The sequence below is a fragment of the Mustela nivalis genome, assembly GCF_964662115.1.
Source record: "Mustela nivalis genome assembly, chromosome: 6".
In the NCBI taxonomy this organism is placed as follows: Eukaryota; Metazoa; Chordata; class Mammalia; order Carnivora; family Mustelidae; genus Mustela; species Mustela nivalis.
The window spans coordinates 72,429,666-72,570,547 of record NC_139025.1 but is presented as its reverse complement, the minus strand read 5'-3'; the positions used below and the strand labels follow the sequence as shown (position 1 = coordinate 72,570,547).

The 140,882-nt window shown below is 43.5% G+C and overlaps 5 protein-coding genes and 2 long non-coding RNA genes across 25 annotated transcripts in view; 2 read left to right on the top strand and 5 right to left on the bottom strand.

Annotated features, from left to right (window-relative positions):
- Positions 1-48,292, bottom strand: part of SLC7A8 (solute carrier family 7 member 8) — a 49,751-nt gene extending 1,459 nt beyond the window's left edge. The window contains exons 1-12 of one of the 2 annotated variants that reach the window (XM_082734651.1): positions 47,823-48,292; positions 47,387-47,577; positions 31,218-31,422; positions 30,155-30,306; positions 12,605-12,730; positions 10,736-10,889; positions 10,058-10,181; positions 8,486-8,589; positions 5,127-5,223; positions 2,957-3,106; positions 1,199-1,376; positions 1-698 (exon numbers count right to left, since the gene is read on the bottom strand). The exon at positions 1-698 is cut by the window's left edge and continues 1,459 nt beyond it. In XM_082734651.1, coding sequence (XP_082590777.1) covers positions 535-698; positions 1,199-1,376; positions 2,957-3,106; positions 5,127-5,223; positions 8,486-8,589; positions 10,058-10,181; positions 10,736-10,889; positions 12,605-12,730; positions 30,155-30,306; positions 31,218-31,422; positions 47,387-47,537 — 1,605 coding nt within the window. In that variant the 5' untranslated portion in view covers positions 47,538-47,577; positions 47,823-48,292 and the 3' untranslated portion in view covers positions 1-534. The remainder of the gene's footprint in view (positions 699-1,198; positions 1,377-2,956; positions 3,107-5,126; positions 5,224-8,485; positions 8,590-10,057; positions 10,182-10,735; positions 10,890-12,604; positions 12,731-30,154; positions 30,307-31,217; positions 31,423-47,386; positions 47,578-47,822) is intronic. The other variant, XM_082734652.1, reaches the window with a different exon arrangement.
- Positions 48,293-71,187: 22,895 nt separating this feature from the next.
- Positions 71,188-98,449, top strand: RNF212B (ring finger protein 212B). 2 transcript variants are annotated; one of them, XM_082734661.1, is made up of 15 exons: positions 71,188-71,323; positions 73,188-73,288; positions 75,401-75,453; positions 75,849-75,923; positions 86,778-86,893; positions 87,522-87,582; positions 88,345-88,373; positions 89,570-89,616; positions 89,839-89,881; positions 90,037-90,097; positions 90,692-90,740; positions 95,636-95,675; positions 95,958-96,070; positions 96,318-96,379; positions 97,885-98,449. In XM_082734661.1, the coding sequence occupies exons 2-15, from the start codon at positions 73,189-73,191 to the stop codon at positions 97,948-97,950; spliced, it is 915 nt and encodes a 304-aa protein (XP_082590787.1). In that variant the 5' UTR covers positions 71,188-71,323; position 73,188; the 3' UTR covers positions 97,951-98,449. The 2 variants fall into 2 exon arrangements, with proteins under 2 accessions (XP_082590787.1, XP_082590786.1); XM_082734660.1 differs by lacking the exon at positions 89,839-89,881 and having other exon boundaries at positions 88,345-88,473.
- On the bottom strand, positions 93,170-112,443 carry HOMEZ (homeobox and leucine zipper encoding). Of its 4 annotated transcripts, none has more exons than XR_014312777.1 (4): positions 107,295-107,528; positions 100,338-101,962; positions 99,920-100,042; positions 93,170-94,853 (listed from the first exon to the last, which is right to left on the bottom strand). XR_014312777.1 is itself a non-coding variant. In XM_082734614.1 (3 exons), exons 1-3 carry the CDS (start codon positions 112,391-112,393, stop codon positions 99,971-99,973), a joined length of 1,701 nt encoding a protein of 566 aa, XP_082590740.1. In that variant the 5' UTR covers positions 112,394-112,443; the 3' UTR covers positions 99,173-99,970. The 4 variants fall into 4 exon arrangements, 2 of the variants coding, with proteins under 2 accessions (XP_082590740.1, XP_082590739.1); XR_014312778.1 differs by having other exon boundaries at positions 100,380-101,962; XM_082734614.1 differs by lacking the exons at positions 93,170-94,853; positions 107,295-107,528 and adding an exon at positions 112,348-112,443 and having other exon boundaries at positions 99,173-100,042; positions 100,380-101,962.
- An 815-nt stretch (positions 112,444-113,258) lies between these two features.
- On the bottom strand, positions 113,259-118,920 carry PPP1R3E (protein phosphatase 1 regulatory subunit 3E). Of its 11 annotated transcripts, none has more exons than XR_014312782.1 (5): positions 118,143-118,761; positions 117,428-117,881; positions 115,616-115,755; positions 115,216-115,380; positions 113,259-114,838 (listed from the first exon to the last, which is right to left on the bottom strand). XR_014312782.1 is itself a non-coding variant. In XM_082734692.1 (3 exons), exons 1-2 carry the CDS (start codon positions 118,557-118,559, stop codon positions 117,459-117,461), a joined length of 840 nt encoding a protein of 279 aa, XP_082590818.1. In that variant the 5' UTR covers positions 118,560-118,761; the 3' UTR covers positions 113,259-115,755; positions 117,428-117,458. The 11 variants fall into 11 exon arrangements, 3 of the variants coding, with proteins under 3 accessions (XP_082590818.1, XP_082590819.1, XP_082590820.1); XR_014312783.1 differs by having other exon boundaries at positions 115,216-115,323; XR_014312785.1 differs by having other exon boundaries at positions 113,259-114,883; positions 115,216-115,323; positions 115,616-115,693.
- Positions 118,921-121,906: 2,986 nt separating this feature from the next.
- Positions 121,907-122,920, bottom strand: LOC309866765. The gene is made up of 2 exons (XR_014312787.1): positions 122,684-122,920; positions 121,907-122,386 (listed from the first exon to the last, which is right to left on the bottom strand). It is a non-coding gene; the product is annotated as an uncharacterized lncRNA (long non-coding RNA).
- Positions 122,921-123,150: 230 nt separating this feature from the next.
- LOC309866755 (bcl-2-like protein 2) lies at positions 123,151-139,641 on the top strand. 4 transcript variants are annotated; one of them, XM_082734662.1, is made up of 7 exons: positions 134,982-135,347; positions 135,711-135,825; positions 136,545-136,612; positions 136,900-137,006; positions 137,454-137,541; positions 137,632-137,783; positions 138,723-139,641. In XM_082734662.1, the coding sequence occupies exons 1-7, from the start codon at positions 134,997-134,999 to the stop codon at positions 138,760-138,762; spliced, it is 921 nt and encodes a 306-aa protein (XP_082590788.1). In that variant the 5' UTR covers positions 134,982-134,996; the 3' UTR covers positions 138,763-139,641. The 4 variants fall into 4 exon arrangements, with proteins under 4 accessions (XP_082590789.1, XP_082590790.1, XP_082590788.1 ...); XM_082734665.1 differs by lacking the exon at positions 134,982-135,347 and adding an exon at positions 135,453-135,548; XM_082734663.1 differs by lacking the exons at positions 134,982-135,347; positions 135,711-135,825; positions 136,545-136,612; ... (2 more) ...; positions 137,632-137,783; positions 138,723-139,641 and adding exons at positions 123,151-123,284; positions 123,582-123,669; positions 124,145-124,584; positions 125,174-128,131.
- Positions 127,852-134,883, bottom strand: LOC309866767. Its single transcript, XR_014312792.1, has 2 exons — positions 133,734-134,883; positions 127,852-128,227 (listed from the first exon to the last, which is right to left on the bottom strand). It is a non-coding gene; the product is annotated as an uncharacterized lncRNA (long non-coding RNA).
- Positions 139,642-140,882: the final 1,241 nt, after the last annotated feature.

The following is a 140,882-nucleotide window of genomic DNA, read 5'->3' as shown; positions in this document are numbered from 1 at the left end:
GGAGAGGGCAGAGGGAAGCATCTCTCATTTCTTGGGTCCCTAGTAAAGGGAGGGGGATATCAGTCTCTCCAGCTGACCTTTAAAGATGACAGATTTGCCTAAGTCTGTCCCTCCCCAACTGACTCACTGTTGCTTCTGGTTCTCTGAGCAGAGGCCTCCCTTGGGCTCAGGAATGGGGAGGGAAGGCAGTACTGACTGGGCTCCTGAGGAGGCAAGTACAGGGTAGAGGGCCCTGTGGGGTACCACCAGAAGCTCCACTCTCCTCCCACTTCTTGGAGCAGCCCTGGTGAGGGTTTTGGACACAGGCCCTGGTGGTGAGAGGCTGGTTCTTTGGGTACAAATGTCAGTGTATTTGTCTATAGTTTCTTACCACCCACACCCAGGTTCTGCTCCTGCTGGACACACCGTGTGTGTGTGTGTGTGTAGTGTGTGTGTGTGTGTGTGTGTGTGTGTGTATTGGGGGGACCTAGGCAGGGAAGGAGAGCAAAAAGGGGGTATAGGAGGAAGGAGCCAGCTGAGAGGCGATGGTGGTTCTCAGGGTTGGGGCTGCTCCGAATCCTTGTCCTTGGAGGCCGTGGGTTGGTAGATGGGCTGCCGCTGCTCCTCTGGGTCCTCATTTATCTCCTCTTTACCCGAGCCTGCTTCCATCTCGGGGTACACAACCACACACATCTTCTGGCTCACGAGGGTTAGTGACTCTATGGGAAGTTACACAGAATGGGTCAGTGCTGAGCATCCCACCCACCCCGCCAAGCCGGCCATGACCCTGCTCCACTCCCCTGCCCCATGTGTTGCCTCAGCAGAGCCCTGGTGCCCTCAGGAGACTTCCATTCCAGAAGACAGCCACCTTGCCTCTTCCTGTGGCTCTGAGCAGCCCGTCTGCTGGTTGCCCCTTCTCATCAAAGCCCGAGTCCCCCACCTTCTCTAAGCCTCGTGACTACCAGTTCCAGGATCTCCCTTGGCCTCTCCCCAGGGCAGCTCCTACAGAATGGCTGTCAGGGTGCCTATTCTTCCAGCTCTAGGGTCTGTGTGCAAACCTCAGCTGTTCTCCTCTCCTCAGAGGTCTCTGGGAAGGCACCCACACTTCCCTGCCCCATCTTCTTCTCCAGAGCTCTGTGGACCAGCCTAGGTCTCCTGACCAGGAGACCTAACTCAGACAAGGAGATCCTCTAGCCACCTGGCATTTTTAACAACTCACCAATGAAGTTATTGAAACACTTGGGCTTGTGTTGCCAGTAAACGCCCAGGAAATAGACGGGCACTCCTGTCAGCATGATGGCCAGGCCAATGCCACACACCACGGGCTCTGACCACAGGCTAAAGATCAGCAGAAAGGCCCAGAACAGCAGGTAGATGACGGGGAACAGCAGGTTGATCTGTGGAACAGATGTGCTGTTAGATGTGTGGATCCCGTGGTCCTCAGGATCAGGGTGTCCTCTCTCTTCTCAATCCACAGAGAGGCACCTTTGAGGGCAAAGGCTAGGCTTCACTTGGCTCTCTGGCTCCCACACCCCAAGCCCTGATAGATCAAGTGTCATGTCAACAAACGTTGGTGAACTTGGGTAGTAGGATGGGAAGAGGAAGGGCAACTAGGAAGGGAATGATCCTCATTCCTTTCTCTTTTCTCCTGGGCAGAGGCTAAACAAGTCCTTGTCATCCATGCTTCAGCCAGGGAAGCCCATGGGGACTGATAGGCTCGCTGGTTTATTGGTATATGTTTGCTGACATCCTAGAGTAGAAGAGAGGTAGAGAAATGAGTGAGGGGCAAGAAGGAAGTGGCCCAGGTCTGTCATACTCCTTGTTCCTTTCCCAGTTCGAGGTAGGGCCCTCATCTGGGCACCATGTGGCAAATGTCCATCCTTCTTTTCAGGATCAGTCTCAATGTGTTTCTCTCAAGCAATCTGAGAAGGTAAGTCTGCTAAGATCCAAGAAGTCAGGAAACCTACCATACTGTCAGGCACTCTGGGACCTTGATTTTATTCAGAAAGAAGCATCAGCTCTATGGGCTTATTGGCCATCTTGTTGGCCACAGGTGGGAGTGCCCAGTAGAGTCTTCTTCAAGACTCCACATCTAGCTGCTTTTCTCTTCCTTGTCATCTCAGAGGGTATGCAAGTGTTGGGAGGAGGGAGGGTTACTCTACCTTGTCATCCCTCTAGCAAGCTTTCTAAGAGTGACCGGAAAGTGGTGGTGGAAAACAGATTTGGAAAGCTGAAATCCCCAGCTGGGAGAATCTTCTTGAAGGATCTAGTCTCCTGTTTCCAGAAAAGGATTGTTCAAATAGCTCAGGTCTATGCTCTATTCTAATTTGCACGAGAACCTATAATGCTCTTGCCTCTTTTATTCTGAGCAATGCCATTCATTCACCACAGTTATCTCTTGCAGCAATCAGTAGGTTCACCAGGCACACTACTACATATAAGGCTATAGTAGTTTAAAAAGGGAGGCTCATGGAGGGCTGTAGTGGACTGAAAAGCTTCAAGGGAGAGGAGCAACTTGAGGCCTATGTGGAGAATAGTTATAATTTGGATAGGCAGATGGGAGAAGGAAACTCATTCTGGGATGGAGACATAGTTCAAGTGAACTCAGCGATGGGATGGAGGGAGGAGGAGGAGATGGGCCATACTAGTGGATTCATGGAAATGCTAGAGAGGTAAGAGAGCCCTGAAAAATCAACCGGAGTTTATAAGAGTTGTAGGAAACAACTACAAGGATGAGAGTGTCATTTAATCTAACTTACTCTTCCAGCTATGATTTGTTCTGGTCCTGTCTCCAGTGGAAAATGGAAATGACTGCCCCACTTATACATAGCACTTGCTTTCCAAAGGGTCTGCTACCATCATAGAGAAGGTAGATCATATATGTGGTCAGCAGCTGAGAACAAGGGGATTTAAAAATCTGAGCAGCAGCTACATTTGTAGAGGAGGGGAAAGGGATCTCAAGGGGAGGTTCTCGCACCTTGATAGGGCGGGGGATGTCAGGCTTCTGCCAGCGAAGAACGATTTGTCCGGCGACTGTGACTCCATAGAAGAGGTAGTTGATGAAGCCCACGTAGTTGATGAGGGTGTACATGTCACTGGTGACCAGCATCAGCAGGGTTGAGATGCACTGTGGGAAATGGGAGAAGCTCATCAGTGATCAGTAAGGTATCTGGACACTGAAGGAGCTGTTTACAGGTGGGAGACTGTTCCCCTGCCTCTAGACAGACGATGTCATTTTACGATGAATGTCCTAAAATAGAGACTTTACAGCCTCCCCTCCCTAGGCATCCTGGCCATTGTTAACAGCTTCATTGCCAGGAAATTCTTTCTTATTGCAGGAATGATAATCAAAATATTTAACTACTGGTATGGCATGGGCACTAACCAGTCAGAATAGATACTGGCCATAAACAACTGGCTTGGCCACACAGGCAGTGCCAGTCTCATTTGTATTTCTTCCCTGGTTGTACCTCAAGCTAATTTTGGTGTTTCCTTTTTTTTTTTTAATCCCTTAGGGAAGATTGTTAACTGCAGATTAAAGCTTTGATTCCTGCCCTCATCCTCTCCTGGCTGAGTCATGTAATTTATTTTTCTCCCCCCTCTACCTTTTTTAATATTCTAAACAGTTATAAAGCATTTGCTAGGTGGCAAGCCCTGTTCTCAGTGTTCTACAGATATTAACTCATTTAACTCTCATAACATCCTCATGAGGTTTTCTTGATAGAATCCACTTTACAATTTCAAACTCAGCTCAGTGGCTCTCTCGGAATCATGTTCTGCCCCTCTGCTAATTTGTTAAGGCCAACAGAAGATTCTGTTCTTAGAGCATCTGGGTGGCTCAGTTGGTTGAGCGTCTGCCTTCGGCTTGGGTCCTGATCCTGGGATCCAGTCCTGCATCGGGCTTCACATCAGGCTCTCTGCTCAGCAAGGAGCCTGCTTCTCCCGCTGCCCCTCCCCCTGCTTGTGCTCTCTGTCTGTCACAAGTAGGCAGAGAGGCAGGCAGCGAGAGGAGGAAGCAGGCTCCCTGTTGAGCAGAGAGCCTAATGCGGGGCTCAATCCCAGGACCCTGGGATCATGACCTGAGGTGAAGGCAGAGGCTTTAACCCACTGAGCCACCCAGGTAACCCTAAATAAATAAAATCTTAAACTAAAAAAAAAGGAGGTTCAGTTCTCATGTAAGATCTGACAGTGAAAATAACCTAGAAGATTTTAATGGATGAATAAGCCAGATTCTGACTGTATTTGCCTTGCAGCACAGTACTGTACCAATAGCTCAAACTGGAAATAAGTCTGTGTCTCACTGGGAGTACCAGGGGTCTCCGGGCACCTTTCACAGCTAACCAATCATGATGGCCTTCATCCTGTATCTGAACATTCTGAAACTCCCCCTCATGGTGTACAATGAAGGCACTTGACTCCTGAGAGCTCTCAATTATCCTGATCTAACTGCTTCTCTGATGGACCAAAGTCATTTTCAATATTTTATTCAGGATCCAGAAAGAAAAAATAGTAACTTAAAAGACTCAGTGGGGACAAGTCTTTGCTCTTTCTTTTTACCCCTCTAAATGATTCTACACTAGGCCATTCTACCCTCATTTCTTCCCTACCCCAAGTTTTCTTTTCTCCATTTTCAGTTGCTAGTCTTCCTTTCCTTATAGTTTGTCTTATTTGGTGTACCTGTAACACTGAATTTGTTTCAGTGATATTTCCTGAGAGACAGGCAGAGCCTCCTTGGGGCAAGAAGATTGATGGGGAGTGGTGGACGTGTATGTGATTGGCCAGGAATGGGGGCCCAAAGCTGCAATCCTGGGGGCAACAAGTGCAGGGGAGAGCCAAGAAAGGAGGTTTCTTTATGAGACTGTAGAGTTGTGACATAGTCACTTCAATCTGACCCAAAAGGATGGGAGAACAGCAATGAGCCAGGGTGAGAGCCTGAAGGTGTTTCAGGACACAGGGTCTTTCCTTGTTATTTCTCTTGATATTCACAAAACCCATGTATATCAATTACCAGATTATCTAAGACCCGATGAAACCTGGGAGCAAACCAGGAAGGTGACAGGGCTGTGTGTGGGAAGTGCGAACTTCAGCTCAGAGCAAGTACAAAGAGGGAGGGTGTGTGTAGGGCTGGCAGAAGGAGGCGCCCTTACTGTGAATAGCAAGGCCGGGATTGGGGTACAGCGCTTCACGTGGATCATGGCCAGTACGCTGGGAAGGTGGCCCTCCCTGGCTCCAGCAAAGAACAGCCTGGTAAAGAGAAAAACAGGTCAGCCTGGGGTGACCTATAGACTACCCAAGGAAGTTCCCTCCCCAGCCCAGTCTTCCTCATTCATGCCCACCTTCTGCTCACACAGGAGCATCTCCCCCACCCAACCACGTACCTGCCCTCCCATGCACACTCCAGCCCACTTATCACAGGACCCACATTCACAAGTGCAGGTGCAGGCAGACCAGAGGCAGCCAGTGGATAACAGATGGATTCTGGGTGCATGGAGACCCGAAGTATGGTCTGAGTGGCTTGGGGTTACTGATGATTATGACTTCACTTTGTGGGTCTCACAACGTCCTAATCCCTTTAAAAATGGGCCTCCCCCATCCTCAAGGAATACAGGTTCTCTGAAACATGGGGACTGAACTGTATGTCCATGGGAAGCCTTAAAAACACTGATATTCTAGTCAGGAGGTAGTTGCTACTGTGGGGATGGAGAATGGATGGTGGACCAGAAAGGGACACGGAATAACTTGGTGGATATGTGAGAATGTTCTATATCTTGTTTTGAGTGGTGCTTACATCACTGTATACAACTCTCAAAATTCATTAATCTGGACAATCTGTGTATTTTATTGTATTGTATGTATTATATTATATCATATCTAAAAATTTATAACCTTAAGCTACTTTTTCTATTCCCAAAGAAGCCATCCTAAGGAAATGAATAGTGAGTTAGTGAAAGATATATATAAAAGATATTCTGATGATAAGAAAGATAGGAAATATCCTAAATGCCCCCAAAGTAAAAGACTGATAACATAAATTATAGCATATCTATAAGATGGGATATTTTACAGTCTTAATGTTTTGAAAAAAATTCATTACATGAGAACATACTCAAATACAATGTTAAATGGAAAGAGCAAGACAGAACACTATATGATTCCATACAGTATGATTCTAATTAATTTAGAAATTATGGTCATGTAAAAACATACCAACTGATTATCTCAGGGGGATGGAATTATGAGTAATTTTAATTTTCTTCCATAGACTTTATTTAAAAAGTTAATTTCTAAAATAGATGAGAAATTTTAAATTGGAATAAAAATGATTTTTTAATCCTTTTTAAAAATTAGATCCTTTTTTTTGAGATAATTGTAGGCTCACATTGCAACTGGAAGAAATAATACAGAGAGATCCTAGGTATCCAATCTATTTCTACTGGTAACATACTGCCAAACTATAGTATAATATCATGGCTAAAAATATGTATTTTTAAAAAGAGAAATTTTAACATAAAAGGGACTTCTTCTTCCCCTTTCCTTTTCTCAGAGAAAAGAATATTATAAGCCGTTGGAAGTTGTTTACATATTAGTATGAATTAAGCACCTAAGGGGTAGGAGGAAGGAGTTGGTGTAAAGGGCATAGGAAGGCACAGAATCAGCACGCTGGGTGTTCTGAAAAAAAAAAAAACAAAAACCTGTCACTTACTTTGGAATTTGTGTGTGAGGGGGAGAGGAACTAATAGCAGCAGTTTGGCAGAAGGGTGGGAGTCCATTATGGCCCCAAGTACCCATGTGCATCACCATCAGTTGCCATCACCAACTACCGAGGCTACTGTCACTGGTTTCATGCAGCCACGCAGCATTGCCCCTCTATGGTGCAGCCTCATGCACCTAAATGAGCTCCGGGTGCTCAGGGAGCCTCATCATGCACGTAGCCAGGGCCCCACATTCATGTCCCTCCTCCACATGCAGCCAGGACCAGTGTAACTGTCCAGGTCCAACAGCATTTGCCAGTGTCAAGTTCACAAGAGACAATCCTTGCCCAGCTAGCTGACAACAGAGGAGACAATGACATTAAGCATGACACACGCCCACACACACTCCTATTTCTCAGGAAGGGTCAACCTCTCCATATACCAAACACAAAAGAGTAAGGGAAAGAAGGAGAGAGGGAGGGAAGGAGGAGGAAGGAAGGAAGGAACTGGAAAGATGAGCAGAGGAGGCCTGGTGGGTGAGCTGTGCCTCTGAATCAGAGGCCTCGCACGCCAGGGCCGCCGTGTCCTACATGCACACACAGCTGTATCACATGCATGCAGACCATCACTTGGCCTGCCCGAGGGACAAACCCCACTCTAAAGCGACTGTAGCCAGTCACTCTCTTCCAATAGATCCCAGAGAGCCTCATGGGTCACTGCTCTTCCACTGCTCGCCCTCAGTTGGGGACTCCAGGTGGCCACAGCTCCTGTGTAACACGCACACGAGGTTGCTATGGGTGAGTCTCAGTCTCATAGGGTCCCAGGCCACAGAGGACACCCACACTCCCTCTTTCCTGCCCTGGGTCCTGAAAACATGGCACTCCCTTGACATTTCATGAGAACTCCTCCCTGAGGTAATGGGTGGCTTTGGAAGCAGCTGAACTCAGGGACTGCCTGTTCTTGCTGTATCTTTCAAGTAGGACTATGGCCTGGGGGCAGGGTAACTTTCTAAGAAATGGGGAAAGTCCCCTTGAACAACACTGATAGGAAACAGTCCAGTGTCTGCTAGCCACAACGGTCCATTCTGGAGATAGGGAGAAGAGACCCTGAGGAGGGGCAGATTCCTGGGGATGTAGAGGCAAATGTTAGGGATTTCTGGACTGACTTGAGCTTCTGGCTTCCCTGAGAGTTTGGGAGTTGGGGGCCTAGCTTTGGACAAATGCTTTCCTTCAGCTTTTCCCCACTTCTCTCACTTTACACGCTCTGCCTAAGTCTTCCGAGCAGCCATGACAAGGCCGCCCACAGCCACTTGTCTGTTGAGCAGGGAGAAGGATCCATCCCACCTGTAGGCTGGTCCAGAGCCCCCAGCCCACAAGCCTGTGTCCCTCCTGGTCCCTGATAGAGTGGGGTTCCTTTCAAGGCAGCATAGCCTGTTTCCAGGCAAGTAGCAAAGGGGCTCTGCGGTTGCTGCTGAGATACTGTCCTGCTGCTAGTCACGGTGCCCAGACCTAGGACTGCGTCAGGCAGCCTGGGACCTCCTCAGCCCTCTGCTCCTGCTGAAATGAGGTGGGACAGGGCTTCTCGCCACTACATGTGAAGCCACACACATCGCAGGTAACCACATGAGCAGCACACACCCCTTTGCGTCCAAGCTGACATACAAATGCCCCTTCGTGAGCAATCACCCCCTACGAGGTCACCACCCAGGTGCCCACACAGACCCCTGCTGACAGAGACAAGCCCCCCACATATACACAGAGCAGTATGCGCAGCAGAATGGGCCCTGGCCCAGGAAGGATTGGGACGACACCTACCGGGAAGAGGTGAAGAGAGACCCATTGACTCCTCCAAATGTGGACAGGGCAACAGAAATGGGCATAATCCAGGCCATGACCCCTAGGAGCTTCTCTCCGAATGTCTGGGAGAGAAAACAAGGGAATGAGCAGAAGAGGCGAGGTTACAACTCACCACTTGTACATCACTGCTGGGAATGCTCCCTCCCATCTTTACGCTTGCTGAGTCTCTCCTACCAGGGTCCTTGTAGGGAGAGTTGTTTCCCCAGCCCTTCCTGCACCGCACCGCCACTTCCTTTCCCATGGTAATCACACACAGTGGAGATTTAACAAGTGTTTTGGGCTATTAACTGAAGGAGACAGTGCATGGTGGTAATAATAATAATAATAACAACAACGATGATGATGATGCGCTAACATCTGTTCTCCTTGTTTTATGGATGAGAAAACTAAGGCACAAAACAATTAGGTAGTCTGCCTAAGATCACAAACCCAGAAAGTGGAGGGCCAGGACCAGAAACCAGCTCTGGGAGTCCAAGCCTCAGTTACATTACACACTCATGAGTCAGGCAGGTTGGGGTTCAAATCTTAGCCCAACAGTTTGGAGCTGTGAGACCTTGAGCAAGATCCTTAATTTTTGAGCCTCAGTTTTCCCATCTGTAAAATAGAAATGGTTCCTAATTCACAGGGTGAGAATTTCTAAATTTATAGAATTAGAGTAGGAGGGGGAAAATGGTAAGAACAAGCCACTATGTAGGCTGAGAAAGAAAAGGTGGTAAAGCTACAGACTAGTCTCCCTATACTGAAGGAATGTAAAATGTCAAGGGACTAGGCTTTTCTATATTTTCTGAGCCAAGTGCACACTCAATTTCTCACACATTATGGGGGAGGTGTTGTTTAGAATAGATGTGCTGCTGGGTTAGGCCCGTGGTCATGCCCCAGGACACTGAAGAGCCTCTTTCTTTAGTCTTCTGAGAGGAAAAATGTGATGACAGTTTGGTAGGGTGGCGTCAGGGCTCAGGTGAAGCCAGGTCAGGGGGCTGCATGGCTCCCAGGTTTCTCCTGAGTATCAAAGACCCCAGTGCTTTGGATCCGCATGATCTCTTTCCCCAAAGAGCACAGACCATTCCTACTACCTGTTTATTGGCACACACTTTTCCCTGATGAGGAAAGGAGTCAGGCTGCATGAATTCCAGAGGAAGAAACAAAGGCAGAGAGGAATGGCATTGTCTTGTGCAAGATTATATCTTTCTAGGAGGAGACTGCCTCCATTACACAATCATCACATTTAGAGTTTAAAGTGCCCCAGATCAGGAACTGGCAAATTTTTTTGTAAAGGGTCATATAGTAAGTAAGGTAGCTTTGTGGGCCATAGAGTGTGTGGCAACAAGCTGGTTCTGCTGTTGTCACTGTTCTAGGTACAACATGGCCATCAGTTTCCACCTGGGCACTTGAAGATATGGTTTCTGCCCTGAGAACTTGGGATGACTTCCAATTCCACAAATTCATGGATCAGGGAAAAGTGAGTAGGGCCAATCAGGCAAGTCTATGTCAACATTCCTGGTTTGAGGAACGGTGAGTTTGATTTCTTACCACAGCGACTGCGTTTGATGCCAGCAGCTCCTGGGGGGACATTGCAGTGACATAAGCGACATTGGCAAAGACATACACAAATGTGACCAGTGGGATGGAGATGAAGATGGCTCTGGGAAGGTTCCTGTAGAAGGAGAGGAGGTGAGAGGGTAAAGGCCTGGCACCTGCCTCATCACGGGGTTTGGGAGGTGCCTGGTCTTTCTGCTCCAAATTGACCTGGCAACCTTGTGTGACACTCCCTCTCCCTGGGGGGATGTATTCTTTCTCAAAATGGGCAGGGCAATTTAGAGAAAATGAAACAGGGTAGGCTGGGAATATGCTTCATACCGGTTGATCTCTTTCTGACTGGGATCTCCATGACACACCCTTCTCCCCTGCCTCAAGACACAAAGATCCTCCTGACATTTCATCCTCTAAGGCAATGGTGCTATCTCAGCACTGTTTCAGCTTTTAATCTGCTCTGGGACAGTCACGGGATCATTTTTCTCCTCCTGGCAGGGCAGATGACAAATGGTTTAAGTTCCTGAGAAATAATTGTTTCTTCAGGATAGAGCAGGTCACAGTCAGAACAGGGGCAGAGGTGGAGAAGTGGCCAATGGACACCTGACTCTCTCTTCCTAGTAGCAGGTGCTGTGGCCTTTCAAGGGATTTGGGAAGAACTGGGCTATTTTAACTCACTTGTAGGGATCAACAAGTTCCTCAGTCACGTAATTAAGAAAGTTCCAGCCTCCGTAAGCAAAGGAGCCCTGAAGGAAAGCCAGTGCGATGAGGCCGATGTCGGGTTCTTGGAAATTCTCAAATGCGTTCTTTGGTTCCAGCCAGAAATACTCTCCTGTGGATGCAAGGGGCAGGGAGGGGGCTGCTCAGAGAAAGGAGCTAGAGGCCTGGAGGTCTCTAGCCTGCCTAGTCCTGTCTCAGCTCCTCCTGCAGTGAAAATCCAGCTCTTGTCTTGTTTCCAGTGAACTCCACACATTGGAGAAGCAGGACCAAAAGGAGAATGGAAATAAGATTAGGACTTTCACAGAACCTAGGAACCAGGAGTCCAAATGCAGGCTCAGGTTCAAAGCACAGATCTCAATGTTCTTTTCAAAGGCAAATTTGCTTGGAAGGAAAGGCGGGTTAGGGCAGAGTAGAGTAAATCAGGGGTGGTGGGCAGGGGGTGGGGGTGGGAGGGACCTGGGATTTGGAGATGCAGGATTAGGGCCATTGGCAGTCTCTTGACCACCTTCCTATAGATCTAAATTTATACATTTTCACAAAGAAAGCATAGAGAACAACAAACCCTCAAACAGAAGCTCCTCTAACACCATAGAAGTTCATGCGCATTCTGCTTTCTTTATCAATAACCTCTTGTCTTTCTAAGGCATCTCTCTCTCTCTTCATGGTATAGATTCCCTGAGGACAGGGTCCTTCAGCAAAGAGCTTTTCCACTGCCTTCCCAACCTTCAGCACAGTGTCCTACATGCACATGGGCCCTCAAGAAAGTTTGCTGATGATGTTGTAACGAAACACAGAGTAAATGCCCTTATTTTACTTATTCATCTGCAATCCATCGTTTGGACAGAAAATAAGGAAATTAGAATGATCAGGAGAAAGCATCAGGGCCAGAATAGAAGAGACTTTTATCTCTGAAAAGATAGCACAGTGGGTTCTTTCTTTCTTTTGTTTTTTAGGCGGAAAGCATGAACCCAGTCCTCACGACCACATATTATGTAGTCCCATTTCTCATGTTTGGGGAAACTGCAGGGGTCAGCATATCCATAGTGCCATGGATAAACCTTGCCCTTGTAATACCCCCTTCATGATCATGGTATCTCCCCTACCAGACAGGGGATTTCTTAAAGGGATTTCTTTAAGCCTACACAATATTACCTGCTAAAGAACTTAACACAACTGGTTAAAATAACAGCAGAACCTTAATTATGTTCCCTAGAGTAAATATCCAGGCAGCCCACATGGCCTTCAAAGCTTGTAGGTGGGTGGGAGGTCTCTCTGTTTGTCATCTGACTTTCTCCAGGAGGCAGTGACACTGGGCAGAGCCTAGTGGTGCCATGGTTCCTGTGGAAACCAAATACAGACTTGGACTTGGAAGGGACCAAATCCAGTGGGGAATGTTGGCAGGGGCCCCAGGAATGTCGAGCTCTCTCTTGTAGAGATTATGAGTAATTTTGAAATGTGTAAAAATCTCCTCTGTTCTCCATTTTAAGATACGGGCAACATACAATGTAAGATGCAGGGAGCTTCTCTGGAGATGGGACAAGAGGGGAACAAGGGTCCAGAGGTCTGGGGGCTTCACCTAGCTGGGCCAGAGCCAGGAGGTCAGCATGGGAGACCTGAACTCTGCAAACCAGGTGGGGAAGGCTCAACTTCCAACCATCCCCGGAAAATGGTTTCTCTTCCCCTTTGTGAAGCAAGTGAAGAAGAGAAGTCATTCAAGGTCAGAATTGGAAAATCTCAGGGTGCACGTGTCTAAAGACAATGTGAGGGGGTGTGCACATGAAAAAGGCGGCAAGTTGGTTGGGGTCCTGTTTTTTGGGTGCTACTCACCTTTGCAGATCTGGACAACTCCCATGATGATGATCAGGGCCAGGGCCAGGAGTTTCCCAGCTGTGAAAATGTCTTGAACCCGGGTGGCCCACCGCACGCTGGCACAGTTGACCCATGTGAGGAGCACTGAAATGACAGACCCCCAAACATACCCTCAGGGCTATAATGAGGCTGTAGGAGGCCCTCTGGACAGAAGTAGAAATGGTTCCCTGCTTCTGACGATGGGACTATAACAGGCGAGCTAAATTTCCCTCAGACCCAGCCCCAGTCTCCAGAAACTTTGGCTAGGTTAATGGGTTACAAATGGAGATTACATGCCACAAATTAGAGCTTGGTCAGAGCGTGCCCTGCCTAGGGCTCGAAGCCAGAAGTAGGCATGGAAGTGAAGGCACAGGCTTTGAGGGAAATCAGCATCTCACCAGACTGCAAGTATGGGCTTTGTTTCCAGGCCATTGTGTGTTCAAGGGGAGCCCTGAGCAGCTGGTGGGTCCTGAATGTCATCTTCCTCAGCCTGATTTTGGGGCAACAGAGGGTTAGGGGGAATCTTTTTTTTTTTTTTTTTTTTTAACCTGTGGTATAACTTACATAGAATAAAATTCATTTTTCTAAGTGTACAGTTTGATGAGATCTGACAAATGTATTCAGTTAGTTAATCACTTCCATACTCTTTATATGGAACATTTCCAACACTCCCAAAAGTTCTCTTTCTGGCATGTTAAGCTCCTTTGAAGTCAGTTCCCTTCCCCTACCTCTGGCAATCACTAATTTGGTTTCTATCCCTATAGTTTTGCCTTTTCCAAAATGTCACATGAACAGAATTGTACAATATGTAGCCTTTTGTTTGGCTTCTTTCACTTTACATGATACTCTTGAGATCCACTCATGTTGCTGTGTATATCAATAGTCTGGTCCTTTTATTGTCATGTAGTACTCCATTTTTTTTTTTTTTAAGATTTTATTTATTTGATAGAAACATAGCAAGAGAGGAAACACTAGCAGAGGGAATGGGAGAAGGAGAAGCTGGCTTCCTGCCGAGCAGGGAGCCCGATGCGGGGATCGAATCCAGGACCCTGGGATCATGACCTGAGCTGAAGGCAGCCGCTTAACGACTAAGCCACCCAGGTGCCCCAACGTAGTACTCCATTTTATGTATTGGTTTCTACTTACTGGCTAATGGACATCAGGGCTGCTCCCAGTTTGGGGCTATTATGAATAAAGCTGCTATAAACAGCTGCATAGAAGTATTTAAATGGATTGTAGATATCTTTGAGAAGAGTTTTCCTTTCTCTTGAGTAAATATCCAGGAGTGAGATTCTGAGTCATAAGGTAAATGAAAAACTTTTTTTTTTTTTTAATTGTTATTTTTAAAAGTAATCTCTAGGGACGCCTGGGTGGCTCAGTGAGTTGAGCATTTGCCTTTTGTTCAAGTCATGATCCCAGGCTCCTGCAATCAAGTCCCACACTGAGCTCCTTGCTTGGCGGGGAGCCTACTTCTCCCTCTGCCTGCTGCTCCCCCTGCTTGTTCTCTCTTTCTCTCTGACAAATAAATAAGTAAAATCTTAAAAAAAAAAAAAAAAAAAAAAAAAGTAATCTCTACAGGCTTGAACTCATAGGCCCAAAATGAAAAGTCACATGCTCTACTGACTGAGCCAGCCAGGCGTCCCTAAATGTATGTTTAACTTTATAAGAAACAGCCAAACTACTTTCCAAAGGGGTTATATCAGGGCGCCTGGGTGGCTCAGTCAGTTAAGTGTCTACTTTCGGCTCAGGTCATGATCCTGGGGTCCTGGGATCAAGCTCCACATTGCTCAGTGGGAAGCCTGCTTCTTCCTCTCCCTCTGCTGCTCTCCCCAGCTTGTGCTCTCTCACTCTCTCAAATAAATAAATAAATAAATAATCTTAAAAACAACAACAACAAAACCCCACAAAGTGGTTGTATTGTTAGCATCTCCACCAGCAATGTAGGCGAGGTCCTGTTGCTCTGAATCCTTTCAGCATTTGGTATCCTCAGCTCCAAAAGCTTGGCTCTTCTGAGAGGTGGGTAGGGGCATCTCAGTTATTTCAATTTGCATTTCCCTCATGACTGGTGAGGTTGAGCATGTTTTCATGTGCTTATATGCTACTAGTACTTTGTCTTCTTTGGTAGCATAGGGACTTTTAACTCTGCCTCCTATCCTAGGAGTCACAGGGCTCCCACAGAGATCCCAACAACATGGAAACTCCAAGGGATGGAGGAGAGTTCAGAGGCTGAATCCTAGGAGGAAGGGACTCTATTTTACAGCCACACTCTCCCAGCAACCCAGGGAGCCTGTGCCACAGGAATGGGACTCTCATCTTCCTGGTGCTTAGGAAGTCCTTGAGAACAAAGAGAAGAAATAAAATCCTCTTGTTTCCCCTTCCCCTGAGACAATGACGAGGACTCCCCCCCCACCCACCCAGTCCTCCAAAGGTACAAGTCACACATGTAGAAGCACCAGCCTTTCTTCTCAAGCGCTGCCCCAGCTTCTGACTTCACCTGAACAGTTGCTCAGATTATATCAATACCTGATCTTTAAACTGTGTTTTTACTTTTCAAGTATATTCTGACCTTACTTGATTCTGAGACCAAGTCAACAGGGTGAAGACCTGGCATTATTATCTATCTGTAACCTTTCTCCCCACACCGGCTCTACCTGGCAAACTCCTTCTCATCTTTCAAGATCCAGCTCAAATGTCACCTGTTCTGTGTCTTTATTATTTTATGTATTCCTGACAATGTGGCTGCAAGGGAAGATACACCAGCTGCATTTTACAAACAAAACAAACAAACAAAGTTTGTCCCTCCTCTTTTTTCTCAGACCACGTTGTTTATATTTAATTTTGGCATCTACTTCTTTGTATTATAAAGATCCGTTTCTTTTTCTCTGTCTCCATGTAGACCAGGAGAGCAGGAACTATGACTTTTCATGTTTTCAATCCCTGGGCATCATTAATGTCTGCAAATAGCATGTGCTCAACAAATATTTAATACTTAGATACAGAAAATGCCTCAGTTCATTAGCCCTGCAATCTCATCTCAGTCTACACATTTTACAATGCACACAATCTCCCCTGCTCCCCAGGAATCTCATCAAAAGGAGACACGAGTCCCAGTTGGTTGCACAGAGTCAAAAGAGCGACAGGAAACTTGAATTCAAGAGTAGAAACTCTTGACTCCTCACAGAGAAGTTGTTATCCAAGATGGTGTCATATAAGGAGAACAAAAACATGTTGTCAGAGGAAGGATTTTAAACGCCTGAACAGGGAGAACATCTTGTAAATACTCGAATGTTCCAGATGGACCGAGACATCCTGATAAACACACATTTGGTTTATCTTACTCAATTCAAAAAGGATTTCAGGATCACATGCCTGGTGACAATCCAACCCAAATCATTCTAAGCAACAGGGCCTGAGATCTGTTTCTCCTCAGGGCCTTGAGGACTGCTAGGTACAAGGCTGGGCCCTCAGCTCCCAGGAGTTCAGGAAGACACAAGCAATGACTTAAGGATAAAGGAGATTGATTTATGAAAAGAAGATTAGGACATAAAACCCATGAGGCTCAGGGATAGGTAAGGATTACAGAATAAGGAACCAGACTATGATTCCAGAGAAGAAAATTATCCTCTATCAAGGGGAGGACAGGGCACGGTGGGGAAGAGAGGGCAAAGTACTTGGAGGAAAACAAGGGATGAGCAGGACAAGTCACAGACATTCTTTCCCCAGTGGGGGGTGGGGGGGGATGTGGCCACCTCCTGGTGGGCTGGGATAGAAAACACAAAATCATGTATCTCCTTAGGAGAGGGACTTTGTCAAGGCAGTCAGAAAGATTCCTTCAGTCAACTCCAGAATATTCCTGGGGGATGGGAGATGTTTGAAGGAAGGGATAATTTGTTAAATAAACTCACTGTGGGTATCTTCTGTCCCACCTGACCTTATCTTCACAATTTCACAAGAACCCAGTCTTTGACTAATATTTAACCTTTTACCTTTACAGAGATCTTTCAAACATAAAAAGAGAAATCCCGAGAATTGGGTGGGGAGACATTTTGCCTGTGACACTAATCTCCTTAGAACAATGACTGCAGGCCCTCACATCTGACCCTTATCCCTGCTGTTGGGTGATCACAGCATGTGACTGAGGGGAAAGAGGGCACTTTCAGTCTCCTGCTATCACAGGACAGCTTCCCTCACAGCAGGCTGAAACCTGAGCCTCCAAAGAGAGAGGAAAGGTCAGTGAGTGAAGGCAATACTGTTAGGTGCTTGCCAAGCCCCTGCCCTGTTCAGGCATCCTACCTCTGCCTGTCTGCTACCCAGAGCCCCTTTGTATTGTTAATGGCTATGGCTCCTCTCTCTTCTCAGCCAGAAGGTACATTTTGAATGCTTGAGAAACAGTGACCTCAGGGAAGCCACATGTAGGTGGGGACCAGTGGCCTCTGCAGCTTGAAATGTAAGGGTTTTCCTTCATCAATCCATCCGTCTGTCCATCCATCTAACCACCCATCTACAAATGGCCTACTGTGCTGGGCGCCCTGGTAGGTGGGGGAGTTATAAGACACAAGTCCTTGTCCTCAGGAAGTTGAGAGCATAAGGTGGGGAAGATGGGTGAACTAAAAGATGATAATACAACAGTGTGCCGACAGCAAGGCTCTTCACGGAAGCAAGTGGGCATCCATGAGGAGTCCCAAACGCAGCCCAGGGGACTCAGACTTGTGTCCTATAGGAGGGGGAGACCCTAACCAAAAGGTGAATTTTATAATTTTTTTTTTTTTTAAGATTTTTATTTATTTATTTGACAGAGAGATCACAAGTAGACAGAGAGGCAGGCAGAGAGAGAGGGAGGGAAGCAGGCTCCCTGCCGAGCAGAGAGCCCGATGCGGGCCTCGATCCCAGGACCCTGAGATCATGACCTGAGCCGAAGGCAGCGGCTTAACCCACTGAGCCACCCAGGCGCCCTGAATTTTATAATTTTGACCCAGCTGGATAACAGAAATAAGGCATAAGACTCTGGTTCTTGTCCATCGTAATACGGCTGTGTGGAGGTTCCTGCTTCTCTAGAAGCCCCCATGGAATCTCGGGCTTATCTGTATTTCTTGGGCATTTTCTCCTTTCTCTTTGGTATCCTTTCTGTTTGCTAGGTTTAAAAAAAAAAAAAAAAAAAAAAAAGGTGGAAAGACTATCAAGACGATACTTCAAAAAAATGCTGAAGTCAGGGGTTGGTTACTTAATCTGCCAAGCTGGAAAAGGTGACAAGGTGACACCTTAATGTCAAGGTGACAGGAGAGATACAAAAAACAGGCAGGCAGGAGTAGGGCACTCAGAACCCAGAAATCTTGTGAGCTCCTCAGAGCTCAGGGCCCAGGGCCTCTCAGCTGCTGAATAGGAGAGGTGGGCTCAGGACTCCCTGTCTGTGGGAAAGCTGAAAGCCTGACAGAAAGGTGCGGAGTCCTTGTCAGATTTTTTATGACAATGCAATCCTGTCACTGACCTGGACAGAGGGCCAGAGTTAGAAAAAAGAGACATGATGTTGGAAGCAGAGGTCAGAGAGGGAGAAAGATTTGAAGAAGCCATGCTATGGGCTTTGAAGATGGAAGGGTCCACGAGCCAAGGAATGTAGGAGGTCTCTAGAAGCTGGAAAAGGCAAGGCAACAACTGTCCCCAGAGCCTCCAGAAAGAACACAGCTTTGCTGGCACCTTGAGTTTAGGACTTCTGACCTCCAGAACTATAAGACAGTAAATCTGTGTATTTTGTAGTCACTAAATTCATGGTAATTTGTTATAGTAGCAAGAGATGAACTCAAGAGTCCTGAGACTGAGTGTCTTTCTTAAGACAAAAGGTAGGGTGGCCACACTGTGTGCTATCTTGCAGGCGACAACACCAAAAGCACCCTGACAGAGCTAGTTCTGGGACTTTTCCAGGTGGAGTCAACCCAACCCAAACCCCCAGGAGGTAAGGCAAGGTTAAAGCACTACAAATTTTAGAAAGGAAGAATAAGAACTACATGTTTTGGGAATCTTTACCTTAGATGAATATGTTATAGAGTATAGGTAACAGAAACAATTTAAAATTAATCTCTCCAGTCCATTTTTAAACAGAACATCAGTGACTTGCAAGCACAAAGTAAACAAGTTTTCATTTAGAACATTTTAAGCATGGATTCGGGAAGGAATTGTGGGGCTGGTTTTAAGTGTCCGCAATCAGCACAGCCAGGGCTCTGTTTTCAGGTGCTCCCTTGCTTCTGGACATAGGACTCTGGCCTCTTGCTGAGCTGGGCTGGCAAATGGTCATTCTGTGCCTTTATCAGAGGGCCAGTGGACACCTTCCTGCATACATCCCTAAACTAATCTCATTCCTTTTGTCAAGCCAGCTTCTGCTTCATGGAGCACACTGTTCTGGTGTGATGGGGTGAAAGCCCGGATGTGGCCATTTAGATAGGAGGCTGGACTGGTTGTTATAAGAACAGTACTCAGTCACTGTCTCTCTCTCAAGTAAATAAATAAAATCTAAAAAAAAAAAAACAGTACTCAGAAGAATGACCAGGTTGGGGCTTTTCTTGTAGACAGCTCTCAGCACTGGAGAGAGATGTTTGAGGCCTGTGCCCTACTACTCAGAGGCACATTTCTAGCCTCATGAGCAGAGCCAGGAATGACCTGAGAGCCTGAGAACCTCATATGTACATGGAGTAAGACCCCAGTTAATGTCCTCCTGCCCCCACCCGTTCCCAGTTGCTTATTCTTCCACTATGTCAGCCTTTCTTTCATCATATACATATACATATACATATTATCCCACTGTCCCACATTCTCTCTCACCCTGCTCCTGTCAGTGGTACCCATGTTCATTGCTCAAGGGCCACCCTGAGTCAGTAACCTGAAGATAACTAGTCAGTTTGCTTTCAGAACAGTGGGAAGTAAGATGCCAATGTAGCAAAAAGGGGAAGACTACAATGGCCACTCCTGAGAGACCAAGAGAGTTGTGTCCATTGTTCCCAGAGCTTTAGAAAATAATTTCTCACTGGAAGACTTGACTCCCTGCTTTGTATTCCCTTCTCTGGCCCCTTGTCAATGTCACCATCACATGTTCTCTTGAACTATGGGAACTTCTTTAGGATTTCTTGGTCTTGCTGCTTGTATCTTTCTCAGGAGTGGGCTAGAGGCAGCTTGGAAAGGTTTGTTTTCCTTTAGCATATTCAGAACTAGGCCTCTCCGTCTTTTCAGAGAGGAGAAAACAGACAGTAGAAAGGGGCAAAAAAATGCCCAGACTTGCCAAAGTCCATAAAGACAGGTAGTGAAGAAGGGAGGGAAAGAGTGAGCCTGAGAAATGCCAGTGGGGAGGAAGGAAGAGGAGAAACAATACACGACGTTACGAGTGAGGAGAAAGAGCTCAGAGAATAGCACAGAGAGAGAAGGCCAAGACAGGAAAAAAGAAAGATGTAATGCACTAAGCAGACAGCTGTTGAAAAGGGAAGCTGTGACGCCACTTTGTAGAAATCAGAACACCCTGTTCCTCTCCAGAACATCAAAATAAGCACCTTTCTGGGATGGAGCTCCCAGCCCTCTGAAACAGCCGTAAATTTCACCTGGGTTATGGGCTTGCCTGCCAGAAACACTGGGATCTTAGTCTCACCTTTTGCTGGGGCACGCACTTCTCCTCCTTCCACCTTCCGCCATGATCTGCCAGCTCCCCCTGACTCCCTCCCTCCAGACCTGGAACTAAAGGGGCAAAGTGACGCCCCTCAGACCAGCCCTCTAGTGTTCATGGTGCCCATGCTGGAGCACCCCGTGAGCACCCGGCCTGTAAGAGGGGGTGTGGCGAAAACTGGGCTCTGTGATAGGCTGGATAGGACTCCCTGGCCGCCTCTCCCCCCATCCTGCTCTTGTAAGGATCTGGGCACGTGTTTCTAATTGTGGAAAGGCTGCCTTGGCTTGGCCTGCCAAACCTCAGCTGTTTCCAGATCTAGGAGGTTACCAGTGCTGGCTGCCAAAAGGCACTGATAGGCAAAGAAAACACGGAACCCTGTTTGAGTTCTAACGCACACAACCTGAGGCTTTGATAAGATTCCAGGTCTCCACAGGGCTAGCCTGAGCTATCTTTCCTTCTCTGAGTCCTCAGAGAGACCTGGAGGGAAACTGGGTATGAGTGAGGAGACAGAGCCAGCTTCTTAAAATCCTTCGCAGTGCCCAGGAGGAGACATTTTCACTTGGGGTGAGGAGTTGCATTATAAAGTCTCAAGTTGTTGACTAACTGAAACAAAGGTTGTATTATGATACATGTAAATAACTTGACTGATGAAAGACAAAAACATCAAAACAAAGCAACAGCAATAACACCAGAATAAATGAAATGAGCCCTTCCCTAAAAACTAAGCTTTGATCCCAGCTGTAAGGCCACAGCGAGGCTGTGAAACAGATCTTGCTACCATGCCACAGTAACATTTGTACTTCTCCAGCCCCTTTCATCTGGAAGCATTCTTCCAGCTAAGCTCCCACCCACGCTGCCCCACCCCCTTCCCGGCTCTCTCTTCCCCTTCCTTCTTCCCCTGACCCCTCGGTGCCAGTTGCTAGACCTGGAGTTTCTGCTGAATCACCATCTGGTACTGAGTTTAGCCAAGAAAACCCAAACTCCCAGCTCAGCATTTTCCAAGAGCTGAGTACTTCTCTCTTCAGCAGAAACTAAACATGGCCTCTGAGCTAGGGATGGTGGGGGGAATGGAAGGCAGCTGGAAAGCAGGGGAGACAGACCTAAGGCACCATGCCACCTCGGGGAAGCCCCTTTTGAATCCTATTAATTACCGTTCCAGTCCCGGCCTGAAAAATTCCTGTTATCTCATGCCCCAGTTCTCAGGGTGGTTGCCTCTCCAACACACAGCAAGGGGAATGCGGTGTATTCTGTAGGGTCTGCACAGAGCTCAGGAGGGCGAGTCTGACTTTCCATCATCCTCAGCCTTTGAAGAGAAGGTGTGGGAGGTCTGGTTGGTTCTTGGACTGGAAGACTTGTGGGCTCTGTTAGTGTCACTGAAGCTTATGAACAGGGACCCAGGCTGCAAAATTCCCAAGACTGGTTTGGTTATAACCCTATTCCAATGGTAGGTAGTGTCCAAACTCGCTAAACTCTCATCTTTCCTCCAAAGCTCCCTGTGACACTAAGCCTCACTCCCATCAGTCTTGACTTTTATATTCTTGGGTATGTGATATAAATTTGGAGTGTCACATTAACCCTTACAAGTTCACCAGACACAATTAATGCCTGAACTTCATAAACTACAGGCTCTGGCTTCTCTGGGAAAAACAAAGTAATCCTGAGAGTCAACAACAAAAGGCGAGAGGAGAATTTTATCTTCTATTGGTTCAAGAAAGTTAGCAAGTTATTTCCATCCTGGTGGAAGCTGAACTACTGGAAAACTCTATTTTAGGAGGCCTCAATCCCATTCATTATTCTCCCAACTAGGTCTGGACACATTCCCAGGAACAAGCTCCTCATTCCCCGGTTTCCAGAACTTGGGCTATGTACACCCTCTGAACAGCAAACGCCACTCTGAGATTAAAAGCTGGAGACCAGAAGAGACAGTATGAAAAGCCAGGAAAGAGGAGGTGATTTGGACCAGCAATTAAAGCATACTGAAACTGAAAAGAATGCTTTTCAGTCAGCTACCTTGACTTCTCAGATAGCTGGCGGGAACAAAGAGCCTGGTCTGAGAACAGAACTTGACTTAGACTAATTGATAGCAGTGTCCATCACCAGTGGATCCCTAGGGAAGAAGACCTCCGTAAAACTCTAGAATTCACCATGATACTTATAATTGCTTATTATGATATATAAACTATAAAGTAGTTACTGATAGTTTCTTCTTCTTAGAGCTCAAGACTGGGTCATTCTTATGGAAATGTAAGATGAGAATAACAAAGATACCTTCACTCCTAGGGCTTTGGGCATGAGGAATACTCCAAAGGCCATATAGGGCAAAGATGGGTTGAAATGGCACTGAAGAGCAGGTGTTCACTCTGCCATTATGGGCATGGAGGCCAAAAGCACATGGACTGCCTTCCTCAAGTTCCAGCATCAGAATTTGAGTATTGAAAAGTGAATGGGAATGGTTGCAAAGTCAGGAGGCCAACTCAACTGAATAAGAACTACACCCATGACAAGGCATTAAAATATGATCCAGAGTTGGCAGCGCCTGCGTGGCTCAGTGAGTTAAGCCTCTGCCTTCAGCTCAGGTCATGATCTCAGGGTCCTGGGATCGAGCCCCGCCTCAGGCTCTCTGCTCAAAGGGGAGTCTGCTTCCCCACCGTCTCTCTGCCTGCCTCTATGCCTACTTGTGATCTCTCTGTGTGTCAAATAAATAAACAAAATCTTAAAAAAAAAAAAAATCCAGTGTTATCTTTGATTTATTTCATCTGCATTCCAACAAGAATGTGCCATCCTTGACTCCCTAGTCACCCTAATCATCAGGTCCTGCCATTTTTACCTTGTAAAGGCCAAATACACCTATTTCTGTATATTCCCACAGCTCCATCCCTGATTCACATCATTGTCATCCCTAACTTGGATTTCTGTAAACACATTGTACCTGGTCTCCTTGCTTCTGGTCTTATTCCCCTCTCCAATTCATCCTTTATCCTTGTAGCCATGAGTCTTCTAAAATGTAAATATGATCATGTCAATCCTTCCCATTGCTCTTAGGGTAAAGTCCAATCTCTCCAGCATTGCTCATAAATGGATTCCTGGCTGGATCTTCACTTCTATCTGTATCTCCTATCTCCTAGTCTATGCTGTGGCTATTCTGAACTACCTGGAGTTCTCCCAAGGGGCCAGGTTCTTTCTTGTCCCCAGACCTTGGCACATGTTAATCCTTCCAGCTATAACATTCTCCCTGCCCCATCCCATTCCACTTTCCTCTCCATGCTGGATACTGCCTGGCTATCTCCAACTGGTCTTTCCTTAACTTATATGTAGTTTTCTTCAAGATTTTCCTTAACCACACTCCCCACCCCCCATTTCTGTTATATCTAGCTCGGCCTGGATGTTGTCCTCTTGGAGGATTTACTACGTAGAACTGAAATTTCCTGTGAACTTGTCAGAATCATCCAATGGATGGTTCCCTAGTACAGGAATCTTTTAATCTCTCATGGCTAACAAAGTTCCTGAAGCAGACACTCACAGATTTGAAAATGACTGAATGATTCTGTATCCTGTGTGGTACCTAGAAGACACACAAGTAGACTCAGTAAATGTTGATTAAGTCTTAATTTCCCATTGCTGCAGCTGCAAATGAAACAAATGAGGGGCTTTTTTTGGTTCATGGTTGTATCTCGTGCCCAAAACAGTATCTAGCGCATCATGGGCACTTAGTAAATGTTTGTTGAATGAACAGGGTGTGGAGATTCTCATTTGCATAATGCTTCCCAAGAGTCTCAACCCCTTTCTGAGTTGTATCACTCTACAGCAGGCTTTGGACCAGTAACCTGAGGTGGCTACCCTGAGGAAGACTTCCAACCAAATACTTGCTAAGGGCTCCCCAGGGCTTTGCGGGGGCAGTAGAAGGCAGAAATGCAGAACACATTATGACTGCTCATCATAAATGCTGGAGAGTTGAGATATTTCATTTTGATTTGTACTAGATAAACTAGATTGCTCTCTTTTAGCAGTCAATTAATCACCACGTCCAGTTGATTCTACTCTGAAATCTTTCTTGTTTTTGTCACCTTGTAACTTCATTTTTATTTCAAGCCAGGACTTCTTCGGCCTGCACAAATGCTTGGCTGGGTAACTCATCTCACTGCTTCAAATGTTACAGTCTTTCTCCACTCAAATGTAAACCTAATCATGTTACTCCTCTGCTCAAAATCCTTCCGTGGTTCTCGTGTCTTGGATAAAGACTCCTCTCTCCTGCATGATGTATAGGATCCTTCCAGAACTGGCTCCTGCTTGCCTGTTGAACCTCATCTCCTGTCACTCTCTTGGGCTTTCCACACAAAAGTACTTGCTTTTCTCCAACAGGTCATTTTTCTCTTGATGCCAGGTCTTGCTTGTGCCCATCCCTTTACCCTGCTGTTCTGTCTCATGCCTATCGGGAGCTACCTATTTACCTTGGAAGATTTAGCTCAATCTGGGAGCCTTCCCTAGTATTCCTCTCCCAACTTTGAAGCACCTTTCTCTGTGATGTACTTTTGTCATCACATTGTATTGTAATTATTTGTTTGCACACCAATCTCTTCATTAGCCTTTAAACTCTTCCCAGACTCTGTATAAATAATGCCTTATCTCCACTCAAAGCAGGAGCTCAATCTGGGGATTAACTGATAGATTTGCAGTTTCTTTCTTTTTTCTTTGGGAAGCCACTTAAAGGTACAAAATACCTTTAGTCTTTATGAATCATAAAAATGAAAAATGGGGTTTTAGTCAAATTGACCACTCAGTAAAAAATTAAGAGATTTTTCAATATGCAGTTGACCCCTGAACAACAGTTTGAACTGACCAGCTCTATTTACATGTGAATTTTCTTTAGTACAGTACTATAAATATATTTTTTCCTTATGATTTTCTTAATAATATTTTTAGCATACTTCATTGTAAGAATACGGTATATATAATGCATACAACATATAAAATATGTGTTAATTAGCTGTCTATGTTATTGGTAAGGCTTACAGTCAATAGTAGGCTAAGAGTAAAGTTTGGGAGGAGTCAAAAGTTATATGTGGATTTTCAATTATGCAGGGAGCCAGTGTCCCTAACTGCTGTGTTGTTCAAAGGTCAACTGTATTTAGATTTTAAATGTTGGCTAGCTAGAAGATGTACAGAGAAGGAAGATGACTTGGATATATGGGAATCAAGTGTAGGTGGTCTGTTTGTCTGACGAGGATTATGAGGCACCCAAAGAACTCTGGTGGCTAAGGACGGCAAGAAGGCACTGCTGCTCAGGCATCTGAGGCAAAGAGTTTAGTGCATGACAATAAATTTGGGCCTTGAGGATGTGAAACCTCAAAGGCAAATGAACCGAGATTAAGGGACTTAGAAGTTAGGAACAACTAGAACCCTCTGATGTCAAGGGATTAATTTGTAAGAGACTTGCAAAACAACATACAGGTTTATCGATCATAGCATCCTGCATCAAGGACCTGGGGACTTTCCACAGAGGAATGCAGAGCAACTCAGGGTTAAAAGTTATATGTAACAGTAAAGTCCTTTCCCTTCTAAACTGCTCAAGGGAAAAGAAAAAGAAGGAGAAGGAGGACAAAAAGAAGAAAAAGGAGGAGGAGATATCTGAAACCCTAAAAAAACCAACCCCTTAGGTATCTAAGTAGAAAGCTGGAAAACAAGATAAGAAGCATTTTTTTTTTTTTACTTGTGAAATACATGCAGGGCACTCTTGTCCCCTCAGGGAGAGAAAGGAGAAGGAGTTTCTTTAGTACAGGCATTCAGGGGAAAGAGGAGACTTGAATGAAAAGAAAAAAATTCTACTTCAGATCCTGGACATGACCCTAGACCCCAAAGAGAGGAGGGAGGCCAGGAGCTGCCTGAGTGAAAGTGGACCAGTCTCAAGGACAGGGAGACAGATCCTGAGAGAAAACCCAGACTAAGGGAGCAAGAAGCACAAATGGGGGACCCCAGAACACCTGATACTCCTTCAGTGCCATTGGGACCACTTTGTTTACAACTAGAAACTCAGGACAAACAGTAAGCTGCAGAAATCACCTATCCATATGTATATGCTGAGACACACACATGTCTATATGCCCAGACATGGAGGCATGCATTTTATTTAGAACTGGATGGATACCTATCCACAGTTAGCACGGTTACTGGGCATGGGAGAAGGGTGATAATAAGGGGAAGCTCTCACAGTCGGCTCCCTTTATATATTCCTTGAATCTTTTCCCGAGAGAATATAGTCATTTATTTACAAAGTAGTAAAAAGGGAAAGAAGGAAAAGAGAAACACTCAAAGCACATCCTAGAAGAAGGCACCAAAACCAAGTTTCAACACTTCCTATTCCCCTCCTTCCTAATTCCTTCCTCCCACTAATATGCTTGCTCTGGAGAAAGGAGAAGGCTTTCCATTTAATTAAAATGTAAAATACATTCTTTTTTTACTGCCTGGTGGCCAGGGATATTCTGCTGACTCAGCAGTGAATAATCAGCTTTGACCTACATAATAGAATAACTCAAAGTGGCAGCTGCAGTTGCATAAGCAGATCCAAATCTGCAGTTCCTTCTCCCTCCCCTCAAGGCTCCTTGCAGGCAAGCCAGTTCCGCAGGTTCTCTCCACCTCTCCAACCCCCATCTGGCTGTCCCACCACCATTTTTCATCCAATGTATTCTGGCCCCACCATAGAACCACACTTGACCTGATCTCCCTCCCACAGCCAGTGCCAGGCAGGGGCTTTGCCACATGGATCTCCCTGCTGGGCTCCCCACCTTGTCTTCTAGCTCTCTCCAGAACACACCAGTGACCTCTCCACAGAGGGTGGCCTTTCCCTCAAAAACTCTCATCCTATAGTGGGTCAGCTTGCCCTTGGCATGCCAAGATGATCCAGCAGAAAACAGAGCCTCTGGTTAAAATACACTCAGAAGAGCCCAAGATCTCCACTGGTTCTCTCAAAAATATAGCTGGACTGGGCCACACTTGGCTCTCCTGCCAAAGAGCACCAGGCCTATTTTCACACAGCCGGCTGGCCTGGCACCAGCTAAGAGGACAGGGAGCCTGGGGGAAAAAAAAAGGTAAGAGCATTTAAGGAAAGCCTTCCTGACCGTTTGGTTCTTATTTCACCGGATAACTTTTTTTTTAAAGATTTTTATTTATTTATCTGAGAGTGAGAGAGACAGGGCATGAGCAGGGGTAGGGGGCTGGCAATCATGACCTGATGTCTCTTAACCAACTGAGCCACCCAGGCACCCCTTCACTGGATACTTAAGAGATGATTTGAGGGGCCTGTGAAAGTGGGTTCCAGAAAAAAAAGTATTCAACAAACCAGAAAATAGAACATTTCTTTGCACAGACTTGAAGCAGCTGGGAGTATTTGGTGAGAAAATTTGAGTGTGTGGCTACATCTGCTCACATACCCCTGCAGGGAGAGGGGTCCTGGGCTCCATATGGCCTTCCCATCTGGGAGGAAGGGGGTGGCACAGGATTAAGGTGAGGACCTGTTTTCCATTTCCCCCAAAAGAAATAAGGAGAAATAAGTTCAGGTTTAAGAAGATTTTCCTCCTTACGAAGGTGAAAAAGTACTTGTATACCTATCTCAAGGACACTGAAAAACTCCTGTCTCTGGAGGACAGGACTGACCAATGTTAAGTTCAAGATAATCTCCTTGCAGTTCTCTTTAGGAGGCAGAGGACAAACCAGATAAGCTTTACTGAACCTCGGATGGCAGAAATTGGGAGGGGACTTTGTCATGTGGTCTTCGGAATTTTTAATTCTAATTCCTCCTTCCCTCTGTGCTAGCAGTGTCAAGGTGAGAGGTGGGCTGTGGAGGGGACGGTGTGCAACCTGTCTTTCTGGAGAGGCAGACAGTCCTAATTTCCTGTCCTGAGGGGACATCTGTGGGGCTGTATTACTGCAGAGGGTATTTGCAAAGGGGTCACCTACACTTGGCAGGTTGGGGGTAGGCAAAGGAAGTTGTAGGGTCAGCAGTCCAGGGAACTCTATCCTATGGCCTGCTTTCTCTCCTTGGTGACCAGTCTGAGGGTTCTCAATTTCTCATGGGAGAGTAAGGGCGGCCTCTTGTCTGAGACACTTCAGCAGTATCAGCAGGAAAAAGGAAGCAAGTCTGCGTGCACGAGACACTGAAATAACAGTGGCCAGCACTTATGGGGTCCCTCTTCCCACGCCCATTAACCTGGCTAATGGCAGAAACAGCAACTCTTCCTGCATTCCCATGCCCCTCCCCACACCTCTCCCTCCCTGCTCTGGATCCTGCTAGCAAGCAAGGACTGAGTAACTACCCTCAGGGACCACCCTCAGTGACTACATGACCCTGTGCTAAGAACATGTGTTGTTTCATGCAATCCTTGCAACCATGACCTCCTGTGCAGGCAGGATTACAACCCCCTCTCACAGTGGGGTGGAGTGTGGAACTTTGCCAAGCCTTTGCCACAATTAGAAAATGGTGCAGAGAGATACAGCCTCAAGCAACCTGGTTCTGGAGCCCACATTCCTTTGCCTCCAGGGCCATAAGCAGACCTGACCAAGCATAAGGAATACAGTCCAAACAAGTATCTTGGCCCCAAAGTACCACCTGTCTGGATGGTAGGGGTTTAGCCCAGGGCTGAATATCATTGCCAAAGAGGGCACACTTGCCAAGGAGACCACTCCTTGGATCCCAGCTGGCTGCACTGTGAGAGGCTTTGGGGTGGGCAAGTGATGCCTCCCTCCCTTTCCCACCAGCACGACAGAAGGAAAGTGTCAAGACCTGGGAAAGGGTGTGGCCGGGATGGTCACTACTCTCAGCTAAGTGTATGTGTGTTGAAAAGTATGGTAGGGTAGGGGTCATGTTAACACCAAAAGTGGAGCCTTTGAAAAAAGTCCAAATATTTACTTTGGAAATTAGTTTTGTGGGAGGCACCTGGAGGGCTCAGGTGATGGTCTTGATTTCACCCTGATTTCAGCTCAGGTCATGATCTCAGGACCCTGGGATCCAGCCCCTCATCAGGCTCCCTGCTCAGGAGGGAGCCTGCTTGTCTCCTGTTCCCTCTGCCCCTCCCCCCAAAAATAAAGAAATAAATCTAAAAAAAAAAAAAAATTAGTTTTTGGTTTAAAGATATAAAACACCGCAACCCATTGAGATCCCTGAGAATTCCTTAAAGTACGAGTTGCAGAACTTCTCTACAATAAATCTCTAACTATTCCAGCTCACACAAATCTTTCCCCCTTCTCTGAATTTTTACTGCAATTGACTCTTCACCACAGAACCTGTGTATATAGCTTTTCTCCCCAGTTAGGCAGGAAACATATCAAAGGTGTGGGGAACCACAGAAAATGCATTTATGTTCTCCCAACTCACATGTTTACACTCTCCTCCCAAAGAGTTTTAAGATGTGAGCTGGCAGGTTGAGGATGAGGTGGATGAAGCCAGAAAAATCTTCCTGCAAACAGCAGGAAGCTCCAGCATCGTGTACGGCATACGTACGTGCTGGAAAGAGAAGGAGTCAGGAGACCCGGCTCCACTCAGGGCCTCCCACCTTGGGTATGTCACTTGCCTGGCTCCTTTCCTTATCTGCTTTAGGAAAGTGATAATCCAGGCCCTGCTTACCTCATGGATTTGTCATGAGGCTCAGATCAGATAGTATAGATGAAAGTGCTATGAAAATTACTGTGCCTCTGAGTAGCTACCAACATTCCTTTTTTTTGAAAACCAGCTCATTATTCAGAATCAATTCATCCAAAGCACCCATGTAGGAAAAGCAATGGGGGGAAATAATAAAGGAGGGAGGGAAAGAAAGAGGGAGAGGCAGGAGAACCGGAGGCATGCGGGCCGCCAGGAAGGCCAAAAGAGGCCATCCTGAGAGCAAGGCCCAGATGGCACTTACATAAGCAGATGGCAGCCAGGAGTCGAAGGCCAGACTCTGGGGGGAAGCAGGTGGGGAAGAGTGGCTGCAGCACATAGTTGGAGAAGGTGAGTGCGATAACAGCCTGGTTGGTGGGGTAGATCACCAGCACTGCAATCCATAGTCTCAGGAACCTGAAGAGGGAACAGGACAGAACTTGACCCAAGACAGCTGCAGGGACCCTCACCCCCACCAACATGCATGGCAGGGATTCACGAGTCGTGGGCGGAAGCCTGGGCATGTCGCTGGGCAGCGTTAAGAGAGGTGGGTGGGCTAAAGGGGTACATCTCCCTTTTGTTTTCCGGGATGCTGAGAAGCCCAGTCCCTGCTCAATCAGACAGCCAGCCCTCCGCAATTACAATAAAGTGGTTTGATGACAAGGGGTGAAGAGTCTGTTAGCATAAACACGTCTTGGCTTCGCTTCTCTCTCCCCTGTCCTCTTACTGTCTCTTCTCTATGGTCTGGGCCCCAGCATCCAGTGGTGGAAAATAAAATTGGCAACCCCAGAATTCTGACAGCCAGGACACGCTTAGGGTGTGGCCGCTTAAGCAACTGCCAAGGGTGGCACTGAGCGGGGTCATGAGAGGGAAGTGTGCTCCACACCCTTGGCCCCTTGGTGAGCGCTCAGCTCCTTAGTAGCAGGGCCACAGATGCTGAGGAAACTCAAGCTCAGGGCCTGGCCCTGCAGGAAGCCATCATCCTTGGTTGTGTGAGAAGAGGGTACCCTGTATCTAAGGTGGTCACTCTAATTTGTCAAGATAAGACGGCTTTGTTTTGGGATGTGCTTTCCCTAAGAGTCTATAGTCAGAGTTGTCATAAAGTTCTATTTGCTGTCACCCATAGAATCTTGCCCACTGAGGTCAAGAGAGAGGTCAAAACTAGGACCTGGTTCTTCTGCCACCCTCAGGAGAATCAAGGGGACACATAGCTACACTAACGACCATGACAGGGAGGCAAAATAGGAATCCAAAAGAGGAATCCTTGGCACATTGGCAACCACTGGCCTTGGCTTCTAGACCACCCAGGCCTTCACAGATCCTCTTACCCAGCCAGTCCTCCAAAGATGTCCTTGACGTAGGAGTAATCACCTCCAGATTTGGGGATGGTGACCCCAAGCTCAGCATAGCACAGGGCTCCCACAGCGGTGATGAGACCAGTCACAATCCAGACAATGAGAGCGAGACCCACAGAGCCGGCATTCTCCAGCACACCTTTCGGCGAGACGAAGATTCCAGAGCCAATGATGTTCCCTGTATGAGGCACCAAAGTTGCCAGGAGAGACAGTGGAGTCAGCATTCGCAGGAGTGGTCTTATCTCTGGTTTGATTCTAAAATGCTTTTGGAATGCATAACTCTCCTTCAGGCAGGTGTGTCTAGTAGTAATTTACAACTCACCTTCAGGCAGGTGTGTCTAGTAGTAATTTACATGTCTCCTTTAGTCCTCAGTATAGAGTCATATATCATTTCTCCCATTTTACAGAGGAGGAAACTGAGTCTTAGTGATATCCAGTGCACTGCCTGAGTCCACATGGTAGTAAGTGGTGGGTTGGGTATTGAACCTCAAGATCCTCTTACTGGACTTACCATGGTCCACCCGAGGTAACAAAGGTCTTAAGACTAACAAAATGGCAAGACTGGAAAAGGAGGCTGTTCTCAGAGATACTCTGCAGGGTAGAAAGCTTCAAAAGTGAGCCTAAGGGCAATACATTTCAGACAGACTGTGGTCATACCCCGTGACTGGGGGTTTTCAAGACTTATGAGCCTCGACAGCACTCCTGGAGACTGGCTTTCACCCCAGACAGGACAGCCGCACTCTTGGTGAGGAACATGAAATAACCCTATAAAAGCAATCCTAAAAATAGTCCTAGTCCTACAAAGTGGTTCATAGAAATGCAATATGTGCAAGGGTTTAGCACTACATTCTTGAAAGGTTGTCCCCCTCCATTCTTTCATGTGACCCTCACAACAACCTTCTGAAGTACAGAAAGAGGAGGAAGAACAGGTATTCTTCTCTCTATTTTGCAAAGAGGCTAAGACACAGAGGGGTTAATTGCCTTTTCCAAATTCCACGGCTACTGATGGGTAAAATTGGATCTAGAAGTTGGTCTCCTGATGCTTAATCCAGTGTGCTTTCCACTAATCTATTTCTGCTTCTGTGTGCAAGGGGGTGACTTTCTCCTGAGAGATGAAGCTGGCAGCAAGGACTGAATGGTTGGCTTTTGGGATGCGTGTGCTGGGTAGGGGAGGAGTAAGAGGGTGGGAGCAGCTCCTGACAATTCCTTCCCAAGCTTCCCTCTACTTCTTGTGATTCAAGGTGGTGATCAGGGTGCACTGCACAGGTGCTTTGAAAACTCTCTCTGAGCCCCACCCAGCTGTACTACTAAAAGTCTGAAGGAAGAAGCAGAGACTAAGTGGATCCAGGTAGAAATGGAGAACAGGAGTATTATGAGGCCAGCTTGGTTTGACAGTGTTCTGAGGACATCTCATATTCCTACCACTTCTCTTAAGGGGTTCAGATCTGGGCTGAACAAGATGCAGAGTATAGGATTTTACACTCAACTTGCAAAAATGACTTTCAGATCTCAAACATAACTCCACCTCAATCCAGTCCTGAAACTTTTCACTTCTAAATCAAAATTCAGTTTTTAATCCCAGGCCATGCATCAGTTATTTCAGTCAAAGGGGACAAGAAGAGAATATTCACTTTCTAAAAGCAATACATTTTATTCCTCTGGGATAGCTTTTCACACTAAAAAACTGTAGTGTGAGATGAATGGGAAAGGAAAGGGGTCTAGGCAGATGGAAGAGCAGTAACTGTGAGATGGACATACAGGATCTGCAGCTGGATGCAGCTGGAAGGGAAGCACATTTGTCTCAAACTTGCCTTTCTTCTTTTTCTAAGATGTTATTTATTTATTTGTTTGTTTGTTTGTCAGAGAGAGAGAAAGCGCACACAAGCAGGCAAAGTGGCAGGCAGAGGAAGAAAGAGAAGCGGGCTCCCTGCCAAGCAAAGAGCCTGATACGGAACTCGATCCCAGGACTCTGGGATTATGACCTGAGCTGAAGGCAGTGGCTTAACCGACTGAGCCACCCAGGCATCCCTCAAACTTGCCTTCCTTCTCTGCAGATAGTCCTACCCAACAGAACTGGGCCACATATAGAGATGATGCTAAAAGAAGAAACAATACCTCATGTTCAACTTTGTGATCTAAGCATGAGGCAAAGAGAGATAGAAAAATGAAATTCTGGGCCCCACCAGTTCTTAAAGGCTTTTCCTTTTCTCATACATTTATTTTAAGTCCTATGACAGGAACAAGAGACACCTTTCAGCACCCCCTCTCCTCCACCAGTCTCCACATGTGCTTTGCATGAAAACTGGGCTAGTGGAAACTTGGAGGCCTTCTAATGGTGTGTCAGGACTCAGGACACAGTTACCCTGGCAGGTGACCCTTAACCTGCTAAGTGAAATGTGCTGCTGCCCCCTGGAAGATACCAAGTGCCAGAAGCTGAGAATTGGAGATGGAGTTGCTAACAGGGCAAAAGGTGATAGCAAACTCCTTGTCTAGCAGGAATTTATCAGAAGAGTAATTTGTAGGGCATTTCAAAGGCAGCCATGAAGAGAGTAACACACCTAGATTATAAAACTAGTTCAAGGGGTTAGAAAAACGATCAATACAGGAGAAAAACAAGGTTTGACTTTGGTCTGCAAGGTACTGAAAAGGGAGGTGATGGGGGAAGAGGTAGGTGTTTCTCAGAGCCAGGAATGTCTGTCACAGGGAGGAAGTAGGGGTGAATGTTATTAAAGAGATCCTGTCTTCTCAGGAATGAAGTGTCAATGTTCCACTAAGGATTCTCAGAAAACAAATACCACAGTGGGGCTCAGGAAGCACTTCTGTTCTCCAGCTTTTGTTCTGCCATTTTCAGAGTGTGTGCTCCTTTCCTCATTCCAGGTGGAGGCAGCCACTGGAAGATGGGATGTACAACACCAACAGCCATTTACACAGTCTGGTCACTTCCTGCCTCCCCTTATTCTAGATATGTACTTCCATGGGGCTGCTGGAGTGATGGTAAGGTTTGTAATAAGCTGACATTGGGACAAGAATCTTCATTTTACAAAAATTGAATCCTACCCCTTGCCCTACAATCTTAATTTTGGCCAAATTAAAATTACAAAGATAAAAACTTCAAAAAAAAGGTGGGGGGGATTATGCTATAGCCAAAATGGAGTGCTAGAGAACAGAAGGGGAGGAATATCTCTCTTTGATTCTAGGAAGCTGCTACCTAGAAAACCAGAATCAGATAACATTTCCTCCACCTGAGCAGCCTCTGGAGCTTCTGGAGGGTGAAGAATGTCAGACATAGCTGAAAGAACATTCAAAAGTAATGCCTACTATATACAATCTTAGTGTGATTGATTAATATTTCTGTCTCCCACTGGACTATAAGACTTACGACAGCAGGGACTCTATGGTTTCCCTTCACCTGTAAAGTGTCACACAGTAGATACTCCATATATATTTACTGAATGGTGTCAGACTTCCATCTAGAACTTAGCTCCACAGAGCACTATATGTGTTTCTTTGAAATCTCCAAATCCTATGAAGTATGTCAAGTATGTATTGCAGGCCAGTGAATAAAGTAACCTACTTATTTCACTGCTGAAAGGTGATCCAGCTATTATTACCATCTCCATTTTTTTAAAAGATTTAATCTATTTGAGAGAGAGAGTATGAGCAGGGGGTAGGTGGGGAGGAGCAGCGGGACAAACAGATTCCCTGGGGAGCAGGGAGCCCAAAGCAAGGCTTGATCTCAGGACCCTGAAATCATGGCTTGAGCCAAAGTCAGAGGCTTAACTGACTGAGCCTCCCAGGTGCCCCTACCATCTCCAATTTATAGGGGAGGAAAATAGGGCAACTATTTTTTTAAATTTTTATTTATTTATTTGTCAGAGAGAGAGCGAGCGAGAGCAAGCACAGGCAGACAGAGTGGCAGGCAGAGTCAGAGGGAGAAGCAGGCTCCCTGCGGAGCAAGGAGCCCGATGTGGAACTCGATCCCAGGACGCTGGGATCATGACCCGAGCCGAAGGCAGCTGCTTAACCAACTGAGCCACCCAGGCGTCCCCCAAAATAGGGCAACTATTATTTCAATTTTCCAAATGGGAAAAAATGAGGGAGGTATTACCATCCCTATTTTATGGATGAAGAAACTGAGACACAAAGAAGTTGTTATTTTCCTAAACCACAGAGTAAGTTAAGAGTGACTGGATTAGAACCTGAATCTTCTATTGTAGCCTCAAGCTTTTCCCAGGGAATAGTCAGTTTTACCAAGATGATGCTTATTATGAGAAGATGCTTATTAAGATACTGGAACACGGGGCGCCTGGGTGGCTCAGTGGTTAAGCCGCTGCCTTCGGCTCAGGTCATGATCTCAGGGTCCTGGGATCGAGTCCCGCATCGGGCTCTCTGCTTGGCAGGGAGCCTGCTTCCTCCTCTCTCTCTCTGCCTGCCTCTCTACCTACTTGTGATTTCTCTCTGTCAAATAAATAAATAAAATCTTTAAAAAAAAAAAAAAAAAAGATACTGGAACACATATCCGACTCCTTCCTTCTACCGCACCACGTTCGATGGTGATTTACAAAATGTTCTCATTTGTTACTTTATTTGATTCTCGGAACTACTTTCCTAGATGCACAGGGTGCATATCATCATTCCGATTTACTTTTGCTAAGACTGAGTTTTAGAGAGGAGAGGAGACTTGACCAAAATCTCACAAAGCATAGGCAGCAAGGCCTGGACTAGAGGCCAAGTCCTTGAACTTCCAGCCTGGGTTTCCTCCACTACTCTACATGGCCTCTCCTCTAGAAATTGCATAATAGGACTTTTACACTTGGACCCTGTCCAAATGAGGTTTTTCTGGAGTGGCTCCGAAAAAGAAGAAGGGGGAAATGTCTTTTCTATTTTGACTATGAAGCTTTCTTAAGAGGCTGGAAGAAAGTTGATTACTGTGGAGATGTATTTCTCCATTGTTTTACTTTTAGACTCCTTGTCTATAAAACCATTCAAGAATGAAATGCCCATCCATCTAGTATAGCTGAGGTTTCAATCCTCCCTTTCATCCACCCCAATTAGTAAAATAATCATGTTATCACATAGATCTTCTTTGGTCAAAAGGGGTCCTAGGATGCCTGGACAATGAGGCCCAGCTTGGCTTCTTCTGTCAAAAAAAAGCTAAGCAAACCACTCCATTAAAAAAGAGGCCAAGTTGTATCTGTGGGCAAGTCATCACTAGAGAAATGTTGGAATTAAGAAAATCCATGTTTGCCATGAATAACCACTGACTTCCCCACTTGTGGGCCAATACCCATGTGACTCCTATTAAGGCTTTACTCACATCCAGGCCTGTCCACACTAGAATGCTGCAGACATCAAAGAATTTCCTAGGGCATAGATTTACAGACTTCTAATGCCCAAGAGACCCTCAGATACAAAAGGTTTGGCCTTCCTTAATAACTCATGCTAGTCTTAGAGTCTAGTCAGAGCTCCTCCTACGGCTTGGAGGTTCTGTCCATTTCCGTAATGTTCAGAGAAAGCCAAGGTGAACTTTCTTTCTTTTCTTTTTCCTTTTTAAGATTTTATCTATTTTATTTGAGAGAGAGAGAGAGAGCATGAGCAGGGAAGGGTAGGGGCAGAAGGAGAAAGATAAACAGACTCCCCACTGACCAGGGAGCCTGATGTGGGACTCGATCCCAGGACTCCGGGATCATGACCTGTGCTGAAGGCAGACGGTTAACCAGCTGAGCCACCCAGGTGTCCCTAAGGTGAACTTTCTTTATGTTTCTTCCTTAAAGTGGCTGAGAAGATCTCAGGACTTTCAGGATGGGGGGAAGATGGAAGCAGAGTCTGGTATGTTGGGGGCTTTGATCCTCATGGCAGGAAGCTCACCCTGAGGACACTTTCCCGTCAGGACCATACAAATAGCTACATCAGAGTGACCCTTTGGAGCTGCCATTCTGAGCAGAATAGAGATGTGGAAGGTGCTGCAGGAATCCCACTGTTTTGGATCCCTTACTGAAAAGTGAGGAGGGCACTAAGGCTCAGAGATGGGGGAGCCACTGATTCCTTGCTTTGCCACCCACAAGCCATGTGACCTGAATTTCTCTGACAGTCCCTTCCTTCACCTCCTGAATGGAATGATTGTTCCTGTCCTGACAATCTAATGGGTTTGTTGTGGGGATCAAGGGAGGAATATGTGTAGGAGCACTTTGTAATCTGTGAAATACCAGCAAATATAAGGAATTGGTAGAATTTATAGCAGTAAGAATAGAATCGATCTCTAGAAGAATCCAACGGACTTGCTTTGGAGGCTTGGCTCCAAAACAGCACTGCAGAGCCAGGACCATGAAGCATTCTCTGAGTCATTTGTCTGCTTGTCTAGGTATAATTTTTAGATGCCTCAGGTGGGCGGCCAGCAGGTAATTGCATCTTAAAAAGTATTTACTGAGCACCCACTCTGTACATGCTTGCTTTAAAAGGTAATTGGGAAGCACTTGTTCACACACGGACTTTTAATGACATAGATGGAGCCAACCTCCACCCACCAGCCTCTGAAAGGCAGGCATCCTGGCCTGAGGGGCTACGAGTGCTGAGCCCTCACATATGCACATTAAAGATTCAATTCTGGCCTCCAGCGTTCCCCTGTCTTGTTGGGGGACCAGGCACCAGCAGAGACAGGTTTTATCTACCTCAGTGGTTCTCATCCAGGGGCAATTTTGTGCCATTTCCTCCAGCCCCAGGGGACAGTTGGCAATGACTGGAGACGGACTTGATTGTTACAACTGGGGGAGGGGAGTTCCACTGGCATCTAGTGGAGGCCAGGGCTGCTGCTAAACATCGTTGGATACACGTCACAGCTCCCCACAACAACAAAATATCTGGCCCATATGTTAACAGCACTGACGTTCAGAAACACTGTTCTAACCTCAAGCCTCACTGTCATCATCTGGTTCATCCCTAAAGTTCCTTTTAGTATATGTGCTGCCGAAGTGAGCACTAAAGTTCCTTTTAGATTAGAACTTGGATGATTTTTGGGGCGCCTGGGTGGCTCAGTGGGTTAAAGCCTCTGCTTTCGGCTCAGGTCATGATCCCAGGGTCCTGGGATCAAGCCCCACATTGGGCTCTCTGCTCAGCAGGGAGCCTGCTTCCTCCTCTCTCTCTGCCTGCCTCTCTGCCTACTTGTGATCTCTGTCTGTCAAATAAATAAATAAAATCTTAAAAAAAAAAAAAGAACTTGGATGATTTTTTAAAAAAGATTTTATTTATTTATTTGTGTGAGAGAGTGCCCAACCAGGGGGAGAAGCAGACAGAGGGAGAAGCAGGCTCCCTGACAGGCAAGGAGCCCAATGTGGGACTTGATTCTAAGACCCTGGGATCATGACCAGAACGGAAGGCAGACACTTAAGCAACTGAACCACCCAGGCGCCCCAAGACTAACTCATTTTTTAAAAGATTTGTTTAGGGTGGCTCAGTTGTTTAAGCATTTGTCTTTGGCCCAGGTCATGATCCCAGGGTCCTGGAATTGAGTCCTGCTTTGGGCTCCCAGCTCAACGGGGAGCCTGCTTCTCCCTCTGCCTGCTGCTCCCCCTGCTTGTGTGCTCTCTCTCTCTCTCTGACAATTAAATAAATAAAAGATTTAAAAGATTTGTTCATTTTATTTTTTTATTAATGTATAATGTATTATTTGCTTCAGGGGTACAGGCCTGTGAATCATAAGTCTTACACAATTCATAGCACTCACCATAGCACATACCCTCCCCAATGTCCATAACCCAGCCAGTATTTGTTTATTTTAGAGAGAGAGAGAGAGAAAGCATGAGTGGAGGGAGGGGCACAGAAAGAAGAGGAGGGAGAGAATCTCAAGCAGACTCCCTGCTGAGTATTGAGCCTGATGTGATGCAGGGCTCCATCCCACAACCCTGAGATCATGACCTGAGCTGAAATCAAGAGTTGGACACTCAAGCAACTGAACCACCTAGACACCTGGAGAATAACTGATTTTTAGGCCAAGAAAATTTTTTATTGTGGTAAAAATCATATAACATTAAATTCACCATCTTAACCATTTTTAAATATACAGTGCAGTAGCATTAAATATATTCACACTGTCAAACATCTCCAATGGATGATTTGTTTTTAACTGACTGCTATCATTCAACAAACACTTCCTAAGCATTTGCCACGTGCCAGGCTGAATACTCAGGGATGTGAAAATGAGTAAGACTCAGTCCCTGCCCTCAAGGAATTGTGTAAGTGAGGACACATAAGTGGACATGGAGCTGACAACGACTGTGCTATATGACAAGATATCAAAAAGGAAAGGTCACTGGCGTGGGCCACTCACAACAAGCTTCCTGGAAGAGGGGAAATACAAGACAGATGCTGATGTGTAAGAAGACTCAAATCAGCAGCGAGGAAGGGGAAAGCCTTGGCTGGTTGATAAACAGGTCAGGCTTGGTCTGAACTGGCCAGTTCTTCTCATCTGCCTGATTGGTCCAATCTAAATTTCTGAACCAGAAATTGGAGGTGGGAGGAAAGTAAGGGTGATGGAGGAGGAGGAGCTCAAGGAGAGAAAGAAACTAAAATTTATTAAATATATACCAGGGGAGACCAGCTGTATTTTAATACTCCACAAGAAACTTCCACTTACAGGTAAGTAAACTGATAACTAACTTGTTGCAGATTACAAAGCGTATAAATGGGCAAGCAGTTTGCAAATTTAAGACTATCTCCTAAGCCCCTCGTCTTCTGCTACATTACCAATGCTTCCTCCCTTTCAAGGACACGCTGATACAAATCGTACAAAAATTCATTATATGCCCTCTACTCCAGCATCAGAGCCTGCTTAACAAAAGCCGCCTTATCCCTAAGGCAACGGACCCGCCTGTATCAGCTGCTTACTAAATATGCCCTAAAGAACCGTACCCTAAAGAACCAGCTAAAGCATTTATGCATTTCATAGATCTTTAAAATTTATCTACAGATGAGAAAAGTACATTGAGCATTCTGCAGCAAGAGTACTCTCTCTGGGTAATCCACTGTCACAACGTGAAGCAGTGTGAAGTTGCCTGGACCACCTTCTGGCATATTGTGAAACCCTCGCCCCAGAAGTGACGTCACTGCTCATGCTGAGGTTATTTAAAGTAGGGAGCAAACCAATGGGAATACTCGTGACTGTGACAAAGGATGAGGGATGAGATAGAATCGATAAAGCTTTCAGCTCAAACTTCATTCATTCTATAAATAAAATAGCTTGAAATAGGTCTGAGGGATACTTTTTGCTTCTTAGAAACAAAATTCACCAGTGCTCAGCACAGGACCTAGCATATAATGTGCTGAGTAAGTGTTTGTTGAATGTTAAAATATAGACTGGTCTCAAATCCTGTTATCAGCAGCTCCTACCTCCATCCCAAGGAGAAGCCTGCAGTTTGCCATTTCCAGATTTCCTGAGAGAAGGGACTTGGGGAGCCTGATTTGTGGGCATGTTCTGGAAGGGACGCAAGGCATAGTCTTTCTTGTTTGGTGTGCTCAGCCAGGAGTTAAAAATTGGAAGGGAACAGTTCCTAGTTCCCAAGCTCTTGAATGGTTGTTGTTTTTGGTGGTTCAGAATATATTATTGGATATGTTGCTCATGCCTGCTTTTTTGACACCCCTACATAATCACCCCAAACATTAACAATAACAAAATAGGAGCAATGGCAAAAATTCCTGACGTATTTCTTTATAGGTAGCTGTGATGCTGGATTAACCCTCAGAGGAAAGCAGAAAACCTTGGTAGCCAGGCAACTTGAGAAACTCCAATCTGTATGCCCCATACCTCCATGCCACTTTAATATGCTGGTTTAATTCAGAAAAGCTATATATATGGTGCCAACCTCTCCAAGAAGTCATTTGATCTGTGTACAGGGTATTTTTGTTGTTGTTTTTCCTAAATAAAATGAGCTAGTTGGTTCTGTTTCTTAGACACAATTTTTTCCTTGCTCGGTTCCTACTGTTTTCCCCCAACCCCAAGAATCTCCTAGACACTCAATCGCAGAACTCTGCTCTGTGGGAGAATGTATTATACCCCTGCCAGTAGCAGGCTCAACCAGACTGCTCCTTGAGCTCTGTGGTTCCTGGAGGCAGGAAGCATGCAACAGGATCCCTGTCCCCAGCTGCCTGGAGTTACATGCTGTGGAGCATTTTGGTTAAGCCCAGCGGCTTCAGAGTTTAATGACCTGAAGGGAATCCTGGCTCTGTCATTGCCCACTTAGTCATTCAAACCCTTCCTGTCTATGACTGTACTAATTACATGAAATTCGGAGAGAATATTTAGAAAGCACTGATCAGGTACTATTGTCAGTGCATCATAGTGCTCAATAAATGGCAGCTACTTATTTTTAAGATTACACTGCTGGGTATAGCCTTTCTCTATTCACCAAGATGTGTTTGTTTTGACAAGCCTCCTACTTGGCTTCTGTCTCGAGTTTTCTCTGAGAACAAGGAGTTTTAAACATGTTTTTATCGTGAATGAACCAAATCCTAATCCCTCTGTGTTTTTTTTTTTTTTTTTTTTTTTAAGTTGAAGTACAAACTCAAGAAGCAATTGTCACACTCCATCCCTCTGGTTAACATCCAATAGGCATTTTAGGGATTAGAAAGCTAATAAACATCATATTAGAGATTAAAATGTAAAATCTTCTGAAGTGGTGGAAAATGCATGGGTCTGAAAATCTTTTGGACTTGAAAAATTTCCAAATCACTCCAGTGCTATTGTAGTATGGTCATACAGATAGCTATGCTTCTTTGTTGACAAACCCCCTTAGGGAAAAAAAAAAGTCAGGGGTGCCTGGGCAGCTCAGCAGTTAAGCTTCTGCCTTTGGCTCAGGTCATGATCCCAGGGTCCTGGGATGGAGGCCCTCTGCACTGGGCTCCCTACTCCCCGGGGAGTCTGCTTCTTCCTGTCCCTCCACCTGCCGCTCCCACTGCTTGTGCTCTCTCTCTCTGTCAAATAAATGAACTCTTTTTTTTTTTTTTAAAGATTTTATTTTTATTTATTTGACAGAGATAGATCACAAGTAGGCAGAGAGGCAGGCAGAGAGAGAGAGAGGAGGAAGCAGGCTCCCCGCTGAGCAGAGAGCCCGATGCGGGACTCGATCCCAGGACCCTGCGATCATGACCTGAGCCGAAGGCAGCGGTTTAACCCACTGAGCCACCCAGGCGCCCCAATAAATGAACTCTTAAAAAAAAAAAAAAGGATTTCCCCCAACCTTTTCAGTATCAGACATCTAGGGTCTTTCCTGACTCCGATGTCAGGGTTATGGTCCTCCATGGCCCACTGCCCCACCACACAATACACACTGGCTTTATTCCTTTCCCTCATGGTGGCTAAGAGCTTTGGCTCTGGAGTTAGGCCATCTCAGTAATCCGTTGTGACCATGGGCAAATTACCTACCAGATCTGTGGCTCAATTTCCCATGTTTAAAAATAGAGATAATTATGATACCTGCTTTCAGGGGATCGTGGTCAGGATTAAATAGGGTAATACACATTAAAAGTTCATAGCACAGGAACTGGCATTTAGTAAGAGCTCAAATACTGTTTTTTTGTTTTAATTTTTATTTTTTAAGGTTTTATTTTTAAGGAATCTTTATACCTAGTGGGACTTGAACCCACAACCTTGAGATCAAGAATCATATACTCCACCCACTGAGCCAGCCAGGCACTCCGCTAAACACTATTTAAAAAATAGTGTTCAGTATTGTTTTGCAGCAAGTATACCAAGTCCATTCATAAATATACATGTGCTAAAAACAAAATGGTCTGACATACTATGAGTATTTTTTCTTTAGGCTCTTTAACTGGCCTGGTGCCTCCAGACCTAGATTCTGGGTATGTACCTACATATGTAAATGGCATAAAGTGACCTAAACAGCCAGGAACTCTGTGGGCACCTCTACCACGGCTGGGGAAAACTCTAGTCCATAGAGGAAAGGTGTGCATGTGGGAGAGTTAATAGGAGCAGGGTCTGTGCTGACCAGATCCTGTAGTAGCTGAGCCAACCTCAGGCTGCCCCTCAAGTCTTACTGCAATTGTACCAGGAATGTTACCTTTTGCTCCCAATCAGCTGAGCTGATTGCTCAGCTCCCCTGTATCCTGGGGCACTTTTTTTCTGGGAACGCACCACTAACTGCTTCATCTGTAAAAACAAATAAGGACCTCTGCCCAGGGTCTAAAGGAAAGCATCCCTTTAGGACATAAAAATAGAAATAGTAGAGAAGAATGCTTAAAAGCTGAGTTCAGGATTTAGATAAGCTCTAGGTTTGAATCTTGCCTTCAATAGTTTTTAGCTGTGTGAACTTCAACAGGTTGCTTATCCTTCTGAGCCTCTATTTCCTTACCTGGAAAAAGGGTAATAAGTGCCCCCCAAGAAGAATATTGTGAGACATAAATGGGATACTGATGTTGGGTAATTGCACAAGTTTCTGGCATATAAATAAGTGCTTAATAATGACAGCTTTGGGGCACCTGTCTGGTTTAGTCCATGGAGCATGTAACTCTTGATCTCAAGGTTGTAGGTTCGAGGTCCACGCTGGGTGGAGAGATTATTTAAAAAAAAAATAATGATAGCTGCTCCATGGGGCACAGGGGTGGCACAGTCCATTAAGCATCTGCCTTTGGCTCAGGTCATGATCCCACAGTCCTGGGATTGAGTCACCCTCTCCCCCCACCCGCATCAGGCTCCCTGCTCAGCTGGGAGCCTGCTTCCTCCTCTCCCTCTGCCCCTCTTCCCTGTTCGTGCTTTCTCTCTAAAATAAATAAATAAAATATTTAAAAAATTTTTTTGCTTCTCCATCACACTCTCTTTAGATTTTGCAGGGACCACACATTCATGGTAAAATCAAAGTTCATTTATTGCCAACAGATTTCCTTAGCCAAGTATATGAAGAGCAATAGTCTTGTTAGATTAGGGCAAAGGTGATGTTAAAAAATTAAAATGGCCTGGAGTGTCTGGCCAACTCAGTCAGTGGAGCATGCTACTCTTGATTTCAGGATTGTGAGTTCAAGCCCCACACTGAGTGTGGAGCTTACTTAAAAAAAAAAAAAAAAAAAAAAATTAAAATGGCCCAAACTAATTGATTTGGGGGCTTGATGAAATTATTTCTTTCTCAAAGATTTTTCAAGCCAGGTTCCCAACAGTCCTTCAGATAAACACTTCTTATAACATATTCAGGTTTTTTTCAAGAGCCAACTAAATACAACAGTCATTTGAGTTATTGTTCCATGTCAGACTAAGTACCAAAGATTCAAAGATGTAGAAGATACATTTTTTTTCCTCAAGGAAATAACTGTTTAGTTGTTAATCTTTTTACCTGTGAAATCTCCCAGAATCACCTTCTCTATTCTATCTTTTCCCATATCCTTTAAGATGTTTCTTAATCTAGGGCTGGGTGAGAACTTCTCACTCTTTGTGTTTCCCACCACTCATCTAACTTTGTCCTCATTCAACTCCTACATAACTCAACAATATCATTAGCTTTTAAAGTTTGTTTTTTATTTTTGTTTAATGTATATGAATCTCATCTCCCCAATCAGATTATAAGTAACTTTAGGGCATGGGTTTCTATTAGTTCATTCTATATTTCTATAACACCTGCCATTCTGTTATTCCTTATTTATTTATTTTATTTTATTATCCCCTCCCACCCACTCCCCCTGTTATTCCTTATTTAGATCATCAAGGATGACTGTCAATGAAATTTTATGAGCTTGTACAAAATACATAGTTTAACTTATCCCTCTAAGTCAATTGGGTATGAGATAGATGGATTTGGGGCAAGTGAGCTACTTTCCCATACAGCATCACCTGATCCACTTAGGAAATTTCCTTTCTCTTTTTGCCTTCTAATTTTCTCTCTTCCACAGTGTTGGAAGATCACTGAATTCTGCATGGAAAATGCCATTTCTATTTTTGCCTTTGGTCTTAAAAAGGCTTGAATCACTATCATTCTTGAAAAGGCTTAAATCACTATCATAGAAATCCCTCTAGAAGAGGACAGGGCAGCTGCTTAGCACATCTGAAATTCAACAGCCAAGCAAGAGGAGAAGCAGAAAGGATTTTGCCCCCATATCATCCTAAAGGGGAAAACTGTATCTTACCCTGGCTTAAATGGAGTTGGAATAGTGCCTATTAACTCAAAGATTCTCACACTTTGGAAAAACATCCTGATTTCTCTGAAATCACCTATATGGGATCTTTCTTCACCACAGAGTTATTATTCTTATCACTGTAATGTCAATGGGAATATTGGGACCATTCTCACAGTGAAGCGCAGTCCACAAGGTTGTGGACAAATCAGTAGTAACATTCACCCATCTGAGATTTTTTTCAACATTTATTACATTGTTGAAGGGAGAGACAAGAACAACCTCAGTATATAGGAAAATATCCTCTACCCTTGAATACCTGCATATACACAGGGTGGGTGAGCAAGGCCAAGGCAGGAAGGAGGTTTGATTGTGCTTGTGTGCATGTGAGTGTGCACATTTGTGTATGAATCAGAACCTTCCCAAAGGGAGGAAAATGCTTAATCCTATCAGTCAAACTGGTGAAAGAGGTAACAGGCTCTGGGCTATTTATAGACCTTAAATTGGCATGTGCTGTACATATTGAATACTTTGCTGATCTCATTTTTTTAGAGCAGTTGAGATAAAGGAAAAGCAAAGAAAAGGTAATAAGATTCAGATCATGACTGTAATTTTAAAAATAACATTACCTTTCTTATAATTGTAGATGCCTGGAAAATTTCCCAGAGTCAGAGAATTAGATAAAACGGGATTCAATTTTGAAAACAGAGTGGAGATAACCTGATCACTGAAGTCTGGGTGTAGAGGTGAAGAGGATTATCTGAATACTGTACTGATTTTATTTGATTTCAAGGGTGCTCTCCAGTGTCACTATTGCTTCCGTGCCAAAATGCCTCTGTGCTGCTGCATATAACATGGGGTCATCCAGAGACACTGACTTGAGGGCAGCAGTAAGCAATAAGCCCTCAAAAGGAACTTTGGAGAGATGACACAAACATAGCTGTCCTGATCATCCCACGTCCCTTTCTCTAGGAAGAGGGTAAAGCTCTCTACCAAAAACAGCAGAAGAAATGCTCACCCTCTGAAGTAAGGACAGTAATGAGCCATTGCCCATCCATCTCCAGGGCCTCTCTGGAAAGAGGAAGGTGTGTTGTTTAGAGATGGAACCATATTTGGGACTCTTTGCCCAGCAGACTGCTGTTAAGGGGTTGGAGTGGCCTGCACTGGCTCTCTCAGGTACACTTGGGCCCCCCAGCTTCGAAGTCTTCTGGCTGGGACACATTTTACCCATCAATTTCTCCTTGACTCCATGTTCTAGTCATTCTAGTTACTCCTATTTCCCTTTGAGAACCTCAAAAGGTCTTCCATAAATGTTAAGAGATGGGCGGACTAGCTAGGCAACCAGAGAAACTGCAAATTCTATGTTAGGGAGAGGCATGATCCATCTCATCTCTCCTTTTCTTCCATGATTTATTTCCTCATCTGTGAAATGGGAATAACAGCACTGTTGCATTTACTTTACAAAGCGTGACTGCTGCATAAGATGAAAATCTACAGAAGCGCAAGGCATTAGCATTGCTGTGATAGTTATTTTTGTTATTACACATCCCCAAGGCTCACAGCTTCTCAGGACTTAAAACAACACAATATCTACTAAACTAAGTAGGTCTCAAAAGCCTGTCCCCAGCCTGTTAAAGAGATGGCTGCATGAAAGCTTGTTAGAAATTCAGGTTCTCTAGCCCCACCATAAGCCAACAGAATCAGAGCCTTCAAGTGTGAAGCCAAGAGACCTACATTTTCAACAAGCTTCCAGGCAATGCTGACCATCAGCCAGGTGTGTGAGCCCTATTTGCTCCATTCCATGAACACTAGACAGAACTGCTCAAACACTGGTTTGAAGGAAGAGATGGATGACATACACAGCTTCCTAGACCCCTCAGACTTGACCAGTGGGGGATGGGTTACAGCACAGGTAAATGACAATTCTTTTCTTGGGGAGTAGGAAGCAAAAACAGCACTTTCGAGGAGCTAAGCTTCCACAAGAGGACCACCAGAGAAGGGAAGGAGTGGTGGGTGGGAAAAGTAATTGGACTCACCTACAATGATACCACAAGCACTGACCAATCCAATCTCTTTCTTCAGGGCTACTCCACCTCCTCCGGAACCAGACTCGGGGCTGGCCTCCGACTCGCTTCCACCGGGGTGGTTCTTTTCAGTGTTGTTTCGGTGCCTGGCTCCTTTTTCCATCTTTCTCGTAGGATTCCACCTCCGAAAGGTATCTCTCTTTCTGAATAAGTGTGGGTGTAAATATATTTTAAGAGACTGTCTTTCAAACTGAAACGTCTTTTTCTGAAACAAGGACCACTCCTACCCCTCTTTAAAAAGACTCAGGCAGATAAAAAGAGAAAACTGAAAATATTCCTATTCCATATCGACACTTTCTTGTCACTCGTGCTTAGAACAAGGAAAGGACTGTTAAAAAGGAGTGGGGGGAATAAACATAGATATTTAAATATAAAAATAGAACTGTACCAGCTACTCCGGCTGGAATTTTCCTGAAGGGGATGTAGATCTTCAGAGACCAGGATGGTTCTGCAATGTGTACCAGGCAGTGGCTTATTTTAGACTCTTCAAAGATAGTCTGGGTTTCACTCAGCTCTGCCCCTAAGAAAACAAAGATTGTCTTTACCTCCCCTTAGCCTTTTCTTTTTGATGAAGATAAGAGTTTTCAGTAACTGAAGGGAAAACAGGCAATCCTCCGGTACTTTCTTCTCTTCCAGAAAAACAACTGTGGACCAGACCGGTTTGCTCTAGATCTTGTTTCCACCTGCTGTGGGTTTGTTTTCCCCTCCCTGTCTTCTGCCTTCCGCTTTTTTCCAGATGTCCTCTTCTGTTCGTTTGTTTTCCTGTCCTTGTTTTCTTTCTTCTGAGCTCCGTCCTCACAGCACAGACTGCCCCATCTCTCTAGGTTATGGGAGAGTGACTCTGGCACACAAGATTGTGCTTCCCTTTTAGCATGGGGTTTTATGTGCTGAGATAGCTCCGCCCCCCACCTCCTCGGTCTCTCCATCCTCAGTCTGTCTCCTCCCTCTTCTTCAATTTAAATATTAGCACACAGCCCCCAAAGATCACCGAGAAAATGGATTAAAATATTCTGCCTTGTAATCGTCTCTCATTCTCCATCTTTCTCCTTGTGAGAAGTGGAAGTAAAATCCTTCCATGTCAACTGTTCTGGGAGAGTTCGTTAGCTGGTATAGCATTACAGGTCATACAGCATTTGCGAGCTTTATAAATAAGGGACCGGTTGTGCAGACACTTTAATGCCATCAGAAATACACTGGCAACTGTGCTAAAATATTTATGTCCGGATCATTTGAGGATACAGGAGAGAAGGTTGTAAGGACCTTGTTTTCAAGTTTCTGAAAGTAGGAAATGCACGGCTGGGGGAGGGGAATGCAAATAATTAAGAATAATGGAAAAGAGGTTCATTTAAGTAATTGTGAGCTGTGAAGGGCATAAGTGAAACAGAACCACCAAAAGAGGTGGTAGACTTACTGTTCACATCTCTTATTTAGTGTAAGCTAAGACAGGACAAAAATGACTCCCATCTTAGATCCAGGAAAGAATGACACAAAATCTGATCTAATGGAACCTTTCATAGCTTCTAATACTTTTTGCATAGATAAATTATTTGAGAGATAGCCCAGGCAAGGAGTGGGGAGCTTTCAGCACCTTTCTGACCATAAAGCAGATTGCTGATGTTAAGAGATGGCCAACTAAGGACACCTGGGTGGCTCAGTCCTTAAGCGTCTACCTGCGGCTCAGGTCATGATCCCAGGGTACTAGGATCAAGTGGCATGGGGCTCCCTGCTCAGCGGGAAGCCTGCTTCTCCCTCTCCTGCTCCCCCTGCTTGTGTTTCCTCTCTCTCTGTCAAATAAATAAATAAAATCTTATTAAAAAAAAAAAGAGATGGCCAACTTATTACCATATTGATATTGTGTCTTGGATTCCCTGAAGAATTTCACCCAGGAACTGCTGCCTTATGGCAAGAGCAACAATATCTATTGTATTTGTAAAGTACATTGAAAAGCAGCAAGAAGCGAAATAGCAGGCCATACTATAAATCTAAAATAAAATTGTTTTGGATCTGTATTAAATAAATTGTGCAAAAGCACTTGATTTTAAAGTGGGTCTAAAAAATAAAGCTGACAAGTAAGTACAGAAATTTGGCCTCACTTTTTGGAAAATGTTCCAAAGACTTCAGATTTTAAGGAAAATACTTAATTGCTTAAAAGAGGGATAGTTGAGCTATTGTAGCAAAGACTTTTCAAATAAGATAAAGTCCAATCCACAGTATTTCCACTTTGCCCCTTAACCACTCAGCAAGTATTAAGAAGTTTCAAAGGTTGGGAGTTTAACTTTTTCTTCAAGATACAGCAAATTGAAAGCCTCAGCAAAATAAATAAACAAATAAATAAATTAATAGGATTTTTAATAAAGACAGCAGAAAAGGAAATATATAGCACAAAACTCCACAGGAGGGGATGAGTCATGGCAATTTTGAGTTGCCTCTGGCCTTTCCTGAAGGACAAAGCATTGAGGAAAAATTTGATAGATTCATCTTTAAACAATGCGATTTGAAGATTTCTGCCCAAATTTCAACATTAATGTATAAAAAATAATCTTTCTCCTTCTCAAAGATGAGTTGTTTCAGTATAATATATATTTCTAATTTAACTGATATAGATTTAATATGAGATAAAACATGAATGTGCATTCTGACCACAGAATGGCAGGCTTTAGTCAGCTGAATTTATGATTAAAGAAGTTAAGGAGGGTTATGGGATCAAACACATTCTACACAGCCACTAAAATACTTAGTACTAGAGACTCTTCCCCTCTTTCAACAGGACCATTTATTTATTCATATTACATGGCTCACTTCAGGTTGGAATCTTTTTGTGAAATAAACCCTAGGGAGGGGCGCCTGGGTGGCTCAGTGGGTTAAAGCCTCTGCCTTCAGCTCAGGTCATGATCCCAGGGTCCTGGGATTGAGCCCCACATCCCATTGGGCTCTCTGCTCAGCAGGGAGCCTGCTTCCCTTCCTCTCTCTGCCAGCCTCTCTGCCTACTTGTGATCTCTAAGTAATTAATTAATTAATTTAAAAAAAAGACCTAGGGATGTCAAAATTCTATATGACTAACACTGAACACAAGAGAGTACAAAAGTCTTGATGTAATATGCTGGGAAAAAAATCTACAGTAATGATTAACTGAAGTTTCTTATTTTTTTTTTAAAGATTTATTTATTTATTTGACAGAGAGAGATCACAAGCAGGCAGAGAGGCAGGCAGAGAGAGAGAGGAGGAAGCAGGCTCCCTGCTGAGCAGAGAGCCCAATGGGATGTGGGGCTCAATCCCAGGACCCTGGGATCATGACCTGAGCCGAAGGCAGAGGCTTTAACCCACTGAGCCACCCAGGCGCCCAACTGAAGATTCTTATTGAAATTTTGAACACTGAATTATTTTTTACTCATTATTCTACATTTACCTTTATATCTTTTATTCTACTTTCTACACTTAAATAGTGCTGCTTTACAATCTACAAACTATTTTATGCCCAACAGCTCAGGGTTTGTTTTTTTTTTTCTTCTTTATTAAATACTTCAGGTAGACAAGGCAGTTTTTTTTTTTTTTTTTTTTTTGCTTATTATGAAGATTAAGAAGCTGAGCCTTGGAGAAGTGTCTTACCTGAGGTCAAAGACAAGACAATCTGCTTCTGGGCAAGTGGATGCCAATAGTTTACACATGGAGAATTTTCCTGGGACATATAGCTACTTGCTGATGCTAAACTTTTTTTCACATAAGGGAAACAGAAAGTCTTTGGTCAGGGCCATGTCCACATCTTCTTGAGTTGGTGTCATAACTGTGCCTTTTAGGGGAACCTGGGTGGCTCAGTGGGTTAAAGCCTCTGCCTTCAGCTCAGGTCATGATCCCAGGGTCCTGGGATCGAGCCCCACATCCCATCGGGCTCTCTGCTCAGCAGGGAGCCTGCTTCTCCCTTTCTCTGTCCACCTCTCTGCCTACTTGTGATCTCTGTCTGTCCAGTAAATAAACAAAATCTTTAAAAAAAAAAAAAAACTGTGCCTTTTAAAGATTTTATTTATTTGTTTGTCAGAGAGAGCATAAGCAGGCAGAGGCAGACACAGAAGCAGGCTCCCCGCTGAGCAAGGATCCTAATGCAGGACTTGATCCCAGGACCCTGGGATCATGACCTGAGCTGTAGGCAGCAGCTTAACCGACTGAGCCACTCAGGTGTCCCATAACATTGCTTTTTAGAGAGCCATCTTGATGCCAACACTTAATATCTGTTCAGTGAGACCCACAGGACTCAGTCCGCCCTCCCCTCCAAAATTTGTCACTCCCTTTACATAGTCCTCAGTTTGGCCATTTTCCAACTGCATTAGTACAGCTCTATTTCCAGTATCTGGGTGACTGTTTATTGTTGATTTGCACACTTACGATGGGAAGAAAGTGGTCATTTCAACAAAGGAAAGGGTGGGTAAAAGGGTCGTTTTCTTATGAATATGGACTTACCAAGAGAAAGGCTGTATGAGGCTGACACCTACTGCACAAAGAAAGATATGGCACAGGAACACGTTACTTGTATATATTGAAAAAAAAAAAAAAAACAGTCATGCTGTCATATATAGTCCCTTTTTGAAACAACAGCTAAGAAGTATCTGTTAATAAAGAGGAATGGAGCACAAAGTTCATTTACTCATTCTTTTTTTCCCCCCTTTGGGACCCAATTGTTTTAACAGAGCTGTGAAGTCTGAGATCACAAAGAGAGGACCCAAATCTCTTCCTGGAGGAAACTCACAGGCCATGCTCCCACTCCATTCTTCTGCTTGCACCAACATGACCAGAGTCAGAGGAAACCCTGGTTTCAATGAAAGCCAGTTTTCTTCCTAAAGTCATAATGACCACTGGCCTATGGTCAAACAGTCAAACAGTGGTTTCCTAAGCTAGTGGTTCTGGGACCTTTTATTTCATTCAAAATGGAAAGTAGATCAAAATTAGTGAGCAAAGAGGAAAGAAATAAAAAAGTAAAAGCCAAAACAAGTCAGAAAGAAAAGAAGATGAAATGAGGAGATGTAGTTAGATAATAAGCCCTTTTTGGTGTATGCTCTGTTTGGATTTTGGACATATTCACAAGTTCAAAGAAAGTTGTATCTTCTAGGGTTTATGCAATTCTGATAATTTGGATGGAGAAGATCCTGTTTTGTTATGATGGTCAATTAATTCATGCTCTTCTGGAGATAATGATGAATCCTTGCTCTGACACTAGCGACAAAAATTCCAGCAGATTACTCTTCTGTCTGCTGCACTTGACTAGATTCCAGGGAGCTAGCCCAGCGCTAGTGGGAAAGAAATAAAGGCTCCTGAGACAGCTGCATGTTCTTAATTCCTTTGCCGGGGCAAATCTGTCTCAAGACCTTGGTATTCTTTTTAAGCATTTAGGTGATTCAAATGCTGAGTACTTAAGTGTGGAAACTTCCAGTTCCTAATTGGTTTTCACTGAGGATTTATGTTTACCAAAGATAAAGACTCTTATCTTTTAGGATTATGGAAAATAAGTTCCCTGAAATTAAAGATTTATTTTGTTCATTGCTGTAGCCCCAGTACCAAAAATGGTGCCAGAACTAAGTAAATATGACTGATTGACTGAATGAATGAATGAATGGTAATGCACATTAATGCACAATAATTAAACAATATCTGATGGACTGATGTGTTTTATTTATTTATTTATTATATTTAGATATATATATTTATACATTATATTATATTTATAATATATACATGTTATTATATTTATAGATTTATAAATACAATATAATATAATATATTTGTATATATTATATTTAGATATATATTAGATTTATTATAGTAAGATGTAGTCCTCTGTGCTTAGAAGCTGGACTGGAGATGGAGGAGAAAAACACAATCAAATGTTTGACTTTGAAGATCATTTCATATGGAACACAGATCTCAACCAGGCCCCCCAACAATGCCTGGCATTCTCACCACTGTCCTGCAGTCAACGGAGTCTTTTACTCACTTTCATTCTCTTCTCTGCAAGTACCATCCCCCAAATCTTCACTCCAGTTGATGTCCTTGCCTATTGCTTCATGGAGAAAACAGAAAGGCAAAGAGAACTTCCATATCCTCCAACCACTAACGCGGTCATTTGGTCTGCCTGAGACGCACCCACATATTCTGTCTTCTTTCCTATAGAAATGGATGTGCTGTGCCTGTTCCTATGTATCTTCCTGACTTGTGCATCAGCTTCCCAGACTAACATCTACTCAGGGACTTTGCTCCTACAATTATTCCCCTCTCTCCTGCATCATCAGTTTTTTCACTCTTAAGGGGATTATTCCTATCAGCAAACAAACATGCTGTAATACTTCCCAGAAAGAAAGAAAGAAAGAAAGAAAGAAAGAAAGAAAGAAAGAAAGAAAGAAAGAAAGAAAGAAAGACCAAACCTTAGCAACTTCCCTTTGCTCTACATTCCTTTTCAGCTTCGATCCAACTTCTTTGATCCCTTGTTTTTACTTCTTCACTTCATTCATGCTTGAACTCACTACACTTAAGCTCTCATTTCCATCACTCCACTGAATCCATTCTTGTCAAGTGACCAATAGCCACCACATATTTCAATCTTGTGGCCATTTTTCAGTCTTTGTCTTACTGGTCTCACAGCAGCATGGCTCCTGGACATCCAATTTCCTGGCTTTCTGCTTCCTCTTCACAGGCTCCTCAGCTGGATCTTTTTTCTTCTCAAACTCTCCTCTTCTCTAATGTCCCTGACTGGGTGATCTCATCCAGTCCTATGACCTTCAGAAACATCTATACACTGATATTTCCCAAATATTTAGATCTAGACCTCATTTCACTCATAAACTCTAGAGTTAGTTATCTTTTTTAAAAAGATTTTTATTTATTTATTCATGAGAGACAGAGAGAGAACGAGACAGAGAGAGCGTGCGAGCAGCAGAGACAGAAGGAGAAGCAGGCTCCCCAAGGAGCAGGGAGCCTGACGTGGGACTTGATCCCAGGACTCCGGGATCATGACCTGAGCTGAAGGCAGATGCTTAACCAACTGAACCACCCAGGGGCCCTACAGTTAGCTATCTACTTGATGTCTCTGCTTGGATGCTTAATAGGAACCTCAAACTTAATAGGAACCTCAAACCTTAATAGGAACCTCAAATGTCTAGTGCCTTCATGCATCTCCAAACTCTCTCTTCTTCCAGTATTCCCCACTTTAGGAAATGGCAAATAGTTAGTTGGTCGAGCCAGATACCCTGAAGTCAACCTTGACTTTGGTCTCTCTCAAGTGCCCTACAATTGTCTTGTCAGCCAATCCTGTTAACTGTATAGATTTACTCTTATCTAGAAATGAATCCCTTCTTAACATCTCCACTGTTACCACCCTAGTTCATTACCATCTCACCCTCAGCAATATTCCCTGGACTATGCAGTAGCTTTCTAGTTGGTCTTCTCATTTCCATACTTATTCTGTGACAAATGTCCTTTCAACACAGCGGCCAGAATGATCCTTTATAATTATAAATCAGGTCATGTCACCCCCTGTTCAAAACCCTTCAATGGCTGCTCGGCATACAGAAGATTCAGATTTGAAGTCTTCTTTATCGTGATCCCATTGGCCACTCGACATTTATATTCTTCTGCTCTTCCTTCCACTTAGTACTACCAGACTCACAGGACTTCTCACTATTCTATGAAGGCTGAGCTCTGCCTCAGGACTTTGGACTAGCTAGGGCCTTTCAGGAACACTTCCTCTAGACAGTCACCCTCTTTGTTCTGTCATGTTATACATGTTCCCTCAGTAAACGTTGCTCCTTACAGAGGGTTGCTCTGACCACCCAATGTACCTTATTTTTATCAGCACTGGTTAACATCGTATGTTTGTTTGCTTGTTTGTTGTTTGTCTCTCCTGTTAGAATGTAAGCTCCAGATTGTTGAATTTTTGTTTTTTTGAGGTGGGTTATGGTCATGGTTAAAGAATATTTCTCTGTTAGGGGCAGCTGGATGGCTCAGTTGGATAAGCGTCAGCCTTTCCGTTCAGATCATGATCCCAAGGTCCTGGGATCCAGCCCCACAGCAAGCCCCACATCAAGCCCCTCACTGGGCTTCCTGATCAGTAAGGATCCTGCCTCTCCTTCTTCCCCCTGCTTGTGCTCTCTCTTGCTCTCTCTCTCCAAAATAAATAAATCTTTAAAAAAAGAATACTTCTCGGGACGCCTGGGTGGCTCAGTTGGTTAAGCAGCTGCCTTCGGCTCAGGTCATGATCCCGGCGTCCTGGGATCGAGTCCCACATCGGGCTCCTTGCTCTGCAGGGAGCCTGCTTCTCCCTCTGCCTCTGCCTGCCATTCTGTCTGCCTGTGCTCTCTCTCTCTCTGATAAATAAATAAAATCTTTAAAAAAAAAAAATAAAAAAAGAATACTTCTCTTTTAGAGATATATGCCAATATATCTATGAATGAAATAATATGACATCTTGGACTTACTTTAAAATAATATAGGGGGAAGGATAGAAATAAAAGAAGGTCAACTATGAATTGATATTATTTAAGATGGATAGTAGGTAGATAGGAGTAACTTGGGTTGTATACGTTTAAATTTTTTCATTCAAACAAACAAATAAAACTTTGCTTGTTTCTTTACCATTATATCCCTAGTGCCTAAAGCAGTGCTTGGCATATAGGAAGAATTTGTTAAAGAAAAAAAAAAAGAAAGAAAACAGGCTCAAAATGGAGTCACTTGTGCTAAGCCCTATGTCAGCAAACCAAGGCTTTATATCTAACTGCATTTTCAGCCTCTCCCAGCAATGTGAACTTTAATCAATCTGGTATTACTTGATCAGCACTAGTGAGGAAATCTTCCTGATAGACCCCCTGCCCTTCTCCCAAAGGAAGGTAGCCTGGCCTGAAATAATCCACTCTTTGGTAGAAAATTCCTTTTTCTGTCTTCATCTGCCTATGAAAGACTTCCATTTTGTACAGCTCCATGGAGCCCCTTTCCACTCTCTAAATGGGATGTTGCCTGATTCATGAATTGCTAAATAAAGTTAACTATATCTTCAAATTTACTCAATTGAATTTTGCCTTTTAACAAACTCATAAATACATATTCATTCAACAGTCATTGCATACTGAATCCGAAGAATAAAGGTATATTTTCAAAATAAGTTTTAATCATTTACTGCCAATTGTTGAAAATCTAAATTCTAAGTTCCAAACGAGGATTTTATAAAGAGTACCCCCTTCTGGGCCCTGAGTCCAAGAATGTCCTAATTGTGAAGATGCCAAAAGCTATGGCATGTGGCTAATTTGGTGATAGCTATGCCTTTAATTATTTTCCTTAAGACTAATTTTTAAAAACATAGCTTTGTTCTTTCCTCTTTTTCGCCAAATCATGGTAATTAACTGTGATATCCCATACTAGAATAGCATAGCAAAGTTGGGAAGGAAATACAAAAGTCTAGGTAGGTGAAAATTTATGGATCCAATCACTTAGAACTTTTGCCAGGCTACAGTGTGGAGATCACTGATATTGAATATAAAAATCCCTAAAAGAAAATGTGTCTTTTAAGAAATTTCCAGAACAACACAATTTATTAGACTAATAGCGAAAGCAATTCTAGTAGAAATTGATTGTATGTAACTGGGTGTAATTAATTTCATTAAACTACTTAGCCAATCTAATCAACTATTTACTGTGCTAAGAATATAATGGTGAGCAAAGACCTGCTTCAAGGACCTCAGGCATGTGATGATTAATTTTATATATTAACTTGACTGGCCACATGGTGTCCAGATTAAATATTATTTCTGGGTGTGTTCATGAGGGTGTTTCTGGGTGAGATTAGCATTCGAATCAGTAAACTCAGTAAAGTAAGTTGCTCTCCCCAATCAGAGTGAGCATTATCCAATCTGTTGGGGGCCTGAATAGGACAAAAGACAGTGAACAGAGGAATTTGTCCTTGTTTGCCTATTTTAAACCTGCCTGCTGGAGTAGGGACATCTCATCTTCTCATCTTCTCCAGCCTTTGGATTGGATTTTAACCATTGCCTCCCATGATTCTCAGGCCTTTGGACTCAATGAATTACAATACCAGCTTGCCTGAGTCTCCAGTTTGCAGATAGCAGATTGTGGGATTTCTCAGCCCTCAATAATTGCATGAGCCAATTTATCATAATACCTCTAACTTTGTTTCTGTCTCTGTATCTATTTTGACCTCCACCTGTATCTATACAGGCAAAGCTCAGAGATACTGCACATTCAGTTCCAGTAAAGCAAGTATTGCAATAAAGCAAGTCAAATGAATTTTTTGGTTTCTCAGTGTATATAAAATTTACATTTAGGGGTGCCTGGGTGGCTCAGTCTGTTGGGTGTCTGCCTTCCTTCAGCTCAAGTCAAGATCCAGGGTTCCTGGGATTGAGTTTCTCACTGGGCTCCTTGCTGATGGAGAGCCTCCTTTTCCCTATTCTCGCCTCTCCCCTGCTTGTACTCTCGCTCTTTGTTGAACAAATAAATAAAATCTTTAAAAAAAAAAAAAAAGGACTAACACAGATTTAATTTTTAAAAATTACATTTACACTATATTGCAGTCCATTATGTGTAATAGCATAATGTCTAAAAAAAAGTACATATCTTAGTTGTAAAATACTTTATTGTTAAAAAAATTGCTAACCATCATCTGAGCTTTCAGCAAGTCATAATCTTTTTTGTTGGTGGAGGGTCTTGACTTGATGTTGATGGTTGTTGACTAATCAGGGTCGTAATTGCTGAAGGCTGGGGTGGCTGTGGCCATTTCTTAAAATAAGGCAACAGTGAAGTTTGCCAATTGATTGACTCATCTTCTCACAAAGGATTTCCCAGCACATGAGAGTCCTAGATGGCATCTTCTTCCCATATAACGCCGTTTCACCTAGAAAATCTGTTCTTTAGTGTAGCTACTTTTAATTATCTTAGCTGGATCTTCCTGGTAACTTGCTGTGGCTTCTACATCAGCACTTGCTGCCTCACCTTGCACTTTTATGTTATCGAGGTGGTTTTTTTTCCTTAAACCTCATTAACCAACTTGTTGTAGCTATAAACTTTTCTTCTGTAGCTTCCTCACCTCTCAGCCCTCAAAGAATTGAGAAGAGTTATGGCCTTAGGCTTTAGTTTATCAGAATGTTGTGACTGGTTTGATCTATCCAGACCACTAACACTAACAGCAATAAGGCTATTATTATTTCTTATCATTTCCATGTTCACTAGACTAGCACTTTTCATTTCAAGAACTCTTCTTTGGGAGCACCTGGGTAGTTCAGTCGGCTGGGCATCTGCCTTCATTTCAGGTCATGATCCCAGATTCCTGGGATTGAGCCACATGATCCCAGATTCCTGGGATTGAGCCACATCAGGCTCCCTGCTCTGTGGGGAGGCTGCTTCTCCCTCTCCCTCTACCCGCCGCCCCCTCTGCTTGTACTTTCTGTCAAATAAATATATGAGATCTTAAAAAAAGAATTAAGAAAAAAAAAACCAACTTTCCTTTGAATTCACAATTTGGCTAAATGTTTGGTATAGAGGCCTACCTTTCACCCTATCTTGGCTATTGACATGTGTTCCTAACTTAAGTTTAATAATTTCTAGCTTTTGATTTAAAGTGAGAGATACATTTGGAGCACCTGGGTGGCTCAGTCAGATAAGCATCTGACTCTTAATTTCAGCTCAGGTCATGATCTCAGGCTCATGAGATCAAGCCCTGTGTCAGGCTCCACACTGGGCATGGAAACTGCTCAAGATTCTCCCTCTCCCTCTGCCCCTGACTCCAGTTTGCGTGTGCTCTCTCTCTCTTTCTCAAAATAAATAAAATAAAATAAAATAAAGCAAGAGATGTGCAACTCTAGCTTTCCCTTGAACACTTAGACACCATTTAAGGTTACTAGCGGGCTTTATTTCAATACTATTATGTCTCAAGGAATAGAGAGGCCCAAGGAGAGGTAGAGAGAAGAGGGGATGGGTGGTCAGTAGAGCGGCCAGAACACACACAGCATTTAAGTTTGCCATTTTATATGGGAGCTGTTCGTAACGTCCACAATTACAATGGTAATATTGAAGAACACTGATCACAGCTCACATTAATAATAATAATAATAATGAAAAAATTAGAGCATTAAGAGAATTACCAAAATGTGACATGAAGACACCAAGCGAGCAAATGTTGTTGGAAAAAAAATGGCATTAGGGTTCCCACAAATCTTCAATTTGTAAAAAATGCAGTATCTGTGAAGTGCAATAAAACTCTGTCTCCTCTATCTAACCTCTACCTCCACCCAACCATCCATCCGTACATCGTCCCCTATTGGTTCTGTTTCCATGCAGAACTCTGCATAATAATACAAGGACCTTAGATACAGACACTTTAGGTGTTTCTCTTTCCTCCTGAAGTCCTCAGCTTAGTTACTTGGATTCCCTGACAAAGGATCATTGGACATTGAGGAAAGCTCTAGCACAAAATCCATAGACAATAAAAAACATGGATGATGCAAGGAGCAGAAAAAAACTTCCAAAAAATTACAATTCATATATTCAAAAGGGTGTTTAAAGTGAGAATAGAGGACCCAGCTCTGAGCCCTGGTTTTAGCCCCATTAGGTCATACCAGTCATTGATTTCAAAACCAAACTCCTCTCAGCTACAGACAAAACTGTTTTTCTCTCCTGTGTTCCCATTTGCTATGCCCATAGCATCTTGCTATCATAGCATCATGGTCTTAATCAACAAGGCCTGAGACCTTCATCTTTTTTCCCCCTCCCTTTCCCTTAGCCCCATATCCAACTGGTCATGAAGCTCTGTTGGTTCCACCTCTGAAAACTGTCTCACAACTGTCTTCTTATCCCATAGCTGTTGCCCTATTCCAGAAATCCTTCTCTCTTTTCTGTCCCCATGCAATAGGCTACCAACTAATCTCCCTGCCTGTGACTGTACATCCCTTCATTCTGTCCCTAGAATTATAAAATATGGGGTTGATCACCTTTCTTTCTCACCCAGACGCCTCTGATGGTTCTCCATTATATAAAGCAGGAGTCCCTATGGCTGGCTGACGGAGCACCACAATTACCCCAGGAAATATATATTTGGCACAGGGGAAGTTCTCAATTTCTCAGGTAGACCTTCTCCTATGGTACCCTCTGGTGGCAACTTCATGCAATGGCCTATCTTCATTTCACTACCAAATTATGAGATTCTAATTCAGTGGATCTGCTTGTTGCTTGAGGAAACTACTAGCTTATAAAATAAAATTCTGAACTCTTGTATAGAAGCTTCAATCCATCTTTCCAGCTTTTTCTCATAACCTCCTCTTTTCCTCACCTTCCCTTTTTATGTTCCACTCACTCTTCCCCTTCAATCACACTGGACCACCCTGTATTTTCCCACATTGATGTCTTTACTGATGCTTTCCCTCCACTTGGAAAACTTTCACTAGATTCATTTAAATATCTGTTCATTTGGAAATCTGTCCGAATTAACCTGACCTCTCTTTTCTCTGTGTTCCTACTCCTACGTCTTCAAGGAAGCCTTCCCAAATCACATGCTTTCATTGTTATAGGTGTTTTGTCTTTTATGACAGTAACATACTTAATGGATATATATTTATCTGTGAGATTTTTTTTAAGTGTCTTTTTCTACTACTATACTGTAAGTACCTTGGGCAAGAGCCATATCTGTTACCATATACAGCTGGTACTCAATTGTTTGTTGACTGGGTGAATTAATGTTTCTGAAATGATCACATATTCTGCTTTGTAGTGTGTAGAGTTGTAAGTACTTAACGATTCCCTTGTTAGGTCACAGGCTTTTTAAAGAGATAGATAATATCTCTTATGTCTTTGTACCTCCCCCCATTCCCATGTAGCTCTGCACCTGGGATACAGTAGGAGCTAACTGCCCTAATAGAACCCCAGGGAACACTAACTCCATGAGAGCCAGGACTTTATCTTTTTTCTTTGTTATATCTCCAGTGACTAGAATTAGGATTACTGATCCCAAAGTGATATGTTTGTTTATTTATTTATTTATTTATTTCCCAGTCTGGTTGGAGAGAGAAAGAACTGAACAATTATAAAATAGTGAGACAGGGCCATGATAGAGATATACAAAGGATGCTCTGGGAGCTCCACTCTGTGGACAGGCCAGAGTAGGCATCTGAAGAAAGTGACTTATTCATTGATTGACTGATTGATTTTACTTATTTATTTGACAGAGAGAACACAAACAGGGGGAGTTGCAGGCAGAGGGAGAGGGAGAAGCAGGCTCCCCGCTGAGCAGAGAGCCCAATACAGGACTTGATTCCGGGACTCTGGAACCATGACCTGAGCTGAAGGCAGATATCCAACCAATTGAGCCACCCGGGTGCCCCTGGAGAAAGTGATTTCTGAGTTAAGTCTGGAAGGATGAATAAAAGTTAAGGAGGATGATATGTCAAGCAAAGCAAAGTTTGCACAAAGGCACACAAGTGAGAGAGTGTGACTTAAATTCAATGAGACTGAAGTGCATGGTGACCAAACACTGAAAGATAAAAGGGAAATGCAGATCATGAAGAGCTTGAGTGCCATGCTCTCAAGTACTGGGCAGTTTCAAGCAGAAGAGTGATTGGATCTGGCAACAATGGTAGGATGGAATGGAGTTGGGCAGATCTAGAAGCAGGGAGTAGTTTGGAGGCTATTAATAAAAGCAGCAGAGAATAAAGAGGGACTAAAAGAAAGCAATAGTGGTTAGGGGTGCCTGAGTGGCTCAGTTGTTAAGTGATTAACACTCTTGATTTCAGCTCAAGTCATGATCTCAGGGTCATGAGATCAAGCCCCATGTCAGGCTCTCTGCTGAGTGTGGAGTCTATTTGTTCCTCCACCCCCTCGCCCGTTTGTTCATGTTCTCTCTCTAATAAATAAATAACAAAATCTTAAAAAAAAAAAAAAGGATTCTCTCTCCCCTCCTACCTCTCTAAAAAACTGCAAGAGTGGTAAAATGGAAAGATGGTGGATTCAAGATATGTTTATAAAATATACAAAATTAATGAACAATTGCGTGTCTAGAAAACTACTTTTAGAAATAATTGCATGGATGCTCAAAGATAAATAACACGAAGACGTTTATTACAGCTTGTTTTTGCAATAATTAAAATTTGATGAATACTGTGTCCATCAATATGGGATTTATTAATTAAATAAGGTACAATGAACCAAAACATGCAAATTTGGAAAAGAATGATGTATAAAAATGAAATTTTGGGGTGCCTGGGTGGCTCAGTGGGTTAAGCCTCTGCCTTCAGCTCGGATCATGATCCCGGGGTCCTGGATCGAGCCCCGCATCGGGCTCTCTGCTCCACGGGTAGCCTGCTTCCTTCTCTCTCTCTCTACCTGCCTGTCTGCCTACTTGTGATCTCTGTCTGTCAAATAAATAAATAAAATCTTTAAAAAAAAATGAAATTTTAACTAGAAACAAATTGTAGATGTGTATATCAGATTTTTGTTTAGAGGTGTATAACATATATGTATGTTGGTATATGCACTGAAAAATTATAGAAGGATTTATATAAAGGCTATCAACCATGTTTGTCTTCGGGAAATAGGATAAGAACAATAGGTTCTCACTTCCCAATTTATAAATTTCTGTTTTAATTTTTTTTAATGGACAACTAATTTTTTTTAAAGATTTTATTTATTTGATAGAGAGAAAGCAGGAGAGCACAGTCAGGGGGAATAGCAGAGGGAGAGGGAGAAGCAGGAGCCCCGCTGAGCAGGGAGCAGGCTCAATCCCGGGACCCTGGGATCATGACCAGAGCAGAAGGCAGTCATTTAACCAACTGAGCCACCCAGGTGCCCCTGGACAACTAATTTTCTTAAAGCAACATATTATTCTGGATAGAAAAAAACAATATTTTTCTCTTTCTATAAAGGACACTTGTGAGACAATTAGTGAAATTTGAATAAGGTTTCTAGATTAGATAATAGTACCATATCAATGTTACTTTCTTGATTTTGTTAATGGTACTGTATTTATGGGAGAAAATGTCCTTATTTATGGGAAATATACACTGAAATATTTAGGAGTAATGAGGCATTATGCTTGCAAATTACCCTCAAATGGAACAGAAAAAAATAATAATAGAGAGAGAATAACAAAGTAAATGTGGTCAATGCTAACATTTGGAGAATCTGGACTAAAGTAAACAGAAATTCTATGTAATTTTCTGTAAGTCTGAAATTACAAAAATGCTTTTAAAAAGGTATAGAACAGGGGTGCCTGGGTGGCTCAGTGGGTTAAAGCCTCTGCCTTCGGCTCAGGTCATGATCCCAGGGTCCTGGGATCAAGCCCCACATCGGGCTCTGCTGAGCAGAGAGCCTGCTTCTTCCTTTCTCTCTGCCTGCCTCTCTGCCTACTTGTGATCTCTGCCTGTCAAATAAAAAAAAAAAAAATCTTAAAAAGGTATAGAACAGAATATAAAGTATGTTACTATTTGTGTGTGTGTGAAAATGCAATATATACATACATTTGTAAATATATAAATGATCTACAGAAGATATGCAAGAAGCAACATTATTAATGCCTTTGGAAATGAGGATTTAGTGGCTAGGAACAAGGGGTAAAAGTCTAGTTTTTCACTGTATATCCTTTGATAACTTATGAATTTTCACTAAATAATTTGCCTACCAAAAATAAATATAATTTACAATAATAAAACATTTTGCAAAATGAAGTATTTCTACTCAAAAGTAGAGAGGAATACAATGACTCCCACATGCCAGAATCCTTACCCCAATTCCACCATTATCAAGATTTTGTCATATTGGGGACGCCTGGGTGGCTCAGTTGGTTGGACGACTGCCTTCAGCTCAGGTCATGATCCTGGAGTCCCGGGATCGAGTCCCACATCGGACTCCCAGCTCCATGGGGAGTCTGCTTTTCTCTCTGACCTTCTCCTCGTTCATGCTCTCTCTCACTGTCTCTCTCTCAAGTAAATAAATAAAATCTTTAAAAAAAAAAAGATTTTGTCATATTGCTTTATTTATTCTTTCCCCCTCTATTTCTTTTGTCTTCTTTGCTGATATTTTACTTATTTATTTATTTGGCTCCATGCCTACTGCGGAGCCCAATATGGGGCTTGAACTCACATCCCTAAGATCAAGACCTGAGCCTAAGATGGAGTCAGACACTTACCCAAATGAGCCACCCAGGTGCCCCTTTGCTGAAATACTTTAAAGAAAATTTCAGACATCATTCTACTGCAACGTATCTCAGGAAGCACCTCTTAAAAAAACAGATATTTTGCTACATAATCACAGTCATTATCATATCTAAAAAATTAATAATCCTTTAGTATCAGCTAATATCCAGTCCATAATCAAATTTCACATGTTGAAAAAGGTCCACATACTGTATATAAACACTGCACTCTAGCTGGTAAATTTACTTTCCATGGGGTATATATGGGTTAACAATTCTGAAACCGGTTTACATATATACTGGGGTTCATTTAATAAATAAATGTATAATGGATGTTGGGAGCTAGGGTTCTCACTGTCAGGAAGAAAACAAGAAGGAAGGCCTAGAATGAACCCTGTGGTAATGGTTAGAATTGGAGACATCAGTATGAACTCATGTTTAACTTAGTACATATGTAGATAAAAAGAAACAATGACAGAAATACGTGCATACACAAATTAGTATACACACATATATTACCTAGGGCTGTCCACTGAGAGGGCCTAGAAGCAATGACATCCCTATAGGAGTGGTCACACCTTGTACTCAGATTTTGGTTTCAAAATACTGTTCTCCAATATAAGCAACCAAGGATCCCTGCCGAAATGTCTGATTTTTAGAACTGGGTCAAGGAAAATACAAAATAAGTCTGGAGCATCTTGTGATACCAGAAAGGAAAGAAATTTCAAAAGGTTAGAGAAGTCAACCTGAGGAGTTCCCTAATAGCCAAATGGAATAATTTGAGCAATAAAACAGTGCAGTATTAGGTTAAAATCCAAAGTGTAAAATAAATATAAAAGTGTCTATATTGATATAGTTAAATGACTAAAAACATAACTGAATGGTGGAGTAGAAACAAATCTTCTTTACAGAATTCCATATAATGTATGTAGATATTCTCCCTTATAGGAGGTAGTGCTTAAACACTGCTTCCCCACTTTGACGGTGTGCTAGACTTGTAATCTTGCTTCCAAGGAATATAGAAAGGGAATGATATTTGAACTTTAAACGCAGCATCTCACAAACATTACCTTAATTATGTCATCAGATTAACATCACCATTTTGTCATGTTGATATCATGAACACCCCGATGTGATGTGATGAAAAGGGCACTTGCATCTATGTGGTATTCTTTTATTTTTTTAAGAGATTTTATTTATTTTATATAGAGAGAGCACGTGAACGCAAGGGGGTGTAGAAGCAGAGGAAGATGGACAAACAGACTCTGAACTGAGCACAGAGCCTGACAAAGGCCTAGATCTCACAGCTCTGAGATCATGACCTGGCCCGAAATCAAAAGTTGGATGCTTAACCAACTGAGTCACACAGGAACCCCTATGTGTATTGTTGTTTAAAAACTGTGTCATCACAATGTTGTGCAACCATCACCTCTAGTTCCAGAATTTTTCACCACCTCAAACAAATTCTGTACTTATTAAATAGTAACTCCCCAATTCTCTCCTCCCAGTCCATGCTAACTTCTAATTTACTTTCTCTATGAATTTGACTATTCTAGATATTTCATATAAGTAGATCATACAATATATTTGACCTTTTTTAAAAAAAGATTTTATTTTGGGGTGCCTGGGTAACACAGTTTGTTAAGCGTCTGTCTCCCTGCTCAGCATGGAGTCTGCTTCTCCCTCTCCCCTGCCCCTCACCCCACTCAGCACTCACTCTCTCTCACTCTCTCTCCCGAATAAATTTACTTGAGAGCGCTAGAGAGAGTGGAGAGTGCAACAGAGAGAGAAGGAGCAGGGGGAAGGGCAGAAGGAGAAAAAGCAGACTCCATGCTGAACAGGGAGCCCAACCTGGGGCTCGATCTCAGGACCCTGGGATCATGACCGGAGCTGAAGGCAGATGCCTATCCGATTGGGTCACCCAGGTGCCCCAATATTTGTCCTTTTATGTCTGGTTCATTTCACTTAGCATGTTTCCAAGTTTTCTTCATGTTGCAGCATATATCAGAACTTCATTCCTTTTTGTGGCAGAATAATAGTCCACCGTATGGGTATAGCACATTGTTTATCCTTTCATCTGTTAATGCACTCTTGTGTTGTTTCCACCTTTTGCATTAATATTGTGAACACTGATGTATAAGTGTCTGTTTGAGTCCCTGTTTTTCTTGTTTTTTTTTTTTTTCTTAAAGATTTTATTTATTTATTTGAAAGAGATCACAAGTAGGCAGAGAGGCAGGTGGCGGGGGGGGGGGGCGGGGAGCGCGGAGCAGACTCACTGCCGAGCCGACAGCTTGATGCGGGGCTTGAGCCAAGGACCCTGAGATCATGACCTGAGCCGAAGGCAGAGGCTTTAATCCACTGAGCCACCCAGGCGCCCCTGAGTCCGTTTTTGATACTTCATGACATAAACCTACACGTGAAATTGCTGGGTCATATGGTAAGGCAGTTCTATGTTTAACTTTTTGAGGAATCACCAGACTATATTCCAGCAAAGACATCACTGTATATTCTCACCAGTAACATACCTGAGTTTCAATCTCTCCACATCCTCCCAACTCTTGTTTTCCTTTCAAAAAATTATAATCATCCTAATAGAAGTGAAATGATAGCTCATTTGTGGTTTTGGTTTTTATTTCCTCAATGAGTAATGACAGCATTTTTTTCACGTGTCTATTGGCCATCTGTATCTTTTCTTTGTAGAAATATCTATTTAAATAATTTGCTCTGGTTTTTAAAAAGACGTTATTTATTTAGAGAAAGTGAGATGGGGAGGGGTCATGAGGTGGTACAGAGGAAGAGGGAGAAAGAATCCCAGGCAGATTATACACTGAGCATAGAGCCATATGTGGGGCTTGATCTCACAACCCTGAGGTCATGACCTGAGCTGAAATCAAGAGTTGGATGCTTGGGGTGCCTAGGTTGCTCAGTGGGTTAAGCCTCTGCCTTTGGCTCAGGTCATGATCTCAGGGTCCTTGGATCAAGCCCCGTGTGAGGCCCTCTGCTCAGTGGGGAGCCTGCTTTCCCCTTTCTCTATGCCTGCCTCTCGGCCTGCTTGTGATCTCTCTTTCTCTGTCAAATAAATAAATAAATAAAATCTTAAAAAAAAAAAAAAAAGAGGTGTGCCTGGGTGGCTCAGTGGGTTAAAGCCTTTGCCTTCAGCTCAGGTCATGACCCTGGGGTCCTGGGAGCGATGTGGGCATCGGGCTCTGTGCTCAGCAGGGAGCCTGCTTCCCCCTCTCCCTCTGCCTGCCTCTCTGCCTACTTGTGATCTCTGTCCGTCAAATAAATAAATAAAATCTTAAAAAAAAAAAAAAAAGAGTTGGATGCTTAACCAATTGAGCCACCCAAGGGTCCTGCTCTGTTTTTATCAGAGTTGTTTGTCTTTAGTTGTTGAGATGTACAAGTTCTTTATATATTCTAGATATTAAACTTTTATCAAATATATCATTTGCAAATATTTTCTCCCATTCTGTGGATTGCCTTTTTGTTCCTTTGATAGTGTTCTTTGATACACAGTTTTTAATTTTAATAAAGTACAATTTATCCATTTTTTTCTTTTGTTGCTTGTGTTTTTGTCATATTTAGAAAGCATCACCAAATCCAAGGCCACAAAGATTTGCCCTTATTTTTTTTCTAAGAGTTTCCTAGTTTTTGCTATAACATTTAGATCTTTGATCCATTTTTAGTTAATTTTTGTATATAGGATAAGGTAAGGGTCCAACTTTATTCTTTTTCATATGGATATCCAGTTTTCCCAGCACTATTTACTGAAAATAATTTACTGAAAACTATTTACTGAAAATTCTTTCCCCACTGAATGGGGGGGAACTTTCATCCTTGCTGAAAGTTAATTGACCATTGATGTGAGGGTTTATTTCTGGATTCTGAATTCTATTCCATGGTCCATATGTTTACTCTTAGGCCAGCGCTACTTAATTTTGTAGTAAGTTTTGAAACTGGGAAATGTGAGTTCTCCAACTTTCTTCTTTTTCTTTTTTTTTTTTTTTAAGATTTTATTTATTTATTTGACAAACAGAGATCACAAGTAGGCAGAGAGGCAGGCAGAGAGAGCAGGAAGCAGGCTCCCTGCTGAGCACAGAACCCAATGTGGGGCTTGAACCCAGAACCCTGGGATCATCACCTGAGCTGAAGGCAGAGGCTTTAACCCACTGAGCCACCCAGGAGCCCCACTCTCTTCTTTTTCAAGATTGCTTTGGTTATTCTGGACCCTTTGAAATTCCATATGAATTTTAGGATGGGCTTTACAATTTCTGCAAAAAATACCATTGACATTTTGATAGGGATTGTATTGAATCTGTGAATTGCTTTGGGTAGAATTATCAACAATGTTAAGTAGTTTTCCATGTACAAGTCCTATACCTCCTTGGTTAAATTTATTCCCAAGTATTATATTATTTTTGACCTTATTATAAATGGAGTTATTCTCTTATGGACAACTAATTTTTTGACAAAGACAATCTAGTTGAGGAAAGATAATCTTTTCAATGGATGGTGCTGGAACAATTGGATGTCGACATGCAGAAAACAAAAACGAAACAGCACACACATAAACATGAAATAACTTTATCCATACCTCATACCATACAGAAAAATTAACTCAAAATGAAACATATTCCTAAGTATAAATTCAAAACTATATAGCTTAGATTTCTAGAATTTATAGAAGAAAACTTGGGAAACTCTTTGTGACCTTGGGTTAGGCAAAGATATCTTAGATAATGACACCAAAAAGTACTCCATAAAAGAACAAACTGATAAACTGGACCTTATCAAAAATAAAACCTTCTACTTTCCAAAAACCATTATTAAGAGAGGCTGAAAATACAAGCCACAAACTGGGCATATATTTAATGAAGGAGTTTCTTCAGAATATATGAAGCAGTCTCAAAATCAATAATAAACGAATAAATAATCCAATTAAAAACTAGCAAAAGATTTGGATACTTCAACAAAAATATGTATACAGATGGCAAATAAGCACATGAAAAGACGTTCCCCATCATTAGCCATGATGAAAACACAAATAAAACCACAATAAGGTACTACAACATACTTAACTAGAATCATTAAAATTTAAAAAGACTGGGGCGCCTGGGTGGCTCAGTGGGTTAAGCCGCTGCCTTCGGCTCAGGTCATGATCTCGGGGTCCCGGGATCGAGTCCCGCATCGGGCTCTCTGCTCAGCAGGGAGCCTGCTTCCCTCTCTCTCTCTCTCTGCCTGCCTCTCCATCTACTTGTGATTTCTCTCTGTCAATAAATAAATAAAAAAATCTTTAAAAAAAAAAAAATAAAAAAAAAAAAAAAAGACTGAACATACTAAGGACTAGCAATAACATAGAGAGCCAGAAATTCTCATACATTGTTGATGGAAAGGTAAAATGATACAACCTCTTTGGAGAAGTTTGGCAATTTCTTTAAAAGTTAAATATATACTTACCACACCTGCTATATGATCTAGCCATTCAGCTTCTAGGAAGTTACCTAAGAGAAAAGAGAGCATAGGTGCAAAGATTTGTGCATGAACATTTATAGCAGCTTTATTTATAATAGCTCCTAACTGGAAACAACTCAAATATCCATCAACAGATAAATGGACAAATTGTAGGACATATATACTACTCAGTATAAAGTGAAGTGTGAAATGAAGTATAGTGAAATATTAGTCAGCAACAAAAATGAAAGAGCTATTGAAGGATACTGAGTGGCTCAGTGATTTAAGCAACTGCCTTGGACTCAGGTCATGATCCCAAGATCCTGATATTGAGTCCGGCATCGGGCTCCTCGCTCCTTGGAGAGACTGCTTCTCCCTCTCCCTTCTGCTCTGCCTAGTTGTGCTCGCTCTCTGTATCTCTGTCAAATAAGTACATAAAATCTTAAAAACAAACAAACAAACACCCCAACTATTCTTTAAGCCATTAATTGTGCTTTTTTCCCTCATTCTTTTATTTCTGAAAAAAGTTATAAGATCTTTTAATTGAGATTTGTTAGTTCTTACTTAATATGTTCTCTATCCATGTCACTTTTTAGTTTTTCTATTTCTGATTTATGCTTTTCTTTCAAAACATCCATTATTTACTTCATTAAAAAATGTTTGAAGGGCATCTGGGTGGCTCAGTCCATTAGGCATCTGCCCTCAGCTCAGATCATGATCCCACGGTCCTAGGATCACATGGGGCTTCCTTGCTCAGCCGGGAGTCTGCCTCTCTCTCTCGCTCTTTCTCTCTCCCCCCCCCTCAGCTCCTCCCACTGCTCATTCTCTCTCTCTCTCAAATAAATAAATAAAATCTTCAAAAAAATTTGGTTGAAATTTTCATCTGTTCTGTGACTACATTTTTCTAGTGTATTACTACCTATAGGAATGTTACTCGCTTTACTCTTACCTTGTTCCCACAGTAACTTGTTTGGGGTTAGGTCATAGTCGTCATTTGTACCCATTCTTAAAATAAATAAATTTTCCTCAACTACCAAGAAGAGGAACCCTTGCCTCTTGCCAGGTATGGCGAGTCCAACTTTCCCGCCCACTACGTGCCCGGGGGCTCCGCCTACGCCTCGAGCACGCTCCAGGCCCTGCCCCCTCAGCCCGCCGCCTCGAGGCCCGCCCACGCCTCTTAGGAGACGTCGCCAGCCTCTTGCTTCTGCTTGGTGCCAGCCTTGGTGTATATTTTCCCGCCATTTCCAGCTGTTCGTGAGGAGAACTGGATGATTTCGGTGAGATCCCAGGGCTTCTGAGATCATGGCGGCCAAGCGGGCAGGGAACGTAGCTAGAAAAGAACTACTGGTCGTGAGACTGCTAAATCGCCATTACCTCCAGAAGTCCGGCAAGTCTTGCCCTCGGAAGCCCTTAACTGCCCTTCTTATAAGGGGTTCCTGTGGACAACTCATTTGAGTAACACTGTTGTTGCTGCCCTTATTCAAAGCAGGGTGTATATATATATAGTGGGACTTTTTCAGTAGTTTTTCAGACTCACCTGCTGTAGAAGTTAGTGTATTGTGAGCAATAAATCGAAATCTAAAACTCATGACTGTGTGTAATGTCTTTGCACTGATTATTCAGCAAGTCTTGATCGTGAATCTTGTCTTTTGTGACAAAAATGTTAAAGTGTGGTGCAAACTAGTCATCATTCTTTTAGCGAACCTCTCCATAAGCTACTTAAAGACTCTTTTTAAAGAAAACACTCGGGTGGAGAAAAAAAATGTTACGTTCTGTTTGGGTTATTTTCCTAATGTAATTTTAAAGGAAATCAAATTAATAGATGATATATTCTTAAATAACATAGTCATGGACTGAAACATGTGGATTCATTATAGGTATGAACTAATTACAGCTTAATATGTTTCAGCTTATTTCTTTTTTTAAATATGTTAAAACGTGTTTTTTAATACGTCAATTTTTTCATTTAAAAATCCTTTTTATGTTTTTAAATGCTTTCTGAGATGTCAATTTCTTCATTTAAAAATCTTACAAAGTCACATTTACATAATTATATATTTTACCAAGTGTATGGATGGAATTAGTATTGGCAGAAAATACAGGATGTATGGTTGCCATGTCTAACACAAAGGTTTATTTGATGTGGTAACCAGAGCTTGACACAGGAAGTAAGAAGAGTCCAGTTCTAATCCTAGAGCTGACATTAACTAAAGATGGAACTTTGGACAAGTCATTGAATTTCAGTGAAGGTGAGGTGTATCTTTGAAAAATGATGGGATTGGACAAGATGTTAAATGACTTTTGAAGCCCTTTCCAGATTTATGATTCTGAGTGTCTGTAGAGTAGAAGGGAAAGTGTACAAGCTGAGGCAACATTATCATTCACAAAACATCTTTCCCTTAGATAAAATATGTACTGAGTGGCTAATATGAAATCCATTATTTGTCTACTATTTCCTCCTTGCTCCATCTCATTATCACAGGGAGCTATTAGGAAAGAAATGGATGGTTCTTTTTTTTTTAAGATTTTTTTTTTCTGATTACAAATTAGTACATGAATTAATCCAGAAAACTTGGAAAACAAAACAAAACAAAAATGTAAAGGTCACGCACACACACACACACACAAACACTCATCTTACCATTCCAAAAAAAAAAAAAAAAAAATCTCAGTGTTCCATTACTTTTCTAAATATATACGTATTTTTCCTTTTTTATTTTTATTTATTTATTTATTTATTAAAGATTTTATTTATTTGACAGACAGAGATCACAATTAGGCAGAGAGGCAGGCAGAGAGAGGAGGAAGCAGGCTCCCCGCAGAGCAGAGAGCCCGATGTGGGGCTCAATCCCAGGACGCTGGGATCATGACCTGAGCCGAAGGCAGAGGCTTTAACCCACTGAGCCACCCAGGCGCCCCATTTTTCCTTTTTTAAAAAATGGTTTAACATGGCTTGCATTCTGATTTTTTCCATTTCGAAGGTATATGTACTTCCTTATGACCTACTGGAATCCCCACAATAATAGTGCCTACATCCCCAAAAGATAACAGAAGCTAAGTAAACATTGTTACATAGATTTTGGAACATCTGTAATTATATTATGCTCCCAGTTATTTTTCCTTTCTCTTTTTCTGTTCCAGAATGGATTGGTTTCACTGCAACCAATGTTTCCGAAAAGATGGGGACAATTTCTTTGTCACCAGCTGTGGCCATATTTTCTGTAAAAAGTGTGTGACCCTGGGTGAGTGACTTAACTGTTTTCAGATTCAGGCAAAAATGTTTTTAATCTAAAAATAATGATTAGCCATTTCTCTATGTGACTGGGGATAAAAATCACATATTGGGCCAAAGTTAGTGTGGATACAGTAGGAACGTTGATTATGGAAATTTGAGGCACCCATTAATAAAGAATGATTTAGCAAATGGAATATCTAATACTTGAACACCAGAAGGTACTTGTCAGTGTTTTGAGGCCTGTGACAGGGAAAGCCACAAGATATATATAAGAAATAGCTCAGAAGAGGGACTTAGGATAGGGTGCTTTGATCAGGGAAAGGTTTCATAGAAGAACTATTGCTTCAGTAGAGTTCTGAATAATAAACTGGAGTTGCCAAGTGGATAAGGCAGGGAGGATCATTCTAGTTTAAGAGAACAATATGTATAAAGGCATACCACATTAAACTCACAGTGCAGGGGGCTACACATCATTGGGATTGGTAGAGCATAGAGACTAAAGTGAGAAATGGTTGAGATGAGGCTAGAGAGGTGGGCAATGGCCAGATGTTGGAAAGGTCTATGTACAAAATTGAAGAGCCTCAACTTTATCCTGCAGGTGATAGAGAGCTGGGGAAGTTTCTTTGTTTTGTGTTTTGTATTTACTAGCTCACTCTGGCAATGATATGGAGGGAAGACTGGGAAAAACCTTTAGTCCTCAAGGAAAGAAGAGTGAGGTTACTAGCCTCTGGAGAAGGTGTTTTTCTTTATATGGATCTCGTGACCCTTTTAACTTATCTGCTAAAGTAACAAAACTGTTTACCATGGTAACTAACAGCAGCTCACCTTGGAGAAGTTTGTCTTGGTGAAGCATATATCATGTGATGTTTTCTCTTGATGTGGCATTTATCTTAATCAATAACCAGCACCACTACTAGAATTTTAACTTAAGAGAAAGATTAGGAATTTTAATTTTTACATGTTTCAGATTGGGTTAATTAGAGAATGAGAGCAGAAGAGCTCTAAAGCAAGTTCTAGGAATATTAGCAAAGTGAGAATAAGGTAGGAATAATTGGGAAGTTTCTTGTAGTGTCTACAGTGTGCCTGCTATCGGGTAGATGGGGGGAAAAAAGAGCAACATACAGTTGAAACCATTGGTACTGTTGTGTTCTTCCTAGTACTCTCATAACTGTACTCTAATACTCTTGCTGGGTGGTTAGAACTGCCCCCTCATCTGCAGGAGAAAACTGAAAATTCTTTTTTTTTCTTTGAAGATTTTATTTATTTATTTGTCAGAGAGAGAGGGAGAGAGAGCGAGCACAGGCGGACAGAATGGCAGGCAGAGGCAGAGGGAGAAGCAGGCTCCCTGCCGAGCAAGGAGCCCGATGTGGGACTGGGATCATGACCTGAGCTGAAGGCAGCTGCTTAACCAACTGAACCACCCAGGTGTCCCCAAAACTGGAAATTCTTAAAGAGGAGTTGAATCGGGATGCCTGGGTGGCTCAGTTAAGTGTCAGACTTTGGCTAAGGTTATAATCTCGGGGTCTTGGGATCAAGCCCCATGTTGGGCTCCCAGGTCAGTGGGAAGTCTGCTGGAAATTCTGTCTCCCTCTCTCTCTTCCTCTGCCCCTCCCCTTACTCATGCATACTTTCTCTCTCAAAAATAGATAATAAACCTTTTTTTATTATTATTATTTTTTTAAGATTTTATTTATTTATTTGACAGAGAGAAATCACAAGTAGACAGAGAGGCAGGCAGAGAGAGAGAGGGAAGCAGGCTCCCTGCCGAGCAGAGAGCCCGATGCGGGACTCGATCCCAGGACCCTGAGATCATGACCTGAGCCGAAGGCAGCAGCTTAACCCACTGAGCCACCCAGGCGCCCAATAATAAACCTTTTTTAAAAAAAGAGGAGATGGGTAGAGCTACAGTGTGAAAGCCATACTTGTCATCAACATACAAGTTTGGAAATACTGATGTTAAGAACAGAGAGCTCAAGATGATGTCCTCTTATAACACAAAAATATTCTAAATTCAGTAAGAAACTGTTTCTTGCTTGCCTACTTGACTGTTACCATGTATTTTAGGAAGATCCTACCTCTTGCCCATAGGAACCAAACATTTTTTTCCCTTTCCCCCTAGAAAAATGTGCTGTTTGTGGAAGTGCTTGCAAGCATCTGGCTCTTTCTGATAATGTAAGTTTTTCTCCCCCTGCAACAAACCATCTTATTATCCCATTCCTGGTCTGTAAGAAGTAAGAAGTATGTAAGAAGTACAGTAAATGAGTGACTAAGCAGTGAAATTTTAAAAAAAGAAAAAAAGCAACAAAACTCACAGATAGCAATTGTGAAAAAAGGAGGGTGTAAACAACAGAAGAATTATCTGTGGCTGCTAATATAAAAGTATGAGTTATGGAGGATTAGAACATAAAATCAACATCTCCTAGGACAGTGATAAGCTTCTTCCTACTTAGCATAGTGAAATAACACAATGCTTTAGAAAGGGTGGTACATCCTTTGTTATATTTGTCAGTATCTTATTTCATTCCATTGTGGATATGCTCAGTGTTTGTCTTTCTCTCTCTTCATAGCTGAAACCTCAGGAGAAGATATATTTCAAAAGCCCTGTGGAGACAGCTTTGCAGTATTTTAGTCACATCTCTCAGGTATGAGAAACAAAAGTGAAGAAAATCAAATTCGCTAGGGAAATTCTAATTGCATCTTATTTTTTTAAAATCAGAGTCTCTTTGATTTATTTGTACACAATATTTTTGTATTTGTACACAATGGAGAGGATTGACTGTTCATTTACTTTCTTCCCTAAGGATACAAATCTCAACAGTTAACTTTTTTAATGACCCCAAACCTGTGATAGACTGTAAAAACCACTATGTAGCTGATATCTTGCCTTATACTTCCTCATTCTATTAAGTAATTTCTTAGAATAAAGAAGGCTCTCGGGATACCTGGGTGGCGCAGTCGATTAAGTGTCTGACCTTTTCTTGATAATGAATGGCTCAGGTCATGATCTCAGAATTGTAAGATCAAGCCTCACATCTGTTTCCACACTGGACGTGGAGCCTGTTTAAGATGCTCTCTCTTCCTTTCCTTACCCCCTCCCGTTCCCCCCCTTGAAAAAGAATAAAAAAGGTTCTAGGAGCTTTATCATCTTTCTGTGCAGACTAAAAATTGCTTTGGATGTACAAGACTGACGCTGTAGTCAGTGGATTTAATGGGCTAGCTCTCAAATTTTTGCTTAAAGACCTATGTTCGGATGAGATTTCTTAATTTCTATTCTCAATTTTAGTGATCTTTTTTAGTAATACATATATATTTAATTTTTTTCGTGTTTATAATTGGTTGCTTGAATTTCAGAAAATATTTTTCTTTCCTGATACATCATTATATTCGTATACCATTGGCTTGGTCAAGAGCAATAGGAATATGGTAGGAAGTGGAGAGAAGACAGAATAACCATTTGAGAGTTCCCAAATTGTAAAAACTTTGGTTTTCCCCTTCCACTCTCCAGTTCTCTACTGAGAATATTTTATAGCCTAATAGGATTTCTATCTTGGTGTATTTCTTGGAAAATTTAATCACTGTTTTTTTCTTTTGTACTCTTACTTCTCATTCATATGAGCAATCCTTTCCTTAACATGAAGATTATCCTTTGTCATGCTCTGGCTGCAGATAGTAGATTTAATTTTCGCTGGTGTCTCACCCCTCAATCCTAATTCTGGAAATAGAAGAAGAGTAATTAAAGCTTTCACTGCATTCAGCTTTTAGTTGCTTGGGTGAGCCATCATATTTGAGATACTATTTAACATTGTGGGGAGATAAAATCTAGCTGAGACTCAAGGAGAAATGTAAACAAGGTCACATGAGAAAGAGCAGACTTTTGGTTAATAACTAAACTCAGGACTAGCTAATGATCAGTAGAGAAATTATATGTAGTCTGAATTCTAACCTACCTAATCAAGGGACCAATTACACACGGTCAAGTAATCAAGATAAAATAAATGGAAAGGGTCAGTTAATCATCACTTTAGTGAAGGACCAGTTTGGTGAAGTCAGCAATGCCTGAAAATGTGTTTTCCTAGTCTGTGAAGTTGAAAAACTGATCCAAATAATATCTAGATTGCCTCATTCAGGCCTCGGCTCAAATTTTTCTTTCTCAGTCAGACCTTTACTGACTCTCATATATCAAATGGTAGCCCCAGCACTGTCTGCTGCTTACCGTGCTTTATTTTTCATCATAGCTCTTATCTCTAACGTTGCATACTTATTAATTGTCTGAATCCAACACTGGAATGTAGGCTCCATAAATTCAGAGATTTGGTAGGTTTTTGTTGTTGTTGTATACCAAGCCCTTTGGATAGCTCTTAATATGTAGTAGACACTAAAAAATTGATAAATGAATGAATGGTATATTGATCTATATATCCACTTGTGTTTTAATCATCCTAGATCTCTTGAAACAACCTGCCAAAGGTATTTTTTTGCTGTACTACTCTATGGCCAATAGTTAAAACTTTCTGTTTAGAAATCTTTACTCATCTCTAGATAAAACTAAATATATTTGGGGATTGGAGATCCTCCTATAAACCTGTGAGCTTTCTTCTAATCCTAGGTCATAGATTATCCATTACTAGCCATTATCCATTACTAGTTATCCTTCAAGTGCATTCCAGTAATTGCTCCTTCTTTGGTAAAGCTTTCCCTGATTCCTATAGGCAGATTTTTGCACTGCCCTTTGTAATATAACACCTTACTCTTACCTCTGCAAAGGTGTTTTAATTTATTTGTTCTTATGTCTCTCTCACTTAACCAAAAGTTTTGAAAGACAGATAAAAACTTTGTATTGCCCAATGGCAAATGAGGTACCTAACACAAATGAAGTGAATAAGAAATGTTTGTTAGGGGCACCTGGGTGGCTCAGTGGGTTAAAGCCTCTGCCTTCGGCTTAGGTCATGATCCCAGGGTTCTGGGATCGAGCCCAGCATCGGGCTCTCTGCTCAGGGGGGAGCCTGCTTCCTCCTTTCTCTCTCTGCCTGTCTCTCTGCCTACTTGTAATCTCTATCAAATAAAATAAATAAAATCTTAAAAAAAATGTTTGTAAAATGAATGAGTGCACATTAAGCCTGGGAGGGAGGTAGAAATGATTCAAAGTAAGGTCAGAGAGGCTTGAGCCAATATATAGGGACTTGTAGGCCATGGTAAGGAATTTAGATTTTCTTCTAAGTGGCAGTGAACAGCATTGAAGGGCTTTAAGCACAGAAATGGCATTACCTGATACATACTTTTTAAAAAAGATTTTATTTATTTATTTGACAGAGAGAGACACAGCGAGAGAGGGAATACAAGCAGGAGGAGTGGGAGAGGGAGAAGTAGGCCTCCCGGCGAGCAGGGAACCCGATATAGGGCTCGATCCCAGGACTCCGGATCACGACCCGAGCCAAAGGCAGAGGCCCAACCACTGAGCCACCCAGGTGCCCATCTGATATATACTTTTAAAAGAGAATCTGGCTGCTGAGTGGAGACTAGACCATAGAGAAGTTAAGAGTAGAAGCAGGAAGGGGCGCCTGGGTGGCTCAGTGGGTTAAAGCCTCTGCCTTCAGCCTGGGTCATGATCCCGGGGTCCTGGGATCGGGCCCTGCTTCAGGCTCTCTGTTCAGCGGGGAGCCTGCTTCCTCCGCTCTCTCTGCCTGCCTCTCTGCCTACTTGAAAAAAAAAAAAAAGAGTAGAAGCAGGGAGACCACGTAAGAGGCCGTGGGAGAGATCTAAGTAAGACTTCTTGAGCTAAAATGGGAGCAATAGAAATGGGGAGGGGTAATCAAATCTTAGATGTTTTCTAGGAAGAACTGATAGAACCATTGTAGATTTGGATGTGGGAAATAAGAAAAAGAGAGGAATCAAAGAAGACATCTGGGTTTTTGTCTTGAGCAAAATAAGACAAATATGTGGGATGATTATACTCTTCACCAAGGCTGAGAAGACCATTTGAAGAAAAATACCATTTTGGACATATTAGGGCATAGATGATTGTTAGAACTCCAGGAGGAGAAATCACAAAGGCAGATAGATTTACTATTCTGAAGCTCAGGATATAGGTCAAGGATAAGATATAAATATGGAACTCATTATGATATAGATAGTTTTTTTTTTTTTTTTTAAAGATTTTTATTTATTTGTTAGAGAGAGAGAGAGAGATACAGAGCGCAAGCACAGGCAGACAGAGTGGCAGGCTAGAGGCAGAGGGAGAAGCAGGCTCCCTGCCGAGCAAGGAGCCCGATGTGGGACTCGATCCCAGGACGCTGGGATCATGACCTGAGCCGAAGGCAGCCGCTTAACCAACTGAGCCACCCAGGCGTCCCTAGATAGTTTTTTTATAAGACTTTATTTTTTAGAATTTTTTTTAAGATTTTATTAATTTATTTGTCAGACGGATATCACAAGTAGGCGGAGAGGCAGGCAGAGAGAGAGGAGGAAGCAGGCTCCCCACTGAGCAGAGAGACCATGTGTGTGGGGCTTGATCCCAGGACCCTGAGATCATGACCTAAGCCGAAGGCAGAGGCTTTAACCCACTGAGCCACCTAGGCGCCCCAAGACTTTATTTATTTATTTGACAGAGATCACAAGTAGGCAGAGAGGCAGGCAGAGAGAGAAAGGGAAGCAGGCTCCCTGCTGAACAGAGAGCCCAATGCCGGGCTTGATCCCAGGATCCTGGGATCATGACCTAAGCCAAAGGCAGAGGCTTTAACCCACTGAGCTACCCAGGCGCCCCACAAGCATAATATTTCTTTTTTTTTTTTTTTTTAAAGATTTTATTTATTAATTTGCCAGAGAGAAATCACAAGTAGACGGAGAGGCAGCCAGAGAGAGAGAGGGAAGCAGGTTCCCTGCTGTGCAGAGAGCCCGATGCGGGACTCGATCCCAGGACCCTGAGATCATGACCTGAGCCGAAGGCAGCGGCTTAACCCACTGAGCCACCCAGGCGCCCCAAGCATAATATTTCTAAGGTTCATCCATGTTGTAGCATGTATTAAGACCTCATTAGTACTTCACTCCTTTTTATGACCAAATAATATTGCCTTGTATAGGTGGGTATACTTTTCACATATTCATTCACCAATTGAGAGATATTTGGGTTATTTCTGCTTTTTGGCTATTCTGAACAGTTCTGCTGTTAACATTTGTGTACATGTTTTTGTGTGGCATATATTTTCATTTCTTTTGGATCCTTATGTAGGAATTGAACTACTGGGTTAAGTGGTATCTCTATGTTTAAATTTTTGAGAAAATGCCAGACTGTTTTCTCAAATGCCTGCAATATTTTACATTTTTACCGCAATGTATGAGGGTTTTGATTTCTCCATTTCCTCACCAACTCTTGTTTTTATCTTTTTTATTGTAACCATCCTAATGGTGCGAAGTAGTGTCTCATTGTGGTTTTGATTTTAATTTCTCTGATGACAAATGATGTTGAGCATCTTTTCATATTCTTACCGGCCATTTATATATCTTCTTCAAAGTAATGTCTGTCAGATCCTTTGCCCATTTTTAAATTGGATTATCTTTATATTATTAGTTATAAGAGTTCTTTATGTATTCTAGGTACAAGTCTCTTGCCAGATATATGATTTGCATACATTTTCTTTTATTTTTTTAAGATTTTATTTATTTATTTGAGAGAGAGAGAGAGAGTGAGAGCATGCATGTATGAGTTGGGGGAGGGGCAGGAGAGAAGCAGATTCCCCCACTGAGCAGGAAGCCCAATAAGGGTCTCCATCCCAGGACCCTGAGTTCATGACCTGAGCCAAACATAGCCACTTAACCAACTGAGTCCCCAGGCACCCTGATTTGCACACATTTTGTCCCATTCTTTGGGCCCATCTGTTTTAATAACCCAAATGTCCATTAAATAAATATAAATAGGAAGAAAAGACAAAGTAGGACATCAAATAGTGTAGGAAATAGGAAAGATTGATAGAAAAAGAAGGAAAGATATAAATTCACAAAAAAAGAAAAATTCAAAGAAAAAGACAGAAATGGATATATAAAGACTTTCCTAAATTTAGTGTTGGGATTGATAAACTTTCTCCTTTTTTAAAAAGATTAATTTATTTATTTTAGAGAGTGCATGCGAGCCTGCACTAGTGGGGGGAGGGGCAGAGGGAGAGAATCCTCAGACTCCCCACTGAGTACGGAGCCCTGGGGCTTAGTCTCACAACCCATGAGATCTTGACCTGAGCTAAAACCAGGAGTCGAACACTCAACCAACTGGCACCCCGATAAACTTTTTCTTAAAAGACCAGTAAATATTTCAGGCTTTGAAGGCCATACAATCGTTGTTGCAACTACTCAACTCTGTTGTAGTACAGAGCAGCATGGTGTTCCAGTAAACTTGGATTTACAAAAACAGGCATCTGACCCGGTCAGTAGTTTGCTGACTTTGAGGTCATATGTTCTGCTAACATATATGTAAGTAATTACCACATATGCCAGTTGAGTAAAATCAGGTCAAGGCCTGATCTCATCAGTAGACCAGACCATTATTCATCCCTTACTTGAATTTAAAAATTGAACAACTGAGATAATCAATGATGCCTCTGAAAAGTACTACTGCCTGCTGAAAAATAGAAGGTAATTTGTCAATATTTAGGACTTCTGAATCAGTACACTTGAGGTTTTTTCTTTTTTTTTTTTTTAAGATTTTGTTTATCTAGTTGGCAGAGAGAGAGATCACAAGTAGGCAGAGAGGCAGGCAGAGAGAGAGGGGGAAGCAAGCTCCCTGCTGAGCAGAGAGCCTAATGCAGGGCTCGATCCCAAGACCCTGAGATCGTGACCTGAGTCTAAGGCAGAGGCTTAACACACCAGCCACCCAGGCACCCCTACTTTAGTTTTTTTTTAATCACTTCACTGAGCAGGAGGTTGCAGTGTGAGAGATAGTATTGCTTTGATCACAAATTATGCAACTCAAAACTTCACTTCCCACTTGGTGGGCTGCTATGGATTTCCTATTCAGAGTGGGTACCTCTGATATCTTATAACAGTCCTTTAATTGTTTTTGATAAGGAAGCATTTTTAGGGATCTTTTTTGCTCAAATCTGTTCTCTCTGGGTCCCACAATAATCTATTTCAATTATAAGTCTGAACATTGCAACTGCCTTTTCAAGACCCTTTCATGGCTTTTCATCACTTGTGTTTCAGATTTTTCAGAGTGACACCTAGTTCTCTTAATGGGCTGGTTTCTCCTAACCTCTGCAATCACATCCACAGTGACCACCTCACATCTTTTATACCACTGTAGTTTCTTATGTAGGCTATTTATTACCCAATCTGTAAGGTAGATTTAGTTCTTTGCAGTTCTTTTATGTGTGCCCAGAATGCCTGATTTCCACATTCTGAAGACCAATTAGTTAACCCTTTTTTTAAAAAAAAAAATTAAAGATTTATTTATTTATTTAGTTGGGGGTAGTAAGTGGGATGAGGGATAGAGGGAGAGAATTCTCAAGCAGACACCCTGCTGAGTGTGGAGCCTGATGCAGAAAATCCTAGGGAGCCTGATGCTCAAAATCCTGAGATCATGACCTGAGCTGAAATCGAGGGCTGGACGATTAACCAACTTTGCCACCCAGGCAACCCCCAAATAGTTAACTCTTATTCATTCTATACTTTACACATATTTATTCTGTTCTGCATATCACTTTGTGTTTTTTTTTATTGGTTCACATGTCTGAATGCCTTGTACTATGGAGACGAACTACTAAAGGACAAGAACTCATACTATCCTTCTTGATATTTCCAGTTTAATGTATCTGCCACCCCACTTCACCAATTATCAGCTCATGGCCAATCTTCCTTTATCTGTACTTCCATACACCCCATCCAGACCATTTTGAAGCCATAACCAGATACGTTATGATTTTATTTTTTTTAAGATTTTATTTATTTAGGGGCGCCTGTGTGGCTCAGTGGGTTAAGCCGCTGCCTTCGGCTCAGGTCATGATCTCAGAGTCCTGGGATCGAGTCCCGCATCGGGCTCTCTGCTCAGCAGAGAGCCTGCTTTCCTCTCTCTCTCTGCCTGCCTCTCCATCTACTTGTGATTTCTCTCTGTCAAATAATAATAAATAAATAAATAATCTTTAAAAAAAAAAAAAAAGATTTTATTTATTTATTTGACAGAGATCACAAGTAGGCAGAGAGGGAGGTGGGGGGTGGGGTTCTCACTGAGCAGAGAACCAGATGTGGGGCTCGATCCCAGAACCCTGGGATCCTGACCTGAGCTGAAGGCAGAGGCTTTAACCCACTGAGCCACCCAGGCGCCCCTATGTTAAGATTTTAATCTGGTAGTATTTCAGAATGTGTCTCTAAAAGATGGGGACTCTTTTCTTAAATATAACCATGTTGTACTAAAATAACAATCCCCTAATCTTATCCAGTAATCAGTCAGTGTTCACAATTCTGTAGCTGTTTCATAATTATTTAAAAATTTTGTTTGAATTGGGTTTTGTAAGGTCCATATAGTTCAGTTGGTTGTTAATGTCTCTTTAGTTTCTATTGAAGTATAAGTTTCCACTCATTTCTTTTTTTATTATTTAAACAAATATTTAATTTTGTATTTTATAGAGAGAAAAAGAGTGTATGTGCACTGGGGGAAGGGCAGAGGGAGTGGGAGAATTTCAAGTAGACAGCAGACTCCCCGCTAAGCATGGAGCCAGACTTAGGGCTCCATCTGAGGACCTTGAGATCATGATCTGAGTTGAAATCAGGAGTCAGATGCTTAACCCACTAAGCCACTTTTTTTTGTCCCTTTTTTTTTATTGTTATTGAAGAAAATGGTCTTTTGTCCTATAGAGTTGTTCCCTGAGTGGGTTTTGTTTATTGTACCCTTGTGGAGTCATTTAATAATGCTTGTCTGTGCTCTGTATTTCCTTAATCAGATTATTTGGTTGGGGGTGGGTGGGAGGCAAGCCTACTTTATAGCAGTGTTGTGCTCTGCCAAGAGGTACATAATAGTCTTCCATCTCTTATTTTGTGTGAGGGTAGCAAATGATGAATTTTACATAGATCTGTTGATTCATTAGGAGCTGCAAAATGCTCATATTTAATTCTATCATTCCTATCTCATTTTTAAAAAAGATTTTGTTTATTAATTTGACAGAGACAGCAAGAGAGGGAACACAAGCAAGGGGAATGGGAGAGGGCGAAGCAGAGAGCCCACCAAGCAGAGAGCCCAATGTGGGGCTTGATCCCATGACCCTGGGACCATGACCTGAGCCAAAGGCAGACGCTTAATGACTGAGCCACCCAGGCGCCCTCTATCTCATTTTTTTAGGTGGAATACTTCTATAAAGAGAAACTTCCTTTTCTCAACTATATGATTACCTTGAGATATAATTTAAAATACTAAAACCTTTAGATACTGTGAAATGAGGGAGTCAGTTTCATAAAAGATAGATAAGACCAAAAAAAAAAGACAAACCAGTAAGTTTTGAGAGTCAAAGTAGATAATGAGTTTACCAATACTACCAATTTACTTTGAAGTAAATTAAGTTAGGATCAGGCGTATTTCACTGATGTTTGGGATACTGTCCCTTGGCTAAACATCACATCAATCTGTAACATGTACTGCTCCCCAAGCCCTTGCCACTTTAAGTAACTCCTGGGATTCTGAGTGGGGTTTTCTGCAGCTGCACTGTTCAGATTTTTTTTTTAAATGATCATGTTTTATTTTTATGAAAATAACCACTTTTTAAAAATACTAAAGAAGATTATAACGAAATCTTATGTAAACAGAATTAGTTGAGTTTGCTTTTGATTGGAGAGACAAAAGGCTAGAGGCTATGTAAACTTTCTCTTTTTTTTAAGCAAGGTCTTTTTTTTTTTTTTTAAAGATTTTATTTATTTATTTGACAGAGACACAATGAGAGAGGGAACACAAGCAAGGGGAGTGGGAGGGGGAGAAGCAGACTCCCTGCTGAGCAGGGAGCCTCTTGCAGGGCTCAATTCCAGACCCAGGGATCGTGACCTGAGTTGAAGGCAGAGGCTTAATGACTTTGCCACCCAGGTGCCTTGAGGCTATATAAACTTTCAAGACCAATTCTGTAGTAAGGTGGCAAAAGCAACTTGCAAATTAGGTGTGAACAGAAAGTTTTTGACAGAAGTACCAAGATCTAAGGAAGGACCTTAGACAAAAGGTTTATAGTCTGAGTAGGGAGGAAGCAGATGAGACATAAATACTGCTGTGTATTCAAAAGTAGAACCTGACAAAGCTAAAACACTTTCTAAATATTAACTTTTGCTCTGATTCAGTAATCCCCTGAAAGGCACATCAGTATATCAAATGGTAAAACAAAGCAAAAGATAAAATTATTTGCCCATGCCCAGAAATAAAATTCAGGAATAGGTAATCTCCTTCTGTGCTTTTTTGCCCTTTGCTGTAGCAGCATAAACAGCCTGTAAGTGCCCCTGTATGAATATCTCAGGGAAAGTAAATTGGTTACCAGTGCTCTGTAATAGCTAGGAATATGAAAGTTGAGTCCAGACGGATAGTAGACAGGTTAGAACAAGTTCTAAGCTTGAAAAAGTTTTTTGATATCACTCTTCTTGCTCAAGATGAAAGATTATGTTTTTAAAGGGCCATTCTACCATGCCAGAATATTCTCAATAAGATATTAAGAAGTTGGGGCTCTCAGGGGGCTCAGTTGTTAAGTGTCTGCCTTCAGCTGAGGTCATCATCCCAGGGTCCTGGGACTGAGCCCTGAATCTGGCTTCCTGCTCAGCGGGAAGCCTGCTTCTCCCTCTCCCACTCCCCCACTTGTGTTCCCTCTCTCGCTGTCCTTCTCTTTGTCAAATAAATAAATAAAATCCTTTTAAAAAAATATATTAAAGGGGCACCTGGATGGCTCAGTGGGTTAAAGCCTCTGCCTTCCACCTAGGTCATGATCCTAGGGTCCTGGGATCGAGCCCCACATCAGGCTCTCTGCTTGGCAGGGAGCCTGCTTCCCTTCCCCTCTCTCTCTGCCTGCCTCTCTGCCTACTTGTGATCTCTGTCTGTCAAATAAATAAATAAAATCTTTTTAAAAAAAATTCTCCCTCTAAAAAAAATATTAAAAAGTCATTGTCCTGGAAATGAGAAACTGGCTTTCCCTAATGCCAAATCCTCTAGTTTTGGGGAGTCGTGAATTAGGCCAGATCCTCCAGAAAAAAGTGATCAGTGTTAAAGGATGAATTGATTGATGGATTTCCTTTTGTTACCAGAAGTAAGAGGAAAAGAATTATGGAAGTGTATGTCAAAGATCTATTTTTTGGGGTACCTGGGTGACTCAGTGGTTAAAGCCTCTGCCTTCGGCTCAGGTCATGGTCTCAGGGTCCTGCATTGGGCTCTCTGTTCGGCAGGGAGCCTGCTTCCCCATCTTTCTCTGCCTGCCTCTCTGCCTACTTGTGATCTCTCTCTCTCTGTCAAATAAATAAATAAAATCTTAAAAAAAAAAAAAAGATCTGTTTTTCCCTGTTAGGTGTGGAGTTTCCAGAAGAAACAAACAGATCTCCTCATCGCCTTCTACAAGCATAGAATTACAAAGTTAGAAGCAGCCATGCAGGAGGCACAGCAGATGGTGACCAGGCAGGAAAAGTAAGTGACAAATTAAATCACCAGAGAGCTTTTTTTCTTTCAGAGGAGCTGTAGTGCTTATTTCCTTATGGTTGCAAAGCCTGAACATTGCTACATGTGTTTATGTTTGTCTTGGGCAAATCAGGTACAGAATTTTTGGTCCCCTTAATCCCCATTTTGTTTTTCTCTTTCTTCCCTATAGGGACCCTCCTCACTTTATAGCTTTCCTCTTGTACTTCCCTGACAAAAACTGCTTCTTTGGAGAAATAAAGCTTAGCTTTTCAGTGATAAAGATGAGAGATAGCATTTAAAATGTTGCCTCAGGAAGGCATATTTTGGAAATCTTAAGCCAAAAGATGGAATCCTTGAAGGACGTTTTCAGACAGCAGGAGACCATGGGTATGTGTGGAACTATATGGAAACTCCTCTGAAATCATACCCAGTGACTACTGATTTTGTCCTCCTGATTCTCCCGGTCATCAGACTCTGCCTCTGCCTCTGTCTCCTGAATCCCTAGATCTCTGACAGAAATGCCTTGTATAGTGGCAAGCATCTCTCTGTAAGCATTAACTAGATGTCAATAATAATAAACATCAGGGTTTGTATCCCACTAACCTACTGGAGATGATTATTTCTATCTTTTGCCCAGAGAGCTGTCAGTCTTAAAGAAGGAAAATGGAGAGCTGAAGAAATGTCTTGCCATTCTAAAGGTGAATGGATTCCTTAATTCCTTACTATTATTTCCTTACTAATGAATTCCTTACTGTTATTTTCTCTCCTACTTTTCTCATCTAGCCGACTAGATGCTGTCTAGAACAATGCTGCCTAACCTTTTCCACATCATGGCATAAATAACTGATCATATTTATACAACAAGTGCATGGTAGTAAATGGTCGAGGCCACAGAAGACCTAGGAGGACTGGAAGGATCAATATGTAGCACACTGGTAACCCATTCTCAAACATCATTAAGTCATGACATACCATTTGGGAAACTCTTTTATTGAAGAGACACCTGTTGTAACTTAAAAGTTTCTCTTCAAGAATCCCAAGGCACCTCAGGACTCTTCCTCTTCCTCCAATCCGACTCTATTTCCCAGAGGTTTCTTTATTTACCTAAGAATGTTCTTTGTATTTGTATGATTTTCCTCTTGATCTTACTGCTGTAACTATTCTAGCATATTTTATCCTGTCATTTTCCTTTCTCTCCCCCATAGACTCTCCATCTTTTCCCACACAAATCAGTCTTTGGGATTCCCAGTGTGTTTTTATGAAAAAGACCTAAAATTTTATTCTGTCAAAGCTAATAATTTCCTAGGGAAACATGGCTGCTATTTTTTTTCTCCTACTGTAAGTCTTAGTAACCACAGCTAGAGGACATTGCAGCTTAGTTATCTAGCAAGTAACATTCATTGATTAGAACCCTAATCCTAACTGCAGCTTCCTTCACTCCCATTTTTTTTCACCTACAGGAATCTCCAAATTGGTACCAAGGAAGCAGGTCAGTTTTATCAGGCCCCATACTAGCCCTCATTGAAAATTGCTGTTCTTTCTTGACTCTTGGCTGCAACACCTGTGTGGGATCGAAGGTGGAGGAGATGGTTGGTAAATTTATCTTCACTTCCCCAGTTAATTCACTGAGAAGTGCTGACGTGAAATATTGAATGTAATTCTCCCTCATGAAATCCTACCCATCCTTCAAAATTCAACTCACGTCATTTCCTCTGTCAAGACTTCATTAGGAGGGGTTTGATATTCTGTTATTCGTTAATTAAATTAATTAATTAAAGGGACGCCTGGGTGGCTCAGTTGGTTAAGCAGCTGCCTTCGGCTCAGGTCATGATCCCAGCGTCCTGGGATCCAGTCCCACATCGGGCTCCTTGCTCAGCAGGGAGCCTGCTTCTCCCTCTGCCTCTGCCTGCCATTCTGTCTGCCTGTGCTCCCTCTCTCTCCCTCTCTCTCTGATAAATAAATTTTAAAAAATCTTTTAAAAAAAAATTAAATATTAAGTCCCTATTGTTTATCAGGTACATGCCAGGTGCTGGGTGTACATCACCCGTTAGTCTGTACCCTACCAACTATTAAATGTTTTTTACCTCAGCCCTGTATTGATGGGTTGAGAGACATGGCTCCTGCACTCACAGAAGTTACAGTCCAGTGTTCTTTCAGGCTTCTGTATTTCTGATATACCCACCATAACGCTTAGCATTGCTTTTATTTGTTTTTGTCTCTCCCACTAGTCTGTGAACCTTTCAAAGATAGGGACTGTATTCTAGTTGTCTTTGTAATCTCAGGATCTGGGATGTATAAACACTAAGTAAATGCTTGTTGGAGAGATGGATGAGAGAATGGGAGTGAGGGAATGATGGATTTATGAGTGGATAAACAGATGGATAGATACATATAAAACTGAGAGTACTTGGTAAGGCACCAAGGGAAGGAAGAAAGGAAGACTTCAAAATTTCTCCTATTGTGGGCAGTAGAGGAGGTTTCACTTAGGGAGTTAGAGAGTCAAGGAATCTCAGATGGAAACTTTGCCTCCATATTTTGGGGTGATACCTGTAATACATGATAGGAAGCAGTTCACACTCACTCAGAGAGTAAGCTATTGTTTAAAACAGTGATCTGATTGACTGATTGATCCTCTCAGGTGGTACTTAACTTCTGCTTAGAGCTTTCTCTCTTTTTCTTTTGCAGGTTGGCCACACCTCGACCAGTGGGCATTACTTCTCCATCACAGTCAGGTAGAGAACATTTGTTTGCCCAAATATCTGTGTGAGATTAATAAATCTCCTTTTCCCATATAGAAGATAGTTTTCTCTCAGAGACTGTAATGCAGTTTTCCTAATTTTGTGTATGATGTGAGAACAACATACAACAAGATACCCATTTGTGCTGGGTTGGTTAGGCAAGGCAGGGCATGACATGGATGGCAGCTCTTCATTCCTCACTTGATTTTCTTCCAGTCACTCCACGACCCATTTCTCAGCATAGCAGCCAGGTGGTCAGGTGAGTAGGAAGCCTACCCAGCCACATGAAAACTGCTGGCAAAAGTTGGAAGATAAAAGAAATAACTACATATGGCAGAGGTAGGGACTGAGGAGACTTTAGGTCTATGTCAAGTTTCAACCCAGTTTGTTTTCTTTTTGTCTCACCTTATACAGTCGGTCCCCCTCTGTGGAATCTATTCCTTACAGAATATCTGACTTTGGTAGCTTGGGACAAGTAAGTAATATTTACCTTCTCTTCCCAGATTGAGATTTCCAGTGCTAAATGAAAGCAAAGATGTCAGGCAAGAGTATTAAGCTTATATTGGTTTTGGTATAAATTATCCAATGCTATGCCTGGGCTGTTTTTGTTTGGCAGTGCTAAAAAGAAAAAATGTTAGAAGCTAACACAGAGAAGGGTGCCAGAGTGGCTCAGTTGTTGGGCCTGGTTTTGGCTCCAGTCATGAAATCTTGAGCTCATGATCTCATGGGTCCTGGGATGAAGCCCCATGTGGGATTCCACACTCAGTAGGCAGTCTGCTTAAAAGATTCCTTCCCTCTGCACCTCCCCCAACTTACTCACTCACTCTAAAATAAATGTCTTTTTAAAAAAGGAAGCTGACACAGAGAATGAATGGGATGAAAGTAGTGTAAATGTTCAATGGCTGAATTAACAGTAATAATTCATTTTGAAAGTAATAGTGTATCCTTCTTGGGCTAGCATACCTATTCTGCCAGAACAACATATGCTTCAATGTGTAGATATAGAGAAATAGCAAAGAATACAGAAGCCAGAGAATTAGGATATATTTATTTATTTTTTGTCCATCAGGGAGCCAGAGGCCTGCAGGGAAGAAGCACTCCCAGGGACTCTCATACCGGTGAGAAGGGGAAAAAAGGTTCAGAAACCAACATATTTTGTGCAGATACCAGCAGATTTCTGGTTTTCTATATAATTATGCCATTATGCATTTTCTGTGCATAAGGTAATGCCATTTGTTTTTTTCCAAACACTGATTCAAGGTATCTAGAGATATATTATTACTTTTCAAATAATTATATTCCTGTTCTCAAACTAATAAGGAGAAACTCTTTTGAGCAATAGAAAGTCATTGAAAACCTCTGGTTGGGGCACCTGGGTGGCTCAGTGGGTTAAGCCTCTGCCTTCAGCTCAGGTTGTGATCTCAGGGTCCTGGGATGGAGCCCCGCATTGGGCTCTCTGCTCGGCAGGGAGCCTGCTTCCCCCTCCCCCTCTGCCTGGTTCTCTGCCTACTTGTGATCTCTCTTTCCCTCTCTGTCAAATAAATAAAATCTTTAAAAAAAAAAAAAAAAAGAAAGAAAGAAAGAAAAGAAAAGAAAACCTCTGGTCAAAGACGGAGGGTTAACTTGAGTAAATAGATTTGGATTTTTTTTAATTGCCACAAGATGGCAGTAGAATTTAGGTCTAAAAGGAAGGCTAACTAGCCATGGATTATGTTAACCTGGAGGGTATCAGGCTTCTTTACTGTGTATTAAACTTAAAAATATTCCAGTGAAGAATACCCACTTAATTTCTTGTCTCTTTCCTCTTAGAACTACTTTTATTATTACTACTTTCAAGGGTATTAGCCAGTCCATAGAGAATATTTAATGAGAGAGGATTTCCCTTTCTTTCACAAGAGGCAATTGTGAAATTGTCTATTTCTTTCTGGATAACCATTTTTGAAAAACACCAAATAGTTTCCCTCCAATTCTTTCATATTCACGCTTTGAAAAATGTAGAAGTTCTAGAGAATTTTTCAGGTTAGTAGTAATAGTCTCTCTTTCGTTCCTGATTTTAGTTATTTGAAGCTTTCTACTACTTTTTTACTTTTATTTGGAGAGCCTGGCTAGCCAATCTAGTTGAACATTTCAAAGAAATCACTTTTGGTTTTGTTGATTTTGTTTTTCTGTTCTCTGTTCCATTTGTTTCTGCTCTAAGTTTTATTTCTTTCCTTCTGCTTGTTTTGGGTTTAGTTCTCTTTTAGTTTTTTTTTTTTTTTTAAGATTTTATTTATTTATTTGACAGAGCAAGAAATCAGAAGTAGGCAGAGCAGCAATCAGAGAGAGGGGGGGAAGCAGGCTCCCCGCTGAGCAGAGAGCCCGATGTGGGGCTCAATCCCAGGACCCTGAGATCATGACCTGAGTCAAAGGCAGAGGCTTAAACCACTGAGCCACTCAGGTGCCCCCCTCTTTTAGTTTCTTAAGGCAAAAGGTTGGGTTATTGATTGGAGGTCATTTTTAATGAAGACATTTTCAGTTATAAATTTCACTCTAAGCACTGCTCTCATTGTGCCCTATAAGGTTTAGTATTTTCTGGCTTTGTTTTCATTCATCTCAAAATCTTTTCTAATTTCTTTTTTTCCCCTCCTTTGGACCATTGGTTATTTGTTTAATATCAACATATTTTTAATTTTCACAGATTTCCTCCTGGTACTGATTTTTAATTTCATTCCATTGTGGTAGGACAAAATACTTTTTATAATTTAGATACTTTAAAATGTATGGCCTCGGGCTCCTGGATGGCTCAGTCAGTTAAGCATCTGCCCTTGGCTCAGGTCAAGATCCCGGGATCCTGAGATGGAGTCCTTTATTGGGCTCCCTGCTGAGCAGGGAGTCTGCTTCTCTCTCTGCCCCTTCCCCAATTTGTTCTCATTCCCTCTCTCTCTCTAAAATAAATAAAATCCTTTAAAATGTGTGTGTGGGGGGGTGCCTGGGTGGCTCAGTGGGTTAAAGCCTCTGCCTTCGGCTCAGGTCATGGTCCTGGGATCGAGCCCCACATCGGGCTCTCTCCTCAGTGTGGAGCCTGCTTCCCCCTCCTCTCTCTGCCTGCCTCTCTGCCTACTTGTAATCTCTGCCTGTCAAATAAATAAAATCTTTAAAAAATAAAAAAAAATAATAAAGTATATGTGTGTGTGTATCTATAAAACAACAAAGTCTTAGGTAGCAAAGGTGCAAGACTAACAGAATCAAAGAGAACTAGAGGAAAACTACTAGACTTTAGTACCCCACTTTCAGTAACAAATAGAGCAACTAGACAGAAGATAAGCAATGGAATAAAAGATTTGAACATTATATACCAGCTAAATCTAACAGACTTCTTTAGCAGTTGAGCTTCTTGGAAGTGTAGAAGTATAGATTTTTTTTTTTTTTTCATCTAATTTGGGAAGTTGTCAGCCATTATTTCTTGAAATATTCTTTCTGCTCTTGTTCCTCTTTTTTTTTTTTTTCTATAAATCCCATAATGCATGTGTTGATAAACTTGATGGTGTTCCACCAAGGTCTCTGAAACTCTCTTCATTTTCCTTCATTATTTTTTCTTTCTCTTCCTCACATTGGATACTCAGTGGACTTCAAAATGCTCATTTTTTTTTTCTTCTGTTTGTGCTGATGAGTTGCTCTAGTGAAGTTCTCATTTTTATTATTTTCAATCCCAAAATTTATATTTGGTTCTTTTAAATATATTTTTTCTTCATTAATATTCTCTATTTGCTGAGATACCACACTCATACTTAAGTGCTTTAGACATGGTTTCCAAAGATATTTGAGCATATTTAAAATACCTGATTTAAGGGTACCTGGCTGGCTCAGTTGGAAAAGTATGCAACTCTTAATCTTGGGGTTGTGAGTTCAAGCCCTACCTTGGGTATAAGATTACTTGAAAATAAAAAATCTTTAAAGAAAAGAAAAGAGGGGCACCTGGGTGGCTCAGTGGCTTAAAGCCTCTGCCTTCAGCTCAGGTCATGATCCCAGGATCCTGGGATGGAGCCCCACATCGGGCTCTCTGCTCAGCAGGGAGCCTGCTTCCCTTCCCCTCTCTCTGCCTGCATCTCTGTCTACTTGTAATCTCTGTCAAATAAAATCCTTTTTAAAAAAATATCTAATTTAGGGCTCAGCTGGTTAAGTGTCATCCTTGAGCTCAGGTCATGATCTCAGAGTCCTGGGATTGAGCATATCATGTGGGACTCCCTATGAGGGAGCCTGCTTCTCCCTCTCTTCCCTGCTCATGTCCTCTCTTGCTCTCTCTCTCTCAAATAAATAAAATCTTTAAAATAAAATACCTGACTTAAAGTCTTTGTCTAGACAAAGTCTAGGCTGGGCTTAGTACAATGTCTGGGCTTCCTCAAGGACAGTTTCCATCGATTGCTTTATTTCTTTATATGGGTCATACTTCTTTATATACCTCATTTTTTGTTGGAAATTGGACATTAAAATAGTATAACATGGCAGTTCTTGGAATCAGATTCTTCCCCCTCCCCATGGGTTTTTTTTTGTTATTGTTCTTGCTGTTTATTGTTTAGTGACTTTTTAAAAATTCTATAAAATCTGTATTGTCATGTGGAGCCACCAAAGTCTCTATTCAGTTAGTTTAGTGGTCAGCTAAGGACTGGACAGAGATTCCCTTAAACACTTGGAACCAGTAAGTCTCTCAGTCTTTGCTGAGGGTTTCTGTATATGTGTTGGGGTTCTCTTTCAGCACTTAGCCAGGCAACTGACCTTAGCCTTCAACCTGCTTGTATGACCTCAAGGTAAGAGATTGGGGCTTTTTCAGGTATTTTCTGAGCATGCATATAGTCCTGCATATGCATATGTTCTAGACTCCAAGAATGTATTGTTTTCAGAGTCCCCACCAACAATTCATTCCCCATCTCTTCCAGCTATGCTTTCAGGTTAGCCTATTATTTGCCCCAATTGATATTCACATTCTCAAGCAGCCCAAACAAGTGCTTCTAATTGTTTACAACACACACTCCTGGGGAAAAGGCTTTTCACAGGTGATGAACTCTAAGCTCCAAGTCCCGATGAGTTTGCGCTCCAGGTCGGATCAAATAAAGTCAGCCTTGCAAGTGGAGTCTTCCAGTTGCCACTGGACAGGTCAAATGATTATTTTCTGGGAATGAGGCTTTGAAAGAGTTCCAAACCCATTCCATCCCCACGATGATGCCAGAATGTTGGTTTTCAAGGCTACCACGGAGCTGGAGGAGAAATGGGAATAGGGGAAGTTAAAATGCCAAAAAGTTCATTGTTCTTAAACTCATTTGGCTATTACTGTGGAATAAACATTCCCCAGACTGCTTCAAGCACTTTGTTAATTTACACAGTTCTGAGAAAGTTGACTCTGACAATTTTTGCCAGTTTTCTCATTCCTTTTATGGAGAGAACTTTAGAGGTCTTTATGCATTTTTACCATCACTCCTAATGAGTTTAATGACCCTTTGTCTTTAGCCATTCTTTCTGGTAATTACCATCTTAGAGGGGAAACCAAGCACAGATCTATTAGAGCACATCAAGGCAGTAATGAATCCTGGTCCACAGATTAATGAAAGAGATGGGGGGTGGGTGGCTGGGTGGCTCAGTCGGCTAAGCTGTCTGCCTTCAGCTCAGATCATGATCTCAGGATCCTGGCATTGGGCCCACATGGAGCTCCCTGCTCAGCAGGCCCTCTGGGTCTGCTCCTCTAAAAAAAAAATTTAAAAAAAATTTATATATGTATATATATATATACACAAATATATATATATATACACACACACACACATACAACATATATAAAATCTTTTTTTAGAGAGAGGAAAGCACCTTTAGGAGACACTGCTAGGTGATGAGATTTTTCACTTAATATTAGTCACTAAGCCTAACATATATACTGAAAATCTTTCGTGTCCAGTTTCTTTGCCCTGATCCCAAGCATACCTGAACAAATCTCTTCTCTAGTTCATCATGGGTTATCTCATAGCTTCACTTTTATGTTTTCCAGAAACCCCTTCACCAGCTTCTACTCACAGCTTTTCTTATAGGTAAGAGATTATGCTTCCTTTCACTGGGAATCTCTTCACACTGACATTCTGCCAGCAGTCCTGGGGTTACTCTTCTACTGGCTTATACCACTGAAGTTTAAAAATCTACCTTGTAAACAAGAGAGCATTTAATAGTACTGTCTTATATATGTCCAAATTAGTTTCAGTCACAAGCAGGGTATTTATTTCCTGTCTTGTCTAAATATATAGGCTCTCCCTTTACATGTACTTTTTACCTTTACCTTCCTTTTCTCTGCTGATGCTTCTTTTTCCCCTCCTTAGGCCTTCACCTGCTTCTTCGGGACAGGGGATTTTTTCTTGTAGACCATCACTAAATGGTGGGAATTCAGGCCACACAAGAGGCCTGAATTCAGGCCTCACCCCCAACAATTCAGGTATGTTAAATAACATTCCTAAAGGAATGGAGCTAACCATTGGCATATATACTAAATAAAGATTTTCAAGGTGAAAAGAAGTTAAGAAGAGAATGGACTTAATAACCTACTTAAACTGCTTAGCTAAGTGTTTTTCTGACTAGTGTTCTACAGATTAAGATCTACCTATTTACCCTGACCCATAAGTAAAACTGCCAAAGAACTGCCCAAGGGAATTATCTTTCATCATTCCAATTTTTTCCTTCAGGTCAGAGGGAAAGCAGAACCCCACTAGAGAGTCTTCCTGGTTTCCAGCTACCAGTTCAGCAGGTGAGCCCAGGCTAATCTAACTATCCTGCATATGAAAAACTCACATGGTTAGGCCTACACATGAAATGCCTTTTGTACCACCTGTTAAGGTGGTAGAATATAACTGGTGGAGAATGACATGGCTTTCAAATATGGTAATCATATGTTCACAATCTATCAGGATGGTCTCAATTTCAAAACTTCTATCCTACTACAAGATTAGCTTCCTAGTTTGGGGTTTAAAAATTAGGTCACATGGTAGTGAATGGCTTTAAACTGAGAGGTCTCGGCCAGTGCGAACTAAGTGTGTAGACACAACTAACATTCCCGAAAGTTCCACAAAAAAATATTTCAATGGAATAGATCTTTTGGGTAGAGGTACTGCTTGAATAAGGAAAAGCTATGTGCACTTCTCTAGACATGGTTAGAGTAATGCTTTATAAATTTACGGGACTCTGATACGATATAGGCAATAAGAGAAAAAGGGTAGGGAACGAGAAGAGAGGTTTGTAGGGAGCTCTACATGAAAAGTCTAGTCTTGCCTTTTAAGTTATCTTTTAGTGCCCAGGTTTTGAGGATATTTAGGCCTTTTAATGCCAAGCTCCTGGTGACCCCAAGAACATCTTAAGATAGGTAAATATTTTGCTCTTGTATTCCGAATGCCCTTTATTTTCATTGGCAAAAAATTAGGAGGCAACACTGGGGAAATAACATCCCTGAGATCCTCACAAATGGAGAGGTTAACCTACAGATGAAAAAAGAATCTACAAATATATGGCCCCTAATTGGATCCTGATTGAAACAAACTGTAAAAAAACAAAAACATTTATGAGAAAGTTGAAAACTGAACACCTCTTGGATATTTGATATTAAGGAATTGTTAATAGTTTTCTTTTGTAGGCATAATGGCTATTATATTTTTAAAAATAGTCTACCTTTTGGAGATAACATACTAAAATATTTAAGGAGAGGAAGTTAAATGATTCTCTGGGGTTTGCTTTAGTATAATCTAGTGAACATAGGAGAGAGAGAGAGAAATGAAAGAAAAACTGGCTATGAGTTATTTGTTGAAGTTGGGTGATGGGTACTTATCAGCTCTTTATACTACTTTACTTTTGTATTTTTTGAAAACTTCAATAATAAAGTTTTTTTTTAAAGTTATTTAAGGAAGTGTCACCTCCCCAGAGGCATGAGAATCCTGCCTCACTGCTAATCCTCTCTTGGCATAGTCTCCAGTTTTCTCTCCATATCTTCCAAGATAGTTTTTTTTTTTTTTTAAGTATTCTGCCTTATTACCATAAAACAATAAATGTTCTAAGATTTTCATAATTAGCAACAAAGCCTTTGTCACACTAGGTGTATCAAATCTTAGTTTGGAAAAGTTAGTTCATCACACAATGGAGAAAACTATGGGGCAGTAGTAGTGGTGACCTGCTGTCTTGATAAACTTCATGTAATGGTGAGAGGGCCTTAATTAGCTTTTTTGTTATAAATGCCCATATCTGCCTTCCTTCCCTCTGCTGCAGACTCTCTACGAACAGAGACAGATGGGATTAGCCAGGTCAAGAGAAGCATGGACTACTTCCAGATAGATCGTCTTCAAGGTCTGATCTAAACATGTTGCTTACAGAGAAGGCCTATAGCATCCAATGCCCATTAAGTGCCTTGGAAAATGTCTCCCTGCCTTGTTTCCTGGTTTCACTCTCTTGACTTTTATGATATACATCCTCTGTTACCTCCTAGGAAAATGGTCAGGCATTATATAAGGCTAGTACTACAGGAAGATGTTTAGATCTCTCCCACACTCAAGTAGCTCTCTCATTTCCTGCAACTTAAAGGTTGTAAAAACAATTCTTGGCATCATTGGGTGTGAGAGGTAATATACTCATTAAGTATGGTTTATTTCTATATTTCATTCTTTTAGCTTTGGGTATATTCTTCCATTACCAATGTTAATAAGCAATAACTCTGTTCCTTGTCCTAATTTATTATACTTTTGTTGCCTATTGTTTCCTCTATGCCTAGTTAACTATGTTGATTTTCCTTTGAGACCCAGACTTTCAGCTTACTAAAGTATATAGATAAAATAAAGGTGTCCTTTTATTGTTATTGCAACTCTATTGGTTTTATATTACAAGCTCTTAATGGTGGAATGGACAAAGACCACCACAACTTAGATGAAACCTGTATTCTTCTTTGGGTACTAAATAGAAATGAGAAATTAAATGAGTCAGCCACTGGCAGGGAGACCATAAGCAAAAATATTGAAAAAGTGTAAAGATAGCAGACATCTGCCAGAAATAAATTAGGTCCTGGAAATGACCCTGAAAGAGTAGGATTCCCTACTCTTTCTGGAACTCTGAATTTATTTTTAAAGGCATTTCTAGACACCTCTTCTGGGCAAGAGCCTGTGCTGTAGCAGGTACAGGAGACAAATCTGCCCAGTGATAGATGCTAATACACTGCCTTTCAAAGTTTTTGTTCCTTTAGTTTTTTTTAAAGATGTATTTATTTATTTTAGAGAGTGCATGTGCGCATGCAAATGGGAGAAGAGACAGAGGGAGAGAATCCTCACACAGAGGCTTCATTTAGCACTGAGCGTGGAGCCTGATCTCATGACCCATGAGATCATAACTTGAGCCAAAAACCGTGAGTAGGGTGCTTAACTGACTGAGCCACCCAGGTGCCCCAGGTTTTGTTTTCTTAATCTACCTCAATATATCCTGCTGTTAAAAACAACAAGAAAAAAGTATACTAAATCAGAATGTTAATGGATTTGGCTCCATTAATCTCTAAACCATAGAAGTGGCAAAGTGGAGGAGAGATAAACAATTTTATTTGTGGCCTTTTATTATTATTCTAGCAATTTGGGGCATTCACTCTTATCTCTAGATGGTTAACCCATTGAAATCTTTATATCTGACTCCATCTGATGGAAACCATTCTAAAACATCAATAATCAATTAAGTTAACAACCTGGGTCCCTCTGTCCCCAAGACAGATCCTATAAAAAGAGGAAAGTCTCAATTACAGACATAAATTGAACCAACACCAAAAAAGATGAAATATTAGTCTCTGTCAAGTTAGGCAGGAGGGAGTTTCAGGTTTGTAAAACCAAACCTGGAACCTACCTGCACCTACCTTCTGAACAGTAGAAACCATCCCTCTCCTCTATTCCTCTGTAACCTAATTCTACTTTTTAAAAGGACATTTCCCCTAATTCCCACATCCAATAAATATCCAGTCTAAATTATTCTCCACCCAATTATTAAACTTTTCACAAGCTCCATGGGGAAGATTTACCCTGAGACAAATAGTGAACAAAATAGGGACTTTGGAAAAAGATTAAAAAAAAAAAAAAAAGTACAAGGCAAAAGTGGTCCCAGTATCAGAAATGAAAACATTCTGCTACCTGTGCAACTCAGTAACAAGGAAGGTAAACCATATAGTCACGTTGGTGAGCATTAAGGAAAGACTAGTGATGAGACTGGGACATACTAAGACTCTTAGCTGTATTATACATGGACTTGTGCTCAGAAAAGGGGTGTGAGGCAGCCTTACATTCCAGGGAAAATGGTGGGACTGGGGTCTGCACTGGAATCATCAATTGAATCAAAATTCTTTACTCTTCTTTTCCAGTCCTCCTATAGATGTATGGCCAAGGTCTGGGCTTTCCATTGCACACTAAGGGAAAAGAACAGCAGACATGAAGAGAGCAAAAAAGCCTTCTCCCAGCCCATGGTTTGGACCACATCCTTAGCGCACTCTTCACTGAGACGAGAGGACTGATTTCTGTTCATCCAATTCCCACCTCTCTTTAGATCCTATGGTCATCCTCTCTGGTCCACCCTCACTACATCCCCAATCCCCCAACCTCAAGAACACAAAGCTTTTCAGTTCTTTGCCACAAAGTAATTTAAAAAAATGTGGTTTCTTTGTTTAAACAGTTACTAAGTTGGTTCATCTTTTAGTAACAGACCTTCCCTCCCCTAGTCCCCCCGACTCAGTCCTGTATGATCACATCGTCATCATCATCATCCTCTTCTTCCTCCTCCTCCTCCTCTTCATCCTCGTCATCTTCTGGCAGTTCTTCTTCCTCCTCTTCTTCCTCTTCATCTAGACAAACCACCACCTCAGCTGGCTCAGGTAATCGAGAGTCAAACCAATCCAGTACCTGCTGGGTGCTAAGCCTTGATGCCTGACTCAGTTGAGGGATATCACTTTCCCGTAGCTGTTGATGGGCTGCCCAGTACCTCTCCAAGGGTCGTATATCCGGTGGGGGTGGGGGGTTTGGCAGAGGTGGTGTCTCAGCCCATTCATTCAAGGAGCGGGTTGAAGGTGGGGGTGTGGGAATTGCTGGGTCCTGGAAACTAGAGGCACCAGGTACTGCATTGTCCCGAAACCATTTTAGTTGCCCATGCTTCAAGGCATAGCGTGTGTCACCAAACCACTGAATGATCTCAGGTCGAGGTAAACCAGTGATCTGTTCTAATTTATGGTAATCCTCACGCCGTGCCCATTGGCACTGTAAAAAAAAAGATTTGAGGATAGCCAGCTGCTCTTTGGTTTTGCGCTTGGTCTTTCGCTGGCGTTGCATATCTGGGGAAAGGTACTCTGCAGGGCCAACCCTACCTGGTACTGAATTATGTCTTAGCCCCTGGGGCCAAGCTGGCTCCAAATGTGGGGGCAGTGCCTGTTCACTGGGTGACAGTGGCTGTGAGATACAGCCTAGTGACTGGAGGGGTTTAGAGGTGGCAGTAGCTCCATTAGCCAGTACTGGGAAAGTGGAAGAAGAGGTAGAGGGAGAAGAAGGAGTCATATTAGATGTTGACTCCTGCTTACAACTACTAGCAAGTAGTGAGATTGGTGGGGGCTTATCCCGAGCATGTGGCGGATGGACAGCTGTGGAGTGGTTCCAGGAAGCAGAACCTAGGCCATGTGACTGGTGGGGACCCCTGCCTGCCTGCTCCTTAGAGAAGCCACCACTTTGAAGATCCTGCCAAAAATCTGATTGGTGGGGGAATGCCCCACTGCCAGGTGCCATCAGGGGTTCCTTTGCTTTCTGGTGACTCAGCAGCTCTGAGGACTCCTCAGGTTCTACCTTCAAGCCTTTCATTTGGGTGGACTCACTAAGAGTCAGGGGTACTATTCCAAGACCCATTTGTTCTGGAGGTGGCAATGGAGGAGGCACCTCCTCTGGGGGCCGCCCTGCATGATGAGTAAAAGAGAGAAGGGATTTGAAATGGAGCTGGTCCCGATGGTAGACCACTCGGGCTCGAGTCTCTTCTATTTCTTCAGATGACCAGCTAATGCCACAGCGGAGGCGCTGGGCCATGAACCAAGTCTTGACTTTCTCCATCTGCAGCCCATAGCGTAAGCAGAGAAGGGCAATGTCTGCTAGACTGGGATAGGGAAAGTAGCTGAAGGTTTGTAGCAAGTGTTCATTGCCATCCAGCTCACTGGTCTGGGCTGCTTGGGTCCACACAAGTTGTAGCTCCTCGGAGATTGGAGGCAGGCAGATGAGCCCCGCTGGGGAGCTATTAAGACTGCTGGCCTCTTTATTAGGAGGCATGGTGCTTTCTGATTTGTGCCCTTCAGAGATAGCTGTAATAAGAAGAGAAACAGCTCAATCACTGGGGCTCCTCTTTCAGCCTACTGCTCAATTTCTGCCAAACAAAATGCTGGACTCCAATACAATCAACTATCTATATGTACCATGTTGGATTGCTTTTAAAGTGCTTTAGTAGTTTCTCATTTAATTTTCCTAATTTAATGACCCTGTTAAAATTCCTGTTGTATGTATGGAAAAACCAAAGTCCACAGAAGTTAAATTACCCCAAGTCACATGACTAGTGAATACTATCACCAGGACAAAAATCTGTCTTTAGAGATTAAGGAAGAAAACTCATCCTTATGTTGCCTTAGCTTTTCTAATTCAAACTCACTTCATCCTCTAAGTCCATGGAACAGGAGTCACAAAATGAAATCTCAACCACAAAAACATGAAGTGCAGTAATCTCAGAACTGATGCAAATTGCTTTAACTCCTGGCAATTTATGATTACCTCTAGAATGTCGAGACAGGTGGGAAATACAAGAGAGGAGCTAGAAGGCAGGACAGCACTGTTCCACTGCCCAGCCCCCAGCCCCCTTTCCTCTTCCCTTTTTGGTGATGGAGTCCTTCAGGGAGGGCAATGATAGTGCCTTTAAGCCCTAAAACCAAACCCGTTTTATTTTCTCTCTGTAGGATAAGACACAGGTCAGATATCTGGGATAAATGGGGCTTACTCTTCCTGGGTTTTGGGGTCCTGTGGGGGTAGAGGGAATTGTTTCCACCAAGTCATCCTCAGAACAAAGGTTAGCCCCTCCCCCAAGCCTTTGTCTCTTCCTACAGCTCAGTCTCTCTCTGGGGAGCCTGGAGAGCTCCCTCAGACTGTAACAGCCCCTCCACACAGGGCCAAAGCCCTGCCAATCTTATCTCTGCAGCCCAGCTTTCTTCTCAGGGCCAGGTGGGCAGATGCACTGTGAATGGAAGCCAGGTCCTGCAGGCTCCCCAGCAGCACCACTGCTCCCAGGGCTGTGGGTGTGGGGGCTGCAGGGAGAGCTCCTGATCCTGCATCATGCCTGAAATACCTGCTCAGGTTATTTCCCAGAAAGTTCTGTTGACCAGGTTTTAACTCAGCTCCCTGGATGGGCATTAGAAACTCTTTAACACATCTGCCACCCTTTACTGTTAGAGGAATCCCTTCTGAGTTTATAAATATTTACCTCTGATATGTAAAGGATGGGACAGGATTCCTAGGTAAACACTAAATGATGAACCGAGAAGAATCTCAAGTCCAGGATGTTATAGTACATAGTGGTATCAAGGGATTTTATATGACGATTAGAAAAATTTGGAAGCATTTTAATGAGTCTCCATTTCCTTTTAACAATCTCATCTATTGAACTGAAGGCCATGCAGATCCTAAAGGCTGTACAGCTTGAAGAGAACCTGAAGAGGGTAAATGGAGGCAGCATGGCACAGTGGGTAGAAATGGGATCCCTGACTAAGGCCAACCTGCAGTCTGAATCCCAGTTCTGCTACTTACCAGCTATATGATCTTGGGCAAGCTACTGAACTTAAAGGAGCTTTAGTTTCTTCATGTGTAAAAAATGCACAGTGCTGCATGTCTATAAAGCTATATATTTTTTATCAAGAACCTACTATGTGCTAGGCAAGACCTAACACAGCTGTTGGTGTGCGGGTCTGGGGTGAGGCAGATTTGAGATTAACTGCAGCTCCACTCCTTCCTAGAGTGTTGCCTGTCCTTGGGCAAATTATTTAATCTCACAAAGCCTTAGTTTCCCCTCAGAAAGAAAGGCGGTCGAAACAGCACCTTCCTCCAAGTTTATGGCTAAATGAAAAAAATGCAGTTGATGTGATGCCTAGAACAAAGTAAAGGCTCAATAAATGGCAGCTTTTCTCATTACTTCAGCCTCACAGGGCAATTCTGATATAAGGGAATGCCATTCTCTTCCTAGACACGGAGGGAAGTGAAGCAAAGACTGCATTCTTTAAAATAATTGTTTTCCATCTCTTTTTTCAGGGTCCTAATTCTAATGAGCAGTGGAAAAAACCAGGATATCCATGATTTTATGCTCTTTACATTTTGGGAGTTGGATATCATTCCAGAATGGATTATGCTGCTTTAAAAAAAGCTTTAGGAGAACTGAATCTGTATCTTGGGTATAAATCCTTTTTGATTGCCAGACGAATTGCCAATGCAGTACTACCTCTACCTTTACCCTCCAGGTTCATCTCAGACACACCTGAGTGGCCTGTGAGCAACTGCTTACACAGATGGGTGCTAAACCACCATTCAGACATTGTGGCCCACCGCCAAACCTAAGCTGGAGAATACTTTATGATTGCAGCACTTGACATCTACTTAACCTTATTTGTGTCTGTTTTTTAAGTTCACAATTATACTTTAGATAAGAGAAAACTGTGGCCCAAGGAATAAAGCAGTCCAGCTTAAGGATGAAGACTGTCAGACAGGAAATAAGGCAGGTACAGCTATAAGCCTTACAAGGAAGCATTTTGTTTTCATTCATGTGGTTTGCTATTCTCCAGATTCTCATGGTATCAGTTTGATGTTTCAGTATAACATACATAATGCAAATACCGTATTTGGGGTACTGCATACATCCAGTTTTCCAATTACTCAAAACAAACTGTGGAAGATTTCCTGATGTAGAGTAGTGGCTTAAATCAAGGCACAGCTAGCTGCACAGCTAGCCACCTGGTATCTCCCTGGAAGAATGTGGCTTTGACACAGGAAGAAACTACAACCAGAGAGAGGCTTATGAGAACTATAACAAGGAGAATAGACCCCACATTAATCAAAACCACAATGAAGACACCACAGTGCCTTGTGTTCTTATATCTCCATTTGGAAAGGGTAGAAAAAGAAGGGAATCAAAACTGGAGAAATAAAGACTCCTATGGGCAGAGATGGTAGTGATGATGGGATTACCAATTCTGAATAATTACTAAATTTGTTTCCTTATTAAATATATATGCCCTACCACTCCTTCAAATAGCTAGTAAAAAATATAATGAGAAAAACATATATAGAGGATAACACCCTTCGTTCCCTTTGGGCTTTCCATACTTGTGGACAGATGGCAGTAAAGAATGGACTAACTTAAAACTTCCAGTTTGAGTGTACATACAATCCTAGGAAAAAGAGGTGTTCACAACTTTAGGGTTGATTCTAAACTTATGGATAAAGCAGGAGACTGTTCAAATGAGAAACTAATGATCCTGCAAAATTACCCTGTATCTTTATTCAGAGAAGAATTGGAGTACTGCCTGAAATGTGTCTTGGTGATACAGTTTTAAGGGCCTTAAAAGAATTTTCAGTGGTATTCAACTTACGTGCTTCTCAACTTTTTTGGGTCATGAACTTCTCTGATAATCAGATAAAGGTATGGACCACTCAGAAAGTTATGACTACCCCCACCATAAACATCCAAACATCCAAACTACATTATATATATAATCTCAAAGGATTCACTGGCTGCCTAGAAGCCCAATTTAAGAACCTCTGCCTTATGTCCTTCCAACTTAATAAAAAAAAGAGAGTGATGGTAATTGCTTAAAGAGGAACATACTGCTTGATGTGAATGAATGGAAAGAGTGGATGAAATACTCAAAATTTAAGTCTAAAAGGGACTGGATATTGGTGATATTAATTGGAGAGAATGGAAGGGAGAGGTGTTCAACTGGGCCAGGAGCGTGATTTAACTGATCCACTGGGTTATATGACCAACACCCACAGTGTGCCATGTACTAGAGGATGGTAGGCTACTCTCCTAGTGTGCCAGAATCACGTTTCCTTCACCTGCCCTATGAGCCTGGACCAGTTGCGGGTGATTCCCAACCTGTTTATGCCTGTTTTTTCTTTATTTATATAATAATGTAATTAAATATCACATAAACCTATGAAAAATTAGTGCGCTAAAAACTGTTTCTATGAAAACAAAGTCAAATGTTAAGGTGTTGTACAGTTATTGAATCGGGAGTAGCAGGGAACTGTAAAAGATTAGAGGGGCAGGGGACTTAAAAATCTCAAACGTTTTCTGCATTCAGATTGCTCCAAGTGTTTAAATTCTCACTGCATTAAAACAAAACAAAACCGGGGCGCCTGGGTGGCTCAGTGAGTTAAAGCCTTTGCCTTCAGCTCAGGTCATGATCCCAGGATCGAGCTGCACATCAGGCTCTCTGCTCAACAGGAAGCCTGCTTCCCCCTCTCTCTCTGCCTGCCTCTCTGCCTACTTGTGATCTCTGTCAAATAAATAAAATCTTTTTAAAAGTAAATAAAACAAAACAAAAAAACCCTTGAAATCATACATCAGAGGCAGTGGCACATTAGAATTACCTGGGAAATTTAAACCAGGGAACCCTCCTTCATATTTTGACTTAAATTAGTCTGGACTCCGGCCCAGGCATCAGTACTTTAAAAAGTTCTCGGGGTGCAGCCAGATTTGAAATTCGCTTATGTAGTTTATATGGAAAGACAACTGGGAACTCCAATCAGCAGACTTACACAAAGAAAACGCCTGGACACTACCCCAGAAGATTGGTGCAATGAACATACTTTTAATGACAATGCTTAAGAGATGTATGCATCATTTTAAAAATTCCCAAGTTTAACTGGCTTGTTTTTTCAATCATTGCCATTTACCTGTCCTACTCATATAATATAAAAGGGCTTCAAATGTATGGTGAGGAGGTTCATACGATAAAAGATCTCCTGATCTGGGCCCACATTACCAAACAGGTCTCAGCTTGAGTCTTTCAGTTTAGAAGTCTCAGATTAGGACACAAAACCAGGAACCTCTGAGAACTCGGGTTCTCACTTTTTTGGTTTGTTTTCTGAGTATGGTTGGGTAGGGGGTCAGAAGGCGCAGTTTCTCCCAAACCTTTCATTCCCAAATACCATCGCTTCCCAGAAGTAAGACCAGGTTTCTGTACGTGTGTTGAGGTCGCCAGGAGGTAGTCGTGGGGGGGAGGAGGAGAGGCCTGGGAAGGAAACGTTTCTCCTATCCTCCATTTCGCAGGCAGTCTATAAGGCTCCAAACTGGGTCAGAGAACAAAAAGTTGCTGCACTTGGGGCGATGAGCCCCAGGGAGCAGCCGAATCTCAATCCTCCCCTCGCGGGGGGGCGTCCCAACCCAGCCTTCCCCTCCTCCCTACACACCCACTCACCCTCCCCCAGTTACAACAGGGAACCGAAAAGTCCAGAGGAGAAAGGAGAGAGAACGGGGCGACTTAGAGCCTAGAATTCTCCAACCACCACCCCCCCTCCACAGCGCGGGGATGGGGCTCCAGAGGTCGGAGATCGTACAGGGGCTGGGAGGGGTAGTCGAAGGGGCTGGGGATCACTCACCACGGTCCGGCCCGGGCGGCGGCTCCCAGCCTCGCACCATGGGCCGGGGGGAAAGGGGGAGAAAGGGCAGGGGGCCTCCGGGGTGGGAGTGGGGTTCCCGCCCGGTGCGGCCTGCTCCAAGCCCACCCGCGCGGAGGGCCGGGACCGGGACTGCCCCCCCTGTCCCCGAGAGCGCGCCCGTATAGCCCAACCCTGGTCGAACGAGTTGGAGGCGGGGCGGATGGGTGGGGCGAGCTCCAGGGGCGGTGCCAAAGTGGCCCGTGTCCCGATTGGTGGAAGTAGGCAGGCAGGCACCGGCGGAACGCACTGGGCCGGCCATTGGCTGCGTGAGTCTCGGCTGAAGTCGGTTATTGGCTGGGTGGGCCTCAGCCGGGGTGGCTATTGGCTGCTTGGGTCAGGGAAGATGTCCCCCAGGGCCAGGGTGCTGTGAATGGTACCTCCTCTCCCCCCCTCCTCCCCCTCCCCCCGCTTTCGACCTTTCCGCGCGGGACCTTCGGCGTACGCTGAGTCCTGGTCCTCCCGGAATTGCCCCAAGGAATTCACAGGAGTTTGTTCAGTTGTCCAAGACTAACTTGCAACTACTCCCCATTTGTTCCTCCTGAAGGAAGACTTTTTTCAGCATCCCCTTGTCAGCCTTGTCCAGAGCGGAGCCGCGCCTGCCCAGCCGAGGGCAGTCAGCAGCATCGCTGTAAACGAAGCGCCCAGAGCAACAGGGAACTTGTTCTCCAGATGGATCAAATGGCTTGCAACCTGAAAGACGAGGATCCCAGCAGCCCGGCCCCTTCAGAACGCTGCACAGGTGTTCCCACGGACTGAGTGCCGGAAGTAGGCACCTGTTTGGGGACCCCCCCCCCCCCGCCAGACAATCCGACCCCTAGGCCCACCTCTCTGTCCCAGTGAGGAGGACCTGCCTCATATATTTGAGGACCTTGATTTTCGCTGTCAAGAAAAAGATGGCAGCAAAATGGGACTTTTCACCAGAGTAGTCACAAAAGTTGTAGGACAAAAGTTAATATATTTGGAATTTGGGCCAAAGCTTGTATATTTAGGATTCTCGATCTTTAAACAAAAACTTGGACACAGTACTTTCTGAAGTGATTCTTTTGTTCTTATATGCTAATCTTTGAAAAAGTCTCTTTTTGCCTTTAGGTCACTTAATAGTATACACAACTACAATAATTTATGAAACAATTTCAGACTTTGTTCTGTATCCTACAGACATCACCCCTCCCATATACTAGCCACCAAACCAATGCCTGCTATGGATTCTTTATTGCTCCAATTTAAGGTCTAGAGCACTTTCATGGTTGTCAGACATCAGAAATGGTTTTCAACTTCAGCAGTGAGCCTCATGTTAATTATGCCTGTATTTGCACCTGCCCTCCTCCCAGTCCCATTACATTCAGTAAAAATTTCAACCTCCTAAGAGCCAGCCCTACAATATTCAAACTAGTATCCAGCAAAAACATCAGCAAAACATAGGTGTAAACAAAGGAAAGATATATATACTCAGCTTTAGAGTTGGAAACTTCTGATCCCTCAGGGTTTAAGCTAGGGCTTGTAGTACATAACAGATTTTGTCTTAAATCATGACTATTACCATGCCCCAATAGTTTGTATACGATAAAAGAAAAAGTGAAATATTTTAGGCAGCAGCAGCCCTCAGTTTTCAGTGGAGTTGTTCTCTCATAATCCAAACAAATAACAAGACTGGGTTGATTGGGAAGAAATCATGATAAATCTGGCTGGAAAGCCAGTCAATGTCTGCGAGAACCTAGTGCCTGCCCCTCTATAGGAGGATCAGTTAGGCACCCTGGGCAACACTGATCACCAGCTTTTGGAAATAAGAAAGGTGGACCTTTTCTGCCACCTTTCTTGTCTCATTAAGACACTCACTCCTGAGACTCGGGAGTAGAAAGCAGAATTAAAGACAGGTTTAGGAGAGGGGAAATTAAAGGAAAGAAGAAACTTATCTACCCCTTTTATAGAGTGCGTGCTAAGCTTCCCTCTTTTTTTTTTTTTTTTTTAAGATTTTATTTATTTGAGAGAGAGAGAGAGAGTATGCACAAGCAGGGGGAGGGACATAGGGAAAAGCAGGCTCCCTACTCAGCAGGGAGCCTGATGTGGGCCTCCATCCCAGGATCCTGGGATCATGACCTGAGCCCAAGGCAGACCCTTAACTGACTGAGTCACCCAGGTGCCCTGTGAAGCCTCCCTCTTATGTGGGTTTCACCCTAAAGCTTTAGAAGATGGAGTGGACTAGGATGGGGATTGGAAGAGAGGAATAGATGCAGGCTGACAATATCAGAGAAGGGAGGGCCCCTACCTCTAGCAAGACAACAAAACTTCTCAGCTTTTCCAGGGACTAGTGCTGAAAGAATGAGGACTTGTCATCCTCAATGTAGAGATGTTAATTCCCCATCTTTGGTGAAAATTCTCTCTTCCTTTGCATGGCTTAGATATAAGTAGGATTAACCAGAGGCACATTTACCATATACCTAAGGAAACTTAAGTTTCAAAGTCACTTCTTGCACAGACCTCTTCCAAAGCACTGGAGAAGCTCCAGGGTGTGTTAATATGGTTATGGCTTTTTGTAAAATTTGAAAAAAAAATATTTAAACCGAAACTGGCTAAGATTGATGTCTCTTTCCTTTCTGATTTCCCCTCCATTATTTCTCCTTCTGTCAGGTGGCAGTGGAAAGGCCATGGGTATTTTGAAATTGGCTAGAGAAATGGAGTTGGGGATACATTTAGTTTGGGTTGAATAGGTATATGACTGTGGTTTGCTGTAATTTCTGTAAATACTTTAATAGCCAGTATGGCATTAGGGGCTGAACTATGTCGTCCATCACCGCCCCCCCATTCTTATGATAAAATCCTAAGTCCGGATACCTTAGAATATAACTGTATCTGGAAATAAGCTCTATAAAGAAGTGATGACGTTAAAATGAGGTCTTCAGGGAGGCTTGGGTGGCTCAGTCAGTTAAGTGGCTGCCTTCGGCTCAGGTCATAATCCCAGGATCCTGGGGTGGAGTCCCACATCAGGCTCCTTGCTCGGCAGGGAGGCTGCTTCTCCCTCTGCCTCTGCTTGCCACTCTGCCTGCCTTTGCTCTCTTTCTCTGACAAATAAATAAAATCTTTTAAAAAATGAGGTCTTCAGGGTGAGTCCTAATCCAATATGATTGGTATCTTATAGTAAGAAATTTGGACACAGACATGAACATAGAAAAGACCATGGGAAGACATAGGTAGAAGATGACTCTAAGGAAAGGAACCTCAGAATTAAGTAAACCCTGTGGATATGTTGATCTCAGTCTTCTACCCTCCACAACTGAGAGAGAATTTCATTTTAAGCCACCCAGTGGGTTGTATTTTGTATGGCAGCTCTAGCAGACTAATACAGATACATTAATCCTAATGTCAACAATCCAGAGTATATTAGTCATTCCAAATCTGTAATGCTCTGAAATTTTACACATGTATCAAAGAAACTTGATGGTGTTTTTTTTCAGGTTTGACAAAAATCTAAAAAATCATGTAACATCATCACTTATAAAAGTGTGAAGGTGAAAATTTTCTAAATCACTAAGAATTTTTTTGGGCGCCTGGGTGGCTCAGTGGGTTAAGCCGCTGCCTTCGGCTCAGATCATGATCTCAGGGTACTGGGATCGAGTCCCACATTGGGCTCTCTGCTCAGCAGGGAGCCTGCTTCCTCCTCTCTCTCTCTGCCTGTCTCTCTGCCTACTTGTGATCTCTCTCTGTCAAATAAATAAATAAAATCTTTTAAAAAAAATCACTAAGAATTTTTTAAAAAAGCAATCATGTAGGGGCACCTGGGTGGCTCAGTGGGTTAAGGCTTCTGCCTTCGACTCAGGTCACGATCCCAGAGTCCTGGAATCAAGCCCTGCATCGGGCTCTCTGCTCAGCGGGGAGCCTGCTTCCTCGTCTTTTGTCTCTCTCTGCCTGCCTCTCTGCCTACTTGTGATCTCTGTGTCTGTCAAATAAATAAATAAAATCATTAAAAAAAATCATGTAGAAAACTAAATTACTTTTCTGTACTTCTTATAGAAAACATTATAATAAACAATATGAAAAATCTATCAAGGAGCATGCACCCAAAAACAAAATTGTAAAAAAAAAAAAAAAAAAATGCTAGTCAAGTAGGTAATTTCTAAAACTTGTTATTTTTCTTGATTTTTATTATTATTATTATTATTATTATTATTATTATTATTTGACAGGCATAGATCACAAGTAGGAAGAGAGGAAGGCAGAGAGAGAGAGGGAGGGGGAAGAAGGCTCCCTGCTAAGCAGAGAGCCCGAGCCCGATGTGGGCTCAATCCCAGGACTCTGGGATCATGACCTAAGATGAAGGCAGAGACTTTAACCCACTGAGCCACCCAGGGGCCCTTGATTTTTTTTTTTTTTTAATATTGTGCTCCTTAAAAATTTTAATTTATCTTTTTCATTTTAAAGTTTTCACTTTAGTGCCTAATGTATTTATTTTTCTTTTAAAAGGCTCCAAAAGGGGGCGCCTGGGTGGCTTAGTGGGTTAACCTCTGCCTTCGGCTCAGGTCATGATCTCAGGGTCCTGGGATTGAGCCCCGTATCGGGCTCTCTGCTCAGTGGAGAGCCTGCTTCCCTTCCTCTCTCTCTCTGCCTGCCTCTCTGTCTACTTGTGATCTATGTCTGTCAAATAAATAAAACCTTAAGGAAAAAAAAGGCTCCAAAAGTTGTATTTCAGGCACTTCAAAACTTGGATCTACCTGGGACAAGCCAAATGGATATGGTGAGTTTCTACCTCACTTAGGAGAACCATGCCTCACCATTCTATGCCCTGTCTCCTAAGAAATACAAAAGCTGAGGGCTGACCAATCAGAACTGCAAATATTGAAGATTTGGGATAGCAAAAGCTGCAGTGGAGTTTGTGGAAGAAGGATTTCAGACAGACCTAGCACTAAACTAAGGTGCGAGAGGCCTGGAAAGGCATTTCGGCTACAAAGGGACCTTAGGCAGTAAGCCACGGAGAAGAACCCTGGGAAGCCCCGCTTACCTCTCTTTGGGTGTCTGCTCCTCATGCTGACTCTACCCTTCAGCATATCTAGTTTCACAACGTAAGTGTGGGTGCTCTACCATGACATCACAACTTGGCCATTATGATGTAATGAGGAGGCATCTGATTATTCTCAGGCTAGGCTTCCCTATTAGAAACACTGTCTGGAGGGCACCTGGGTGGCTCAGTGGGTTAAGCCTTTGCCTTTGGCTCAGGTCATGGTCTCAGGGTCCTGGGGTCGAGCCTGGCATCTGGCTCTCTGCTCAGCGGGGAGCCTGCTTCCCTTCCTCTCTCTCTTGCCTGCCTCTCTGCCTACTTGTGATCTCTTGTTTGTCAAATAAAATCTTAAAAAAAAAAAAAAAAAAAAGACCTCTGATTATTTTGTGGGTAACTGGATTCTCTCATCGTTCAGTTGATGTGGGAGTCAATTTTATGTTAGAACTTGATCTTTTTCGAGGATGTCTCACTTAAATACCTGTTGCTCCATTCTGGATTAGACAGAGGTCTTTGCTTTTCCTCGTCATCATATTTCCTATGCTTTGCTCTTAGATGGCCCCCTTAAGGAAGAAGAGCTCCTGCCCCCAACCTGAGGGGAAATTTGGCACTTTTACCCAAGCTGTACCCTTTAACTGCACCAGGAACTGGTGCTGGGTGCCAGGGCACTAAAGCTGGGTCCTGATAACTTTCCTACCACTACCCAATATGGTGGTGGGATTCTATTGGAGTGTCTTATACCAGGGCTGCCCAACTCCTCCATATCTTTTGCCCACCCAACTTTTACAGAGCAATAGGATACCAGCAGATAGATTTTTAAGAAATGAGATGACCAAGATACCAGGGGGTGGGAGAGAGGAATCTCATTTCTGGGTCTCTTGCCACCCTCTACCCCAAACAAACAATACTTCTCAGTATTTTATGATATACTTTCATGTTTCAAATTTATTTCAAGTATGAGGTCTTTTATCCAGAAGGGAGGGCAGTTGCATGAGGAAGCTGAAGTGAGGCACAATACTCATGGATTTGGGGCCCAGTGAACAGGGCTGCACTGTGAAGAGGGTGAGGACACTCTGGGAGGGCCTGATGGTTTGGGGAGATCCACAAAGCAAACTTTCAATTCCTCTCCAGGTTAGCTAGTCAATGGGTGGATTATTCAGTCTTTTTAGTAACTTCACTGTTCCTTAGCAATATCACCCAAAGAAGTGCCCAAGCTGGGAAAACAGAGAAAACTACAAGTGCCTTTTGTTTCTTTTTATGCCTGGATAGCGAAGGGAATGGAAACTAGCAGCAGAAAATGAAACATTTGTAACATTATCCCTTGCCATGAAAAATTATGGGTCTGACTATTAGAGGCCGCTTTGTAGCCTGGGAGTGGGATATGGTCAGGAGGGCAGGGGTTAAGCCCCATCTTGAGCCGCACTAACAAATTCTCTGACCCTGCTGAAATCTTCTCATCTCTGGACCTGTGTCCTCATTTGTACTGGAGCATGGACTCAGTGATCTCTAAAGACAAGTTTTTCCAGGTCTCTGATTGTATGATCTTGCTGATTGCAAGGGCCCAGAGATCTGGAGGAACTCCAGAGAAACGCAGGTGTTAGAAGCAAGGGAATGTGGGAGTTTGATTGGAAAGTTCGATTGGAAAGCCAGGGCTTATTGTGAAGAGAAATGAACTACAGTCATGAAGAGAAACAAAGGTACGAGAGGAAGGTTGTTAGATAAGCAAGTATAGGAAGACATCTGAGGTCTGGATGAGAGAAAGAGGCAAAAGTGTTCTAGCTGTGTTGCTTCAAGGACCCAAGCCCCTGACCAGGGTAGTGTTTTCTCTTCTAACACTGCCTAGTCCACAGCTGACCTGTATACACCAAACTGCTCCTGCTCATATAGTCAGCCTTCAGGGGAAAGGACCCATCCCCGTAACATCTAATACATCTCTAAAGATTCCACCAAACTCCTAGTGCTTCCCATATCAGATTAGACTATCAACTTACCCCAAGCCCTGGGGCAGCTCTACATGGAAAGAACTAGAAGATTTAGGTGTTGGTTCTATAAAGCTGAGAATGACAGGGCAGGTAGGGGGTTGGAAGTCATAGCTCTTCTTAAAGAAAAAACTCAGGGGGTTCCCTGTCTCCAACCAGTTTACATTTAACCACTCAGCAATATCCGGGCTCGCAGAGAGAGCCCAAGCATAGACCATTCAGCAGTTGTCCTACTCAGGGCTACCCTTTAATGGATACTTTAGGGATTGGTCATTTCAAGACCAGTCAGGGGAATGGAAAGGGTGTCATACCAACAGATGCAGAATGTTGGTTAGGGGCAGGAGAGAATCCCAATGTAAGGAAAAGCTGAAGTTCACATGAGTTCCCGAGTTCTCTAGCAGGCAGGCAGTGTGGTCCCCTTGCTGATTCTGCAGAGCTGGGACACTGGTACAGGACAGAGCAGCAAGCTCCTGCATGGGAGCTTGGAACCCTCTACTTTGCCTTCTCTCTTCGGTAAACTGGGAGGATGGGAAGGCAGAGGAGTTAGAAACTGTGGTCTTTTCCTAATAAGAGATTACATATGGCAAAGTTTTCAGTTTTGTTTTTGAAGGAAAAAATGTAATAACATGGTTATACACAGAAGCTTTGGAGATCCTGAGTTCACAACCCTAGCTGTGCTATTTACCAGCGATGTGATCTTGAACAAATTACTGAGCTTTTCTGAGCGGTTTCCTCATCTCTAAAACAGGAATAATATTTCTCAACTGATAGGGTTGTTCTGAAGATTATAATGCATGCAAGACACAAGACACATGTGAGCTATTACAATTGTTAATACAACATGACAATAGTGCATACACATTAGGCAAGAAGTTAGTATACACTGAGCCCCCACCTAGGCTCCCGCTCCATCATCCTTCCTTGGGCTCTCCATTGATGACTAAAAAGTGCATTGCTTGGTGGCTTCCAGGAGGTTCTTTCTTCACTTTGCTGGAACTTTGACCTGAAGGTGATCCACAAGTTGCATGGAATTCTTTGTTTTCTTCTTCACGTAAGGATGCTGTTTAAACCGACACTTCTTTGAGGAGTGACTAGGGGTTCCTCCCTTTTGGCCATCTTCCTTCAAAGGACTAAGATCTCTGGAAAGGAGGGGCTTGGTAACATGCCCCATACTCTGTTCTGAATGCATGTATGGGCATGTATGCATGCACTCTCTGACTCAGTAATAAGAGGGGGATTCAGACATTTTTGAGAAACTAGTAATAGATAGAAAAGGGTGTGGGGAGCTGTTTTACCTGGGAGCAGCTGTTCATCTGCTTCAGGAACTGCTTCTTTTCCCTCTTCTCCCTTCTAGAAGACTGTCAAGAAGGAGCCTGAGGGAGGAATGTGGATCAACCATGGTCTTGGAGAAAAGGAAGTAGGTTCTCCACCCCTTCTGGAGGGAGAAGGAATAGCAGAGATCAACAAGGATGAAGATGGAGGCAAATGGAAAAGAGAAAACGAAGGTAAATACCCTATATATTAAAAGAAAAACGAAAGTGATGAGAGAGGGACAATGAAAGAAAAAAGCAAAGAGCTTAGGAATAAGGTAAGAGGAAAGGAAAAACTACCAACAGAGGTTAACCAGGAAGGGAGACCTAAGGCATGATGGTGAATGGATAGAAGAGTCCAGCTTCCCCATTTCACTTGCTCAGGGTATGAAGACTGCCATCTTCTGGTGCCATTTAATTACCAAGTGGCTTTGATTCTTGATTTGAAATGTTTTCCATTCCTTATATTCATAAAACTTTATCCTCAAGAGATCCTCAGCATTGTTTCATCTCTGGAGCTCCCAAAATCATTTTCCCCAACAGATATGCACCTGCCCAAAACTGTCTCAAAGTGCCTAGACTGGAAGTCTGTGGGGGCAAGAGCAAAAAGTATGGGGCAGAGGATGAACTGCAGTTTGAAAAAGGGTTTGGAATACCATCAGGCTGCAGCTGGTTGTGGGATGCTTCCTGAGCTCTGGAACATCTGTGTCAAAAACTGGAAGACCCATCCTCAGCCCCAACCAAATGTTGGGAGTACTGTGTGTTCTGAACTGTAGCACTCCAAATGTAGGTTGAAGAGTGTGGCTTCTTTTCTACACTCATGGAGCATAAAATGTCAAAGCAAGAAGAGACTGTGAGAGATCATCTAGTTAAAATCTAATTTCCCAAGGAGGAGACTGGGGCCCAGAGATGTGAAACAACTTTTCCCAAAGTAATACAGCTAGTCAGTGACTCTTTCCTCCCAAAGCAGAATCATGATAGTGATTCTTTTGATTCACTGTTTCTTGACAAATACAGTGCGTAAAGTGCTTAAAGGTTATTAAAAGGCACTCCAGAAAGGTAAGGCTGGCATTTTCCTGGAAGTCCCGGAGTGTACCAGCTACTCAGGCATGTCATTATTTGGCTACAAGGACAGGCCTGGAGTCGGTTTAGCCTTCATTTTAATCCCCAGGGCTGCCTGGAGGAGGAGGTAGGAGCTCTGATTGCAGCCTGCCATTACTCCCCAGCCAGTCAGGGGGAAATGAAGCCCGGGATCGTTGGAAATGACAAGGGAATCCTGTCATAATACCAGGGGCTGGGAAGCAATGGCCAAGTTCCTGGGACTTAAGCAAGGCAATTATGGCTGAGTATAAAGCTAGGATGGGCAGGACTGAGGGACCTGAGGTGGCAACGGCGGTTAAGAAGAGGGAATGAGCTCGCAATCCAAATGACTTAAGCAGGGTGGACTCCTACTTCAAAGTACCTCCTCAGTCTCAAAGAGGTACCCTAACCATCTGCTTAAGTCTGACAAACCCACTTACTTTCTCCCAGGACTAAGTTCACGGTATCACCATCAAACCCCAGTCTTTTGCTTTTTTCCTAATCCTTCCAGCGCCCTTTCTGGCTTCCTTTCTTCTATGCCTTGGGTTCCTATCACTCACATCCAACTCTGTTTTTCCACCCCGACCTCCCCGACTTTCGTTGATTCCGCCCACTCCCCACACCCTTTTGATTTTTCCCATCCTTCTCTCCCTCCCCGACTCGACTCTTTTGGACAGCTCCCCGCCAAATCTTCGGGCTCCCCCAGCCCCTGGGTGCCTTTGGTTTTCCCGCCGTCGGCCCAGGCGTCTCAGATAAAGTGGATCCACCCCTGGGGCTCCGGGTTTCCGCCACTCCCGGGGTGCTCGGGCCCTCGTAGAGCATAGTCGCGGCCGCCGTTGTTGTCCCAGAACTCGTGGCCGGTCACGCGGTAGCGAAGGGCGAAAAGCAGGGCGCCCCCAATGGGTGGCGCGGGAAGGCGAAATGCAAAGCGGTCTGCACGCGGCGGGGGCGGTGCCGGGCCGGCGTAGGAGGCGGGTGCCTCGCGTTGACTCCGCCAGCCGTCGGCGCTCCAGCGCACGCTCACGCGCTTCTCGTACGCCAGGTCCAGCACGCGCGCGCTCCCGGCCACGCCCAGCGGGCCCGCCTCGGCGCGTTCCAGGCAGATGCGCTGCGCCTGCAAGCGGGCGGCAAAGCCGGGCTCGCTGGCCGGCTCCAGGGCGGCGCGCGCCTCCTGGGGGAAAGGGGAGGAGAGGGGAAAGGAGAAACGGGGGGCGGGGTCAGGACGAGGCACGAGGGCAGTCCGAGGCCGATCCCGGCGTGGGGCAGTCGGAGTGGAGCCCAGCTGAGAGAGTGGCCCCAAAAGGAATGAGCAAAACTAAGTCTAGGGTTGGGGAGGGGCATGGGTGTTGCTTGATAAATCCTCTCCCACACGCCCACGGCGGCCGGCTCGGGGAGGTCCCGGGAAAGGGGCGTGCCGCTGCCGCCCGCCTACCTGGAGGCCGCGGGCGCGAGGCTGGCACGGCCCGAAGTGGCGGAGGGCGTCCCTCTGCAGCTGGATTTGCACGTGGCGGGGCACCCGGGGCAGCTCTCCCGGGCGGAAGCGGCGCACCGCGGCCAGCTCCAGCCCAAGCGCGTCGGCGAAACGCACTCTCTTACGGGTGTCCGGGCTGCGGCTGCGGGGCGCCCGGACCCCGCCGCCTCCAGCAGGTGCAGAAAGGGCCCGGCGACCCCGACTCGGAGCTGGAGCGCGAGATCGGGCCCCAAGGCGCGTCCCGCCCTCGCCTGGCTCCACCTCCGGCTCCTCCTCGAGGCTGGGCCGCTGGCTGCGGTAGTAGGCACGCTCTGTTAATGCGGCTATGAAGCTCAGGTTGCGGGGGATGTCGGTGCGGGGGGGACGCTCTCGAGACATGACACCCCCCGCCCGGGCGGGGCAAGCCCGCAACGCCGCCGCGTTCCCCTGCTTTCCTCTGGCTCGACCGCCCGGCGTCCGCGCAGAAGCCGCCCCTCGCCGTTGCGTACTCTTCTTGTGGTTACCTCCAGGATCCTCCACCTCCTGTAGCTGTCACCCCTCCGTGACTACCTTACCCTCCAACCTCCCTCCCACCCCCCGCTCTGACCGTCAGCTCTCAGGATTTTAGACCATCGTCTCCGGCCTCCTGCAAGCTGTCTGCTCTGAGCGTGCGCTCGGCGGCGCTCGCCCTCCAGTCCCGCGGCCCTCTTGGCCGGGCCCCCGCCCACAGTCCTCTGACAGGTGGCTCCCCATCTGTCTTTGCAGCGTACCAAGGGGCGGGGATCCACCTTCCGGTCCTGAGACCATTCAGACTTTTTTTTTTTTTTAACGGCTTCAACCTCTTTGGCTTGGCAAGAGTTAATGTTTAAGGGAGGGCAGAGTAACCTTTCATTTTCTTGCTAAGGATGGTTAAATATGACCAGCGTGTGACTTTCTCTTCAGGACTCACCATTTTCTTTTCCAAACCCTAGGCTCCAGGTTTTGGAGGGGACTTACAGGGAGTGCACAGAAGGAAAGGTCATAAAAACTAGGTAGTGTCTCAAATAGAAACTAAAGTGTGGCCCTCAAAAGGATGGGTGGTCCATTAGAAAAGAGTTCTGAACTGAGTTGTCGGAAGACAGCTCTGGTCTCACCTCTGGTAGTATTTTGCTGTGTGACCTTGAGCATGGCATAACTTCTCTGGACCTCAGTTTTCTCATTTGTGAAAAAGTAGATTAGAGTTCTGATCTGTAATCCCACTGCAAGTCCTTTGAGGGCAGAGGCTGTGTCTGAGTTACAGTTTCAACACATAGTTGCAGCACATAGTAGGCTCTCAAATTATTGAATGAATGAACGAACACACAACTCTCTTGAAGTTGGGACTGTGGAGTTCTAGTTCCACTGGGAGCTTTCAACAGGGGTACAGAGCTGGCTTTTTTTTTTTTTTTTTTTTTTCTCCTTCATTTTGTTCTACATTAGTGAAAAAAAAAAAGGTGAAGTATTTTGTGTAGTTCTTTTTTTCCCTAAATCCCCTACTGATTTTGTATAACACAATGTACATACTAGGTACGCCTGTAAGAGTTTTGCAAATTTTAATTCCTGTAAATCCCCATCAAAAGAGTAGGTTGTACTAGTATGCCTATTTTACAGGTGAGAAATTTGAAGAAGAGAGGGACTGGGACTCTTGCCCAGAGTCACATAGGGAATGATTAAGGACCTGAGATTAGAACATCAGCAGTCCAGTGCTAGAGCCCACTCTTACCCACTTGGTTATATAAGATTAAAACGTTTAGTAGTAATAGTTAACATCTTCAGAGTATTGTAATGAGGAATCTTAGAGTAGAAATGGAATCTCTAAATTTAAAACAGCAGAATAGTTTAACTGTAAAATCTCAAGTGACTAAGCTAGAAATAAACCATGAGACACATACTATCGAGGCCCAACCCACAGAGCCACCCAGGCACCTCTCTTATTTGCATTTTAACTCCATATTAACCTTAGCAATGCTAGTTAGCCAGGAATCATTTTTATTTCTTTTTAATTTTTTAAAAAAATTTTATTTATTTTATATCACAAGTAGGCAGAGGGGCAGGCAGAGAGAGAGGAGGAAGCAGGCTCCCTACTGAGCAGAGAGCCTTTGGGGCTCAATCCCAGGACCCTGGGATCATGACCTGAGCCAGAGGCAGAGACTTTAAGCCACTGAGCCACCCAGGCACCCTAGGAATAATTTTTAAATTAGTTTTATTTTCTGACTTTATACACGTACATATAATCCATGGACCTATTATTTTCCTATTTTATGGTGTAAAATAATGTTACACTAATTTGTGTTACAATCAAGCATTTTAAAACTGTCTTCCTTGGGTGCCTGGGTGGCTCAGTGGGTTAAAGCCTCTGCCTTCCGCTCAGGTTATGATCCCAGGGTCCTGGAATCAAGCCCCACATTGGGCTCTCTGCTCTGCGGGGAGCCTGCTTCCTCCTCTCTCTCTGCCTGCCTCTCTGCCTACTTGTGATCTCTGTCAAATAAATAAATAAAAATCTTAAAAAAAAAAAAAGAGACAACTGTCTTCCTTGCTCTTGTCAGATATATCGTTGAGGGACGCCTGGGTGGCTGAGTTGGTTAAGCATCTGCCTTTGGCTCAGGTCATGATCCCAGGTCCTGGGATCCAGCCCCACATTGGACTCCCTGTTCAGCAAGGAGTCTACTTCTCCCTCTGTCCCTCCCCTGCTCCTTATATATCTCTCAAATAAATAAAATCTTTAATATGTATATATTAATTAAAATATATATATACACATATATATAATTAAAGGAATAGATAAGGTTCAAAGTGGTCTATATGGCCTGAGGTTTTCTGATAAAAACACTTGTGCTTTGTCTATAGTTTGAGCTGCCATTCCTTGGCTCCATGGTGTTGGTCTGAGAAGATCCTTGAGGTACACAGCTTTGGACCAGGTATAATTTGTGTTGGCCTAGCAGTTCTGTTATGGCTGCTCAGGCTGACATTGAACCTTTCTTCCAAATCAATGTTTCTTTTCTTTCTTCTTTTTTTTTTTTTTCTCTTCATAGTTCAGTCTTTGCTCTTAAATAGCCACTATAGTTATCTTCAAACATCAGAGTAGGCTTACAGTAGGCACTGTATGATTTGTTCAATCAACATTTACTGAGGGTCTATTAGGCCTGAAGGGCCTAACAGTGAATAAAATTCCATTCCTGCTCTCACAGGGTTTATAAATAAATGGGAGGGCAGACAGAAATGTATTTGGATCCTGAGACCTAAAAGTGTTATTATTTCAGTTAAGTGTCTGAGAAGAAATCAGTATTTCTGATTTCTTTAGGAAATGGAATGGACCAGGTTATTCTATGAGTAATGCAGCAAGGCAGACTTGCTGGTGGCAGCTAGAATGATCAGCCCAAGAGCAAAAAAATAAGGAGAATGGTTGAAGGATACAGTCATAAAGATGTGCAGTCTGCTGTGCCTTCAGAATGGAGGGGATGACTGAATTTGGACTCATAAATGTCATAACAACATAGATTATTTGAAACAGAGAGATGACCTTCTAGCAATGCACTTAAAGTTAAGACAAACTTTACAGTCAGACAAAGTTGAGTACCAGTTTCTGAGTATATGGCTTTGGGTAAATAACCTCTCTAAGCCTCACTCTTTTCACCTATAGAATGAGAATAAAACAGCTTAGGGACTGGATTGAGGATAAATATGCATGTAAAGAAAGCACCTAGCGCCTAATAAGTCCTCAAAATGTATTAGTTGTTACTATTATTTATTTTTTAAAAGATTTTATTTATTTGACAGACAGAGATCACAAGTAGGCAGAGAGGCAGGCAGAGAGAGAGAGGAGGAAGCAGGCTCTCTGCTGAGCAGAGAGCCCAATGGGCTGGATCCCAGGACCCCGGGATCATGACTTGAGCCGAAGGCAGAGGCTTTAACCCACTGAGCCACCCAGGCGCCCCAGTTGTTACTATTATTGTTACAGAAACAAACTTTCTTCTCCAGAGACTGTAAGGGCAGGTAGGAATATCAAGGCTTGGACCCCAGATAGAAGCAAAGGGAACCAGCAGGAAAGGAAAATTGGGTTGCCTCTTTCTAGCCTTTGGTTGGAGGTCCCTCCCAATGGAGTGGAAGGAAGTGCCAGTGCAAGAACCAGTGGGTCCCAGTCAGAATGCCTGAGAGAGCCCTCCTGAGGATCACCTGTGGTCACACTGCTTCACATCCTGTGAACTGCCCTGTATAAATGATAGGCATACCTATATGTATGTGTGTGTACACATACATACATACACACACATATAAAATCTGAAAGGTTAACCATCAATCTTGACCTTGATTGGCATCCTCCAGAAAGGGAGGCAGAATTGAGCAAGGGGTGGAAGGCGGAAGATTGAGGACTTGTATTTGTTCCCTTATATCTCTATATTGTTTGAACTTGTCATAATGAGAATAAGTTCATGTGTGGAGTAAAGAGAATGAAAAAGAAAACCAATCTGATTACAAAAAAATGAAAGAAAGTAAAGAAAGGTTACCTGCAGAAACTCCTTGCGGTCCAAGTCTTGATGCCTGGCTAAAGCCCCAGCCCGCAAAGAGACTACTGGGTTAAAGGTCCTAGAGAAAAGAGGGAGTGAACTGTTCAGTGTCCATGTCCTGACTGCCAGTCCCACAGGGCGAGACACCTGGCAGGCAGTTCCCACTGGAATGGGAACTGCTCCTCTAATCCGGGCATCCACTCCAGGGCTGGAAAAAATTCAACAAGTACATGGAACATCAGAGACCTTCTGTGAAATGGTGAATTTGCTCCGAGGTTTCCTGAGGTCTAGCCGGCTTCTCTGGGCAGCCTTCAGTCACAGGAGCCCAGCCTGGCCTTCTGTGTCCTCTCTGCCCTGCTCTTTCTTCATGGCCTACAGCGGCCCTCTCTCTTCCGGAGTTGTGGCCCTTCCCAAGCTTGCTTCCCAGCCCCGCCCCTCTCTCTGGACGCATCTCTGGGCCCCATCATCACCCGGCGCCGGGCCCTCCCTCCCGCCCCCCCCCTTTTCTCCTCCCTCCTTCCTTCCCTCCCTTCCTCCCTCTCTCCCTCCCTCCCAGCTCCTGCACCAGGAAACGGCCCGGATCCTGGCAGCGGCCTGACCCGTGAGATCCCTAACCTGGCAGGCAGGCGGGGTTGGAGACTTGCTGAGGGTGGGGGTGAAGGAGGAGCTGGGCTGTTGGACTGCACTGGGGGGAGCCGGGAGTAGAGATGGTGTCGGCAGGAAGCCCTTGGCCCTGGGTTTCCCGGGAGGACAGTCATTAAACATGGATTCGGCCACACAGCTGGTAGAATGCTGGGGGCAGGGGCCGGTCCGGGAAGCTGCAACCCCAGCCTTCTCAGTCCAGACCCAGATCCCTGGCCTTCCCAGCCTAGCTCTGCTCTCCCCCTCCCCTTCCCAGGGCTCCACGCTGGCCAGGAGGATGAAAGGCCCCAGCTGGGGGCTCCTTGCCACCAGCGCTGGGTCCTAAGAGCTGCCATCCAGGCTGGGTGAGTGTCCCCTTCCTTCTCTGTCCCGGGCAGCCCTTTGCTTCTCCCACCTTTCCCTTCAGCCCCTGTCTCCTCCCCCATCTTGTGCCTTGGCCAGCATCTTCACATCTTCCCTCTGGGGAGGTTCTGAGCCCCTTCCTTAAGCCAAAAAGGTGTGTACTGTGGAAAGGGGGTTTGTAGGGGGTGTTACAGAGCTAGCATTCTCCTATTATGGAAAGAATCTAAAGTATTTTAAAAATAAAATTTACTTGTTATGCATTTAATGTGGCATATTACGAATTTAATGGCCAGCCCCCTCATGCCCTGTCCTCTCACCTTGACTTAGTTCCCGTGTTCTTGCCCCTCGCTGCCCAGTGGTCTCTGAGCGTTTCCTCCCACCTCTCTCCCCGGCTCACTGGGTTGGCCAAGCCTGAAGCACCCCTTCTGGCTCTCCAACCATATATTCACGCCAGCCTTTCATCCTTGACTCTTACAGCCGCCCGGATGGCGACCCCGGCCTCAGCCCCAGACACACGGGCTCTAGTGGCAGACTTTGTAGGCTATAAGCTGAGGCAGAAGGGTTATGTTTGTGGAGCTGGCCCTGGGGAGGGCCCAGCAGCTGACCCACTGCACCAAGCCATGCGGGCAGCTGGAGATGAGTTTGAGACCCGCTTCCGGCGTACCTTCTCTGATTTGGCAGCCCAGCTGCATGTGACCCCAGGCTCGGCCCAGCAGCGCTTCACCCAGGTCTCTGACGAACTCTTCCAAGGGGGCCCCAACTGGGGCCGCCTTGTGGCCTTCTTTGTCTTTGGAGCCGCACTGTGTGCTGAGAGTGTCAACAAAGAGATGGAGCCACTTGTGGGCCAAGTGCAAGAGTGGATGGTGGCCTACCTGGAGACGCGGCTGGCCGACTGGATCCACAGCAGTGGGGGCTGGGTAAGAAGCTTCTCAGTTGCTGCCCTGCACACTCCTCTGCAAAGCTGGTCTCCAGAGGGAAGATGGGGCTCTGGCTTGAGGCTGGGGGCTGAGTCTCCCTATTTGGGTGGCACCAGATGCCCTCACTATGGGTGTCATGCTGGACTCTGCACTCCAGGGCTGCCAGGCAGTCATCACTGGATGGGCTCATGGTCCATAGCAGAGGACAGAGTACACAGTGCCTGCAGGGAAATGGCATCCAGCTGTTGGGGACTTTTTACACCAAAGTATGTGACATGGGTGGGGGGCAGGGGTTGTCAGGCATGGGTGGTGGTCAGGAAGGCCTTGGCAAAGGATGCCAGTTCGGAGCAAAAATTTCGGCCCGGGAGAGGCTGGCATTCACTTGAGGCAGAGAGGGCCAATGAGCCAGGCGCTCATGGGGGATGATGGGGGATTGCAGCCAGTAGAACTTTGGCTGAAGAGGAGCTGGGTATGGGGTAGTGTTTGCAGTGGATGGAACTGGAACTCTTCCTCTCCTCTTTCCTCCACTCTTTCCTCTCCTGATATCCCTTTCTCCTTCTTTCTCTCCTACTTCCCTTCTCTCCCACAGGCGGAGTTCACAGCTCTATACGGGGACGGGGCCCTGGAGGAGGCGCGGCGTCTGCGGGAGGGGAACTGGGCCTCAGTGAGGACAGTGCTGACAGGGGCCGTGGCACTGGGGGCCCTGGTAACTGTAGGGGCCTTTTTTGCTAGCAAGTGAGAAAGTCTAGGGTCAGGTGGGGCTAGGTGTGGCTGGGGGGACACGAGAGCAGGAACAGAACAAGAGAAATGCCCTTGGAAGAAGTGGGATGAATGGACCGGAATGGAATGGGGATGGGAGGGGGCAGGGTACTGTGTGAAGGAGCTGTGTGTGCCAGGCAGGCAGCTGGAAGGAGGAGCTGGAGATATTAGGGAATGTATTGGGGAAGTATTTGGGGGCCAGGAGATAAAGTCATTCCAGGGTTGGCAAAGGTGGGAGGGATCATGTCTGGGGCATAGGCACATAAAGCTACACCTTGCACTTCATATGTAGCCCTGAGGAAGGTCAACTTGCACAAGGGGTTGTTTCTCCTTTGGTTAAGTGGGATTTGGGGAAAACACAGAAGGCACATCCCTTTGAAATGGAAGCTTGAGTTTGTCAGGTGATAGGGAGAGGTGGCTGTGATGGCGGGCTGCTTGGACACGCTTGTGCATGTGCACGCATGCTCGTGTGCATGCTGGGCTGCTTGTCTAACCTGTTGGTGGCCGCATTCAAGGAGAAAACTTCTCTGTTGGGGAGTGGCAAGAACAAGGGGCCATTCTCTGCCCCTTCTCCCAACCCTCTCCTCCCTGCCTCTCCTTGTCCTGAGGCCTCAAGGCTGTCGGAGAAACACTGTATACAGAAGAGGGCTTTGGGCACTTTCTGGCAGAAGGTCATTAGCAGGCCTCTGGAGAGAAGAGAAGTTCTGTAGCTGGCCTATTGCTTCACCATCCCCATTCCTTGCGCATCATGTACTTGCTACTGCTTCCTGGGCTCTGAACAGAAAACAGGGCTGCAGAGCCTGCACTGGCCTGGGGGGTGGGGGATGGGGCAGCAACAGGGGAGGAGGCCTGGACCTACCTACCACCCTCTGCTGCCACCAGGGCACACTGGTGCCCAAAGTGTTCTGTGTCTCGGGACCTTCTGTACCCAAACTTAGACTTTAAATTGGGACTCTGATTTTCCTTTGGAGTGTGTGGAGGTAAATATTGATCTAGAGTGCAGTCTGGGTCCTGCACTGTGTCTCAGTGAGACTGCTGATGCCTTGAGAGGAACATTCCAGCTCTGAACCCCATAGGTGTGAGGGTGACCTGTACTCCGTGATGGGCCTATGCCATGTAGTGGGCTTTGGTGCTGCTTTATCCAGGGCCAGGTGTACGGGTTCTAGAGTACCTACCATGACCTAGAAGCATTTCTGTTTTCTTTGAAGCCACGCTGTTTGCATGGGTATTACTTGTCTGTACCTCAGAGTCTGAGGACATTAACTTTAGAGCTCACGGTCCTCTAGAACAGATTCAGATGATAGCTTTTTCCTTTGAGAGAGAAATGATTTCACTCCAGATGCATGTCCTGAGCCAGACCTCACTGCTGCACTTCCCAAGGTGCTAGAATTGCTGCTCTCCAATGCTAACTGCAGACACAGTGCTCTAGAAGCCTGCCCTTAATCCCGAGCACTGATCAGCTTAGCTAGACCATGGTTGACTCTTCTTGGAGATTTTCGCTTGGTCCCGGAATGTGGCAACATAGTTGTACTCACAAGAATGTGGGACCAAAATCGGCCTCAGGTGTTTAGCCCAGACTTTTGCTTTTGAGAGGGGGCTGCACTTTTTAATGGTATTTATAGGGGATGTGGTAGACTGCATGCGCCACTTGGTCTGTTGTGAGTGTGCTGACACCAGAAACTCAGAGCTGGTCTGTGGCAGGCAGTTGGGGTGGGGGTGGGGTCTCTGGCTTGCTCAGGACAAACTAGACCAGTGGTTTTCAGACTGCTTGGCAGAGCCCTGAAGTTTCCTAGGGGTTGCCTCAGGAGTCCTTGGGGAGGTGAAGAGGGGGTGCTAAGCAGGCTGGGCTACATGTCCTCAAACAGAATAGCTCCCCTTGTAGCTGTCTTACATATCGGGGTTCAGGGTAAGATTTTATTTGCATTAAGGGGTTTGCTGCTGAAAAAAAAAGTTGGAAAACCACTGACTAGACCATCAGCTCCAAATTGGAGTCCCCGCTCCCCCAGGTTTTGGGGCAGACTCTTCACCCTCCCCTCTACCACAGGACACCTATCCTTGTTAGCTCTGCTGGGGGCGTTAGCAAACCTGAGCAGCAGGGACCATGGTCAGGTAACCACAATGCCCTGCTCTGAGGCCTTCACACCTGGGTGGAAGGAGAGGTTGTTTTCTGAAAGGGGAAAGGGCTTGGATTCCCAGAAGCATAGCTTGCCTGGGACCAAAATGGGCAGTTTTGATCTGTCCTGTCCTTTTTAGCTTGAGGGGCAATGGAAACCCCAGAGACTCTTCTGTCAGGGAAAACTAGAGACTCTCTTCTAGAGCCATATAGTTCCTTGGGATTAGCTCTTGGCCAGGAAGGCTGAGTATGGCTCCCAATTTTTAAATCTATTTCATTTTTTTAAAAATAAGGGAAATAAATCTAACTGCCATTTTTCAGAGATTAAATAGGTGGAGAGGGCGTTTCTTGCTTTCTGGAGCCCAAAGGGACAAATAGGGACTTTGCTTAGGCCAAGGAAGGAGCAGAAGTAGGGCAACTAGGTCCTGCAATTATTAATCCCACTCCCCACTTATTCTAGGGTATATACTATTTTACTTTTTTAAATCATAAAATGGCGGGAGAACAGATTTGGTTAGTTTAGAAGAAAAGAAAGAGCTCTATAAATATAAATATATATTCCTGTATTTTTATTTAATAATTTATAAATACCAAGTTCATTTGACTTTTATTTTTGTGTAATATGTAATGGTCGTATTAAAAAAAAATAAATAAAGCCCAGAAGTTTAATGAGAAGGACTGAGCAGGGTTTGTGACTTCTACATTCTGTAGCCTGGTGTCAGGACATTTCTTGATCTAATCATCTCTTCATGACCTTGTTAAGGGCAAGATCTAGGGTAACAGGGGTTTCGGAAAGAAAAGAAAATCAGAGTTGTTCTCCCCTCCCCCATCTCCCAACCCTTTCCAAATGCCCAAAGCCAAGAACTCCCATCTGTGCCAACCCAAATCTTAAGAGGGTGTGTGTCTACAGTACTTTGGGATGGCTACAAATGAAAACAAACCAAAACAAAGAAAAGTTACCCCAAAGCTTTGTGTGATGGTAATCACGTCCCCAGTTGTGGTTCAGCCTCTGATGATAATGAGCATTTCTCCACAGTTCCTTGCTGCCTACTTCTGGCAAAAATGGAGCCCCTGCTTCCTTTCCTGGCCCCCTGAGATAATTCGTTTCAGCCATTTTAATGCAAACAGCTGAAGTGGTTGGAATCTGCAGAAATTATTTAGCCCATACCTCTACTTCTAGTATAGGACCACATCAAAATCATGTCTGACAGGAATAATGATCCTAATTTCAAATTATAAGCAGGAATTTCTTGTCTTTTTATAATCCAGTGCAATTAAATTGCATTTGGGTTTATGTGTTAAATTGTAGTTAGAAGTATACTGCTCAGAGGAGAGTTTCCATCCTCTCTCTATAGAAAATCAACAGGGCAAGCCATATTAAAATCTGAGAGTGGCTTGGTGAACATGGCATTAGGGGAAAGAGAATTAGATGTTCTTAGTAGTTAATATTATCAGGCGATGAGAGCATTCATCTCCACTGTAGTGTGACTGAATTAATGATTGATTTGTATTTGACTAGTTCCTTCCAAAAAGCATTTGCAACATCTTACTATAATACACAAAAGACAAAATGGGCAAATATGGGTTTTTAAAGCAGATGTAAAGGGTAAATTGAAATAAGATGGCAGCAAAGGGAAAATTAATGTACAGAAAAGCATTCTATAAGTAGTATTTCGGAATACTAAAGCTAAGCTATGAATTCGGCCTTGAACTTTCTTAGCAGCTACGGCAAATTGGAAAACACAACAAGATTCACGTTCCTGTTAGGATTTAGAAAAGCCTATCAGTTCCTTAAGATGGGCAAAAACTTCTGTGGCTATTCTGAGATGAAATAGAGGATATCACCCTCCATAACACCTGACAGTAAATATGATGCTGAGTTTTGCACCAGTATTTCTCATAGAAACACCAAATGGGGGTTTAGTAGGTCCTAAGCTTGTTTAATGAGGGTTATCACAATTTAGCCCAAAGATATCCTATGATGCTTCAGTATAGGGCTAAATTTCATACTATCTGAATGGATAGATGGATTGTTACCCTTCAGACATTTCTTCATGAGTGTCATTCCTCCAGATGGTACTTTTGATAAAAGTGGGGCAACATTTAGTTAGTTTCTAGCAACTAGATGAATTATAGACATTCTGTGTTTCTTCTTAAGAGCGGATCCTTTGAAAATTTAAAAAGCTGCCTTAAATGGATATAGGTGTGACATAAATAAATTAAGACTATTTTAAAAATTAATGAGAAAATGAAATGTAATGGAAATTTCTGTAGTTCTTCACTGATTGAATCATTCATTCATGCAGCAAAAATTCAAGCCTCTTCTGTATGCTAAGCACAGTTCTAGGCACTGAGATAGAGAAGGGCACAGACAAAGTTCTGCCCTCATGTTCCTTACATTCTAATAAGGGAAGCAAACAAAAATAAATAAATTCATCTCAAAATATTCATTAACATGACATTTCATGTTATGAGATGGTAAATGCTATGAAGAAAAAGAATTAATTAGCATGGAATTGGGAAGTTGTAAGTACAGATTTCATTGTTAAATAGAATAGTCAGGGAAGCCCTCATTTCTAAGGTGATTTTTTTGAGAAAAGTCATGGAAAATGAAATTGGAAAAATATTTTTATCAATATGGAAAGATGTTTCTCACTTGTCAAAAAAAAGAAAATATATACAGTATGATCCAAGTTTGCTAAAATAAGTATATAAATGTGTGTGTGTGTGCGCGCGCGCGCGCGTGCACGTGCATGCGTGCACTCACAGAACTATATATGTATTTATGTATTGAAAATCTCAGGGAGGGTATATGCCAAAATATCACTAGTGATTATCACTGGGTGTTGGATTTTACTGGTGATTTTATTTTGTTCTTTTTTTTTTAAAGCTTTTATTTATTTATTTGACAGACAGATCACAAGTAGGCAGAGAGGCAGGCAGAGAGAGAGAGGGAAGCGGGCTCCCGCCGAGCAGAGAACCTGATGCGGGGCTGGATCCTAGGACCCTGATATGACCTGAGCCGAAGGCAGAGGCTTAACCCATTGAGCCACCCAGGTGCACCTATTTTGTTCTTTTTACTGTCGGTATTTTCTGGTCTTTTCGTAAAGAACACATATTTCTGGTATGGTATGTTAAAACAAGTTTTCCAGATACAAAGTTGTTAAGAAGTTAACCAAGCAGAATGGAAAATAAGCAGCCCAATGGAGGTTCTTTCTCATTTAAATGGACACCTCACTTCCCTGCAAGGACAGACCTAGGGAGTTAAGGTAGGCAAGGCTAGACTTTACATTAGAAAATAATTGGAGTTGGGGCACTTGGGTGGCTCAGTCAGTTGAGCATCCAACTGTTGATCTCAGCTCAGTTCTCCATCAAGGGTTGTGAGTTCAAGCCCCACATTGGGCTCAGCCCCCTCAAAAAACAACAAAGAAAATTACTGGAGTCCACTCCACAGGAGAGGTGAGTAAATGATCAAGGCTTCAAGCTTCCATATCAGTACTGTCCAACAGAAATATAATGTAAGCCATATATGTAGTTTTATATTTTCTAGCAGCCTCTTCAGAAAAGCAAGAGAAATGGGTATGAAACTAATTTTAATAATATTTTACTTAGGCCAGTATATAAAAATTACTATAATTTCTGTCTATAATTAATATTACAGCTATTAATTTATTTTACAGTTGCTTTTTCATACTAAGTCTTTGAAATTTAGTGTATATTTGACACTTCCAATGCATCTCAAGTCAGAATACTCATGTTCCAAGTGCTCAAACCACGTGTGATGAGTGGGTACCATATTAAACAATGTAGTTCTAGATTATAGAGAATTATTATAGCAGGCAAAAAGAGCAAGAGTTAAAAATAGGGATGAAACTGCCAAGGAGCCAAGTATTTATGTAGTTTAGTGAGATGGCTTTTCCTTTTGGACAGAACTGGAGGTGCCCTCATCCATTTTTAACTGATTTAATTCTCCTTTTCTTAAGTCCAGTAACCATTCACTTCCATTAACACATTTTTCCTCCTCGGGCACAACAGCACTGAGTTTTAGTTTTCCTGAAACTCCATGGTTTCTATTGAGAGGTTATTACTGAAGGAAAATCATACTCATGACGGGGAAATTTCACATCATTACATCTAATTTCTTACAAATTCATTCTTAGAAACTTATTTCTTTGATGTTTTCTATTAATCAACAATGGGCAAGGTATTAAAATTATTATAGAAGATTATTCAGTTAGCATTTATTGGGCACATGGTGATGGGCAATGGGAATACAAATATAATTAAGATGATGTCCTTGCCTTTTTCAGTTTACAGTCTAATAGGGAAGTATCTTACTTTACAAGTCTCCAAATACCTTTTTAAATGTGTCTTTAAAAGTAATCATGCTTACGAGAGTAAGTTTGGAAGTTGGAAGGTTAATTTTAAATAAAAATGATATATTGTAGAAAAATCATAGAACATGGAAAAGTATAAATTAAGTATAATCCTACTCAGAAAGTACCACTGTTAACATTTTGGCATATTTCTTTCCCACCTTCTATCTGTGTTTCTATTTTAGGATCATACTGTATATACAGTTTTGATTTTTTTTTAAGATTTTATTTATTCACTTGACAGAGAGAGAGATCACAAGTAAGGCAGAGAGGCAGGCAAAGAGAGAGGGGGAAACAGGCTCCCTGCTAAGCAGAGAGCCCAATGTGGGGCTCAATCCCAGGACCCTGAGATCATGACCTGAGCCAAAGGCAGAGGCTTAACTCACTGAGCCACCCAGACGCCCCTGTATATACAATTTTCTATACTAAAATACTGCTTACAGTTCTATTGCACAGTTTTTCCTTGTCATTAAAAATATTTTGAAGGCAAAATGACTGTATAAAATTATACCTACGTGTATATAATAATTTTCCTGAATGTGCCCACTTGGAAATTCAAATTGTTTACATCTTTTCACTTTGATGAATATCTTCATTCTCAAATGTTTATCCAGTTTTTAGATTATTTCTTTAGAGCAGAGTATAAGAAATACAATCACTGGGTTAAGAATCTCAAAAGTTTGGAATTTTTTAGTAAATATTACCAAAGAAAGGATCTAACTGGTTCTTGCTCCCTTTTCTCCCCATGTCCAAGTTATCTTTTTAAAAAATAAGATATGACTCACATCATATTTCATATACAATCTTACACTCTACTTCTTTGGCCTAACAAAAATTATTTTTGCATGTTATTACATGCTATATGTATCCCTTTTAATAGGTGCATAATCTTTAGATATAACTAGAGTCTGCCTAATCATTTGTTATTGGAGTTTAGTCTTTTTTCCAATTTCAGCATCATATATAATGTAATCTTTGTGTATCAAAGCAGACCTTTTATAATTTTGATCCAAGCTTTGAAAGCTCTGAGTTCCCGGCTAACTTTTTTTTTTCTCCTCTGCTCACTTTTAATTAGTTCCATGACTTGTGCAGTTTACTTCACTCTTTCTTTATCCCTAAAAAAGGTTATAGTTTTGGAAATATTTGCCTCATAGAGTTGTGAGAATTCAATGAGATAATATAATGAGTCTAGGATTGTGCATGTTACAAAATCAAGTACTCAACAAAAATAGGAACTGGAGGCATTATAAAAAAAATCCCATTTCCCTTGATTGGCTTGATTAGTTTAAATCAGGTGCCAATAAAACACAAATTTTGATTAGATTAGGATTAGTAAAAAATCTTTTTTTCCCCATTAACCCCCCAGTCTTAGAGCTTGTCTTCCATGCTCAAGTTAGTTCTCCACTGGAGAGCTGAGATGGCTGCTGAATTAATTTTCAGTGAAATTTTAAGTGACTATGACTCTGCTTTGAATCCCCCTGTTCCTGAGGTAAGGATTTGTGAGAAAACCTGACGGTGAGGGGAAGAGTGGAGTATACTGAGAAGCTTATGGCTTTTTGGTTGGCTGACAGGGATCTCTTATCAGTCTCCCTACCCCAGCCATACACATCCTGTTGGGGCTGTCTAATTTGGTTGGGCTCATTTGAATCTGGCTGTAAAGCCCTAGCTTGGTCTGGCTACAAATAACCCTCTTGCAAACTTAGCACCGCCGTTCCTTCCTTTTTAAAAAATGTGTAATATCACTACTATAATATGGCAACCCTGCTTTCCAGGACTAGGTCCCACAGGTAATCTCAGAGGGGAAATTCCTCTGCGGTCAGGAGAGTTTGAGGGCTGGGAAAGTGTTGAAGAATGAGGGTGGCACCCAGATCTCAATCAATGCAAACATTATTGACACCTACTATGTGCAAAGCATATTGTCCCACAGTGGAGCTGCAAATGTAAATAGGATCCAGCCTCTCATCTTCAAATTCACAATGCAGGACAAAATGATTAAGCGCACAGTGGAAGTAGGCCTGCTTGTCATGGAAGGGATAGGAGGCTCGCGGAAGGTTTTGCACCAGAGGTGATGCTGAAGTTTGCAGTGGTCTGGTTGAAAAGGGACTGCGTGTACAGAGGCACAGAGCCGGATGCAGGTAAACCACCTGGGATGAGGACTGTAGAAATTACATTTGTGAAGTAATCTGGCCCTGAGGTCTCTAAGGCCACGGTAGAGTTTTACTTTTACCTGGCTAGCAAAGGGGAGCCAGCTCAGTCTTGTAGTGGTGGAACAGTGACACGATAATCTGAAAGACCTGTTAGGGAGCTGTAGCAAACAGTCCAACAAACAAGCTGAAACAACGGCATAAGCAGAGGGCTTGGAAAGTATGCCTGTGAAAGGAAGACATTCAGATAGGACTGGTAGCTGTGGAGTAAGGATTTCTCCCCGCTTTCCGGTTTGGGAGACCCCATGGATGTTGATCCCAATAACTTCAATGGGAAAAGTAAGGTCCTTACTGGAGAGCTCCATTCAGAACCTCCATTTCCAGCAACATTCCATCTACTGGTCCTTCTCCTGGTCAGCAAACCAGTTTCCAGAAACCGCCTCAATGTTTCTGTCCTCCGCTTTCCAACAGCTCTCTAGCTGGCAACCAGTAGTGTCAAGATGGCGGCCCCCCTAAGGACTAGTCATGTGACCTCGGGTTTCCATTGCTGGAAGCCTGGCGGTCCGTTGCGGGGCAAGGTTCACCTGTCATGAAACGGGTGTTAGCCCTTCGAATCTCACGAGCCAATGGACATCTGAGACGGCCATTGCGGCGAGGCGATCGGAAGATTGGCGCTCTCCCTTCGCCTAACCAGCGGCCAATCACCGAGCGTCACATACTTCGCAGACCGCCTTGAGGCGGTGGGGGAAGCAAGAATGTCGTCACAGCGTGGCGGTATTGTTACCTAAGGACTTGAGAGGAGGTGGGACGTATGTTGACTGACAGGCCAGTTCCCCTACCGGGATTTGAGAATTTGCCGCAATATCCCGCCTTGGGGGTGGGGTCTTGTTTGACTGCCAAGTAATATTCCCCAATGGAGTCCTAGCTCGTGATGACGGGCAGGCTGTTAGACTAATGAATCCTCGGCGTGCCCGGCGCAGTTCTCCAATCGCCGGGCGGCGGGCCCCAGTCTGAGCGGCGATGGCGGCGGCGGCGGCGGCGGCAGCAGCAGCGGGGGCTGCGGGCGGTCGGGGCTCCGGGCCGGGGCGGCGGCGCCATCTTGTGCCCGGGGCCGGTGGGGAGGCCGGGGAGGGGGCCCCGGGGGGCGCAGGGGACTACGGGAACGGCCTGGAGTCTGAGGAACTGGAGCCTGAGGAGCTGCTGCTGGAGCCCGAGCCGGAGCCCGAGCCCGAAGAGGAGCCGCCCCGGCCCCGCGCCCCCCCGGGAGCTCCGGGCCCTGGGCCTGGCTCGGGAGCCCCCGGCAGCCAGGAGGAGGAGGAGGAGCCGGGACTGGTCGAGGGTGACCCGGGGGACGGCGCCATTGAGGACCCGGTGAGGGAAAAAGGGCGAGCGAGCAGGCCCGGCCGTGTCACGGGAGGCCCAGAGCTCGGGCGAGCGGGAGGCAGGCGGGGGGTGGGGGTGGGCGGGGAATAACGTGGCTGGGGCAGGGCCGGGAACGGATCCTCGACCGCCAGAAGGGGCCCAGCCGGGTTGATTCGGGCGTTATGGGTGCCTAGTGCTGTTCTAGAGAAGGTAGCTTGCTTTTTTTTTTTTTTTTTTTTTCTATCGTGACCCGCATGTGGGGCGAGGGAAATGGCCGAGCATGGTTAGGGCCGCGCTCGGACAGAGAGCAGGGCAGAGCCCCTGCGTTGGTTCCTCTTAAGCTCTTCTCCATACCCTCTCCACTCATTGTAGGAGCTGGAAGCGATCAAAGCTCGAGTCAGGGAGATGGAGGAAGAAGCTGAGAAGCTAAAGGAGCTACAGAACGAGGTAGAGAAACAGATGAATATGAGTCCACCTCCAGGCAATGGTGAGTAACTGGCGGTTGCACGCGGAGCCCGGGTCCTCCGAAGGGTTGTGCGAGCACGGGTTGTGTGGAATTGGATGCTCGGGACCTTGGAGCTGCTTGTCTGAGCAATTACTGGGCAGGTGGTGCGGTCATAGTCCATTGTGTGTTTCTCTGACCTTAGCGAGGCAAAAACCTACATTTTAATGGTGGTGATCTTGTGCCTTTCTTTGTCCTTTTAACAAATGTGTTCTTCTTTGTTCTTTAGTCTGCCTCTACTCTTTGTGGAGGTTGCCAACTGGCATTTGACCTTCAAGTCTCATAGTTCTTTCTTTAGTTGGAGACCCTTTAGTTAGGAGTTCTAAGAGAAACTGCTCGACTGCAGGGGGGTGGGGGGGCATTCCCTTTAATAAATCTAGAAATGTTGAGTTTGGGTTCCCTTGATTTTGTTCACTTTTCACATGATTTCAGTCAAAGCTTTTCATTAGGGACTTGATTTGGGGGCAGGAGGGAATTCCTGTACCATTTTCTCTGATTTTTAAGAGTGTGTTAATCTGTTGCTTGATTTGTCAAATGTTCAGTGAGTACCTATTGTGTGCTAAACAGTATTCTTGTTAAGGGGTACAGCAGGGAACAGAACAGACTAAAATCCGTTTTTTACTCTAGTGCTGGTGGTGGTAGTGGTGCAAAAATTGGTCAAATAGAAAACCAGCTTTCACCCCGATTCTTTTTTTTCTTCAAAGCTGGCCCAGTGATCATGTCCATTGAAGAGAAGATGGAGGCTGATGCCCGTTCCATCTATGTTGGCAATGTATGTATTAGCGTCCTCATTGGGGTTGGGGAAGCTCTTATTTTGGGAGTTGCTTAATAGGAGGCTTGAAAGGAACATCTCAAGGATAGGTGATGAATTTGGGGAGTATTGGGAGGGTTTGGAGGAGGTAAAAGGTAATGGTGATCAGCAGAGGCTCTGGGGTTGGAAAGATAAAAGATTAGTTTCTTAGAGAACAAGATTTTGATGTGCCTTGGGGTAGATGGGTGGCCCAGCCTAGAGGCTAGGCAGAGTACCTGTGAAACATGACCACCTCTGCTCCCCCACAGGTGGACTATGGTGCAACAGCAGAAGAGCTGGAAGCACACTTTCATGGCTGTGGTTCAGTCAACCGTGTTACCATACTCTGTGACAAATTTAGTGGCCATCCTAAAGGGTAAGAAGGGAAGTAGATTGAGGTCATTTTAATCACATTTTAGAAATAGATAAATTGTGTTTTATATTGAGCAGTAAGTTAAAATATGTGGGGTTCGTCTTATAAGTTGGGGCTTGAATGTATATATCGGGTTACACATAAATGGGAGACCATATAAAGATGAAGGTTAGTGTGGGTGGGATCATGAACTAGAAGAGGGAGGGGCAGCTTTTGCTTAGCCCCAGCTGATTCTGCTATATGGAAATCCAGCCCTGTGTAAACTCTTTTATAATTTTCCAAGAGTAGCTGAAAATTTAGATTGAAGTTTTCCGTTTAAAAAAATTTTGACAAAGAATTAAAAATGTGGCTACGCCGTTACTCAAACAGAGCATACCTGCAAGTTGGATTTGACGTATAAGCTGCTATTTGTAACTTCAGATAGATGAAATGACAAATTATTTTTTTCAGGTTTGCATATATAGAGTTCTCAGACAAAGAGTCAGTGAGGACTTCTTTGGCCTTAGATGAGTCCCTATTTAGAGGAAGACAGATCAAGGTAAGCCCCATTGCCCATTGCTGTTCTGGTTCTGTGTTAAACTCTCCGGGCCTATTCTGAGGCTTTCTGCTGTACATCCCTCACTCTCAGGTGATCCCAAAACGAACCAACAGACCAGGCATCAGCACAACAGACCGGGGTTTCCCACGAGCCCGATACCGTGCCCGGACCACCAACTACAACAGTTCCCGCTCTCGATTCTACAGTGGTTTTAACAGCAGGCCCCGGGGTCGCGTCTACAGGTCAGGATAGATGGGCTGCTCCTCTCCCCCCACCTCCCATGAGCCCTGTATGTTTCCTTCTTTCCTGATCTAAGGAACCTCCCTCACTTACCCTCCCCTTGGTCTCCAGGGACTTGGTCTCCTGCCTGTGCAGGGTGAGGAAGGTAGTTGCAGGCCAGGCCAGGTGGCCAGTCTCATCATCGTTTTCTGGAGCAGGAATTGGTGATAAGGGCTGGATCTCTCCACTCTGTTCTGAGAGATGCTTCTTCCCCCAGCCCTTTTTTTTCCCCTTGAGACTTGGTGGCAGTGAAGGTGTTTACACAGCAGGCCAGGAAGAACGACCTCAGAGTAGTGAAGGCACTGCTTGGACATTTGCTACTTTTCCCAGAGTTAAGGAGGGGTTTAAGATTGAACTCCCTTGGAAGAATGCCAGAGGCTAGTTGATCCTCCTCAACAGATATGTGGGAGGATACTGAGATATTTACTCTTTAACTGAGCCAGTGTTTTGCAAGGTTAACTTTTCTCTCTGGGCCTAGTGGTGCCCATGTTGCTTTACTGTCATCTCCCTGCCTTTAAATAGACAGAATAGGCATATAGACCTTGGCTTTTTGCAAGATTCACTTATCTGCTCCCAGGAATTAGGGAGGATCTGATGGTGAAGGCGTGGGGTTTAAGAGCTGTGAAGAACTGAAACTGGAAAAATAATGAGTCCATTTTTTTGCCCCTTTATCTCAGATACACTTTTGGTTTTTTGCCTCTGGCAAGGTATTCTATTAAATTGCCCCTTCCCATTTGCCAGGTGTGTCACAATTTCTGGGATTGTGGGGTCAGTTAAGGATACTTGGAAATATCTTGGTCCCCATTCCCTGCACTGTAACTGGGGCAAGGGCCCACGGGGAGGGGCTTGTGCTGAACTCCTAAGTGATCATGTTAACACCTAACTCTCCTTCTTTCTTCCAGGGGCCGGGCTAGAGCGACATCATGGTATTCCCCTTACTAAAAAAAGTGTGTATTAGGAGGAGAGAGAGGAAAAAAAGAGGAAAGAAGGAAAAAAAAAAAAGAATTAAAAAAAAAAAAAAGAAAAACAGAAGATGACCTTGATGGAAAAAAAAAATATTTTTTAAAAAAAAGATATACTGTGGAAGGGGGGAGAATCCCATAACTAACTGCTGAGGAGGGACCTGCTTTGGGGAGTAGGGGAAGGCCCAGGGAGTGGGGCAGGGGGCTGCTCATTCACTCTGGGGATTCGCCATGGACACGTCTCAACTGCGCAAGCTGCTCCCCTTGTTTCCCTGTCCCACTTCACCCCCTTGGGGGCTGCTCAAGGGTAGGTGGGCATGGGTGGTAGGAGGGGTTTTTTTACCCAGGGCTCTGGAAGGACACCAAACTGTTCTGCTTGTTACCTTCCCTCCATCTTCTCCCTAACTTTCACAGTCCCCTCCACCTGCTCTTGTCCTGCCAGGTCTGCCACCCACCCCACCCCTCTTTTCCGGCTCCCTGCCCCTCCAGATTGCCTGGTGATCTCTTTTGTTTCCTTTTGTGTTTCTTTTTCTGTTTTGAGTGTCTTTCTTTGCAGGTTTCTGTAGCCGGAAGATCTCCGTTCCGCTCCCAGCGGCTCCAGTGTAAATTCCCCTACCCCTTGGGGAAATGCACTACCTTGTTTTGGGGGGTTTTGGGGCGTTTTTTTGTTTTTCAGTTTTTTGTTTTGTTTTGTTTTGTTTTCCTTTGCCTTTTTTTCCCTTTTATTTGGAGGGAATGGGAGGAAGTGGGAACAGGGAGGTGGGAGGTGGATTTTGTTTATTTTTTTAGCTCATTTCCAGGGGGTGGGAGGTTTTTTTTTAATATGTGTCATGAATAAAGTTGTTTTTGAAAATAAAAATTTGTTTGGCCTTTTGGGTGTAAGGATTATTTATCTGTTTTCCTATTTTCTCTTAGATCCCAGATGGCTGTTAATTCTCCTTTGTGGAAGTGCTGGTGTTGTGGAGGGGAAGTTCTCACTTAACCAGTTAAGGAGTAGGAGTTACAATTACAAGAGGAACATTGTGTGTTTAGTTGGGACTGATTGGCATTTGAGAGGTGCACCGAATGAGTCTGGGATGCGAAAGAATGGCCAGATGAGAGTGATCTAGTAGCGTATCAGTATGCACTCCTGATTAAACTTATGATCTAGTAGCGTATCAGTGTGCACTCCTGATTAAACTTACGTGCAAAGGAATTCCCCACACTAACAGCACTGGAGTCTTAGCTTGGGGTCTGGGTAGCTTTTCTTGTCTACCTCAAGGCAAGCTCAAAAATGAGGGGAAAAGTCAGCACTATGCTGTCAATAGCAGGGCTTAAGCTAACTTGTGTAGCCATGTGGTGACCACTTAATCTGCTCAGCTAACATTTTGAATCATACTGTTAATCAGGACTTAATAGGTTTTCACTGATTAAGTATCCTTAGATTTAGTACTTGGTCAATTAATAGCCAGATTTCTCCAGTTTATATTCTTACATAAGACTGGTCTTAAAATTCTTGGGTGCTACATAGTCCCCCAGGCCCTGCTCGAGTCTTCATTGCAGACAAGATTTCTAAATACTGAAACCTTTTTGCATTCTGCTACATCACTCACTTCTGTTCACAGGATATTTTGCAGTTGTCTCTGATCCAGGTGCTCTCTTCAGTAATCCTGGGTTAAAGAAATGAGTGTTCTGTATATCCATGAAGACTTACCCCATTTCTCAAATGGCTTTGTATTCTGAATTCTCAAATCCGTGTTGACTGCTTCAGCATTTGCTCATGTGTTATACTACCTCCTGTGGCATCATTTGTTAAGCATTCAGGGGTCTTTCTTTTCTCAAACTAGATTCAACTAAAATAGTGCCTTGTAATCTGGATGTGGAGATTTCTGCAGAGGCTGATTAGTAGGAGTCTGGATAGTTTCAGTATCAACTTGGCTAGAACAACGGGGAGCATATTAGTGCATATTAGTGTGTGGAATCTTAGTGCTTTACAGGTGGGAAGGTCTTTTTTTGTCCACCAGGGGGCACTACATGGCTATCTTTTTAAAGTCCTATAAATTGTTGAATCTTGGACAGGGTGAATATCATTTTTTTGACCCTTCTTTTTTTTTCATTTTG

Excerpts from the sequence above, each read along its gene's own strand:
- RNF212B (XM_082734660.1), top strand. The coding sequence starts at position 73,189 with ATGGATTGGTTTCACTGCAACCAATGTTTCCGAAAAGATGGGGACAAT. Across the intron at positions 75,454-75,848 it reads ATCTGGCTCTTTCTGATAAT|CTGAAACCTCAGGAGAAGAT; the intron begins GTAAGTTTTTCT and ends CTCTCTTCATAG. Across the intron at positions 95,676-95,957 it reads ACTCACAGCTTTTCTTATAG|GCCTTCACCTGCTTCTTCGG; the intron begins GTAAGAGATTAT and ends TCCCCTCCTTAG.
- HOMEZ (XM_082734614.1), bottom strand. The coding sequence starts at position 112,393 with ATGCTGAAGGGTAGAGTCAGCATGAGGAGCAGACACCCAAAGAGAG. Across the intron at positions 101,963-112,347 it reads GAGCAGACACCCAAAGAGAG|CTATCTCTGAAGGGCACAAA; the intron begins GTAAGCGGGGCT and ends TTCTTATTACAG. Across the intron at positions 100,043-100,379 it reads AGGATGATGATGATGACGAT|TGTGCAATGGAAAGCCCAGA; the intron begins GTGATCATACAG and ends CTTTTCCCTTAG.
- PPP1R3E (XM_082734692.1), bottom strand. The coding sequence starts at position 118,559 with ATGTCTCGAGAGCGTCCCCCCCGCACCGACATCCCCCGCAACCTGAGC. Across the intron at positions 117,882-118,142 it reads CTCGCGCCCGCGGCCTCCAG|GAGGCGCGCGCCGCCCTGGA; the intron begins GTAGGCGGGCGG and ends CCTTTCCCCCAG.
- LOC309866755 (XM_082734662.1), top strand. The coding sequence starts at position 134,997 with ATGGCGGCGGCGGCGGCGGCGGCAGCAGCAGCGGGGGCTGCGGGCGGT. Across the intron at positions 136,613-136,899 it reads GTTCCATCTATGTTGGCAAT|GTGGACTATGGTGCAACAGC; the intron begins GTATGTATTAGC and ends GCTCCCCCACAG. Across the intron at positions 137,542-137,631 it reads TTAGAGGAAGACAGATCAAG|GTGATCCCAAAACGAACCAA; the intron begins GTAAGCCCCATT and ends CCTCACTCTCAG.